Raw genomic sequence first — 144,179 nt, 5'->3', positions numbered from 1 at the left:
ACATGGAGGTGGTTTGGGGGCAAATAAGTCGTCAGGCATCACCCAGAGTCCCACAGACCGCAAGGCGTCGCCGCCCCTTTAAGAGGCTGGACTTAAACTCACTGTGTCATCACCTAGTTCTGGTCCGGACTGAATCTCTCTCACCTGGCCTCGTCATCGGGCTTTTAAAGATCAGCCTCACCTCCAGCCCAGTATCTGGTTGTGTTTTTTTGCTTCTGGATGTGTGGTTATTATATGCCTGATTTCCTGGACTTTGACCTCTGCCTTGATACACCGTTTGTGAACCCTGTCTGTTGGCCCTGACCTCTGCTTACGTTTGATATCCCCTGGGGGGGGCTGGCTGAGTGGCATAAATACACAATTTCGGGCTGGCTGGGGGCAATATGCAAGGGTGTCGGGCATTAATTTACAAGGGGGTGCTGGCTGGGGCATCACATGAATCAATACTAAAGGGGGACTGTCTGGTGGGATAAATATACAATGTGGGACTGGCTGGGGGCATAAATACACAATAGGGGGCTTGCTGGAGTGCACAAATACCTGTGGGGCTGGTGGTATTAACACACAAGGGGGGCAGCTGGGGCCATCACATAAATCAATATCAAAGGGAGGGGAAGGCTGGGGCATATATACATATAAGGCTGGGTGTTGGTGTGGCAGAGCCTGTCCTGGTGTGTGTTTGGGTGTCAGTGTGGACGAGCCTGTCCTGGTGTGTGTTTGGGTGTCAGTGTGGACGAGCCTGTCCTGGTGTGTGTTTGGGTGTTGGTGTGGCAGAGCCTGTCCTGACGTGTATTTGGTTATCTGTTTCTTGGCATTTTACTTATTGTAGGAATAAACTATTTAATTTTTACTTATCCAGAGATAAAACATCCACCTGAATTTGTAGTCACTTCAGAGGACAAAACTTTTTAGGCCCAGAAATCAGTGCGCGGAAAAGTAACTGTTATGTATTATTTAATCTATTTTAATCTGCATATTAAAAAGGATTAGTGGCACTAAATTGTGGTTTCAGGTGTCCCGTGTATGATTACTTTTTTAGTGTACTGATGTACTCCCATTCCCATCACATATGATTCTATCTTATACTATCGGCCTAGCACTGATGTTCTCTTTATCCAGTACACATGGATGCCGAGGAGTTAAGTGTCTATTCTGTCTATTTTATTTATTTACATAAAAATGCCCACCAAAATCCTCAGCACCAGGCCCATGATGCTCTTAATCCGGCCCTGGATGGCATCAATCACCATGCTCCCTAAGGAAGGACCCCTTGCTATCTCAGGGTGATAGGCCCATATCACTATTAAATGCTCATATGAAAATCTTTGTGCAAGTAATCACTAACTGAATGCAGTGGTTCCTCTCAGAATTGATCTCTATACTGTTCTGTGGCCAGCAATGCATACCCGACAAAAATTCTAGTTCGGGGTGAGGGAGCAGCATCAGTCCTGGGGTAGCAATGGAGAACTTAGGGTCTGAGGATGTTACGTTCCAAAAAGTCTTGATCTGACTTCCGGACCCTGAACGACAGCGTCGGAAACGAACCCAAGCCCCCCACACCATAGCCGCATGTCACCCGCTCCCGAGATCCATGGTTCCCGCTGCACTTACCTCACGTTGGAGTAAGGGGAAAGCGGCGGACAAGCTGCCACTAGTATATAAGGGGGGATATGGGGGGAATTGAGAGTCATTCCCCTGGGATGGCCTCTGTACCCAGGACAAGTCAGTGGCTTGCCTCTTTCAAGTATTTGCCAGGGAAGCATAAGCTCAGCCGCCGACTTACAGGGTTTGAACAATATTTTGAGGGCATTTTCTCAAATTATCAGCTCCTTCTGGCCAGTGATTACAATATTCTTCGCACTGTCTTTGTGGGAAGCTTGGAGGAGATGCTCACTGAGCCAATTTCCAACCAACAAAGGGAGAAGATTTGCATTCTCAGACACAAGTGCTGAGTGGCCTCTAGGATCCAAAAAACACATATAAAATACTCACCTCGTGGTACAGATCGAATTAGCAGGATTTGCTGGGGATGTGCTGTGGAGGTGGGAACCTTTCTTTACACTTGGTGGGAATAGAATGTATAGAATGGGTTTGTTAAAAATGAAATGCAATGTTTGGGACAAATTTGGGCTAAAATAATTGAATAAAAAGTGTTTAAAAAGCCCTTAGTAAAATACTTTAAAATGTCAACCTTTAAAAAAAATCTATACTCTTGTTTAGAAGTAGGGCTGCAACTAACGATTATTTTCATAATCGATTAGTTGGCCGATTATTTTTTCGATTAATCGGATAAAAAAATGAATGTAAATTTTTCATTTATTTAAAATAATGTAATAAACAAATTATATTAAATACAAACAGCATAATAAAAAAACTTTGATAAAATGCATTTCTTGCCTTTATTTCGCAACCAGCCCCCCCAATTTATGCACGTTTGAGCCCAGGCTTGCCACGCTGCCTCCCAGACATGCCACGCTGCCCCCCACATATACCATTCCACTCTGCCTCCCACATATGCCACTCCACGCTGCCTCCCACATATGCCACTCCACTCTGCCTCCCACATATGCCACTCCACTCTGCCTCCCACATATGCCACTCTGCCTCCCACATATGCCACTCCACTCTGCCTCCCACATATGCCACTCCACGTTGCCTCCACATATGCCACTCCACTCTGCCTCCCACATATGCCACTCCACGCTGCCTCCCACATATGCCACTCCACGCTGCCTCCCACATATGTCACTCCACGCTGCCTCCCACATATGCCACTCCACGCTGCCTCCCACATATGCCACTCCACGCTGCCTCCCACATATGCCACTCCACGCTGCCTCCCACATATGCCAGTCCACTCTGCCTCCCACATATGCCACTCCACGCTGCCTCCCACATATGCCACTCCACGCTGCCTCCCACATATGCCACTCCACGCTGCCTCCCACATATGCCACTCCACTCTACCCCCAGATACGCCACTCCACTCTACCCCCAGATATGCCACTGTGGCCCCAGATCTGCCTTATACACCCTGATACACCACTCTGTCCTCCCCAGACATGCCACACTGCCCTCCCCACATATGCCTTATATACCCTATATGCCTTATACCCCCAGATATGTCACTCCGTCCTCCCCAGATATGCCTTATACCCCCAGATATCTCATAGTCCCCTCATAGAGTCACAGACCATACTTTTATAAATAAGTACTGGGTTAATCTTCACTGCCCCCAGGATTTAGATTCCCCTTAGTTTGCCCCCCTTTATCTCTAACTGCACCTTAAGTTAACTTTAATAAATTAATAAAATTAACCCTCAGTCCTCATCATTAAATTAACCCTAAACACCCCATTAACCATAACTGCCCCTAAATTAACCCTAAAGACCCCATCAACCACAACATCCCCTAAATTAACCCTAAAGACCCCATCAACCACAACAGCCCCTAAATTAACCCTAAACATACCATTAACCAAAACTGCCTCAAATTAACCCCAAACACCCCATTAACCACAGCTGCTCCTAAATTAACCCTAAACACACCATTAACCATAGCTGCCCCTAAATTAACCCTAAACACCCTATTAACCATAACTGTCCCTAAATTAACCCTAAACACCCCATTAACCATAACTGCCCCTAAATTAACTCCCCCCTCCCCTAACTTTCAGCAGCCCAAATATTAATTTTATACTTACAGTTAGATGAGTGTCACAGCCATGTGGTTCTGGCCTTCTGGGAGAAGGAAGGGGCGGGGCCAGTTGTCACAGTGATTACAGGGAGGGCCTGGTAAGTAGGAGCTGCTGCTGTGAGTCACTAAAACGGATTATATAATGAGGGGCATTTTTCAGAGCGTTTGCTCTGAAAAAACCCTCATTTAATAATCGATAAAAATCGATTCAACTAATAGATAATGAAATTCGTTGGCAACGATTTTCATTATCGATTATTATCGATTTTATCGATTAGTTGTTGCAGCCCTATTTAGAAGTTTCTTTTTCTGGACGCTATTGGGGCCCAACTGCCAGTATATCAAATTTTTTAAAAGTCTTGTTAAGAAAGTGATGCACGTCATTCATATTTAGAGCTGTAACTGCCAAAATAAATGAGATATTGCGAAAATCAGGACAAACACCTAAATACATTTAGGAGCTTTTTTCCCATTTGCACTGGCTGTGTATAGTTTTAAAGTGAAACAGTGAGATTTGGCTTTTTTTCCTAGTTTTCCCCGGATATTAAATGTTGGTTTATATATATACCCTGAAAGGGTTAATATTTCAAAAGTGTTACATTTGTAGATTTGCTATGCTGGGTTTGCAGCTCTAATTTTGAACAAATAAACCAAAAAATACAGTTTCCAAACATGCATTTTTTACATTTTGCTTTACTAGCCTTATGTCTAATTTGAGCCTGTTTAGAATGCCTTTAAACAAAATACCCCATAAACGTGTATATTTCTGTAAAGCAGACAACCCATATCTCATTAGAAGCTTCTGGACACTGGTCATGCTCACTTTTGGCCTCTAATCACTGCCAAAGTTAGCCGTAGTGAAAATTTCCTGCACTTTTTTCACCAACATTCCTGTGTTGCTTAGGGCTTTTTTGCACAGATTAAATCCATGCATATGTTTATTTTTTGGACATTACAGGGCACATGTTGAAACATGCAGCTATTTGGGTCGGGGTGTTTTGCTAGACCTATTCTATTTATGAAGCTGCTTGGCAGTCCCCCAGGAGAACATGTTCCCATAACTAAAAAAAAAAAAAAGTTTTTATTTTTTTCTGTATCGATAAGATCAATGGGCTTGCACGACAAAGCCAATGTTTTTAAAACGTTGGCTTTGTCTCCAAGCTCTGCTCCTCTAATTCACTGTTCTCTGTGAGAGATTGATATTGCGACAGTGTGCTACAGCATGATACACATTAACCGTTTGTGCAGTATTGTAGTACTGGCACTGCAGGGTTAATTTTTTTGTGGGAATTTCTTAGACGGTAGTTTTAGAATTGGGTAGGTAGGCAGGGAAAAAAAATTATTGTATAAAAAAAAGATGAAGAAGCAATATACAGCAGAAGAGGCATATGCCATGCTTCCTTTTAAATCTGAGGCCTCTGAAACTGAGTCGGGTTTGATGTAGCAGAGGTTAGTGACTCCATGAGTGTTACATCTTCTGTAACACCGCTAAATACTTTTTCACCAGATGTCCTTTTTTACCGCCTGCCCTGGAATGTCATTGTTACCGGTTTCAGTCCACTTCAGTTTTTGGAGCTATTCTTGGGTAACAACATTATAGATAAAATTGTGGCTGAAAGAAATATATATGCTGCCCATCACTTACCAAGCTAAATCTAACATCTAATGCCTTGCTGCCCAAACAGAGGGGAATTTTAAACATTCTGGGCCCTTACAATGGCTATGGGTGTCATGCATAATGCTTAAGGGTTAACAAGGCATCTTGTGCTTTTCTTAGGCCACATCCTGCAATAAAATGAGTGGGACAGCATCTAAGGAAGGCATCTTCTAAGGATGTCCTGTCCTAGGTGCCATAAATTCTTACAGAGGCCCAGGGACTGGGGTCACAAGCCCCTATCTGCCCACTACAGGACCTGTTCCCCACTACAGTCCCTACACCCCATTACAGTCCCTAACCACCGAACCCCACACTACAATCTCTATTCCTCCATTACAAGCCCTATTCCACCACTACAACAGCTAAACCCCACTACAGCCCCAATCCCACGCACTACAGATCTTGTCCCCCACTAAAGTCCCTATCCCCCCCACATTACAACTTTTTGCAACACAAATCAGCACTATGTATATATAATATATATCTTTATACATAATATTAAATCAGCACTGTGTATATCTAATATATATCCTTATACATTATACTAAATCACCAGCAATGCCAAGAGCCCTAGACAGTGACTGAATTTTAACAAAATAAATCAGAGAGCAGAAATGGAGGCAAAAATTGCTAATGTGGAAAAAATATCTGGTATAGTAATAAAATGGCTAATCTTACTTCCGTTTTGCCATTAGAATTTATTTTGTGAATGCACCAGAGTATTTTACCCTCTGCCCCTTTTTCATAGTGTGTGCACTGTGTACTTGTTCTGTGTCATCTGTGTGTGGTGTGCTTGTTGTGTGTTATGCATGTGCGGTGAGTGCTGGGTATATGTCATGTTAGTGTTTAGTGTGTGATGTGCGGGTGGAGAGTACTGACTGCTTGGTGCAAGTGTTGTGTATGCTGGCTGTATGTCATATGTGTGGTATGTGCTAGCTGCATGTCATGTGTAGTGTTCCCTAGCTCTTTGTGTTGTGTGCCTGACTTTATGTGTTGTGTGTGTGTGGTGTGTCCTTGCTGTATGTGATGTGTGTGTGCTGGCATGTGGTTGTGGCTATGTTGTAAATTGTTACACACTGACCCATACAAACTTATAAATTCCACATCCCTGATCCTTATACATTATACATCATAATAAATCAACAGCACTGGTGCACTTTGGTGATGTAACTTTTTTTGTTCACTAAAAATGTTTTTGGAAAAAGTCCTGAGAGAGCACTAATTTGTTTGAAGACATAGCTATTAGTTGTCGATGGCACCCAGGCATTATTGGAAAAAGGAAGAGTGGCGGTATAAAAAATCCAAAGTGTGTGCCGGCTGCATAACTATTCATATTGTAGTTGTTAACCTCATAAGTGTGTAGTTTCGGTTGAATACAGTTGAGCTGTTTTGAGACTTATTTTGTATTACTGCTGCGTTTTTCTGTGGCCAACATGCTTTTATTCTCTAGTACAGGGGTCAGCAACCTATGGCACGTGTGCCATGCATGGCACCCTTGGTGACTTTGCATGGCACTCATGGCTGCTAGAGCCAAACTGGCTCTTGCCCATCAGGAGTCCCAGTGGGTCTTCAGCAACCCATACTGCTAGATATACACAGAGCAGCAGAATAAGTCTCCCCCTTATACAAGTAATACAAGCACATGCACAGTCCCAACACACACAACCCCACAAGCAGCCTCTCCCATGCAATATCACAAGCAACCCACACATACAAACACCAAACACAGAATGTGACATATCCGCACAATTTCACAAGCATTGCCCTTACACAGCACACATTCATACGTACCATACACAACACCACAAACTACTCATGAACATTTACAACCGCCCACATAACGCACAAATACAATGCTACAAAGAAACTGCAGCACCCATAAATAACACAAGCACAGTATGGGAAAGATACACACTTCAATTTAAAAAAATAGGACCGGCACGCCAAGGGACTACAAGATCTTGTTTTAGCACAGTACTACTAAAAGGTTGCCTACCCCTGCTCTGTACATAAAATTTACAGAAAGTATGCGGCTTAATTCATATACACATTTTTACATCTGGGATTGCTTGAATTAATTATAGAATTTGACCCTTTTTTGCATACACATATTGATCTGTATGGTAACAAAGGTAAAGGTAACCCTTCTTATCTTTCATTGCATGTCTGTGAAGAATTTATTAATTGGATGGTTCAAAACGCAGTTGTGAAGGTCAAATTGGCTAAGTATTATTCAATATGTGTGGATTCCACTCCTGATGTAAGTCATTTGGACCAGTTAACCTTTACAACGCGTCATGTTGATAGATGCAGTGGTGAACCAGTGGAAAGATTTTGCAATTTGTCCCTATATTTTTCACATACAGGACAGTCGTTGGCTGATACAATTTGCAAGACTCTCCAAGACCACAATATAGATATTAAAGACTGTCGTGGTCAAGCATACGACAATGCTAGTAATATGTCTGGAAAATATAAAGGAGTGAAGACACACAATCAGAACATAAACCCTCTGGTGGAATATGTACCATGTACTGCTCATTCTTTGAATCTAGTTGGACAACGATCTGTTAGTGTGTGTCTATGTGCTACAAATGTTTTTTTCTATGGTTCAGACATTATTTGATTTTTCTTTTCTTCAACCCATCGTTGTTCTTTGCTTCTAGAGCATCCGAAACCAAACGAAAAAGGAAGGGTACTTTCCTTGAAGCCGCTAGGAGACACTCGCTGGTCCACCCATGCAAATGCTGTTAAAGCTTTGCAACTGAACTACTGCAATATTACTGAATGTCTCCAAAATATGGGAAATGATCCAGATGAAAATTCTGACAAAGATAAGTAAAATAGCTTTCTAAAAAATGGAAAAATTGGAAAATATATTCATGTGCATCATATGGAGCAGGATTTTAGATCAGTTTAATAAAACAAGTGTCTATTTGCAATCAAGTAAGCTGCACTTCAACCAACATGCTTGTGTTGTGTGTCGTGAAATATGTTCAGAGTTTCAGAAATTAGTTTCAAGACATGGAAAAAGCAGCTAAGACTATCCTGCCTGATATAGAGTATGAAAGTTATACTAGAAAGTAGACTTGGGCCCCTGCGAAGTCTTCATGTTCGTCTTCGCATTCGTCTGCGGGGGAAAAAAAATCTTCATATTCTACGAATATTCTTCGTGTTCATTTTTATCTTCGTTTTCTCCGGGTTTCCTAGCCGGGGTTAATTCGGGGTTAACAAACACATTGCAGCAGCAGCAGCTTTGGTGCCATGATTTAAAGGTCCGTGTGTGTGACTCTATTGGTCGCCGGCAGGGGGCTCGTCTGGCATCAATGAATGAAGTGCAGAACCCCAGATGCACTTCATTCGTTGATGCCAGGCGAGCCTCCTGCCAACGACCAATACAGTCGCACAGACGGACCTTTAAATCATGGTACAATCCGAGGTGCCCCGAAGTATACATTGCCCTAACTGAAATCCCCGTTCCTCCCAGGCCAAGTTGCTAAGAGCAGTTGTCTGAGACTTAGACAAACGCTCTGAGCAACTTGGCCTGGGAGAAACGGGGATTATTTATTATCATATAACATCCATAGAAGTTTAATAAAAAAATAGGGATTTTAATTATATTTTAGACCACTTTTACATACTTACCTAACATTTGCTACTTATTTACAATGGCATACTTTGGCAACAACCCAAATTTGACGGGACAGGACTGGAGAAAAACAGGACTGTCCCAAGAAAGTTGGGTCTGTTGGCAGGTATGCGGATGGAAAAATGTGGGACAAGAACTAAAAATAGCTTAGGGTTAATGTATGTTATGTTTAAGAGTAGTAGTAGTGCACTGGTTTGGTTAAAGATGTATTATTTCTAAATAATAATCACATTTTAAATGTAATGGGTGTTCCTGGTCGTCCTACGGCAGCACAGTATGGGTTAAGTTCCGTTCCCAGGAACAAGGCAGAAGAGTCCAATTAGCATAATTAATGAGCAATCTATTTAAGGCCCCAAGAACAGACATACACTGAGTTCTTTTTTCTTCTCAAGGTGAAGAGTCTACCTGGAAAGAACAACAGTGTTATCTATGGACTGATTAACCCTCTACAGGTGTGCAGTTTTTACCACCTATTTGGGTTACCTACATTGCCCCATATGCTCCCTTTAGCGTGCAGTTCTACCGCCGGGAGTGATTTATTTAGGGGCGTTTATATTCCGGGAATGGACCCGTTTTGCTTATCCAGCCGCTGCTGGCAGACTCTATCCGGGTGTGCAGTTCTACCACCCAGAGTCTGAGCCATCAGGATAGGTCTCACCCAGCTTCCTGCACTCTAGAGGGGAGCAGAGCAACATACTGTTTGCAGCAGGTGTTGGACATCTTCCTACTCAGCAATCTACTCTCTTCAGTGTTATGCGGCTTGGTTCTGGAGGCAGGAGGTTTTAAAAATAAAGCTCCTACCTCTGCATTCAGCGTCCCAGCACATCGCCGAGCAGCTGAGCTCTGAGCACATCGCAGTGAGCAATCCCTGCTCGGGTAATCAGAGCATCTTTTCCTGCAGGAATGTAATTCAACACAGACTGGCTGCATATGTGTTTCTATTACAGGCTATTATACTTTGTGTGTATATCTTGCTTCCCTGCAGGGGGATCTACGTTAGTATCTGTCTCTGCAGTTTGCTCAGCATTTGTTTTCTTTACATATGCATGTCTGTGGATATCTTGCCTTTCTTTGCAGATTTATGGGCAATAATATATGATATTTGATTGTTACTGATGGTGTCTTTCCTTCTTGATAGATGTCTCTCTCATCTTCATCACAAAGGAAGGCGACTAGGAAGACTAGGCATAGACATTGTTTGTCTTTTAATCAACCTCTACCAGAGGATTATGAGGAGGATGTCTGTGAATCATATGCAACACCTGCACCAACAGACGGCTTTCAATCAGAAGCTACAAATTTTTTTTTCCTGGTTTCAAAAGAAAATGTCTCAAGTCATAGCTGATATGCTACCACCCGCCAAGAAGAAAAGAATTATAAATAATTCTCCTTCTTCCTCTGACATAGCCGCCAGTTCAGATTCTTCAGGTGGGTCTGATTCAGATATTCATGAAGATTATTTTCTGTTCCTCAAAGGAAACAAACTTATAAAAGCAATAAAACATTTCCTTGAAACTGATCGTTCCGTTAAGGGTAAATCGCCCAAGGAAAGCTTGTACTATTTTCCAGTCTCAGATAATAAGTTTTTTCCTTCTCATCCGTTGGTCGATAAGTGGTTTAAAGCTGACTGGGACAAGCCAGATAAAAGGCTCGATGTGGGCGATAGGTATCTTTGTATAAACTAGATCCGGAGATGACAGAAGCCTGGTACGCTCCTCCAAAGATTGACCTATCTGTGGCTAAACTGGCTAAAAAGTCAGTTTTTCCTTCAGAAGAATCTTCTATGCTGTCCAATCCCATGGACAAAAAAGCAGATGCTCTGGCGAAAAAAATATACTCAGCAGCTACTGCAGTAGCTAAAACTACAATGGCAACATTACCTGTGGCAAGATCATTGAGAATCTGGTTAAGCCAGCTGTCTAAGGATTTGCAAGATAATGTACCCAGAGAGGAAATTCTTCAAAAAATTCCCATCATGAAGACTGCAGCTGAATTCGCGTGTGATGCCCCTAGATATCTAGATATGTTACGCTTTTCTTCTAAGAACATGGCCGTCATCAACTCCATAAGAAGAACCTTATGGATAAAAAATTGGACAGGAGATATTTCTTCAAAAAATTATTTCTGTTCATTGCCATTTTCTCCTGAATCGCTTTTCGGGCCAAAGCTTAAAGAAATTTTGAAAGAGCTGAACGAAGATAAGGGGGCACATTTTCCTCGTCCTCCTAGGAAGGATAACTACAATTTCAAACAAAGGCTCCGAGGCTCTCCTAAGATCAGAAGTAACCCTCAGAAATCAGTGGGGTTCAAGAACTTCAGACAAAAGGCATATAATCCTCAAGCTTCCACTTCAAAAAGGAAACCACCATAAAAGAAATCTGATTTATGACGCCAGATTACCACCTGTCCAGGTTGGGGGTCGATTAAAACTTTTTTTTTTTTTTCAGGAATGGCACAGAACCACTCAAGACAGGTGGGTTCGCTCAATTATTCGGAACAGCTATTCCATCGAGTTGAAAGAAATGCCAAAAGACAAGTTTGTCCTGAACTATACGAACAATCCCCAATTACCTCCATTAGTACAGGAATTCCTTCACAAGGGCGCCTTGGAGTGGGTCCCCCAGGATCAAACATCCTCCATATACCGCCACAAGTCTGTCAAGATCTAATGTGGTGGCTAGAACCAGGACGTCTAGCAACAGGAAGATCACTACTACACGTAAAAAAAGTGGTAGTAACAACCGGTGCTTCACAAACAGGTTGGGGTGCCCACGTCTATCAAAAATGGCTACAAGGTTCCTGGTCCTCAACAGAAAGATGGTTATCGTCAAACGTAAGAGAACTAAGAGCTGTCAGACTAGCTCTTTTCCAATTGAAATCTTGTCTGATGGGGAAAGAAGTGTTAGTGAGGTCAGACAACCTCCCTACGGTATTTTATCTCAACAAGCAAGGAGGGGCGAAGTCTCCACTGTTGATGAAAGAATGCAAGTTGATTTTCAACTGGGCGGAAGCCAATCTCCAGAGTCTCTCGGCTGTTCATATCAAAGGCACTTTAAACATAAAAGCAGGCACCCTCAGCCGTCATGTCATACACCCAGCAGAGTGGTCACTGAACACCATTATTATCTGTTGAAAAATCTTGAAGTTCGGTCACCCAGAAATAGACGTTTTTGCTTCCAGAGACAACAGGAAGCTGAACCTATTCTGTTCCCTCAACAAGGATCATTGTCCATTTCACCTCGATGGTCTGGCCATAAGATGGGAGAAGACATTTGTTTACGCATTTCCTCCATCAGCACTGATCCAAAGGACCTTGGAGAAGGTGAAAAGGGAGAAACTGAAAGCCATCTTAATTCTCCCTTATTGGCCAAGACGGGCATGGTTCACTTTGGCAACACAGCTAGCCAACAACAAAAAATAATAAAATACTGATCGGGGTTTGCTATAAGCCACCAAATATAATGGAAGCAGCAGAAGATCAATTATTAAAGCAAATAAACAAGGCAGCTAATCACAATGAGGTGGTTATTATGGGGGACTTTAACTATCCCGACATAAACTGGGAAACCGAGACCTGTGAATCTCATAAAGGAAACCGGTTTCTGACTATAAGTAAGGATAATTATCTGTCCCAAATGGTACAGGACCCGACCAGAGGGGGCGCCCTACTGGACTTAATATTAACCAACAGACCTGACAGAGTAACTAATGTGCAGGTCAGGGGACATCTAGGAAATAGTGATCACAATATGATGCATTATAACTTGTCCTTCAATAAGGGAACTCTTAGAGGAGCCACAAGAACTATGCACTTTAGGAGGGCAAAGTTTGATCAACTAAGAGAAGCCCTTAACACTGTAAATTGGGAAAATGTCCTCAAAAACAAGAGTACAGACGCTCAATGGGAGATTTTTAAGAATATCTTAAATTCTCACTGTGAAAGGTACATACCGTATGGGAATAAAAGAGTCAGGAACAAGAGAAAACCAATGTGGATAAATAAAAATGTAAAGGGGGCAATAAATGGCAAAAAAAAAGGCATTTAAGCTACTAAAACAGGAAGGCAGTGAGGAAGCACTAAAAAGCTATCGGGAAAAAAATAAAATATGTAAAAATCAGATAAAAGCAGCAAAATTGGAGACAGAAAGACTCATTGCCAAAGAGAGTAAAACAAACCCCAAAATGTTCTTTAACTATATAAATAGTAAAAAGGTTAACAATGAAAGCGTTGGCCCCTTAAAAAGTAATGAGGGAGAAGTTATAGACGGGGATCAGGAAAAAGCTAATCTATTAAATATATTCTTCTCTGCTGTATTCACAGAGGAAAATGAAATGCCAGGTAATATACAGCAGGATGAGATAAATGCCCCAGTACATGTCGCCTGTCTAACCCAGGAAGAAGTGCAGTGCCGCCTAAAAAAAATCAAAATAGACAAATCACCAGGTCCAGATGGCATTCACCCCCGCGTTCTAAGGGAGTTAAGTAATGTAATAGACAGACCCCTATTTCTAATATTCAAGGACTCTATAGTGACAGGGTCTGTTCCCCAGGACTGGCGCATAGCAAATGTTGTGCCAATATTCAAAAAGGGGACAAAAAGTGACCCGGGGAATTATAGGCCTGTTAGTTTAACTTCTGTTGTGTGTAAACTGTTTGAGGGTTTCCTAAGAGATGCTATTTTGGAGTATCTCAATGAAAATAAGTGTATGACTCCATATCAGCATGGGTTTAACAAGGGATCGGTCCTGTCAAACTAACCTGATCAGCTTTTATGAGGAGGTGAGCTCAAGACTGGATCGGGGTGAATCGCTGGATGTCGTATATCTTGATTTTTCCAAAGCATTTGATACGGTGCCACATAAAAGGCTCGTACATAAAATGAGAATGCTTGGGCTGGGGGAGAATGTGTGTATGTGGGTAAGTAACTGGCTCAGTGATAGGAAACAGAGGGTGGTTATTAATGGTACATACTCTGAGTGGGTGACTGTTGCTAGTGGGGTACCACAGGGGTCAGTTTGGGGTCCTATTCTTTTTAATATATTTATTAATGACCTTGTAGAGGGATTGCATAGTAAAGTATCAATCTTTGCAGACGATACTAAGCTCTGTAACGTGGTTAACACAATAGAGGACAGCGCACGATTACAAATGGATCTGCATAGGTTGGAGGCTTGGGCTGGGATGTGGCAGATGAGGTTCAACACAGATAAATGTAAGGTTATGCACATGGGGAAGAAAAATCCAGGCTGGGAATATGTATTAAATGGGAAAACACTGGGGACGACTGACATGGAAAAGGACTTAGGAGTTTTAGTTAACAGTAAATTTACCTGTAGCGACCAGTGTCAGGCAGCTGCTGCTAAGGCAAATAAAATCATGGGGTGCATCAAAAGGGGCATAGATGCCCACGACAAGGAAATAATTCTACCCCTGTACAAGTCACTAGTCAGACCACACATGGAATACTGTGTACAGTACTGGGCACCAGTGTACAAGAAAGATATAGTGGAGCTGGAGAGGGTTCAAAGACGGGCAACCAGAGTAATAAGGGGAATGGGAGGACTACAGTACCCAGAAAGATTATCAGAATTGGGGTTATTTAGTTTGGAAAAAAGACGGCTTAGGGGGGACTTAATAACTATGTATAAATATATAAGGGGACAGTACAGAGATCACTCCCAGGACCTATTTATACCCAGGACTGTATCTATAACAAGGGGACATCCTCTACGGCTGGAGGAAAGAAGGTTTCTACACCAGCACAGACGGGGGTTCTTTACAGTAAGAGCGGTGAGATTATGGAACTCTCTGCCAGAGGAAGTGGTGATGGTAAACTCAATAAAAGAGTTCAAAAGGAGCCTGGACGTGTTTCTTGAAAGCAATAATATTACAAGTTATGGATATTAGATTAATAGGGACAGAACGTTGATCCAGGGATTTATTCTGATTGCCATATTTGGAGTCGGGAAGGAATTTTCCCCCTGGTATGGGGCAATTGGCATCTGCTTCATAAGGGTTTTTTGCCTTCCTCTGGATCAACACAGTAGGGACACAATATGTATATAGGTTGAACTTGATGGACTTTGGTCTTTTTTCAACCTTATGAACTATGTTACTATGTTACTATGTAATGTCTGGATTCTTCCCGAAATTCCAGACCTCCTCAAACCAAGAGGAATGCTGCATCAAAATCTTCAGGCCCTAAACTTAGCGGCATGGAAAGTGTCTTAGAATCGCTTAGACAAGAAGGTCTTCCAGATAATCTGGGATATGTTTCGAGCTTCATATTTGGATAAAGAAGTCAATCTTCAAATGATTCTTTGTTTCCTGCAAGCCGGCCTTGAAAAAGGTTTAAAAGCTTTTACTTTGTGTTCAGTTTCCTGCAATTAAGCATTTTCTGATGGGGAAATTCACAGGTCACCCGGTAATAAAGAAATGTCTCAAAGGTGTGAAGAATATTACACCTGCAGTATCTAGACCAGGGGTGTCCAAGTTTTTTCTGCAGTGGGCCACTTCATCAGAATTGTATACGTGCGAGGGCCGCACTCATTTTTCACTGAGAGAAAATATGGCCTTTAATAAAATATGTAGATTAAAATAAAGTAAATGACACAAAACCTTTACTTTTCCTCTCACTGATTTCTGGGATTTCTGGGCCTACAAATTCAGGATTCTGGCTAAGTAAAAATAAAATAGTTCTATTTATTTTAGGGATGCACTAAAATGAAAATTCTGGACCAAAACCGAAAATTCAGGGTTCACTTAGCCGAAACTGAAAATGACCCCCCCCACACACTTTTAATAAAAGTAAGTTACACACCAAAATTGTACAAAAAAATTATATATTATGATTGTTAACAGCAATCTCAGGCATACCCAGATTCCAGCATGTACTGGTTGGCTGGGCATTGTATTTTTTGTCCAATTTTTGGGTGTAACCACACTTTTATTAAAAGTAACACAACAATAGGACTTGGCATGATAGGAGTGTGATTGCTAACAGCAAACACACTCTTTTTATACCCAGGCAACCAGTGAATGCTGGAACCTAGGCATGATGGGACTGTGATTGCAGTTAGCAGATTGCTGTTAGCAATCACACTCCTATCATCCCAAGTCAGCCAATACATGCTGGTACAGGGTGGCTGTAAGTGCAGACCCCATACTGCTGGCAGCATCACTACACAAGGGGGGCAGCTAGCCAGGTTTCAGCATGTACTGGTTGACTTGGCATGATAGGAGTGTGATTGCTAACAGCAAACACACTCTTTTTATACCCAGGCAACCAGTAAATGCTGGAACCTAGGCATGATGGGACTGTGATTGCTGTTAGCAGATTGCTGTTAGCTGTTAGAAATCACACTCCTATCATCCCAAGTCAGCCAATACATGCTGGTACAGTATGGGGTCTGTAAGTGCAGACCCCATACTGCTGGCAGCATCAATACACAAGGGGGGCAGCTAGCCAGGTTTCAGCATGTACTGGCTGACTTGGCATGATAGGAGTGTGATTGCTAACAGCAATCACAGTCCCATCATGCCTAGGTTCCAGCACTTACACATCCATGCTATCACACACACAAATTCATTCATTCACAGATTCATTCCCTCAATCAGACATACTCATTCACACAACCTCCCCCACCCCCTTACCTGCTCTACAGCTCTCAATGCCGATCACAGACTTTAGCAGGGGGCGTGGCCTCCCTCGTTCTCCCCACAGAGGAAGCAGGACTGGAGCAGAGAATAGCCCCTCCCACAAGTAAGCAGCAGGGCTCTTGTGATCCTGGCTGCCGATCTCACGCGGGCCGCACCTCGAGGTTCCGCGGGCCGCATGTTGGACGCCCCTGATCTAGACCCATACCATCATGGGATTTACCTACAGTCCTCAAACATATTTCCCTACCTCCGTTTGAACCAATCCAGGATATTGACATAAAATTCTTATCATGGACAACAGCCTTTTTGGTCGTCATTGCCTCCACCAGATGGATCAGTGAGATACAATCTCTCTCCTGTAAAGAACCATATCTGAGGGATGTGGGAACCGCTCTATGCTTGAGAACCCTACCTGATTTCATTCCCAAAATAAACAAACCAGATAATCTCAACCAAGAAATCATTCTTCCATCTCTTCCGTTATCAGATAATTCTGAAGAACCCTCTCCGTTGGACGTTAGGAGAGCAGTCTTATGTTATCTAGACAGGTCTCAAGCTTTTAGAAAATCTGAGAATCTCTTCCTTCAATTTGTTGGAAGAAACATGGGTCAAAAGGCCGCAAAAGCAACCATATCCAATTGGATTAAAAATGCTATAATCTTCTCATTTTCACAGGAAGGCATGGAGCCCCCGCAGGGTTTGAAAGCACACTCCACGAGAGCTACATCTGCTTCATGGGCCGAAGCATGCCAAGTGCCTTTGCAGGAGATCTGTAGAGCTGCAACATGGAAATCTCCATCTACTTTTGCTAAACATTACCGTTTGGATTTGTCTCAGAGCTCAGCCTTAGGCAAAAAAGTGCTCAAAAAGGCAAGCGATTACTATAGACCCTCCCTTTAAGTTCTGCTACTTAGATCCCATACTGTGCTGCCGTAGCACGACCAGGAATGTACGAAATTTTCCTTGCTTACCTCGGAAATTTCAGTTCCTCTAGTCCGTAGGCAGCACAGGGATCCCACCCAATAAATTTTTCTTTGATGCATACGAACTCAGTGTATGTCTGTTCTTGGGGCCTTAAATAGATTGCTCATTAATTATGCTAATTGGACTCTTCTGCCTTGTTCCTGGGAACGAAACTTAACCCATACTGTGCTGCCTACGGACTACAGGAACTGAAATTTCCGCGGTAAGCAAGGAAAATTTCGTACGTTATTAAAAATAAGAGGTACATTTCTTATATTTATTTTATTATATTATAAAAGTTGTCTTATCTTATTTATTTTTACTTACATTTGCATACTTAACCACAAGGGCATACTTATTTTCCAAAGTTGACGGTATTCAAACAACGGGACTGTAGGGAAATTTGGAACTGTTGGAAGGTATTTGTTAGAAGAAAGAGGGCCTAATATTATCTTAGGGTTATAGGGTGACAAGGAAAATAAATAAATATATTAACAAAAATAGGTTTAAAAAAAAAAAAAATTTAAAAAAAGAAAACAATTTAAACCACACAAAATTAGAGTAAATTTCTCTTCAGTGCCACTGCTGAAAAACTATGTACAACTGCACTGTGCTGTTGTGTGCAATCTGCAAAAGTGCTCAAGTTATTTAAAAATTAGTTAACTAAAGCCACTAAATCGGGGTGTCCAAGTTTTTTCTGCAGTGGGCCACTTCATCAGAATTGTATACGTGCGAGGGCTGCACTCATTTTTCACTGTGAGAAAATATGGCCTTTAATAAAGTATGCAGATTAAAATAAAGTAAATGACACTAAACCTTTACTTTTCCTCTCACTGATTTCTGGGCCTAGAAAGTTTTGTGACAAAAAATTCAGGATTCTGGATAAGTAAAAATGAAATAGTTAGACTAATTAATTAATCAGTAATTAGACTAGATCTAACAAAATTTTGTCTGATCAAACCTGATCTAACGCGGAGATATCATAATCAGTAATTAATAATAAGGGATTTCTTATATTAATATAATTAATAATCCAATTAATTATCAACTTCTAGCTTAAGTTTAAAGGTAGTAGTGGACTGGTTAATCTTTATGTGGGATAACTTAACTCTTCTACCTGACAGACTTTGTCAAGCAAAAAAAGCTAATATATTAACCCCTTCCGGACCGGGACGTACCTGGTACTTCCTGGTCATACGTCACCACCAGACCGGCATGTACCAGGTACGTCATCCCCAAAAACCGCCCCCACATCGCCACAATCGTGGTGATTGCAGGGGCGTTGCTGCTGCTGTCTGCCCAGGAGTCTGGGCAGACCAGCATAGCCACTCCAAGCCCACCCCCGAGCCTGTGATCACTCCCACGGAGTGATTCTGTAGGCTGAAAACGCGATTGCAGAAAAAGCTTCAGTAAAGGGTGTTGAGTGCTGACACAACATCCCCCTGATGCCTGATTGCTCCATGAGAGCGACAGTGCAGCGTTAACCCCTTCAATGCCGCATTTTAGGGGTTAATTCTTGTTTTGTACGAGGCTTTGCTGCTGGTGGTCTGCCTGGATGCCCAGGCAGACCAGCAACAGCAAAAACTAGCCCCCACAAGCCCTTTGATGACTCCTGTAGGCATGGAAGCCTGCAGGAGTCATCAAAGAGACTCCCTGCAATGGCTGGTCTATAGACCAGCAATTGCGTCCCAGCTGCCAGAAGCAGTTCAGGGACAGGGGGAGAGGGTTCTTCAATCTCCACATGAGTGTGGAGACCAGCCCCAACCCTCCCCTGCTGCCTGATCACTCCATGAGAGTGATGGTGCAGCGTTAACTCCTTCAATGCCGCGATGTGTATGACACAATTTTTTTTCATTTTTTCCCCACTTATTCCAGTTTATTTCAAACAAAACAATGTACTACCCAGCTTAATATGGTTTCAAATGAAAGCCCTACTAAAAAAGTCCTGCTAAAAAAAAAATAAATATATGATTTGTGTGGGTGAACTAATTGATAAGAGAGAAATTACAATAAAAAAGCCATAGCAAAAACACAAAAACGGCTCCGGTCCTTTAGCGACACATTAGTATCAAAATCCCAGTCCTGAAGGGGTTAATATAGCTAATTTTAATTATTAAGCTAGCTAAAATGAATTATAATAATATTCTTTTTAAATATTAATGATTTTAGATTACACACTAATAGTTGTCTACACTAGTATACTATGACAATATTATTACCGTATTTGCTCGATTATACGACGACCCCCCAAAATCTGAATATTAATTTAGGAAAAAAAGCCTGAATATAAGACGACCCTATAGGAAAAAAGTTTTACCAGTAAATGTTAATTCATGTAAACTATCTAAACTATTTTTTTTAATAAAAGCTATGATTGAGAAAAATATTTTGTTTTTAATTCCTTTTATTTTCCAACCTGCCCCCAGTTATGCACTTCTGCCCCCAGGCTTGTCACTCTGCCCCATAAATGCCTTAAACCCCTATATGCCACTGTGCCTCATGATATGCCTTTTAACCCTCTAAATGCCACTGTGCCCCATGATATGCCTTTTAACCCTCTACATGCCACTGTGCCCCATGATATGCCTTTTGACCCCCTATGTGCCACTCTGCCTCCAGAAATGCCTTATACATCCCTATATGCCACTCTGCCCCATAATATGCCTTTTAACCCCCTAAATGCCAGACTGGCATATAGGTTAAAAGGCATATTATGGGGCAGAGTGGCAGAGTGGCGTATACAGGGTTAAAAGGCATTTCTGGAGGCAGAGTGGCATTAAGGGGGTTAAAAGGCATATCATAGAGCACTCTGCCTACAGAAATGCCTTATGCCCCCCATTTAACACCACCCCCCCCAAAAAAAAAATCTTACCGGTGCTTCTGACTCCCAGTGTGTTGTCCGGGCAGCGCATAGACGTCTACACGCTCCCCCGGCTAAACACAGGTAAGTTGGGGGGGGGGAGACAGGAGGATCCAGGCTTGCAGATCCTGGCTGTCTGCTGGAGATAATCCCCTCAGCAAGTGATGGGATGATATACTGCTGGGGGTAGCAACAGAAGTCCTTACAAACCCAGGGCCCATAGTCAATAGAGAGGAGGCTGGCAGTCGGGCCTCTCCAGTGGCCCCAGTGATGGAGGGTCCCATCACACCGAAGTTACATGTCTCCGTGGCTGAAGGAGAGCATTCCTTTTCCAAGCTAAAGCTTATAAAGTCAGCGTTAAGTTCCTCAATGCAAGAACGTCTTAACACCCTAACAATAATGTGCATTGAGAGTGCCATTTTGAGGCAAATTGATTTTGAAGACATCATTAATGAGTTTGCAAAACAGAAAGAAAGAAAAAAAAATGTAAAACTTGTTGGATCCCCAATAACATTTTGTCAACGAATTTCATCATCGATTAATCGAATCGATTTTTATCGATTATAAAAAGAGGGGTTTTTTTTCAGAGCAAATGCTCTGAAAAACTCCTCTCCTTATAATAATCCGATCTCAAACAGAGATCGGATTATAACACCGGAATCCAGATCCCAGAAGGGTGTATGGGAGCCAACCTCCCATACACCACTGTGGCTCCTCCCCCCCAGAGAGGATGATTTTCTGTCAGCCTGTGAGTGTCCGTTACTGCACTTCACTTACACTGTGGCTTCTATGAAGCTGCAGTGAAAGTCCTTGTCTAGTGAAGATCCGTTGCTGACAGGAGGCAGAGTGGAGTATGGGAGGGGGAGGAGGCAGAGTGGAGTATAGGAGGGGGAGGAGCCAGAGTGGAGTATGGGAGGGGGGGCCAGAGTTGTATGGGAGAGGGGAGGGGCCAGAGTGGTGTATGGGAGAGGGGAGGGGCCAGAGTGGTGTATGGGAGGGGGGAGGAGGCAGAGTGGAGTGTCTATCCACAGTTCAGATATGTTTGCTGTAGGGCTGCAACTAACGATTATTTTAATAATCGATTAGTTGGCCGATTATTTTTTCGATTAATCGATTAATCGGATAAAAAAAACAATATGCAAATTTTTTGTTTATTTAAAATAATTTAATGAACTGGATGTTAAAAAACAACTTAAAATTTACATTAACATTCTTATTTTGTTATGATGTAATAAAAAAACAATATTTTCAAAGTACAAGAACCCAAACACAATATTTATGAAACAAAATAACCCCAAACATTCTGAAAAGAGGTGGACTATTACTGTTCAAGAAACTTTGCCCCAGCCCTGGCACTTTGCACCCAGCACTTTGCACCCAGCACTTTGCACCCAGCACTTTGCACCCAGCACTTTGCACCCAGCCCTGGCACTTTGCACCCAGCACTTTGCACCCAGCCCTGGCACTTTGCACCCAGCACTTTGCACCCAGCCCTGGCACTTTGCACCCAGCACTTTGCACCCAGCCCTGGCACTTTGCACCCAGCACTTTGCACCCAGCACTTTGCACCCAGCCCTGGCACTTTGCACGCAGAACTTTGCACCCAGAACTTTGCACCCAGCCCTGGCACTTTGCACCCAGCCCTGGCACTTTGCACCCAGCACTTTGCACCCAGCCCTGGCACTTTGCACCCAGCACTGGCACTTTGCACACAGCCCTGGCACTTTGCACCCAGCACTTTGCACTGTGCCCCTGCACCCAGTCTCCAACTCTGCCCTGCACCCAGCCCTGCCCCCACATTCTGCCCTGCCCCCACACTCACACCCTGCACCCACTCTGCCCTGCACTCACACCCTGCCCTGCATCCCCACCCCCACTCTGCCCTGCACCCAGTCTCCCACTCTGCCCTGCACCCCCACCCCCACTCTGCACCCAGTCTCCTGCCCTGCCCCCACACTCACACCCTGCCCTGCATCCCCACCCCCACTCTGCCCTGCACTCAGTCTCCTACCCTGGCCTGCCCCCCCACCCCCACTCTGCCCTGCATCCCCTGAAACCCCGAACCGCTCTGTGCGAATGGAGCCACTCGCACAGAGCGAATCGCTCTGTGCGAACGGAGCCACTCGCACAGAGCGATTCGCACAGACATGAAGAATACTTACCTCCGGAACGCGTCACATCCGTCACGCAACTAAAAGAAGGCGGAGAGTGCAGAGCGTGTAGCGGAAGCGGGGAACGCTCGCGGAGGTAAGTAAAAGGAGCCGAGTGCTCCAACAACGAATCGATCACTCGATTAATCGATAACGGAAATCGTCGACAACGATTTCCGTTATCGATTATTATCGATTTTATCGATTCGTTGTTTCAGCCCTAGTTTGCTGGAATCATTTGTTTAATGGTATTAGTCAGTTGTATCCCTAAATACTCTATATATAGTGCATTTTCCAGAGAAAATCATACTGTTGTTTCAGAGTATTTACAGTACTTTGTGGGAGATTTAACGTCATAGCTTGAGTTTTTTAGTGTTCATTTTATGGTATGATATTTTACTATAGTTCTCTAATATATTAAATAATGAAGGGATAGATTTTTGAGATTCAGTTATGGTTAAAAAAATATAATCTGCAAATAAATTTTAATGTATTCTGTTCAGGTATGGGAAAACCTGCTACATACATACAATGCCAATACATGTAATATCGGGGACATAATATCTTGTTCCATTTGAGATAATAATGTCCTTGGAAACAAATCCTTCATTTAAAACATTTGCTATTGGGGAAGAGTAGATTGCCATTATAGCTCTGACAAACACTGAAGGAAAGCTACATTTTTGTAGTGTTGCTTTAAGATAATGCCAATTTAGTCTGTCAAATGCTTTTTCAGCATCTAGAGAAATATCAGATGCTTGTCTACAGAGCCGTAGCTAGCTCCTTTTGCGCCCGAGGCAAGAATGGAAAATTGTGCCCCCCAGCTATTTTTTTCACATAGGTTATTTATTTACACTGTCCTTACACACACACATTTACACATACACACTGCCTTTACACACACATCTGCCCATTAACACGCATATGCGCATATACGGCCCTTACACACGACTGCCCATAAGCAACCATATAGACATACACTGCCCTTATACACATCTGCCCATAAACACCCATATAGCCTTACACTGCCCCTACACTCGACTGCCCTTACACACACCTGCCCATTAACACGCATATACACAACCCTGCCTTTACACACACACCAGCTTACAAACATACAAATACCTACACTGATCTTACATACAAACTGTGCATACACACTGCCTTTACACACACACGTGCCCATAAACACACATATGCACATACACTGCCCTTACACAAACCTGTCCATACACACATGTATACACTCCCCTGCCTTTACACACACACACATATACACACACAAACTGGCTTACAAACACTGCCCATACACACACACTGCCCATACACACACACTAGTGTGACCACATTTGATTTCTGCCATTGAGGGAAGCGCATGAGATTACACACACACACAGGAGTATATATATATATATATATATATATATATATAAATATACACGCATGTTAGACATGCATTTGTAACTGCCTAATATATACTTATCTCTTTGAAGTAAAGACTGCGATTGAACAAACTGGCAGTTAGTTTTAATTATTTAATATTAGCCCCTGCTGACAATATATATATATATAAATATTAGACCCTGCTGACAATTTTATATTTAAATAATTGGACCCTATGCTCGCATTTCTTTGGGCCCCACTCCACACTCCCTAGCATGCAATAATTCCCTCCACTACCACACCATAAAAATTTTTTGGCCACACTCACTACAAATTAGGGGAAGCCAGTGAGAGTCAGTGCAGTCTTCCCTCCTTCTGACCCTACCGTGACACCGTCCCCTTATTCACTAAACCATACCTCTCTTTTACTAACTCCCTGTAGTTCAGGTATAGATCAAATAAACACATAAAAGAGCACTTGCATGCATAGATCAACTGAATGAGACATACAAACCCCATATTTGCAGGTATACATAAATAATGTATGGAGACCTTGCCGGTACAGATCAACACATGAACACACAAACCCAGATTTGCATATATAGATCAATTTAGATTCTCATGTGAACTCTGCATTTAAGGTATAGATCAAATAAACAGAATCAGACATACAAATCCTGTATTTGCAGGTATACAATAATAATGCATGGAAACATAGCATTGCAAGTATTGATCAATAGAACACACAAACCCAACATTGCAGGCATAGATCACCTGGAAACCACATGTAAACTAAGCATTGCGGGTATAGATCAAATAAAAAACACACGGAAATAGCTTTGCAGGTATGGATCAACAGAATAACACACAAACCAAGCTTTGCAGGTATAGATCAATTGGAATTCACATAAAAACGTAGCATTAAAAGTATAGATAAACCCCCTAAATTACAGGTATACCTCACAGATTGCACACCCCAAAGCCAGCCCTGGCGGCCAAACTGCCTACACAGAACCTGACCGGCAACCAGATTACACACATAGGACTTGCCATCGTTGTCCCAAACATCCCATCATGAGTTAACTTTGTCCCCAAACAGCCCGCCCTGTGCCATCTTGGTCCCCAATCACCCTGCTTGTGTGATCTTTACCTTTCTACAAATCTATAATACATACAAAACCTTGTACAGTCACTCACTAATTCAAACTTTCATTCACATAATTCATTCACACAATAATTTATTCTTTCACTCATTCACACTATTCATCCACACATTAATTCCTTCTCTCACACACTCTTTATTTCAGTATTCTTACGACCCCCTTTCTCTCTAGCTACCTCTCCTCTCTTTTCTCACCCCCTACACCCCCTTTTTCTTACTATCTACCCCCTCTTCTCCCTTCTATCTAATATATATATATATATATATACCGTATTGGCTCGGATATAGGCCGTACCCGAATATAGGCCGCACCCTAAAAGTTAGGTGCTTTTTTAATGAAAAAAAAGACTTAAAGTGGGGGGGGAAGTGCGGCCTATATTCGGGCCAATACGGTATATATATATATATATCACAGTCCTTACAACTCTTTCTCCCTATATCTTACCTGTCTCATCTTCTATCATCCTGCATCATACATTATCTTCTTTCTTCCATGCAGTCATGGGAGCGTGAGGTCTGTCACTCCAGGCCTCTGCTTTAGTGCTCCCTCATCACTATGCGCCGGCGTAGTGGTAAGGCAGGCTAAATTGACAGACCCCGCGCTCCCTAATGTTGGGCTGGTTAGAGGGGTATTGTGCTGTCCCCAACCAGCCCTGCTCATCGGACACCTCATACCCAGACCAGCGCAATGCCCACAGTGCGCCCGATGAGCAGGGCTGGTTGGGGACAGCACAATCGTGCAGCTGCCTCTACACTCCCCTGAAGACCGCCCCAGGGGAGGTGGCCTCTCTGATCGCCCCTACCCTATATAGACGCTGCTATTTTTTAGGGGCTTTATACACCATGGGGCCCCTAGAACGCTGGGCCCCTGGGCAACTGCCCAGAGTACCCATGCATTTACATGGTTTTCTAAATGTTGGGCTGGTTAGGGAGATCTGTGATCTCCCCAACCAGTCCTGGAGGCTGCAGCTGCTGATCGGGCGGCTGTGCGGCCCCTTACAGCTGCGCCCGAGGCGAGTGCCTCACTCGCCTCACCCTAGCTACGGCCCTGCTTGTCTACCTTTTAATAAAACCTACTTGGTCATTATGGATTAAAGATGTTAATAGTGGTGTTATCTTGTGTGCTAAAATCTTTGCAAAAAATCTTAGATCCACATTTAAGAGATATTGGTATGTAATTAGCACATTCATCAGTAGATTTGCTAGGTTTTGGTATATTTATAATATGAGCTCTTAGCATTTCTTTAGGTATAGACCCCTGTGTCAAGAAATTATTAAAAAGATGCTGAAGATATGTTGTTAAAATCGAGTAAAACGCTTTATAATATGTATTTGAAAAACCATCAGGTGTCTTGTGAGGACTGAGAGATTTAATAACCTCCTCTAGCTCTTCTAAGGTAATCAATTTGCTTGTGCGTTCCCTATTTTCACAAGAGATCTTAGGTGTAGGTATTGTTTCCAACAAATCTTTAATCCTTAACTTGGGGATGAAATATTGAAGGATCCTTTTTCAAATTATACAAATGATCATAAAATGTAGCAAATGTATCCGCAATATGTTTTGGGTTATGTACTGTGTACTGTGTACTGTGTTCATTTTTCATAAAAGAAATATGAGATTTGAGAACTGTTTGTCTCAGTTTATTAGCCATTTACCCTTTTCATGTCCACATTCCCCTTAATGTCACGGTGAGAGATCGGGGTACTACATCAAAAGTTGTGTGAGAGTGCTACAGAGCTCCGGAGATGCTGTGCCACACGAGGGACCATCGCGAACGGGGGAAAGGCATAAGCTCCCGACTCTGTTTACTCCTGCAGGAATGCATCGGTTCCTAGGGCTTCAGCCAACTGAAGAAACGGATCAACTGAGCGTTGGTCCTGGACGCAAAGGTGTTGGAGCTCGCTCGAATCCCTGCGGTACCTGGAGATCCAATCCGCTAACTGGTTGTCCTCCCCCGGGAGTTATTCCATTTGCAGAACAATGTTGCGGTCAAAGCAGAACTCGTACATCTTTTTCATTAGCTCCATAAGGCGTTTGGAACGCATCCCTCCTACGGTTGATGTACCTTACCGCCGAAACGTTGTCCATCTGAAGGAGGAAGCAACAATCTGTCCGGTCCTTTGCCAGGCTCCGAATGGAGAAGGAGCCCAGAATGAGCTGGAGGCAGTTTGTTGCTCACCTCTCTCTCCAGGGGCGCAACCATTTCTGGAAGTACCGGCAAATGTGCCCCAGTGGAGCCCATTCTGTGGCCCTGTGGTGTCTGTAAAAGATTCTAATACATTTTCTAACCTCAATTAAGAAATGGACCATATATAATTATTGGTATAGGCAGTAGTCAAAGATATGTAATCATTGTTCATAAATAAATGATTATTAAGATATATTAATATGTTTCAATAATAAGCTTCAAGGTTTCCTTGACCTTAAATATAGAATGAAGGATTTGCTGAACAGGCATTCTATAGATAGGATAGTAACTTGCTAATGCATGGTATAGTTGTAACTGTAAAAGGGCATTACAGTATACGTACAGCCACCACCTAAAATAGGGTTTCAACGTGTAAAGATCTTAGTGAGCATGTTTACCCAATTAGGTGAAGACCAATAGACTGACAAGACTGACATCATTATTCAAACCGTGTATATAAGTTAAGCCTTGGAGAAGCATGGGAGGAGAGGTAGAGGGGAGATGTACTTGCCATCCACGGACTCTTCACGTCCCAACACTCCCTCCCTCCATCCTCAGGAATGCATAGGACAGATGTCATGAACTAAATTCCTCTCGAAGGTTTTGTAAGACTTGTTTCGTATTATTTTTGTTATCTTCTTTTTATATTCTTCTTCTATTTTTGTTCGTATTAAATGTTTTACCTTTGTTTGCATTTAAGTGACTCTGCCTATTTTTGACGCACATACATTTATATGTGTTCCAATTATTTGAAGTTTGTATTGGCCCTATATTTTATTACAGTGTCGCATGGCCGTAGGGTCATAAAGGGCAACATCCGAGGGATCTAAGACCGGGGCGTCTGGTTTGGCCGAGTTAGTGGGAGCCATAGAGGAAATTGACTGGTGGGGCTCACTCACGTGTATTCGCGCATGAAGTGCGACATGCGCCCTACAGGGGAATCTGGTGTGCTAAGGCCTCGGCCGGTTTAGGGTGTTTGGCAGGCCGCTAAGGCCCCGGACGGTTTAGGGCGTTTGGCAGGGGCATTGCCTTTACCGGCGGAGGCACTATTGCCCTTCCATGGCTTGTCAGAGTCTGAGTCTGGCTGATCCTCTGGGGGAGCGGGGAGGGCGTCTGCCCAGGGGGTGCCCGAAGTAATGCCTGCTGGGACTTTAGCCATGAAAGACTCCTTGGAGCTGGAGAACTCCAGCCAGGCCAGGAACACATCCTGGGGGTTCTCACTAGATTGTAACATCACGTCCAAAGTAGGAGCTTACCCTATAACAAGATACACACTGACTGTGTGACCAGGGGGTCACTCTAAGAAAGAACAGGTCTCTGAGGAGGACCTTTGAACTGTAGGGGCAAACTTGCCACTGACGTTAGATAAGGTCCCAGGTAGTGGCTCTCCCGGGGCTCCAGGACACTAGAGGGCCTAGGGACCAGGTAGGGGCTCACCCTAAGGCCTGCAGGCCAAAGAGGCTGTAGGGCCGGTAATAACAGCAGGGCTCACCTGCAAATGAAAACCCCAACTAAGAAACTACCCAAGAGAGTAGGGGGTTCAGAATATGGGGGCTCACACGATGATAAACGGAGCATAAACTGCTCCAAAACTACTAAAACGGTAGAAACACTGCCATAGTAGACAAAAGAACAAGATGGCCGCAACCGCGAGACCTCGTGGACCTAAGTAAGATTGCTGCCAAACTAACTTAAAGCCAATTCGGAGACCTAGCAAGATGGACGTCGCGGAGCTGACATCACAAAGATGGAGGCGAGATCTTGCGAGACAAGAACGTCCCCAAAACGGCTGCTGCCAAGGAGAAGAAATCTGAGAAACACGCGATAAGGTAAGAGAAAAAATTGACAGCCAGATCCCCAAAACAGATGGAGGAAAAATCCCACCACCGATAATACTCGGATAAGGAGAGAAGGAGGGGAAATCGAGGGGACAGAGCCCACAGATGGAATAGAAAACCACACAATATAAGGATAAAAAGGCACACAAGCCAGGAGAAGTATCCTTGTCTTCTGCAATGTGATTAATTATCTAGTATTTACCCTACATCTAAAGACAATATGTCAAATTTTACCCCAAGACAGGAGGCTCATATTTTCAGTACTTCCTTTACTCTCACCGACTACCAGCAAACAAAAGGTTAACACAAGAACTTAAGAGAACCAATTACAGAACAACACAGGAGTATATAAACCCCCAACAACAGCGGGACTGTCAGTGTGCAGTCCTGGCCGCGTCCCGCAAGGGAAGGCTCCGGGTAGCCGGAGCCGAGAAGTTCCCAGGTATGGTTAGCAACCCTTTCCCAACTATTATGAAGAGGGTATGCTTTAAAAGCTTTCATAGGTTTTTGCATTTTAATGACAATGCCTACTTAGAAGAGATCCCAATTATGAGGCTGTACAAAATTAGACCTAGCTTAACATTGCTATCTAAAAGGTTCTCAGAAGTGTATGCACCAGAGAAGAAGATTTGTGTCAATGTTTTTATGGTGTACATCCTATCAAAAAGATCTTATTTCACTGCGTAAAATGCAAATCAATTTATAATGTATTTGAAATGCGTTATTCTGGATTTTTTTGCTGTTATTCTGTCTCTCACTGTTCAAATAAACCTATAAAACTATAATCTGATCATGTCTTTGTCAGTGGGCAAACATACAAAATCAGTAGGGGATCAAATATTTTTTACCTTCACTGTATAAGGAGAAAGATAAACACCTGAATCCTCCTGGCTACCCTGACCTAATTTTGTTTATAATAATTTGATTAGAACCTAATTCTATTTTTTACCCAAATAATAGTTGTATTTCCCTTATGGAAACTTATCAGCATTTAGTTGGGCATGACCTCATAAAGTTGGCACAAAGAAATGATAAAAAAAATCTTATGGTAGTTTGACTGCATTCCAATGACAAACCATAAAACATGTGTCTTAGTGATTCAGAATGCTAACAAAGGTGAGGCTGTTGTAGACATGAAAAAAGTATATTATGATGAAGAGGTAAATAGACAGTTGTCTGCTACTCAAGTAAAATGCAAGATTTATTTTGCCCTACTACAACATATTTTAGATGTTGGTGTTTATAGAGGCACCTTAAAGTTTGAGGAGGTAAAATATGACTACAGGGCAAAATCCTCTATTTCATTATTTCACTTTCTACCTAAAGTCCACAAGTCTCTTATTGACCCCACTGGGGGACCAATTGTTTCTAGCATTGCAGCCTAGGATCTATCAGAACTTGTGGACTTTTTCAAAAACTCAGAAGATGATTGGCTGGGACTGTTTGGGCATGGCTATAAAGGTGTTGTGTGAGCAACAAAGGAAGAAAAGAGAAAGAAAGAAGAAGAAAAGGGATAACATCAAGGTGACAGGGACACTCCATCCTTACATGCACCCATAGAGTCAACAGCATAGTGTAGTTAGAGTCATAGAGCCTTGTAATTTAGACGCTTCTCTGTATACTCACATATATGTATTTGTTATTTTAATAAACCCATTGTCTTAAGCCACTGGTGTAAGTGGAGTTTCATACAACGAGGAATCGGTAGTAGTCAGTGGCGTCGCTACAGGGGGGCAAGGGGGGGCAATTGCCCCCCCTAGGTTATTCCTTGCCCCCCCTGTTGCCCCCCCTGCCGAATTTGCAATCACCCAGGACAGTCCTTGACTGCTAACGACGGCATAGTGCCGTCGCTAGCAGTCCCAGTCAGGTGCTAACGACGGCACCATGCCGTCACTAGCACTATCTTACCTTGATGGAGGTCTGTGGACCTCCATCACCACCTACCCCGGCGATCTGCCCCTCACACAGAAGGGCATCACCGGGGCCATCCGATCTGCCCGGTGACGTCTCGCGCAATGACGCGATGACATCACCGCGCAACTTTATTAACAACTGACAATTGTCAGTTAAAAAGGTATGGGGGCATGCAGCTTAGATGCCTGTATCTCAGGCATCTAAGCAGATGCATACCCCCAACATATACCATTGGAAAGGTAATCGCCTCACCTTTCCAACGGTATATAGGTTGTAAAAAAAGAATAAAAAATATTAAGTTAAAAAAAATAAATTAAAAAAAAATGATTTGGGGGTCTCTAAAGGCAGATAAAAAAAGATCAAAATTGCCTAGAGCCCCCAAATTAAATTATTTAAACATAAACTACTTTAACTTTAAAAAAAAAAAAAGTTTAAGTATTCTAGCTAAATGATCATTGTGGTAGCCAATGTTACCACAGCGATCATATAGCTATAAAAAGTCACATTCCCTTTTTAAAAATGGCCGATACTAATTTTTAATCCTATGATCCCTTTGATCATGGGGTTAAATTTAGCCAACGGTAGAGGGAGGCAATTTTTGAAATCCTGATGAACTGCAAATATTATTAAAATCAGCCATTTAGCCTGTGCGGTACGTGAGTAACCATCTCATCCCTGGAGCGCCTTGCATTTTTACTGCAAAACTCATTTTTGCTGTAAAAGTGATTTTTTTTTCTCCCTTTACCATCATTTCTTTGGGATTGTAAGGGGAAAGAATGGTGTGTGTGCTTCTGTGAGTGAATGTATGGAAAGAATGGCGTGTGCTTCTGTGAGTGAATGGAGATATGAAAGGCATGTGAATGATCAGTAATTAGGGTTGAAGCCTTGACGTGGCATTACTGCTCACGTGGGAAGTTAAATTATGGCACAAAAAGTACACATTTGCAAAAACGACATCCCTTGGCGCATCAAATAAGGGGCTGCATGTGTTTCTAGTACAAACCTGGAGTGCGCAAGACACAAATGAACATGTCGCTATGGTTAGAAAAAACATATTTTCAAGCCAAAGCGACATATTCCATCATTATTTGTGCACTCAACTTTTGTCCTAGAAATACATGTAGCCCCTCATTTGAAGCTCCAAGGGGTGTAGTTTCTTAAAATGGATGAATTGTCTGAATGAGGGAGAGCATGAGTTAATATGTGGATGAGTTGTCTGAATGAGGGAGAGCATGAGTTAATGTGATTGTGTGTATCATAGATGTATAATTGTGGAAGGGCAAAGATGGAACTAGCAAGATGTTTGAGCCTTGGAGAACAAGATGGCACAGGCAGGTATATGGGACAAAGATGGCAAATCTTATGTGTGTTATCTGGGTGCTGGCCAGGTTCTATGTGGGCAGCGTGGCTGGGGTGTGCAACCTGTGATCTATCCGTGTAATTTAGGGGGTTTTAAATATACCTTTAATGCTGTGTTTTTATGTGAATTCCAATTGATCTGTACCTGCAAAGCTTGGTTTGTGTGTTCTTCTGTAGATCCATATCTGCTATGCTATGTTTCCATACATTATTTATGTATACCTGCAAATACAGGGTTTGTCTTGTCTTGTTCAGTTGATTAATACCTGCAATGCTGTTTCCATGTATTGATTTGATCTATACCTGCAATGCTACATTTCATATATTATTGTATACCTGCAAATACAGGATTTGTATGTCTGATTCTGTTTATTTGATATATACCTTCAGTGCTGAGATCACAAGTGAATTTCAGTTGATCTATACATGGAAAGCTGGGTTTGTGTGTTAATGTGTTGATCTATACCTGCTATCGGCAGCAGGGTCTAATATTTATATATATATATATTAGGTCTGCAACAACTAATCGATAAAATCGATAATAATCGATAATGAAAATCGTTGCCAACGAATTTCATTATCGATTAGTTGAATCGATTTTTATCGATTATTAAATGAGGGTTTTTTCAGAGCAAACGCTCTGAAAAATACCCCTCATTATATAATCCGTTTCAGTGACTCACAGCAGCAGCTCCTACTTACCAGCCCCTCCCTGTAATCACTGTGACAACTGGCCCCGCCCCCTTCCTTCTCCCAGAAGGACAGAACCACATGGCTGTGACACTCATCTAACTGTAAGTATAAAATTAATATTTGGGCTGCTGAAAGTTAGGGGAGGTGGGAGTTAATTTAGGGGCTGTTATGGTTAATGGGGTGTTTAGGGTTCATTTAGGGGCAGTTATGGTTAATGGGGTGTTTAGGGTTAATTTAGGGTCAGTTATGGCTAATAGGGTGTTTAGGATTAATTTAGGGGCAGCTATGGTTAATGGTGTGTTTAGCGTTAATTTAGGAGCAGCTGTGGTTAATGGGGTGTTTGGGGTTAATTTGAGGCAGTTTTGGTTAATGGTATGTTTAGGGTTAATTTAGGGGCTGTTGTGGTTCATGGGGTCTTTAGGGTTAATTTAGGGGATGCTGTGGTTGATGGGGTCTTTAGGGTTAATTTAGGGGCAGTTATGGTGAATGGGGTGTTTAGGGTTAATTTAATGATGAGGACTGAGGGTTAATTTTATTAATTTATTAAAGTTAACTTAAGGTGCAGTTAGAGATAAAGGGGGGCAAACTAAGGGGAATCTAAATCCTGGGGGCAGTGAAGATTAACCCAGTACTTATTTATAAAAGTATGGTTTGTGACTCTATGAGGGCACTATGAGATATCTGGGGGGGTATAAGGCATATCTGGGGAGGACGGAGTGACATATCTGGGGGTATAAGGCATATAGGGTATATAAGGCATATGTGGGGAGGGCAGTGTGGCATGTCTGGGGAGGACAGAGTGGTGTATCAGGGTGTATAAGGCAGATCTGGGGCCACAGTGGCATATCTGGGGGTAGAGTGGAGTGGCTTATCTGGGGTAGAGTGGAGTGGCATATGTGGGGAGGGCAGTGTGGCATGTCTGGGGAGGATGGAGTGGTGTATCGGGGTATAAGGTGTATCAGGCACAGTGGCATATGTGGGGGTAGAGTGGAGTGACATATGTGGGAGGCAGCGTGGAGTGGCATATGTGGGAGGCAGCGTGGAGTGGCATATGTGGGAGGCAGCGTGGAGTGGCAGAGTGGAGTGGTATATGTGGGGGGCAGCGTGGCAAGCCTGGGCTCAAACGTGCATAAATTGGGGGGGGCTGGTTGCGAAATAAAGGCAAGAAATGCATTTTGTCAAAGTTTTTTTATTATGCTGTTTGTATTTAATATAATTTGTTTATTACATTATTTTAAATAAATGAAAAATTTACATTCATTTTTTTTATCCGATTAATCGATCTTGTGTCCCTATATATTGTTTCTAGAGTCGCCACTGGTAGTAGTTAAAGGAAAGCCAGACGGGTTAAGGTTAGAAATCTCGGTATTTAAAGGGGCTTTTCTACACCTCCCTATATGCCACTGTGCACCCTGATATGCCACTCCGCCCCCCATAAATACCCTACACCACCCTGAAATTCATTATACTCCCTGATTCACCACTCTGCCTCCCCCAGATATGCCACTCTGAAATTCATTATACACCCCCATACACCACTCTACCTCCCCCTATACAACACTCTAACTCCCCCAGATATGGCTCTCTGCCTCCCTGAAATTTATTACACCCCCATACACCACTCTGCTACCCTGAAACTCATTATATCCCCCATACACCGCTATAACTCACCCATAAACCACTCTGCCTCCTCCCCCTCTCCGATACACCACTCTGCCTCCTCCCCCCTCCCATACACCACTCTGCCTCCTCCCCCCTCCGTTACTCCCCTTCACTTCCGCTGGGGCTTCTACGATGGACCTACGATGAAGGTCATGTGATGCTGGTGCTGCATCGTAGAAGCCCCAGAGGAAGTGGAGGGGAGAGGCAGAAGTTGTCTGTGCACATCGCACGGACACCCACCGGCTGACAGTGAGGGGAATCCAGGTCACCTGGATTCTAGTATTATAATTCGATCTCTGTTTGAGGTCGGATTATAGAAGGTGAGGAGTTTTTCAGAGCATTTTTATAATCGACTAATCGATAATCAAAACAATTGACAACAATTTTCATTATCGATTATTATCGATTTTATCGATTAGTTGTTGCAGCCCTAATTAGTATTGTTCCTTTGTCCTTTAATTTGTCTATATTGAACTATTAGTTCACTGTTGGCTATCCTCCTCTCTCCTCATGTGTCTGTGATTTTATTGCGGGGTAATTAATCAATTGGTAAATACTTTACAAGCAGCCATCTCTTATATCTGAACTGACTTTGAAGACACAAGCCTTGTGGAGGCACAGGCCACGTTCCACCTCAGTGCCAGTTTCCTTAGTGCCACGTATTAAGAGTCTAGCAAGTTTTCGTCAACAAGTGCAACAAGGAGTCTGACAAGGTAGGAGAAAGAGAAACTTGGAAGCACCCCTATAACCAATACTCTGATTTCAGTACTATTCCTCTTGTTCCATTTGCCAATTTCCTGGATTGTCAATATAACGCTTAACACCCTCCAGTCACCATTACCACTACACTATAGTTTTAATGCTCCCTCGTTACTGTGACAGAATGACCTGTATCCCAACTGGCTTCCTTCTGCAATTAGTCTCCACAAGCTCTGAAGAGGTTATCGCTGGAGGGACGAAGTGCGACAGCAATCTAATAGAGCCGTGCTGGCACTGTGTCTAGCCAGAGCTTAGCTACACAGTGCTAATATTGTCCATAAGTTGTCATAGCAACCAATCATCAGACACAAACTAAGTTTATTTGGAATAGCACAGAAACCTAATTATGGACACAAACCTAATTATATCAGGATTATAACCCCATCACTACCAGACAGCCCGGCGCCTCCATACAGTTCTATGGCCAACAATGCCCACCCGACAAAGAGTTACTATTTTGGGGTGATCCCAAAGGAGCGGCGTTAATCACAGGGTAACAATGGAGAGCTCAGGATCCAAGGATGTTTTGTTTCAAAAAGCGACTTGATCCGTTGTCAGGACCCTGAGCAACAGCGTCGGAAACGTCCCCATGGAAAATACACGCAGTAGCTGGACCAGAGTTCCAGAGCCACAGCTGGGTAGACCCTGGTTCTAAGGATTGGTAATAACACCAGGTTTCCCAAATGAGCATCCTTTCACCGGGGATTGTGACCCACCACAAGTCCAGTATAAACCTAAAAGAGCGACGTGGTAAGGCAACAGACATCTGTATTGACTCAATTCAAAATGTCGCCGCGGTTACTAGCGGCCGCACAGTTACACGGATTTGCGGCTAGGTCCCAATCAGGCGCATAGCCGGCAAGTCCGTGGAAGTCTGGTAAGGGCAGACCAGATGAGGTTTCCCCAATGAGCACATCACCCTGTGCCCCCAATGAGCACATCAAGGGGATTTGGCAGGCAGTTAAGGAGTGACTCCATGAATCTATCATGGCCACCCTCACCTCCTTTATGATCTTGGTCTCTGTGCCACTGTGCTCTCTTGGTTCACACTTCTCCAATTTGATATAGAGCCGAGTGTATATATCACCAATATTTATTTACATATTATTTGTAAAACATATTGCACTATTGTGTTGTGTTATATTTTTATTTTTATAGTATTACCCATATGAGAACGTGATTACCATAAGGGAAAGATATGTACTCTTATTTCTTTATTTTCTCCACCTATTTGTGTTTGTTTATTGGACACATTTGTTTGTTTTTGATTTGCAAGCACAAGTGTCCTAATAATCATAGGAAAGTAGCTTTGTCTGCTAATAAAAGCTATTATTTTTTTGTGGATATTGTATAGATATTTTACTCTCTTTTAACTCCGGATACTAGGTAAACTACTTACAACTTTGAAACAAAAATATATTTACCCTGTAAATACATGTAAAAGAAGTTGGTTTATCATTTAGGGTTTGGCATATATCACCTAACCATTCATGAAGGCTTTTTTTTTTATTGCTATAGCAAGCAAAATAAAATACACTCAAGGACATGTGTAACAATAAGATATGAACCCATAAACACAATATACAATGTATAGTTGTATATATAATGTTATATTAACCCCTTCGTGACAATGGCTGATTTTATTTTTTGTACCCTTCTTGACAATGACTGTTTTAACATTTCTGTGGTGCTTGTGTTTAGCTGTAATTTTCTTCTTTCCCATTTACTGACCCCACACAAGTTATATATTGTTTTTTTCAGGACAAGAAGGGCTTTCTTTAGATGTCATTATTTTGATTGTATCATATCATATACTATTAAAAAAATATATGGTGAAAAATGTTATACTCATTTATAAAAGCTAATGAAAGTAATTGCTTATGGGGCAATAAGTACAAGTAGCATTTTGCTATTTCAAAACCATTTTTCCAAATCTGGTAATTCTTCCTCCATGTGCTATTTTGGGTATCTTTGAAGCTGGCCAATGCAATTTACCCCACCAAACCATAGACTAGACACAGTATTTTAAATGCTAGTATTTTAACTCTTTCTATGCACTAATTCTAACACCAGTCTTTGTCTAACTTTGTGGTAGTAATTTTTTGTGGGTTTTTTCCACACACATTTTACTTTAGTTCTAAATTTGTATCTGGTATATGTCACACAGTACCCCAATATGTGTTCAGTAACATCGCCTGAGTACAGTGATACCACCCATGCCTGGCTGTTTGGGGGGCAAAAGAGCCATATTTGGAGCATACACATTTTTCAGTGTTGAACTTTGACATTTGGTGATCCACTGCCCATGCCCTATTTAGCACATCTTTGACCCTGGCCAATTCAATGTGCCCAATTAAACCATATATTTTTTTAAACTAGACAACCCGGGGTAGGGAGACAACGTTTTATTTCTGCCATTCAGAAAGTTCTCGCAGCAGAGGTTGTCTGCATGATGCGGGGAAAGGCACTTCTAGGAAGCAGAGTGGCATTTCAGGAGGGCAGAGGGGCATATCTATAAGTAAGGTGCATTATAAATTAAGGGGGGACCTTAAAATGGCTATTGGTTTTCTGTCTGTATATAACCTATGCGTACAAACTGTATAATAGATACCAAAAATGTTACAATACATGTATGCCTGTGTATTAGATAAAATACTGTTTTACTATTCCACTAATGTGTATTTTTCTTTAAAAATATTTTTTTCTCTAAAATAGCACCAAACTTTAAGGGTGCAGCCTATATCCCGGTACAGCCTATATTCGAGCCACTGCTGTCGATGCCGATATATATATATATATATATATATATATATAATATTAGACCCTGCTGCCGATATATATAAATATTAGACCCTGCTGACAATACATTTTATATTGAAAAAAATTGGACCCTACGCAAGCATTTTATTTGGGGCCTGCTCCACGCTCCCTAGTATGTAATCACTCCCTCCGCTCCTGCACCACAAAATAGGTATAGATCAAATAAACAACACATAAAACAGCACTTGCATGTATAGATAAGCCATACAAACCTACATAACTACATACATAAATAATGTATAGCAGGGATAGATCAACACATTAACACACAAACCCAGCTTTGCATGTATAGGTCAATTGAAATTCACATGTGAACTCAGCACTGAAGGCACCGAATCAGACAAAGAAATCCTGTATGTGCAGGTATATAATAATAATAATGTATGGAAACATAGCATTGCAGGTATAGATCAACTGGAAATTGCATGTTAACTCAGGGTATAGATCAAATAAACACATGGAAACAACATTGCAGGTATTGATCAACTGAATAAGACATACAAACCCTGTATTTGCAGGTATACATAAATAATGTATGGAAACATAGCACAGCAGATATGGATCAGTAGACTAACACACAAACCCAGCTTTGCAGGTATAGATCAATTGAAATTTGCATAAAAACTCAGCAATAAAAGGTATAGATAAAACCCCCTAAATTACAGGCACAGATCACAGGTTGTACACCCCAAAGGTCAGCCCTGCCCACATAGAACCTGACCAGCACCCAGATAACACACATAAGACTTGTCATCTTTGTCCCCAAACAGTCTGTCCTTTGCCGTCTTTGTCCCATAAACATCTTGCCTGCCTACTTGGTCTCCAAGGCTCAAGCACCCTGCTTTCCACAAATCAATTATACATCTATGATACACACATTTACAGTCACTCACTAATTCACACTTCATTCACATAATTCATTCACATAATAATTTATTCTCTCTCACACAAATCATTTACACATATTTATTAATGCATTTTCATAAATTCATTAATTCTCTCCCCATTCAGACAATTCATCTATACACTAATTAATTTATTCTCTCACTCAATCTCACTCTTTATTTATTTCAATATTCTTGCTACCCTCTTTCTCACTATCTACCCCCCTCTCCCTCCCTTCTCATAATCCACCCCTCTCTCCCTCCCTTCTCATAATCTACCCCCTCTCCCTCCATCCCTATTATCTACCCTTTACCCCTTTGTACTTCACTTACCTTCCAGAAGTCCTGCGGTGAGAGCGCAAGGCCTCTGTCTCTCTGCTTCTGTCTCTCTGCCCTCGCGGAGGAGATGAAGGGGCTGAGCGGTTGCTGAAAACTTCATGAGCAAAAACCACTCGGCGCCCCCCTATCTCTGCCATGTCAAAAAAGAAGAAAAAAAAACGGCGCTTCAATTCCGGGACAATCCATTGTCCCAGACTGAGGCTGCCCGGGACCCAGGATTTAAAGTCCCATTGCGGGACTGTCCCGGTCACTGTACCCCAGGGCAGGGGCGTACCTAGAGTATTTGGCACCTGGGGCGGATCCTGTATGTTGCACCCCCCCCCACAAACACTTTAAAATTGCATAGCTTCTATCGTTATATACTGGCGCAGACATTGAAGGTGGTACAGCATTACTGTTATCATTATATACTGAGGCAGACATTGACGGTGGTACAGCATAACACCTACCACTATATACTGAGGCAGACATTGACAGTGGTACAGCATTACACCTATCACTATATACTGAGGCAGACATTGATGGGGGTACAGCATAACACCTATCACTATATACTGAGGCCGACATTGACGGTGGTACAGCATAATCCCTATCACTATACATTGAGCCAGACACTGATAATAGTGCAGCATAACTCCTATCACTATATACTAACCCAAACATTGATGTGGTGTAGGCCTACCACTTCATTGTCTGTCTTAGGGATGCACCGAAACGAAAATTCTGGACTGAAACCGAAAATCCAGCATTTACGTGTCCGAAACCAAATCTCACACTTTTATTTAAAGTAAGTAACACAGCAAAATAGGACAAAAAAAATCAATAACAATATCAATATATTATATATAGATATATGATTGTTAACAGCAATCACACTCCTATCATGCCCAGGCATACCCAGATTCCAGCATGTACTAGCTGACTTCGCATGATAGGAGTGTGATTGCTGTTAGCAATTATATATATATATATTGTTATTATTATTGTTCACATGTGAACTCAGCACTGGAGGCATAGAATCAGACATACAAATCCCATATTTGCAGGTATACAATAAAAATGTATGGAAACATAGCAAGAGATAAAACTACAGGCATAGATGATAGGTTGCACAACCCAACGCCAGCTCTGGCGTCCACACTGCCCACATAGAACCTGACCAGCACCCAGATTACACACATAGGATTTACCATCTTTGTCCCCAAACAGCATAACATGAGTCAACTTTGTCCCCAAACAGCCCGGCCTGTGCCATCTTTGTCCGATTAACACCCTGCCTGTGTCATCTTGGTCCCCAAGGCTCAAACATCCTGCTTGTGCCATCTTTGCCTTTCCACAAATCAATTATACATCTATCATACACACAAACACTTTAACAGTCACTCACTAATTCACACTTTCATTCACATAATTAATTCACACAATCATTTATTCTCTCTCATTCACACAAATTTACACATTCATTAATGCATTCTCACAAACTCATTAATTATCTCATTCAGACAATTCATCCACACATTCATTCATTCTCTGACTCATTCTCACTATCTACCTTTCCCCCTTTTGTACCCCTTCTCACTATCTACCCCCCTCTCCCTCCCTTTTCACTATCTACCCCCTCTCTCCTCACTATCTACCCCTCCCCCTCCCTCCCTCCTCAATATATACCCCCTCCCTCCTCACTATCTACCCCCTCCCTCCTTACTATCTACCCCCATCCCTCCCTACCCCTTTCACTATCTACCCCCATCCCTCCCTACCTCCTCACTATCTACCCCCTCCCCTCCCTCCTCACTATCTACCCCCCTCTCCCTCCCTCCTCACTATCTACCCCCCTCTCCCTCCCTTCTCACTATCTACCCCCCTCTCCCTCCCTTCTCACTATCTACCCCCCTCTCCCTCCCTTCTCACTATCTACCCCTCTCCCTCCCTCCCTCCTCACTATCTACCCCCCTCCCTCCTCACTATTTACCCCCTCCCTCCTCACTATCTACCCCCCTCCCTCCTCAATATCTACCCCCTCCCTCCCTACCTCCTCACTATCTACACCCTTCCCTCCCTCCTCAATATCTGTCCCCCCCTCCCTATCTACCCCCCTCTCCCCCCACTATCTACCCTCTCCCCCTTTGTAGTTAAAGGTTTTGGACTTACCATCCAGAAGTCCTGCGGTGGGAGCACGACACCTCCGTCTTCCTGCCCTGCTGCTGCTTCCTGCGCTGCCGCTGCCCTGCTTCACTGCTGAGCGCCGAAATATGACGTCATATTTCGGCGCTCAGCATGACATGCCGGCACTGTGCCGGAGTTAGAGGTCTCGCGAAGGAGACTGAGGGGCGCCGAACGGCTGCTAGGCGCCCCTCTCTCTCCTCCGTGTAAAAAAAAAAAAAAAAAGCCTGCCGGGAATCCGGGTCACCCTAGCTCGCGGCACCTGGGGCGGACCAACCCCCCCCCACCCCCCGCTAGGTATGCTACTGCCCCAGGGTATTTCAAATGCTGGTATTTTAACTCTTTGCATGCACACACGTTTTACCACCAGCCTTTGGGATGTGTGCATTTTTCAATATGGAAATTAGACATGTGGTCATCCTTCCCCTGTGTTAATTGGGACATTGTTGAACCCAGCCAATTCAATTTACCTCATCAAATCATACATTTTTTAAAAGTAGACACCTCAAGGGCATTTAAAATGCCAGTATTTTAACTCTTTCTATGCAAGACTTGTTTTTTTAGTATAGACATTTTTTTTTTCAATTGGTCAGACAACCATTTAGTGCTGCTAAAAATTTCAATTTTCTCCTTGCTCCTAATTACTGGAAAGTGTATTCAGACATGTATACACAGTCAAATATACAATTTGTCTGAAAATACAAAATTAATAAGCTTTAGTAAAAAAACAAAAAGGGCATTCACATATCAGTATGGTTTATCTCAGAATATTTGGGAATAGTTTTCAACTTACTACTCATGCAGCCACATTAGGGTGGTGAAAGGCTATTAAGACTGATTAAAGTCTGAGTCTTTACAGCAGGGGAAAAGGGAAGGAGTGGTTCTTAAACAGGGGCGTCCAACATGCAGCCTCGAGGTGCGGCCCGCGTGAGATCGGCAGCCAGGATCACAAGAGCCCTGTTGCTTACTTGTGGGAGGGGCTATTCTCTGCTCCAGTCCTGCTTCCTCTGTGGGGAGAACGAGGGAGGCCACGCCCCCTGCTGAAGTCTGTGATCGGCATTGAGAGCTGTAGAGCAGGTAAGGGGGTGGGGGAGGTTGTGTGAATGAGTATGTCTGATTGAGGGAATGAATCTGTGAATGAATGAATTTGTGTGTGTGTGATAGCATGGATGTGTAAGTGCTGGAACCTAGGCATGATGGGACTGTGATTGCTGTTAGCAATCACACTCCTATCATGCCAAGTCAGCCAGTACATGCTGAAACCTGGCTAGCTGCCCCCCCTTGTGTATTGATGCTGCCAGCAGTATGGGGTCTGCACTTACAGCCACCCTGTACCAGCATGTATTGGCTGACTTGGGATGATAGGAGTGTGATTGCTAACAGCTAACAGCAATCTGCTAACAGCAATCACAGTCCCATCATGCCTAGGTTCCAGCATTTACTGGTTGCCTGGGTATAAAAAGAGTGTGTTTGCTGTTAGCAATCACACTCCTATCATGCCAAGTCAACCAGTATATGCTGAAACCTGGCTAGCTGCCCCCCTTGTGTATTGATGCTGCCAGCAGTATGGGGTCTGCACTTACAGCCACCCTGTACCAGCATGTATTGGCTGACTTGGGATGATAGGAGTGTGATTGCTAACAGCAATCTGCTAACAGCAATCACAGTCCCATCATGCCTAGGTTCCAGCATTCACTGGTTGCCTGGGTATAAAAAGAGTGTGTTTGCTGTTAGCAATCACACTCCTATCATGCCAAGTTATATTGTTGTGTTACTTTTAATAAAAGTGTGGTTACACACTAAAATTGGACAAAAAATACAATGCCCAGCCAACCAGTACATGCTGGAATCTGGGTATGCCTGAGATTGCTGTTAACAATCATAATATATAATTTTTTTGTACAATTTTGGTGTGTAACTTACTTTTATTAAAAGTGTGTGGGGGGTCATTTTCAGTTTCGGCTAAGTGAACCCTGAATTTTCGGTTTTGGTCCAGAATTTTCATTTTAGTGCATCCCTAAAATAAATAGAACTATTTTATTTTTACTTAAACCAGAATCCTGAATTTGTAGGCCCAGAAATCCCAGAAATCAGTGAGAGGAAAAGTAAAGGTTTTGTGTCATTTACTTTATTTTAATCTACATATTTTATTAAAGGCCATATTTTCTCTCAGTGAAAAATGAGTGCGGCCCTCGCACGTATACAATTCTGATGAAGTGGCCCACTGCAGAAAAAACTTGGACACCCCTGTTCTTAAATGTGTGCAAAAATGGTGATAAATTACAAAAAACTGCAATTGCAACAAGGTATACATTATTTTGTGTCATTTTTCATAATGGAATGTCACGTCACTTCAAAAATTAGATCCATGAATTAAAAGGCACACAGCCAAACTATATAGTGATATATCCCATGTATAAACAAGTGTTAGTTTTACATTATATTCAGTATAGTGCCTATCATGCACTTGCAGTAAACATCCACACCCCTTATTTAACATACACCATGAAAGAGAAAATTTGACCCTAAATGAAACCCAGAAACTCCATAGGTATTTTTTGATTGTTTTTGATTGTTTTGAAATATATTGTTATTTATGGGTAACAAGATTCTGTAGACACCAATACGAGGAGAATAAGTCATTTGACAGCATATAGAAAAAACATCGTATCCACAGTATTACATCTTCTACAAAATACAAGGAAAACATCTAATAATTCTGTGAGCTCTCATTTTCCAAAAGCAGGATATACCAAGTGTTCTAACTAAAATTCACTGCACTTTTTTACCATACTACAGGGACCAACAAGGTAGGCATACAGAAGAAAAAAAATATGTCATAACTTACTTTCATGTGGTGTGCTTCCTTTTATTTTCATCTTGTCAAATGTAAAACCAAGAATGTTTGTAGATTTCAGAACAGTAAAAGTGAATATAAATGAAAGAGCCAGAAGAAGTGCAAAAATTCTAGACCAAGACATCATGGACCGCAGGAGCTTAAGGTTTTCCAAGCCGTTTCTTCCAACTTTCAGTGAAGTGTCGAACACTGCTACTGAACCTATGCCAAAAATCGCTATATACCAGTTATTCAGCCCTGCCTTAATTTGCAGTAATACCTGTTAGGGTCAGAATAAACACAATTAAATTGATCGGGTGCCCAGTGTGCTAAGCCCCAGGTTTAAACCTTTTGGAATGGGTAATTGTTATGAATATTATTTTCCCAATTTGTGATTTACATCATAGACAGCAGAATGAAAGCAGAACTGATTTAATATAAAGGCTGAACTATTGACCTACTGGTCAATAGTTGTCCTAGGATCAGTGGCGTCCCTACAGGGGGGCAAGGGGGGGCAATTGCCCCCCCTAGGTTAATCCTTGCCAGTGCAACCGATCTTACGCGGGCCGCACCTCGAGCATGTACTGGCTGACTTGGCATGATAGGAGTGTGATTGCTAACAGCAATCACAGTCCCATCATGCCTAGGTTCCAGCATTTACTGGTTGGATGTGTAAGTGCTGGAACCTAGGCATGATGGGACTTTGATTGCTGTTCGCAATCACACTCCTATCATGCCAAGTCAGCCAGTACATGCTGAAACCTAGCTAGCTGCCCCCCTTGTGTATTGATGCTGCCAGCAGTATGGGGTCTACACATCACTTACAGCCACCCTGTACCAGCATGTACTGGCTGACTTGGCATGATAGGAGTGTGATTGCTAACAGCAAGCACAGTCCCATCATGCCTAGGTACCAGCATTTACTGGTTGCCTGGGTATGATAGGAGTGTGATTGCAGTGTGGACGCCAGGGCTGGCTTTGGGGTATGCAACCTGTGATCTATGCGTGTAATTTAGGGGGTTTTAAATATACCTTTTAATTACGTGTTTTTTTGTGAATTCTAATTGATCTATACCTGCAAAGCTGGGATTGTGTGTTATTCTGTAGATCCATATCTGCTATGCTATGTTTCCATACATTATTTATGTATACCTGCAAATACAGGGTTAATATGTCTTATTCAGTTGATTAATACCTGCAATGCTGTTTCCATGTATTTATTTGATCTATACCTGCAATGCTACGTTTCATATACTATTGTATACCTGAAAATGCAGGATTTGTATGTCTGATTCTGTTTATTTGAGATCACAAGTGAATTTCAGTTGATCTATACATGCAAAGCTTGGTTTGTGTGTTAATGTGCTGATCTATACCTGCTATCGGCAACTGGGGCTAATGCTAATATATATGGGCAGCAGGGGCATCAATACACAAGGGGCAAAAACACTAAGGGGGGTATAAACGACAATGCAGTGTGAAAAATCCATCCTGATGTAGACGTCTGTGACGTAGATTGTGTCCTGCTGTTTGTGTGTTTTTGGTTATCAGTGTAGCAGAGCCTGTCCTCGGTGTGTGTTTGGGTGTTGGTGTAGCAGAGCCTGTCCTGGTGTGTGTGTTCGGTTGTCAGTGTGTCAGAGCCTGTCCTGGTGTGTGTGTGTGTGTGTTTGGATGTGGGTGTAGCAGAGCCTGTCCTGATGTGTGTGGGTGTCTGTGTGGCAGAGCCTGTCCTGGTTTGTGTGTGTGTTTGGTTGTTGGTGTGACAGAGCCTGTCCTGGTGTGTGTGTCTGGGTGTCGGTGTGACAGAGCCTGTCCTGGTGTGTGTGTCTGGGTGTTGGTGTGACAGAGCCTGTCCTGGTGTGTGTGTCTGTGTCACAGAGCCTGTCCTGGTGTGTGTGTCTGGGTGTCGGTGTGACAGAGCCTGTCCTGGTGTGTGTGTTTAGTTGTCAGTGTGGCAGAGCCTGTCCTGGTGTGTATGTCTGGGTGTCGGTGTGACAGAGCCTGTCCTGTTGTGTGTGTGTCTGTGTGGCAGAGCCTGTCCTGGTGTGTGTGTGTTTGGTTGTCGGTGTGGCAGAGCCTGTCCTGGTGTGTGTGTCTGTGTCACAGAGCCTGTCCTGGTGTCTGTGTCTGGGTGTCGGTGTGACAGAGCCTGTCCTGGTGTGTGTGTTCAGTTGTCAGTGTGGCAGAGCCTGTCCTGGTGTGTGTGTCTGGGTGTCGGTGTGACAGAGCCTGTCCTGGTGTGTGTGTGTGTCTGTGTGGCAGAGCCTGTCCTGGTGTGTGTGTTCAGTTGTCAGTGTGGCAGAGCCTGTCCTGGTGTGTGTGTTTGGGTGTCAGTGTGTCAGAGCCTGCCCTGGTGTGTGTGTTTGGTTGTCGGTGTGGAAGAGCCTGTCCTGGTGTGTGTGTCTGGGTGTCGGTGTGACAGAGCCTGTGTTGGTGTGTGTGTTTGGTCATCTGTTTCCTGACACTTAACTTACAGTAGGAATTATTTAATTTATATTTATCCAGAGATAAAATGCCCTCCTGAAGTTGTAGTGACTTCAGGGGACAAAATGTTACAAGGCCCTGAAATCATTTAGTGGAAAAGTTATTTATTGTGCTATAATATTTATTTCAAGGATTAGTCGCACTCAATTGTGGCTTCAGGCTTCCCATGTTGAATGATCAAGTATTATTTTAGCCCAATAACAAAAGTATAATTCCATAGCACATTACTTTTGGAAATTATTAATGCCCCCCCAGTTTGACATTGGTATCTTGTGTGCCCCCCCTATATATTGTTTCTAGAGTCGCCACTGCCTAGGATCCCAACAACAACAAAGCTATCCTCGCCTGAGGCGATAACAGCCAGTTCTTGTGTTATTGGTGTTCTTTCGTTGCCTATAGACAGAGGCACATTTTCTTTTATTCACGTGAGTGTGTGTAGGTATATGATGAGTTAGTGATTACAACCGAAATATTGTACACCTTTCAACCAAAAAAACTGTTACTAGTTTACAATAGATACGGTTTCAATTTACATAGCAACCTATCAATACTATAGTAAAACACCCTAAAAAGAACCATACACCATGTGCTAGTAGAACTTCAATCCAGGTCTTGACTGTGCCTGGATCCAGAGAGCTTCACAAAAGACCTGTCTGTAAGCGTCCTGGGTTATTCAAGTGAGTGTGTGTAGGTATAGGATGAGTAAGTGATTCTGGTTTGCATGGTTACAACCGAAATATTGTACACCTTTCAACCGGAAAAACTGTTACTAGTTTACAATTGATACAGTTGCCATTTACATAGCAACCTATCAATACTATAGTAAAAAAAAAAACTAAAAAGAACTTTAATCTAGGTCTTGACTGTGCCTGGATCCAGAGAGCTTCACAAAGACCTCTCTGTAAGCGTCCTGGGTTATAGACCAGAATCCTTCCCACGTTTCATCAAGTAGTCGTTATGACCAGCGGACTAGCCATCGGGCCGGCGGCCCAGGGCCGGATTGACGTAGGGGCTGATGGAGCTGCAGCTCCAGGCCCCTACCTTAAAATAGGCCCAGTCAGTCCGGTCCTCTACGGCCACATTAACGCAGGGCATAAGGGGCACCTGCGACCGGGTCCGCCACTCTAGGGGGCCGGGTAGCCCCAACCAGGGCCGGCCTTAGTGGTGTGCGGCCGCACAGGGCTTAAATTAAAACATCTGGGTTCTTTTGTTTACTTTATTTAACATCCTCCACGTTAAAGAAAGTTTGTTTAACTTTATTTAACATGGAGGATGTTAAATAAAGTAAAAAAAAACAACAAAAAAAACGATGTTTTAGTTTAAGCCCTGTGCGGCCGCACACCCCTAAGGCCGGCTCTGGTGGGGGCTGCCCAGCCGCAGTTGCTGCTTATTCCGGCTACAAGGTAAGTAGGGTGAGGGAGGGGGGTGCAGTGAGAAGGGGCAGAGGGGGGAGAGGGGATAGATAGAAAGGGGGAGATGGGATAGATAGTAAGAGGGGGTACATATTGAGAAGTGGGGAAGGGGGTACATAGTAGGGAAGGGGGTACATAGTTAGAAGGGGCAGAAAAGAAGGGGAGGGGTACATGGGGAGAGGGGGTAGTGTGAATGCGTACGAGAATGAATGAATAAATGTGCAGATGAATTGTGTGAATGCGTATGAGAATTAATTAATTGTGTAGATGAATTGCTTGAATGATTTGTGAGACTGCATTAATGAATATGTGTTAATGATTTGTGTGAATGAGTGAGTAAGTGTTTGTGTCTATCATGAATGTTTAAGTGATTTGGGGAAATGCAAAGATGGTACATGAAGGGTGGGCTTTAACAATAAATAAATAAAAATGGGTTGCCAGGGCCTATTTTTTGTCCCAGGCCTGACCAGCGGAGTTCCACTTGATATTGTTTTGCTGGGTTTCTTCATAATCTCTGTAAACTGATCACCAACCGAAGCTAAGGCTCATAGTAAGGGGCTTGCATTTCTCCAAGTGACTTGCTTTCTGTAAGTGGACAGTTTGTGCACCGCAGCAGCAGCAGCAGAGAAGTGGTATTATAAGTATACCAACAGTGGGTTTGTATCTCAACCAGCAACAAGAAGGTTAAAGGGTTTGCAACAAAAACAAAAAAAAACTTTGTGTTTTGCTTAACTGTGTTTTTTCCCCCTTTTCTAGAGTGTAATTAGTTAAGGGTGGGGCTTATAATCAATTAACTGTGTTGCTCTGTATAAAGACTTCCGTCTAGGGGCGCTTGTAACCACCGACCTCAATGACTCCGAGAAACAAAAAATAACATATGCCAAATATTGTAATATGGTCAAGTAAGCCAGTACAGGAAATGAGAACATCCAATAGTTATACTCACAATGTGTATGAGTATTTCAAGTCTCCAAAAATGATATATAACCCGATTTATCCCGAGCGACGAACATAGAAGAGAAGAAAAACATCTACCATGGGATGATATCTTTCAACACTTGTAAATGTGCGATAACCGGTTACACTCACATTTAGATGGATGTATCAGGCACTTCTGGTTTGTTTTCTGGAGTTTGCAGTGAATCCTGAATATCCTGGGTTGACCTTTGCCTCCTGGATGAAGTATCCACAGTGGCGTCGCTACAGGGGGGCAATTGCCCCCCCTAGGTTATTCCTTGCCCCCCCTGTTTCCCCCCCGGCGAATTTGTAACCACCCAGGACAGTCCCAGTCAGGTGCTAACGACGGCACCTTGCCGTCAGTAGCACTACCTTACCTTGATGGAGGTCTGTGGACCTCCATCACCACCTACCCCGGCGATCTGCCCCTCAAACTGAAGGGCATCACCGGGGCCACCCGATCCGCCCGGTGCCGTCTCGCGCAATGACGCGATGACGTCACCGCGCAACTTTATTAACAACTGACAATTGTCAGTTAAAGAGGTATGGGGGCATGCTGCTTAGATGCCTGTATCTAATCAGCTACATACCCCCAACATATACCATTGGAAAGGTAATCGCCTCACCTTTCCAACGGTATATTGTAGATTGTAAAAGAATAACAAATATTAAGTTAAATAAATAAAAATGTAAAAAAATGGATTTGGGGGTCTCTAAAGGCAGATAAAAAAAGATCAAAATTGCCTAGAGACCCCCAAATTTAATTATTTAAACATAAAGTAGTTTAACTTTAAAAAAAAAAAGTTTAAGTATTCTAGCTAAATGATCCACTGTGGTAGCCAATGTTACCACAGTGATCATATAGCTATAAAAAGTTACATTCCCTTTTTAAAAATGGCCGATACTAAATTTTAACATCATGATCCCTTTGGTCATGGGGTTAAATTTAGCCAACGGTAGAGGGAGGCAATTTTTGAAATCCTGATGAACTGCAAATATTATTAAAATCAGCCATTTAGCCTGTGCAGTACGTGAGTAACCATATCATCCCTGGAGCGCCTTGCATTTTTACTGCAAAACTTATTTTTGCTGTAAAAGTGATTTTTTTTTTCTCCCTTTACCATCATTTCTTTGGGATTGTAAGGGGAAAGAATGGTGTGTGCTTCTGTGAGTGAATGTATGGAAAGAATGGCGTGTGCTTCTGTGAGTGAATGGAGATATGAAAGGCGTGTAGTGGTCAGTAATTAGGGTTAAAGCCTTGACGTGGCATTACTGCTCACGTAGGAAGTTACATTATGGCACAAAAAGTACACATTTGCAAAAACGACATCGCTTGGCGCATCAAATGAGGGGCTGTATGTGTTTCTAGTACAAACCTGGAGTGTGCAAGACAAAAATGAACATGTCGCTATGGTTAGAAAAAACATATTTTCTAGCCAAAGCGACATATTCCATCATTATTTGTGCACTCAGCTTTTGTCCTAGAAATACATGTAGCCCCTCATTTGAAGCTCCAAGGGGTGTAGTTTCTTAAAATGGATGAATTGTCTGAATGAGGGAGAGCATGAGTTAATATGTGGAAGAGTTGTCTGAATGAGGGAGAGCATGAGTTAATATGTGGAAGAGTTGTCTGAATGAGGGAGAGCATGAGTTAATGTGATTGTGCGTATCATAGATGTATAATTGTGGAAGGGCAAAGATGGCACTAGCAGGATGTTTGAGCCTTGGGGACCAAGATGGCACAGGCAGGGTGTATATGGGACAAAGATGGCAAATCTTATGTGTGTTATCTGGGTGCTGGCCAGGTTCTATGTGGGCAGCTTGGTTGGGGTGTGCAACCTGTGATCTATCCCTGTAATTTAGGGGTTTTAAATATACCTTTAATGCTGTGTTTTTATGTGAATTCCAATTGATCTGTACCTGCAAAGCTTGGTGTGTGTGTTCTTCTGTAGATCCATATCTGCTATGCTATGTTTCCATACATTATTTATGTATACCTGCAAATACAGGGTTTGTATGTCTTGTTCAGTTGATTAATACCTGCAATGCTGTTTCCATGTATTGATTTGATCTATACCTGCAATGCTACATTTCATATATTATTATTGTATACCTGCAAATACAGGATTTGTATGTCTGATTCAGTTTATTTGATATATACCTTCAGTGCTGAGATCACAAGTGAATTTCAATTGATCTATACATGCAAAGCTGGGTTTGTGTGTTAATGTGTTGATCTATACCTGCTATCGGCAGCAGGGTCTAATATTTATATATATATTTATATATATATATCGGCAGCAGGGACTAATATTAATATATATATTGGCAACTGGGGCTAATATTAATATATATGGGCAGCAGGAGCTAATATATATATATATCAGCAGCAGGATCTTATATTAGGCCCTGAAATCATTTAGTGCAAAAGTTAAGGTATTGTGTTGTTTAAAGGATTTCAAGGATTAGTCGTACTAAATTGTGGCTTCAGGCTTCCCATGTTGAATGATCAAGTATTGTATTGTCCAATAACAAAAGTATCATTCCATAGCACATTACTTTTGGCAATATATATATATATATATATATATGTGTGTTTTTTCAGTAGTATGATTTAATGGTGGAAATTATTAATGCCCCCCCAGTTTGACTGTGGTATCTTGTGTGCCCCCCCTATATATTGTTTCTAGAGTCGCCACTGAGTATCCAGGTGTAGTTTTTTGGAAATATATACCCACTTATATAAAGTGCTAGTGCTTGTGTAAATCAAATGACTGTTAGTGGATTATAAAATATGTGTATGAGATTGGATAGCGATAGTGGTCCACAATTTGATATCAAAAATACTAATTTATTCCGGGACTCAGCCCTTAGGTTTTACTTAAAAGATCTATATTATACATACGTATAAAGTGTTTGTTCTGTAGGAAGGCATTTCTTTGGGCCCTGCTCCAATGCTCCCTAGCATGCATTCACTCCCTCTGCTATCGCATAAAAAAAATATTGCCCATACTGACTGCAATCTTCCCTCCTGCTGACCCTACTGTGACATTGAGAGGTCCTCTCCCCTGTAATAATCCCCAGAGTCCATTTGTCCCTCATTCACTAAGCCATACCTCTCCTTTACTTACTCCCTGCAGTTCAAGTATAGATCAAATAAACACATGTCAACAGCACGTGCATGTATAGATCAATTGAATAAGACAAACTCTGTATTTGCAGGTATACACAAATAACGTATGGAAACATAGTATTGCAGGTATAGATCAACAGAACACACAAACCCAGCATTGCAGGTATAGATCAACTGGAAATCACACGTAAACTGAGCACTGAGGGTATAGATCAAATAAACAATACATGAAAACAGCTTTACATATATCCATCATCTGAATAAGACAAACAAGCCCCGTATTTACAGGTATACATAAATAATGTACGGAAACATAGGATAGCAGATATAGAGCAAAACAGAATAACACAAAAACCCAGGTGTAGATAAAACTCCCTAAATTTTAGGCATAGATCACAGGTTGCACAACAGCCCTGGCATCCACAATGCCCACATAGAACCTGACCAGCACGCAGATAACACACATAGGATTTGCAATCTTTGTCCCCAAACAGCCCAGCATATGACATCTTTGTCCCCAAACAGCCCACCCAGGGGCATTACAAGAAGCCTCAGGCATGGGCGTAGGAACCGGGGGGGACGGGGTGGGACAGATCCACCCCAGTAACTCATGCGGGGGGATCGATAATTAAGAAATCCCCCCCAAGGGCCGTAGGAATCCCCCCCCTGCTACTTACCTGTGGGAGGGTCCTCTGTACTGCACAGAGGAAGCGGAACCCAGCAGAGTTCACGTGACATCACATCACATCCTGCTTCCTCTGTGCAGTACCAGAGAACGCAGAGGGAGGCCGCGCCCCCTGCTGAAGTCTGTGAGCGGCATCGAGGAGCTGCAGTGCAGGTAAGGGGGTGGGGAGGGTGTTTGAATCAGTATGCGTGATTGAGGGAATGAATCTGTGAATGAATGAGTATATGTGTGTGATAGCATGGATGTGTAAGTCCTGAAACCTAGGCATGATGGGACTGTGATTGCAGTTAGCAATCACACTCCTATCATGCCAAGTCAGCCAGTACATGCTGAAACCTAGTTAGCTGCCCCCCTTGTGTATTGATGCTGCCAGCAGTATGGGGTCTGCACATCACTTACAGCCACCCTGTACCAGCATGTACTGGCTGACTTGGCATGATAGGAGTGTGATTGCTAACAGCAATCACAGTCCCATCATGCCTAGGTTCCAGCATTTCCTGGTTGGATGTGAAAGTGTTGGAACCTAGGCATGATGGGACTGTGATTGCTGTTAGCAATAACACTCCTATCATGCCAAGTCAGCCAGTACATGTGGAAACATAGCTAGCTGCCCCCCTTGTGTATTGATGCTGCTGGCAACATGGGGTCTGCACATCACTTACAGCCACCCTATACCAGCATGTACTGGCTGCCTGGGTATGATAGGAGTGTGATTGCTGTTAGCAATCACACTCCTATCATGCCAAGTCATATTGCTAAATTTTTTTGTCCAGTTGTGGTGTGTTACCTACTAAAAATGTGAGTTTTTATTATTATTTTTAAAGGTGGGGTTTTGGCTAAGTGAACCGTGAATGTTTTGGTCCAGAATTTTCATTTTGGTGCATCCCTAGAATAAATAGAACTATTTCATTTTTAATTATCCTGAGTCCTGAATTTGTAGTCACAAAACTTTCTAGGCCCAGAAATCAGTGAGAGGAAAAGTAAAGGTTTTGTGTCATTTACATTATTTTAATCTGCATATTTTATTAAAGCCCATATTTTCTCACAGCGAAAAATGAGTGCTATAGGGAGAGGGTAGCTAGTGAGAAGGGAGGGTAGGGAGAGGGTAGCTAGTGAGAAGGGGGTAGGGAGAGGGTAGATAGTGTGAGAAGGGAGGGTAGGGAGGGGGTAGATAGTATGAGAAGGGAGGGTAGGGAGGGGGTAGATAGTAAGAAAGTGTGAGAGGGGGGAGAGGGGGTAGATAGTATGAGAAGGGAGGGTAGGGAGGGGGTAGATAGTAAGAAAGTGTGAGAGGGGGGAGAGGGGGTAGATAGTGTGAGAGGGGGTAGATAGTGTGAGAGATGGGGAGAAAGTGGGGATCTGATGGGGGAAAATGCATGATTTTTACACAATTTTTTTTTAACAAACTACATATTGAATCATATCTGTCCACTTTTTCAACTTACTTTATCTTCAACAATGCAGCATTCAGGATGGTAAAAAGTCACACGTCACAGCCATTGATGGTGTGGTTCCACAAATATATAGGACAACCATTAATCAACATTGTTTATTAAGCATCCCTCCCTTCAATAAAAAAATCATGATTTATAAACAACTATTTTTGGGGGGTTAGCTATAAATAACATACAATTCATCCACATATTCATTCATTCTCACTCATTATTTCAATATGCTTACTACACCCCTTTCTTATTTTTTATCCCCCCTTCGCCCCCCCTTCTTACACTATCTACCCCCCTTCTCACTGTGTCTCTGTCTCGGTGCGCGCGGCTTCACTGCTGAGCACCGGCATATGACGTGATATGCCGGTGCTCAGCATGAAGCGCCGGCCCCGAGACAGACGCCTCACGCTTCCACCACTGCAGTCGGGGCAGAGCTGAGACAGGTGGCGACAGGGAGCAGAGGAGACAGAAGGACGCCGAGCAGTTGCTGAAAACGACCGCTCAGCACCCCAGGGCCCGGTTGCAGTCGTGACCCCTGTAACCCTGGATGTTCCGCCACTGAGCCCGCAAAAACGCTACCTGTACCATCTTTGCCTTTCCAAAAATCAATTATTATTACATCTAGAATACACACAGATGCTTTTACAGTCACTCACTAATTCACACAATCATTAATTCTCTCACTCTTTCACACAATTTAGTTACACATATTTATTAATGCATCCTAACAAATTCATTAATTCTTTTACTCATTCACACAACTCTTCCATACATGAATAATTTTTTCTCTAACTCATTTACACAATTCATACACACATTCATTTGTTCATTCTCTCACTCATTCTGACTGACTTTATTTCAATATTCTTATTACCCTCCTTTCTCACTATTTACCCCTCTCCCCCTCCTTTTTACTATCTACACCCTTACCTTCAGACATCCTGTGGAGTGCCGTTGAAACGCCGTTTTTTTCCAGCCTGCAGGAAGCGCTAGACGCGGAGGAGAGGAAGTAAAGACCGTGATTGAAACATGATTTCAAAATGAACTGGCAGTTATTTTTCATTCTTTAATATTAGACCCTGCTGTCAATATATGTTAACCCCTTAAGGACCAGACTATTTATCGTACCCTTTGGGACCAAGGCTGTTTTAACACTTTTGCGGTGCTCTTGTTTAGCTGTAATTTTCTCCTCACCCATTTAGTGTACCCACACAAGATATATATTGGGGTTTTTTTCAGGACAAAGGGGACTTTCTTCAGATATTATATCATCTAATTTCCTATTAAAAAAATGATGAAAAATTGCAAAAAAATCCCCCACTTTTTCTGACTTTTATATGGAAAATCTTTTACTCATCCAAAAAAGCTAATGAAAAAAACTGCTAAATAGATTCTACTATTTGTCCTTAGTTTAGAAATACACAATGTTTTTATGTTTTTTTGCTTTTTTTCTGCAAGTTATTGGGCAATAAGTACAAGTAGCGTTTTGCTATTTCAAAAATGTGCGGGTATCTTTAAAGCCGGCCAATGCAATTTACCCCATCAAACCATATATTTTTTAAACTAGACACCTAAAGGTATTTCAAATGCTGGTATTTTATTCCTTTCCATGAACTAATTCTACTAACACCCTTTGTCAAACTCTGTGGTAGTAATTTATTTTGTGTTTTTGTGTCACTGTCAAACAGACTCCAATGTGTGTTCAGCAACATCTCCTGAGTACAGTGATACCACCCATAGGTTTGTCGGGTTATTTGGGAGGTAAAATGCCACATTTGGGAAGGTTGCATTTTTTATCTTGGAACTTTGACATCTGGTCTTGCTGCCCCTTGTCCCAATAGGGCCATCTTTGAAGCTGGATAAATCAGTTCATCCCATCAAATTATATATTTTTGAAAGCTAGACACCCTAAGGCATTTCAAATGCTAGTATTTTAAGCCTTTCCATGCATGAGATTCTACCACCAGCCTTTGCCAAAGTTTGTGGTAGTAATTTTTCTTTTTTATTTTTTTCACACAAATTGTACTTTCGGTATAAACTTATAGCTCCTGCTATACGTCACTATCAAACAACACGCCAATATGTGTTCAGCAGCATCTCCCGAGTACAGTGATACCCCCTATGCATGGTTTTGTTTAACATCTAGTCCTACTGCCCCCCATGTCCTAAGTGGGCAACTTTTGAAGCCGGCTTATTCGATTTAGCCCATTGTTTGGGAAGTAAAATGCCACATTTGGGAAGTGCACATTTTTTTACTTGGAACTTTGACGTGTGGTCTTGCTGCCCCTTGTCCTAATAGGGCCATCTTTGAAGCCAGCTAAATCAATTTACCCCATCATAGCATATATCTTTGAAAACTAGACACCCTTGGGTGTTTTAAATAGTGGTATTTTAAGCCTTTCCATGCACTAATTTTACCACCAGCCTTTGTCAAAATGTTACCACATTTTTATTTTTAGCTATTTTTATTTTTTTTCCCTTATATTCTTTTATTATTTTGTAAATATTTTACTAATCACATTGTGATTAGAAAGCTGGCCTCCATTGACTTGTATGGGTGAATTTTTTTAAAGGACGTGCCGCCATCTTGCGAGTGGCAAAGTCTCTCGCGGTGATGTACTTGGAGGGGGTCTAATAATCTCTCTCTCTCTGTTAAGGATTTCCTCTACTGCTGTACACCCTGTAGTGTGTTCAATTATGGCATATAAGGAACTGATATCACGTCAGTGGTGTGTTTTAAATAAGCCGGTCGACTTTTTACATATGGTTGTAAGATGGCGGACCAAGAGGCAGTTTTAAGCCACAATAACAGTTGTTCCAGGACATATACCTTTATATTCTCCCCCACCTGTGTACCAATTGAAGGAAGTAGACATACTAAGGAATCATGGAGCGCTACAACACATAGGGGCAGTGTATTGTTCCCACAAAAAGGTACAAAGGAGTACATCCAATGCAATAACTTATTTTCTGTGTTTTATAACCAAGTCGCACTATGTGCTTTTGTTCTGTGTGTTTTTATATGCTCAAACTCTTTGAAGACATCAATTCCGTTGAAGATTTCATTATTACATTTAATAGTTGAATTTAAGAGAATTATTATTCATCTGTGTGCACAAACAAGATGGTGATTTTATCTACCAATTTATATACCAGTTTCCTTATATTTAAGAGTTTACCAAGGAGTTTGACATGGAAGGACAAAGAGGAACTTGGAAGCACCCCACCTCTGGTCCGTCATTACCCTGTGGGCAATTTATGTATCTTTGTATTTATTTTACACACGCAGTGAGACTTGTAGGTTTTTTTTTCAGCACCAGTTCCCCGCTAGTGAGGTGGATGGAAACAAGTTGATTAAATTGTTAACCACCAATTCATATAAATGAGCTTGTACACACCCTTCATTTCTCCTTTTACTTGTTCCACAGGTAAACACTCACAATGACAATTCATATCTGTTATTAACAGGACAGCAGGCAATACAGATCAAAGTACATCCAGTCAAATGTTAAATATTTGCATTCCATGTTATAGGGTGGGGATATTAACACTACTAAAATTTGACTACACTCCAATTTCCATATCTCCATTTAGGTCAAGATTATTTAAACAGAGTAAGAATAAGAGTTGCCAGGGCAACAAGCCCAACCTTTATCTCGAGTGGTGGGTATTGTATGTTCTCCCCATTAAGAGATTACTGGTGTGCTTACATTTATTATATTTATATAACATTAAGTCAATGAACTTTTTGTGTCTCGGTCTCGAGGTAAATGTGATTGAGTTTATTCACCAACATCATTTTCTAGCTGACTAAGGGATCAGAGTTAGGCCCCAACCTCAAAAGGTTGAGATCCTCCTCTCTAGTCTGGTGGTTTGCAGTGTTGTGTGAGGGTCTCACCTCTCTACACTAGGTATGCTACTAATTTCATCCATACTTTTGTGTCGAGTATGAGTAGTATTTCATGGCAGGTTGCGGGAGATACTGAGTTCCATTTTCTGACCATTGCCAGTTTCATTGCCAATTGGATATGGATCACTAATTTTCGTGAAGAGGGGGCCAGATCTTCTTCAAAAAAAGTGGAGAACGGTCAGCTACGGGAAGTAGGGCAACTCAAAGCCCAGAACATCAGGTAATAGCCAAAATATCCACAACCAAACTGGTGGAATTATCAGGCATGACCACCAAGTATGAATCACACCCCCCCTCTCACCACAACCCCTACAACATTGGAAGGATGTACAGTTAGGTCAGGAAATATTTGGACACAAGTTTTCTTATTTCATCTTTTTACCAAAGTAAATTCTAGTTACAGCTTGAATTTGAGGGTATCCACATCCCAATTGAAGAAAGGGTTTGGGAATTACAGCTCTTTAATATATAGCACCCTCTTTTTCAAGGGACCAAAAGTAATCTGACAATTGACTCAAAAGTTGACCCACCGATATATTGGTGTACTTTGGTGTAGTGGTGGGCAACAATGCTATGGCCATAATATGTGACAGAATCTCCAATCTTATTATCTTAGAAAGGTTCTTTTCATGTCCTTGTCTAGTCTATCCTGTTTAGTCATGTTATTTTCTGTATAGTCTTGTCATGTGTAACCTGGTCAGTCTTGTCAGCCCTGTACTCTGTTGTCCTCTCCTGTGCCCCGGTAGAGGGGTGTCCTGTCCCAGGGGCATAACTAGAAGCCTCAGGGCCCCGGTGCGAGAATCTGTTAAGCCCCCTCCACCCCTTCTCACACTATCTACCCCCTCTCACATTATCTACCCCCTCTCCCTCCCTTCTCACTATCTACCCTCTCCCTACCCCCCATTCTCACTATCTACCCTCGCCCTACCCCCCATTCTCACTATCTATCCTCTCCCTACCCTAGACAGGACGCCGAGCGGTTGAGTGGCACAACTCCAGGGCCCGGTCGCAGTTGCGACCCCTGCGACCCCGGTAGTTCCGCCACTATCCTGTCCTATGCCCCAGTAGAGGGGTGTCCTGTCTTGTGCCCCTGTAGAGGGGTGTCCTGTGCCCCTGTAGAGGGGTGTCCTGTCCTGTGCCCCGGTAGAGTGGTGTCCTGTGTTGGGCCCGGGAGAGGGGTGTCCTGTTCTCTTTATGTTGGATCTTGTGTGTAGCCTGTCCCTGTAACCTGTATTCCTGATTCTGCAACCTGTTTCTATCCTGCCTTTTCTGTCCTTAGCTGCTAGATATCTCTATATCCTGTTATCTGATGGCTCAACACTTAGGGAAGTGTGGTTATTGTGTATCTGTTCCTGTGGCTTTTGCACGGTGACTCCTGAAATTCCATCATTGGGCGCACTGGGTCATTACAGTCGTCTGTATAGACCCCATTTGTGACAAAACCACCACCACCACCACCACCAGCCTGAACTGTTGATACAAGTCCAAGATCCATGCTTTCGTGTAATTTATGCCAAAGTCTGACCCTGCCATCTGAATGTCGCCGCTGGAATCAAGACTTATCAGACCAGGCAACGTTCCAGTATTCCATTGTCCAATTTTGTCTGTGGGAATTGTAGCTTTAGTTTCCTGTTTTTAGCTGACAGGAGTGGCACCAGGTGTGGTCGTCTGCTGCTGTTGCCCATCTGCTTCAACGTTCGACGTGTTGTGCGTTCAGAGATGGTATTCTGCATATCTTGGTTGTAACGAGTGGTTATTTGAGTTACTGTTGCCTTTCTGTCATCTAGAACCAGTCTGCCCATTCTCCTCTGACCTCTGAGATCAACAAGGCATTTTTGTCCACACAACTGCCACTCACTGGATTTTCTCTTTTTCGGACCATTCTCTGTAAACCCTAGAGATAGTTGTGCATGAAAATCCCAGTAGATCAGCAGTTTCTGAAATACACACACCTGCTCGTCTGGCACCAACAACCATGCCACGTTCAAATGCTGTTTGATGCTCGGTTTGAACTTCAGCCAGTTGTCTTGACCACGTCTATATGCCTAAATGCATTGAGTTGCTGCCATGTGATTGGCTGATTAGCTATTTGTGGTAACAAGCAATTGAACAGGTGTACCTAATAATGTGGCCAGTGAGTGTATATTAGGCCAGTAAAAAGGCAACCAAACAGTCCCGTCATTAAGCATACACTGTGACCAAAATATAGGAAAAATTCTGTGTTTACCCAGCAATTACCAGTCAAAAAAGAGCTAAGGTGTAATATATTAGGGATTTTATTATAATATATGTCCATATATTGTTGCAGCAAACTAACTCAAAACCATCAGATCCACTGCCCCCCCTTGCATGGGGGTCGGGTTCTAGGGTGAGTGAAACTGTAGCATGCATTTCACTCCCAGATAGGTGACTTGGGGTGCTTCCCCAAGCAGTGTTTTGACCTTAATTGGGCATACCATCACATTCATACCATATTTGCAGACATCCACTGTTTAGATGTACAAGGTTATCTTGTACCATAATGTACATTCCAATTGAAGTGTCATAGAGCTTCAAAACAGCACACAATAGGCCCCAATGCATAGCAGCGATTCATAACAAGCACATTAGGTTACTGTCACAAAGGATTTGAATCCTCAGACATTTGTTATAACGTATCTCCAGCTTTTAAGGCTACATACATACATGTGTTATTAATTATTAACAAATGTTTATTTATTTATATAACTATGCATTTGAAACATTGGTACTAACAACTAGACTTGTGCATTTGTATTCGGGTGAACATGAAAATGAATGCGAAGGGTGCGTTTTCGTTGTTCAGCCCGAATACTGAAGAAACGAACATGGTGGCAGCAAAACGTATACGAAGACACACAACAGGAAGAATTTGTGTGTTTGTCTTCGTCTTCGCTTATATGTCCTAACTAATATCCCTGGTCCCTTCCCCCTCTAGTCTACCTTGTCTACGCAGCATCGCAGGGATTAACGGGATCGGGAATCCGTAGGATTGCGCAAGGAGTTAAGGGTCCGTGCAAGCAACTCTATTGGTCGCCTTCAGGGGCCTCCTCGGGCATCAACCAATCGGTTAATGCTAGAGGAGGCCCCTGCCGGCGACCAATAGAGTCGCTCTCATGGAACTTTAACTCCTGTTCCCTCCCCCAGCCAAGTTTCGGCTTCAAGAGTTAAAAGCGACTTTTTTGCTCGCTGGCAGCGAGCGTCTTTGACATCAACCAATGAAGGGCAGCGGCCCAATAGAGTCGCTCGCACGGACCTTTAACTCCTGGAACCTCCCAAGGCCAAGTTCCGCCGTCAGGAATAAAAAGGTCTGTACGAGCAACTCTACTGGTCACCCATACCGACTTTTAACTCCTGGAGCAGGGAGACCAATGGTGCCAGGATTTTAAAAGTCCGCTCGAGCGACTCTATTGGTCACCGGCAGGGGGTTCTTCTGACATTAACCAATGAAGAGCAGCTGTTGGCCGGCACCCAAGTCTACTAACAACTGCCACTAACTGGGACTGTGCAATATTAACTTTGGTGCAAGTAATTGCCGCTCACATTGATAGTGAGTTACCAATTGCTATTATTTTTTGGAAGGGAATCTGGTTTTGGTGAAATTAGCACCGACTATTGTATGTAAATAATCCCTGTCATGTAAGCCTCTGTGCCCTGGCCTCCTAGAGGGTCCTGGGGGCCACACTTCTCCCTTTAGACTATGGGCCCTGGCCTTGGAAGGGGTTCTGTTTTTGTAGCGGTAGGTACAGGGGGTCCATTGGGACTACTTCTTCCCCCTGGTACAGAGTGCCATGTTTCCCCAATTACTAGAGACTCTAAAGATTTGAGGTACCTTCATTTTGGAGGGGATATTATGTGTGGTGTTATACTCTCCATTGGGTCTGGACAGAAACCTCTTTGGCCAGTATTTACATGAAAAACTGATTTACAGCTGTCATAACCTGGTTTCAGCCATAAATCAGGGAACCACCAGTGTTTACCATCTTCCCAATAGACTACAATAACGACCCCTTACCGGACTGAGGTGGGCTGAGTGCAAATATTGAGCAATGTGCATAGGAGGGCCTGGTTGAGAACTATGTGTGTCTTACTGTGACAATTGGGTGCTACTTTAGCGTGCAGTCTACTGGTAATCTGTGGACTACCTGCAGTTTACTGTTAAACTACCAGTAAGAAGTTCAGTATAAGTGTAATCTTGCTATAATGTTGTTAAAAGATTTCTATACAAATATCATATGCACACATGAGAACGCAGTAGCATTTTTACATGAATACAATCTTCTGGATGCACCACAAAACGCATCGATGTGGCAGTGATATGCAAGAAAAATAAATAAAATGTGACGGGACGAATACATACATACATGTACTTTGGTGTGGTCATAAGGGTGCCAAACTTCACATTCTGTCTGAAAAGGAAATACATTTTTCCATTATATCGATCTAAACAACAAATTACATTGCAACATGAGTTTGTGCATAACTGATGTTCTTTTTGTAATGTAAATACTGTTACAGGGTCACCTTACCCAAGGCTGGGTCCCCCTGTTTGAGGGCTGAGGAATCACCAGTCAGTCCCTCATACGGATCGCACTCAGCTATCCACGGATCATCCAGACCACCATTCGTAGTAAACCAAGAAGAACTCTCTTTATTACAAACACACAGAACTTATATACAATCTCAATGCAATGTGTACCGAACCCAACCCCCAATCCCATCAGCCACATCCCATCACAAATCCCATCAGTATACAGGGGATGTATCAGGTGAGGGGATTACAGAATACAATGGGTTCCCCCACCTGTGTTATCCCCCCTGTAGTGCGGGTGCCGTCTGGGCAGACAGGGCTGTGCTGGCTGATTAAGAGCCCCAGCCAGATTATAGGATCGTCTCTTTGAAGGCTGGGGCTGAATCCACATCAGTCTCTGGGCTGGTTACACAATAAACACAATATAATATATTACCGGGTCACAGTATACAGAACCGGACACAAAAGTGCTCCGTGACCCGGCTAAACTTCATATGACACATGAGCCAGCTAGCCTGGCCCTGTCACAAATACCCATAAACATAACAGGGAATTCTAGTAGTACTGTAACTGACAAGCTCTGGTAGACTGCACGCTAAATTAGCACCGACTAGTATATATAATTAATCCCTGTCATGGAAGCCTCTGTACCCTGGGTTCCTGTAGGGTCCTGAGGGCCACGCTCCTCCCTATAGACTATGGGCCCTGGCCTTGGAAGGGGTTCTGTTTTTGTGGAGGTAGGTACAAGGGATCCCTTTGGATTACTTATACCCCCCAGTACAGAGTGCTACGTTTCTCCAATTACATTAAACTCTAAAGACTGTGGAACTCGGACATGGATTTGGGGTACCTGCATTTTGGGAGGGGGTTTTATGTGTGTTGTGTTACTCTCCATCGGGTGAGAACTTACAGGACAGAGACCTTCACAGCCAGTATTTGCACCAAGATCTGATATTCAGCCAATTTCAGCCAGAAGTCAAGGAACCGCCCATATTTACCATCTTCCCCACAGACTATATTTTCGACAAATACTGAGCCGTGTACAAAGGAGAGCCTGTTGGAGAACTATGTGAGGTTTGCTGTGACTGTTGTATGTAAATTACTCCCTTGCGCTGTTTAAATACTGGTGTGTTTTCAATAAAACTCAATCCTGTGTTCATCTCAACATTAATTCTGTCTACTGCTTGGGGTGGGCTGCTGTAATAACTCAATGACCTTTTCAGGACTGTACATGTGCTGAATAAACTAAGCTACGGCTATCCACAGCGCCAACACAGCTCCAGATCCTCCTTTTCTTTAAAATGCTGCTTTTTTCCTGGTGCTAAAAGAGTTAAGCGCTGGTGTCTCAGCAAAAGGAAGCGCAGCTTGGTAGGAGTACCCAGATTGCAGATCACTTTCAACGCCTATTGCCAGGTCATTTATAAATATGTTGAATAAAATTGGTCCCAGAACAGAACCCTGAGGGACACCACTTACCACTTTTGACCAGCTTGAAAAATTACCATTTATAACAACTCTCTGTTCTCTATCTCTAAGCCAATGTTCTACCCAAGAACAAGAATTTGCATCTAGACCAATTTCCTTCAGTTTGAATACTAACCTATTGTGTGGAACCGTGTCAAATGCCTTGGCAAAATCCAAGTATATTATATCCACTGCCACACCCTGATCTACACTTCTACTTCTTCGTAGACTGCAATTAAATTAGTTTGACATGATTTAGTTTACATGATTTAAAACATACACATTGCCCAATAAAATATTGACCAATAAGAAGAGATAATTAACATAATCTAATATATACAAAATTGGGACATTCCCAAGCAAAATGGAATTAAGTAACACACAAAAGTAAGCAATTTAAAGTTCACTAGAATAAGAATACACAGTTTAGGGGTATTAGGTAATAAACATTAAAATATTGTTGAAAATTAATAGATGGGTCTGATATCACGCAACTTTTTAAAATTTAGATATTATTACACAAATAAAGTATATTATGGTGATTACAGATGCTGGACATAACTGAAGATAATACACTGAAAAATGGTTATCAAGGCTTATCAAACAAGGAACACATAGGGGTGGTGATATTAGTACACAAGGATTAACTCACTATAGGTATATTTAATAGTATGAGATAAATATATATATATATATTTTTATTATTATTATTAAATCACATTAGTTATATGTTAAGAGGAGAAGATAAGCACTATTTATTATATTTCCATTTTGGATGGTAATTCAGAAATAGGGAATTAGAAAAAATATAGGCCTTAGACAGAAATAGCTCGATATGAAACTAAAGGAACTAAAGGCTACTTCATATATATATATACAATGAGGTTACATAATATTTTTTTTTTCTTTCTTGCCCAGGGCCCCAAATTGCCATTTGAGAGATAGCAAAACTTTTCTGCAATGTAGGGGGTAATTGTAGAAGTAGGCAGTGTTACGAGGTGTTACACTACCTACAAGTATATGTTTTTTATGTGTTGTTTTATGATTGTTTTGTTATTTATGCTGATTCCAATTTTTTACAATCCAAGTTCTATATGAGGTGTGTTAGAAAGGTCAAGATTCAAATCTCTAATGGGCCGGATTAGGTTTGGAACAATTAATACTCAAGGGCTTAATTCCCCACAAAAGAGATTCCTAGTTCTCCAGAGATTATGGAAAGGTAAAATAAATGTTGCCTTTTTGCAAGAGACACATTGGCGAACAATAGATAATATTAATATAAAAAAACAGAATTATCCCTTATGTGTAGAAGCATCTTTGAAAACAAAACAAAAAAGGGGTGTAGCAATTTTATTTTCCAAAGACATAGATGTAAAATTTAAACATATTGAAACAGACCTAGATGGTCGTTATATTATAGCTGTAGTGGAGATAAATAATAAATTATTAACATTACTTAATATATATGCACCTGTCAGGAACCGATTTTTCGCTGCCTGAACCATGGCTTTTTTAATACCTGTGGTGTTTACATCTGCAACCACTAGTGGCCACCCTCCACCCTCTGGAGCACTCAGAACTCAGGTGTGCCTTGTTACCTGGGTTGAGCCCTAGTCTACATCCAGCTGGGCCTTGTTACCTGGATTAACCTGCCTTTATGAACCTGCCCTGCCTTTCAGTCAGGGCCTTTGTATTGAAGTCTATGGACCTTCCTGCTGTGGCTCTGCACCTGTACTGTTCCTGGTGCCCTGCTTTGTGTCCTGATCAAGTGGATTCCCTGCTTTGTGTCCTGATCAAGTGGACTCCCTGCTTTGTGTCCTGATCAAGTGGACTCCCTGCTTTGTGTCCTGATCAAGTGGACTCCCTGCTTTGTGTCCTGATCAAGTGGACTCCCTGCTTTGTGTCCTGATCAAGTGGACTCCCTGCTTTGTGTCCTGATCAAGTGGACTCCCTGCTTTGTGTCCTGATCAAGTGGACTCCCTGCTTTGTGTCCTGATCAAGTGGACTCCCTGCTTTGTGTCCTGATCAAGTGGACTCCCTGCTTTGTGTCCTGATCAAGTGGACTCCCTGCTTTGTGTCCTGATCAAGTGGACTCCCTGCTTTGTGTCCTGATCAAGTGGACTCCCTGCTTTGTGTCCTGATCAAGTGGACTCCCTGCTTTGTGTCCTTCCAAGTGGACTCCCTGCTTTGTGTCCTTCCAAGTGGACTCCCTGCTTTGTGTCCTTCCAAGCGGGCTGTGTGCCTTTTGTGTCCTTCCAAGCGGGCTGTGTGCCTTTTGTGTCCTTCCAAGCGGGCTGTGTGCCTTTTGTGTCCTTCCAAGCGGGCTGTGTGCCTTTCGTGCCCTTCCAAGCGGGCTGTGTGCCTTTCGTACCCTTCCAAGCGGGCTGTGTGCCTTTTGTACCCTTCCAAGCGGGCTGTGTGCCTTTTGTACCCTTCCAAGCGGGCTGTGTGCCTTTTGTACCCTTCCAAGCGGGCTGTGTGCCTTTTGTACCCTTCCAAGCGGGCTGTGTGCCTTTTGTACCCTTCCAAGCGGGCTGTGTGCCTTTCGTGCCCTTCCAAGCGGGCTCTCTGTCTGTCGCGCCCTTCCAAGCGGGCTCTCTGTCTGTCGCGCCCTTCCAAGCGGGCTCTCTGTCTGTCGCGCCCTTCCAAGCGGGCTCCCTGCCAAAAGACTTATTACCTGTATTTTATTTTGCCATACGTCCGGTTACTTGCTTAGACTATATTACCCTTATTTGCTGGTCCTGTTATATACATGAAATACACTGCATTACCTGGATTTCTGCTTGTGATGTCTTTGTTTGCATAATCATGCACCGTGGGTTACATACTGAACCCCAAGTATCCCCTGCGCATGGGCTCCTACCTGACCTGATCACCCGAGTCCCGACAGAATACAAAGGCCATTACAAGGAGTCAGCGGGGTTACTTTCAGTCATCAAAGTGATAGGAGAATGCTTGCTTGAACTGTGCAAATCTGGGACTCCAACTCCAATCACTCTCATGAAGACCATTAACCTACACCTGCTACATCACCTGAGAAATCCAATAAGCCTGTTACCAGTGTTAAAAAGGAATCTCCTAGGAAACGTGAACCCCTTACCACAACCGAATTACAACAAAGGCGTGATGAGGAATCTTGCTTTTACTGTGGCAAAAGGGACACTGGATCACCCAATGTCCTCTGAAACCTCCTAAACCCTCTGTACCGATTGAGCAGTCTACGTCGCAACCACAGAGCTCTGCTAAAAGGGGAAGTAGCTTTATTCCCCAGGATAGTGAACCCATGGAGTATATATCAACCCTGGTGATTCCTGGTGCTTCTCAAACTCCGGTGGATGTCCAGCTGAAGCCTGATGATTGTTCTGTGATGGAATGCAGCGTCTGTGATCCTACAGTCTGTGGCAGTGTGGGTTGCTCCCATATGGATGAACTTCCTATTGCTTTCTGTTCAGCCGTGATTCAACTCCTATCACTGCTACCTCAGCAAAGTGTGATACACCAGAGACTACCATAGCCCCTAGTATCACCTCTGGACTGATAGCAAAGATACATGACCCTATTCCATCTCTAAGGAAGAAGGGGCCTTCCATCAGTGCTTCACATACCAAGCCTGCTTCTCCCGTTTTGAACCAGTGCAGTTCTGGTACTACCCCCCTGCTCCCAGTAGTGCCCTGGGTACAGGGCAGCTATGTGACCCCTGGTACATGGAAAGAGAAAGCACTGAATCATACCTTCTCATCAACTTCTTCAGCATCCAGTCCTAATTTGACCTACGATTGTACCACAGATAACCTTTCCTTTGATTGTGTTATTACCTCTAATGGCAATATAATCAGAAAGGAAGACCTGGAGATCTGTGAACAAGCTTTACCGAAAAAGAAGAAGAAGAAGAAATCACGTTAAGTACACCCTTCTGCTCAGTTTATTAAAGGTGTACAGATTTTGTTCAGTCTGTTCGCGTTCAGTGACCACTCCTTGGGGAGGGGGTACTGTCAGGAACCAATTTTTCGCTGCCTGAACCATGGCTTTTTTAATACCTGTGGTGTTTACATCTGCAACCACTAGTGGCCACCCTCCACCCTCTGGAGCACTCAGAACTCAGGTGTGCCTTGTTACCTGGGTTGAGCCCTAGTCTACATCCAGCTGGGCCTTGTTACCTGGATTACCCTGCCTTTATGAACCTGCCCTGCCCTTCAGTCAGGGCCTTGGTATTGAAGTCTATGGACCTTCCTGCTGTGGCTCTGCACCTGTACTGTTCCTGGTTCCCTGCTTTGTGTCCTTCCAAGTGGACTCCCTGCTTTGTGTACCCTTCCAAGCGGGCTGTGTGCCTTTTGTGCCCTTCCAAGCGGGCTCTCTGTCTGTCGCGCCCTTCCAAGCGGGCTCCCTGCCAAAAGACTATTACCTGTATTTTATTTTGCTATACGTCCGGTTACTTGCTTAGACTATATTACCCTTATTTGCTGGTCCTGTTATATACATGAAATACACTGCATTACCTGGATTTCTGTTTGTGGTGTCTTTGTTTGCATAATCATGCACCGTGGGTTACATACTGAACCCCAAGTATCCCCTGCGCATGGGCTCCTACCTGACCTGATCTCCCGAATAGACTTAATCTTGGGAGATATTGGGTTGATATCAAAAGTTAAAAACACCAAAATTCATGACATTACTTGGTCAGATCATAATTTGGTAACGATGGCTATAGAAGATTCTGTGAGAAAATTAACAACGGAATGGAGATTAAATCATAATCTAATAAGGAAAAATGCAGATATTGAATATATAAAAGAAATAACTCAATTTGTCTTTAAAGAAAACGATGTAGAAAAAATGTCCGCATCTAATTTATGGTGTACATATAAAGCAGTGATAAGGGGACATTTTGTTAAATTAGCTGCACACATAAAAAGAAAAGCAGAAGCCAAATTGTCTGATTTGTACATAACTTTATTTCAGTTAAACAAAACTAATAAACAGACTCCTTCCAAATTAACTACCGAGAAAATTGAAGATATAAAGACCAAGATAAATATAAAACTTATGGAACAGACCAACAAAGTGCTGATGGCACTAAATTCTAAAAGATATTATAAGGGAAATAAAGCAGACAAAATGCTCACAAACCTGTTAAAAAAGAGAAGAGAAAAGAGAATTATATCTAAAATATTATCTAAATGCAGAACCCTTATGGATCCGAATGATATAGGTCAAGCATTTAATGAATTGTATAAAGCGCTATATAATTTACCGGATAATGTAATAGAAATAGACATGCAAGATTATTTTTTAAAGAGATCTTTCCCTAAGATTTCGGAAGAAACTTTAATAGAATTAAATGGTGAAATTACCCTGGAGGAGGTCCAGAACAGAATCCGAGAGTTAAAACAAAAAAATCCCCAGGTCCTGATGGCTTTGATTCAAGTTTTTATAAGTTATTTATTGAGGAACTCTCCCCTTACTTGGTCAGAGCATTCAATGAAAGTATAGATAGAGGAGCCCTCCCAGAAGAACTTCGAAGAGGGAATATAACACCAATACTAAAATCAAATAAAAACCCAGAAGAGATAACTAGTTACAGACCAATATCTCTCCTCAATACAGACGCCAAGATATATGCAGGAGTACTCGCCCATAGGTTGAGTGCAGTATTACCGCAAATAATCCACACAGACCCAGTAGGCTTTATTAAGAATCGGTCAGCAACCAGCCATATAGAGCAATTGCTGGTATCTTTGAGGAAAATATTAAAAAAAAAATATCTTGCAACTGACCCTCTCGTTAGATGCCGAGAAGGCTTTCGATAGGGTCAGTTGGAGATTTATGGCAGGTGCATTGAAAGCCTTTGGATTTCAAGGACGAATATACCATGCAATAATGGCTCTGTATACCAAACCAACGGGTAAAGTGGTAGGTCCCGGAATTAAATCAAATTGGTTTCCTTTTTTGAACGGCACTCGTCAGGGTTGCTCTTTATCCCTATTGTTATATGTTCTATCTTTAGAACCTCTTGCCAGAGATATTAGGGCTGATCAGAACGTGAAGGGATGTGGAAACGAGGGAATACAAAAAAATCAAATTATATGCAGACGATGTGCTATTGACAGTTAGGGACCCAGTAAACTCTCTAAAACACATTAATAAATGGATAGATCAATATAGTGTAGTGTCGAACTATAAGTTGAATATCGACAAATCGGTTGCTTTACCCTTCAATCTTGACTGTATGCAAAGACAATATATCCAGACATTGGCATTAAAGTGGGTTAAAGATAATTTTACCTACTTGGGAATAAGAATTAATTCTACACCGAATTCTTGGATGGAGATTAACCTTCTCCCCCTAATTAGAGATATGAGCCTCTCCTTTAAAAACTGGAGAGGTTTATTTATCTCTTGGTGGGGGAGAATAAATGTGGTTAATTCATACACTTTGCCTAAATTTATCTATATTTTTAGGATGATCCCTCATTTGGTCCCTGCGAGCTGGTTAGAATTAATTCAACGACTGATTAACAAATTTATGTGGGGGACCAAAAAAACCAAGGTTGAAACTGCAAGGTATTACAAGAAATAGAAATCAAGGTGGACTGGGAGTTCCCCTGATAAGAGAATACGCACAGGCGGCTTTGTTTGTGCAGGCTATTTTAACACAAACAAATAGCGCAATGCAGGAAACTTGGTACAAAGGGGAATTATTGAGAAATAACTCATATGGAGATTTACAATATCTGTTCTGGATCTACTCCAGGAAAGCTATTGAGTTGACCGCAACAGGAACTAGTTTAGTACTGCAGCACATAGTAAGAAATTGGCACTGGATTATATCGAAACTCGGATTAGAGGGATTGATAGTAACTAGCCTTCCTATTTCCAACTTGGAATATATGATTGAAAACTTAAACTTATCTATATGGAAACAGAGAGGTATAAACAAAATACAAGATCTAATGGAGAGAGAAACATTAAAGACTTTCCATCAACTACAGGTTCAATTTAATCTACCAATAGGAGAATGTTTCAGATATTTAAGGGTAAAAAGTTTTTTCCAAAAAATTCCTTGGCAGAAGTGGAATACTCAAGTTTATAATTCATTTAAACAATTAGTGGAAGGAGAGCAACACAAAAAGTTATTGACAAAATCATTAAAATTGATTAAGCTATGTAGAATTGAATATACTTTTCCAGCATTAGCAAAATGGGAGAAGGATTTAGACATTACAATAAATATTGAAGATTGGAATAAAGCATTAAATAGAACATATGATACCATACATTGTTTAAATCTGAATGAGCTCCAATTCAAACTCATGAATAGGTGGTATCTAGTTCCTTCTGTCCTGGCAAAAATGTTCCCCAATAATCTCCCAAATTGTTGGAGATGTGGCGCAGAAAAAGGAGATATGCTCCACATATGGTGGAACTGTAATCCTATTAAAAAACTATAGCAAAGGATTTCACATAGATCAGTCAATAAATTTGGATCAGATTAGGATCTAACCCTCGAAAGAGCTCTACTCCATTTAAATTTACCTAATAATGAAAGAAAAGATATTCAATTCCTTTTACATCTATTGACTGCAATAAAAATAGTGATCGCCAGAAACTGGCAATCTGGAGAGCTAATCTCATGGGCTAAAATAAAAGCTCAGTTAATATACCAGTGTAATATGGAAAAGGGAATTTTGACACAAACCTGCTGGAACACTAATACTTACATTCTCTGGGAGGACAGAATAAAATTTGTGGCTGAAGGTAACCTAGATCCTTGAAATAAGAGGAATACCCGTTAGATAGATTTAAAAACACACACTCAGAACTTGGATAAGAAGTTAGTAAAGTATAATGGAATCAAATGGAATTGTTATTAGTTGGTATGTTTTGTAATGTCATTTGTTCTTTTTCTATGTTTATAAATAAAAATAAAAAAAAACTAAACAAAAAAAAACTGCACTTGCAGTTCAAATGCTAACTGCGGTGCCTCAGGTAAACAGGAATCTCAGACAGCATCAGCGCCCGTGACTAGAAGTTTGTCTTGTCTTATCACATGACCGCCCTAGGACATTTTGAATAATAATATGTTTTAGTTAGGTTTCTTACTATAACAAGTTATGTCTACTCTGTTTATTAACAGATTCACTAAGCTTTTGGTGAAAACCAAAAATCCTCTGTACAGAATAAAAAATTTGTTTTTTGAAGACTTATTTTGGATATATTTGTTTTAAACCCCTTAAAGACAGCAGTTTTTCTTTATTCTTTGTACTCTTTGTGATAATGGCTGTTTTAACATTAATGCGGTGTTTGTGTTTTAGCTATAATTCTCTTCTTTCTTATTTACTGTATCCACACAAGTTTTTTGTTTTTTTAAGCATATTTAATTTACTATAAAAAGAAAGTATAAAATATGGTACATAATTGAGGGGAAAAAAATATTCATCTGCAAAACAAATGAAAAAGCCTGCTAAAGAGAGTAGTATTCCTCCTGAGTTTAGAAATACATAATGTTTTTATGGGTTTTTTTTGCAACTTATAGGGCAATAAGTACAAGTAGTGTATTGCTATATCAAAACTATTTTTTTAATCTGGTCATACTGCCCCATGTCCTATTTGGGACATTTGAAGACGGTCAGTTCAATTTACCTCCATCGAACTATAGATGTTTGAAAACTAGACATCCCAGGGTATTTCAGGTGCTGGTATTTTAACCCTTTGCATGCATTATTTCTACTACTACTCTTTGTCACACACTCTTTGACGGGTATGAATTTACAGCTTCTGGTATATGTCACTGTCAAGCAACACTGTGTTCAGCAACATCTCCCAAGCACAGTGATACCACTCATGCATGTGTTTGGGGTGTGTGCATATTTTTGGAATTTCAAAATGTGCCAACTTACTATTTATGGGACATCTTTAACTCCATGACAACAACTGACGGACCAGGCCCATCACACAAAACAGTCAGTTAAGGACAATTGATGTGCCTGGCAGGTTATGATTTTAAACGGTGTAACGGAAGCCTCCATCACTGGGACCACTGGAGAAGCCTGACTGCCAGCCTCCTCCCTATTGACTATGGGCCCTGGGTTTGTAAAGGCTTCTGTGGCTACCCCCAGCGGTATCATCTCATCACTGGCTGAGGGGATTATCTCCAGCAGACAGCCAGGATCTGCCACCAGGGAGTGACCACCATTCTTTGATGTTTAATGTTGTATAAATCAGTCTCCCCCCACCTATTGTATTGTTAATCCCGTTACTGCCCCTGTTGTCTCTGAGAGGGAGATTAAGGGGGCGGTTTGTGTCCCAATATCTTGTTTTATGTTAATGTGTGTTTTGCTGGATATATCCAGCTCTGTGTGTCTAAAATAAATCAGTCTTCGTTTGGTTTTACCCTACACGGAGTCTCGGCTAGTGACTGGGGAACCGGGGAAAGTGTGTTGTCCCAGGCTAAGGGAGCACAAGACAGCGCAGGCAGTCGGTCGGACTAGCCAGCTCCGTGACATTGGTGGCAGCGGTGGGATCTACTCCTTCCAGACCAGAGCGGACCAAAGCAACTAGCCGCAGAACAAAGTTATACCCTGGCGAGGAAGAGCCAAACGGATCCACAGATGGAGTGGATTCAACAGTCACCGGGATGCGAGGTGACTTGGAGGGGAGTCGAGACCCTCGAATCGGAGACTCCAGTATGGGAGTTTGAGAGACGGACCCGAGCCCGGCTAGTGAGATGGAGAGCGGCCCTAGAAAAGTGGAGCGCCCACCGAGGTACACATCTGCCCACCCTAGAACAACAAATCAGGGACCAGGTGAATGGGAGGCTCTACTTGTTCGGGGGACCTGCGTCTCCAGGTGAGGTTGCAGAGCTAGAGAGGCTGGTCCGACAGGAGATTGGGCTCGAAGAGGAGTACCGAGCCATATACTGGGAAGCCCGAGGCCCGCAGCGAAAATCCAGAAAGGCCCATTCTCCGGAAGGGATGGATGTTGGTGGGCCTGGCCTGTTGTGGGAGGCATTCGAGGAAAGGGGTGTCTTTGGCAATGGCAACATGGACCGATGGTGGGACATTAGTGACAAGCGCCTGAGAGCCCTGCCGCCCACTGCAACAAGTGAACTCAGCCAAGACCTTGAGAGACTAGTAGACAGAGAATGGTGCCTCGAGGCAGAATACTTGGCGCTATTCGAGGGGAGCTACGCCCTGCAGTGTGAGCCGACAGATGTCACAAAGCGAGCTCCGGAGGCCGCTCACTGTAATTGGCAAGCCTCCGGACTTAAAGGTTCAGCCACTCTGCCCCTGGTATTGCAGCCAGAGCCCGAAGAGGTGAAAGTGGGCAATCACTTTTGGGAGGAAGTCTTCCAGGCGATTATGGACCGCATACAGTTGCCGGAATTCGAGGCAGCGGTCTATGGGTTTCCACTAGAGGCGGCAGAAGCGCCGACAACAGGGCAGAGGGACACTGTTCTCTGCCCAGCACCATGCGCCCCTCCTACTCCGGCTGAAGCGCCGGCAGCGGGGCAGAGTGCCGCTGGCCTCTGCCCACCCCACAGTGAAAGGTCCCTGCCTGCTAGCAGGGACCCACCAGGGCAGTGCGACGCGAAAAGGCCAGACCGGCAGAAGAGTCGGCCACGGGGCAGAGTGCTGCTGGCTTCTGCTCATCCCCCAGCACAGTGTTCCCGCCGGCTAACGAGGACCAACCAGAAGTGCTGGCACCCGGAGAGAGAGTCGCTGACCTCTGTCCTGCACCAGCAAGCCTCGCTCTGGCTGAAACGCCGGCAACAGGGCAGAGTGCTGCTGGCCTCTGCCCGCCCCACAGCGAAGGGTCCCCACCTGCTAGCAGGGAACCACCAGCGGAAGAGCTGGCCACAGGGCAGAGTGACGCTGTTCTCTGCCCAGCAAGGTTCCCTGCACCAGCAGAGGCACTGGCAACCGGGCAGAGAGTCGCTGACCTCTGCCCTCCACAGCTTACACCCCCATTATCTGGCTCTCCCCAGCACGAGCATCTGGGAGGGGGTGCAGGCGGCGACCCTCCCCAGCGGCTGTCACCAAGTATGGGAGGAAGGGCAACCGGCACTCCTCCCCAGCGGCATGGTCCAGTGGGCAAAACGAGCCCCAGCTCGGAGAGCCAGGTAGGGGTAAGTGAAACTGCTGCTGCTTTGGAGTGGGCTCTTGTTGTTTGGGTGGGGGAATGTGGAGCTGACTCGGGACAAGCCCGTAGTCAGGGTAACCATGGGAGGGTTCCATCAGGTTGGGAGGGAGCCGAGTCTGGGCTGAGGGCCCAGAGGGGAAAGGAAGCCCTGGAGAAAGGTCTCCCATGCCTGCAGAGGAGACTAAAGAGGGCTGCCCACTGGAGAGGCTTCTGGGCTGGCCTCTTACCCTTTGACTACGGGCCAGGCCTAGGAGCCTGGGTGACTGACATGGGGCTGCCAGGGTGCCCCAGAAGCCGCACGCCCGCTCTCCCTACCCCGCAGGACTAGAGACAGTAGAGGCCCGGTCATCCCCAAGCCGATCCGTTAGGGATCTGGCTGTGTCTGCCGGACATTTGCACAAGAGGGGAGTAATGTGAAGAACCTATGTCTGATCTTCACTGTTATTATTATTATTATATTTATTTGTACCCTGTTTGAATGTGGCTGCAGCTCCAGCCTTCAAAGAGACGATCCTATAATCTGGCTGGGGCTCTTAATCAGCCAGCACAGCCCTGTCTGCCCAGACGGCACCCGCACTACAGGGGGGATAACACAGGTGGGGGAACCCATTGTATCCCTTAATCCCCTCACCTGATACATCCTCTGTATACCGATGGGATTTGTCATGGGATGTGGCTGATGGGATTTGTCATGGGATGTGGCTGATAGGATTGGGGGTTGGGTTCGGTGCACAGTGAATGTAGATTGTATATAAGTTCTGTGTGTTTGTAATAAAGCGAGTTCTGTTTTTAACCTCAAAGCATGAAGTCCTGTCTCATGATTGAGGGAAGTGCTGGTCTGTGACTGCTTTCTTCGGACAGCCACAGCGTGTCCGCTTAACTGGAAGAAGGAAGGAGCTGGCTGGCGGATGTGTCCAGTCTGGGGCACAGGACGATCCGTCACAAACGGGTGTAGAAATTTATGTTTCTGTGTTTGCAGATGACACTAAACTAGGTAAAGTAATACAGTGCGAGCGGGATATTACAGTGCTGCAGAGGGATCTAGATAGACTGGGGGACTAGGCACACAAATGGCAGATGAAATTCAATGTAGATAAATGTAAAGTTATGCACTTCGGGGTAGGGAATGCACAAGCAACTTACACCCTAAACAGTAGTGAGTTAGGGGTCACAACAAATGAGAAGGATTTGGGAATTGTTATAGACAACAAACTAGGCAACAATGTGCAATGTCAGTCAGCAGTTGCTAAGGCCAGTAAGGTATTGTCGTGCATAAAAAGGGGCATCAATTCGCGGGATAAAAATATAATTTTGCCTCTGTATAAATCAATGGTAAGGCCGCACCTTGAATATGCTGTGCAATTTTGGGCACCTATTCTAAAGAAGGATATCATAGCACTAGAAAGGGTGCAGAGGCGGGCTACAAAATTAATAAAAGGAATGGAGAGCTATAGTTATGAAGAAAGGTTAACAAATTTAAATCTGTTTAGTTTAGAAAAACGGCGCCTCAGAGGGGATATGATAGCATTATATAAATATATTCCGGGCCAATACAAACCATTGTGTGTAAATCTGTTCATAAACAGGACTATGCATAGGACACATGGTTATGCGTTTAGACTGGAAGAAAGGAGATTTCGTCTAAAGCAGAAGAAAGGGTTTTTTACAGTAAGGACAATAAGGATGTGGAATTCTCTGCCTGCAGAGGTAGTTTTATCGGAGTCTATACAGACGTTTAATCTGCAACTGGATGGATACTTGGAAAAACATAATATTCGGGGATATAATTTTTAATTATGGGGAAACGGCTTATTGATCAAAGGAGAAATCTGACTGCCATTTTGGGGTCAAGGATTTTTTTCCCTGGTTAGTGCAAAATTGCAAAGAGCCAAACTGGGATTTTTGGCCTTCTTTTGTATCAACAGCAACAAATTAACAGATATAGGAAAGGCTGAAGACATGGTCGCATGTCTTTTTTCAGCCTATATAACAATGTAATGTACATTAGATGAGATTAGCGTGCATTAGCTTGGCTGAGAGTGATATGAACCTATGTTATTGTTGAACATCTGAAGTCACATGGGTTTCAAGATCAAAAACAACATGGGTTTTCCTCAGGAAGATCTTGCCAAACAAATCTTATTGATTTTTTTGATTGGGTGACTAAAGTAATTGATCAAGGTGGTGCAGTAGACATTGCGTATCTGGATTTCAGTAAGGTCTTTGACACTGTCCCACATAGAAGACTTATAAACTGCAATCTCTGGGTTTAGATCCCAATGTTGTTGAATGGATTAAGGAGTGGCTGAGTGACAGACAACAGAGGGTTGTAGTGAATGGCGTATATTCAGAACAAGGTCTTGTTACCAGTGGGATACCTCAGGGATCTGTACTTGGACCCATTCTGTTTAATATTTTTATTAGTGATATTGCAGATGGTCTTGATGGAAAGGTATGTTTATTTGCTGACGACACAAAAATTTGCAACAGGGTTGATGTTCCTGGAGGAAGAAGCAAAATGGCAAACGATCTAGGAAAACTGGAAAAATGGTCAGAGCTGTGGCAATTGGCATTTAATGTAGATAAATGCAAAGTAATGCACCTGGGGCATAAAAACCCAAGGGCAGAGTATAGAATATTTGATACTGTCCTAACCTCAACGTGTGAGGAAAGGGATTTAGGGGTAATTATTTCTGAGGAATTAAAGGTAGGCAGGCAATGTAGTAGAGCAGCAGGTAATGCTAGCAGAATGCTTGGTTGTATAGCGAGAGGTATTAGCAGTAGGAAGAGAGAAGTGCTCATGCCGTTGTACAGATCACTGGTGAGACCTCACTTGGAGTATTGTGTACAGTACTGGAGACCGTATCTCCAGAAGGATATAGAAATGGTTTATGGATTACAAGATAAACCTTACCAGGACAGGTTAAAGGATCTTAACCTATATAGCCTGGAAAAAAGACTGGACAGGGGGGATATGATAGAAACATTTAAATACTTAAAGGGAATCAACAAGGTAAAGGAAGAGAGTTTATTTAAAAGGAGAAATACTACCACAACAAGAGGACACAAGCATAAACTAGAGGGGCAAAGGTTTAATGGTAACATCAGAAAATATTACTTTACGGAAAGGGTAGTGGACGCATGGAATAGCCTCCCAGCAGAAGTGGTAGATGTTAATACAGTAAAGTCATTTAAGCAAGCATGGGATAGGCATAAGGCCAAGCTAGATATAGGATAAGGGCAAGTACTAAAGGAAAGTACTCAGAGGTTGGGCAGACTAGATGGGCCTACTGGTTCTTATCTGCCGTCACTTTCTATGTTTCTATGTTATTGTGCGACCAGCAGCAGATGACAGCGAACTAAAAGCAAAATCCTTTCTTATATAAAGTTAATTACCGTATTTGCTCGATTATAAGACGTCCCCCCAAAATTTGAATATTAATTTATGAAAAAAGAAAAGGCCTGAATATAAGACGACCATATAGGAAAAGTTTTACTAGTAAATATTAATTCATGTAAACTATTTCTTCATATTTAATAAACGCTATGATTGAGAAAATGTTTTTTTGTTTTTATTTCCCTTATTTGCCAACCTGCACCCCCAGTTATGCACATCTGCCCCCAGAAATGCCTTATACCCTCTTAACCTCCTATATGCCACTCTGCCCCCAGAAATGCATTATACCCTGGCATTTAGGGGGTTAAAAGGCATATCATGGAGCAGAGTGGCATATCTGGAGGCAGAGTGGCATATAGGGGGTTAAAAGGCATATCATGGGGCACTCTCCCTCCAGAGACTTCCCTCTAGAGAAAAGCCTTACGCCCCTCATATAACACACCCCCCCCTCCCCGACTTACCAGTGCTTCTGACTCCCTGGTGTCTGGGATCGAGTCTTATAATCGAGCAAATACGGTAATCTGTGGTGTAACTTGCTGTTCACCTCTAAACCTAGTAACATATGCCATTTGATTCTACATTACCATTTTATAAACAAAGTAATAACACTAAACTTACATAAACCCAAACCATCATAATAAACAAATCATACCCTCATTTTAAGAGTGTTATACGGAAAAAAAGAGAAATTGGAGTAGCAAAATATATTACTATATAAAGACACCATAAACTCATGTTATTCTTCAAGCAACAGTGTTTTGTTTGTTTTTATTTTAATAAACCAATGATTAATAATTAAAAATGCATTTAAGTCATATAGGCTTTGCAAAACCTTACTATTGTTTAAAAAAAGTCTAGGCTTCTTTAAAACGTATATATATGTGCAGAAAAACAAATTTTCCTACAATGAACTCCAGATCAAAACACTTAGTCCGGTGACTTATTGGGATGAGCAAATTTGGAATAACCAAAAGTAGCGAACACTGTCACTTATGAAATATTCAGGTCTTAGAAATCAGTAGTTTTAGGATAAATACCAACAGCCAAATAATTTCCTTCTTTATTTGTGCATGACAAATTAATTGGGTTTATTTGCTGTAGTAGTTGACAGAATTTATTTGAACGTTGTGGCTTTAAGTCATTAATTTAACTATACGATACATAGTGTTTATTCACTCAAGGCAGAGTGGTTAACCAAGCTTCTTCAGCATGAAGGGCTGAGCTGGTTCTGTATAATGCTTAATGTATGATTCAATGAGTCAAGAGACTGATTAAAACTCACGCATTATACAAAATCAGACAAGCTCCTTCTGCCTCATAAGCTCACTAGGTTCAATTATCACTTTATCTAACAGATTCCATTACAAAAGGCACGTCACTGGTGAGCTTTTGATTCAAGAAGTGCTTGGCTGGACCTGCATAACAGATAATTAAATCAGTAAGATTACTTCACAAACTATTCTATGTATATACCAGGCTAGCAGGGGAAACTTGCAAGGGGTCCTTGGTACTGCATACTGAATTTTGTGAGTTAAAACTTTAAAGTTTTCTGAATAACCAACAATGTTGGTATACTATTCTCCAGGGTGCTGCAGCACTCAATAGGATTGTAAAAAGTATTTTTTTTACTACTTGAAAGTTGCAGCAGTTCCTTTACTTGCTACATAATTGGCTCCATCACTACTTAATGGGACATAAAAATGATTTCAAGTAAAACCAAACAAGTCTTTTAAGTCTTGAATTTTCATGGCTTCCAGCTAGCAGTCTGCCTTCACTGTTGTCATTGTCAAGTGCGTATGTCCGGAGGCCGCAGTTGGCGTTCTCCTTCAGCCAAGAAAATTTGCATTGCTCTGTGTAGCATAAACACCCCAAGGTGCCTTTGACGAGCAGGAGGCCAACTCTGCACCTGTCCATAATATACTCCTTTCTTCTGATTGGTAAGCATCTTTAGCCCTGCCAGAGAGAAAATAAGTTTACAGTCAGTGTCAAGGCATACCCTAACCTTTCAGTAAAGTCAAAATTGTGAATAAATAGTAACGATAGCGATGCACGTCAGATGCCTGCAGACAGTTTTCATAATTTAAACTCTGTACACCACCACCATTGATTTGAAATGAAGCAATTGAAGTGTGGACTTTCATCTTTTATTTAAGTGCATTCACATCCAAATTGGGTGAATGGTTTAGGTATTATAGCATTTGTTATTTGTAATCTCTTTTCAAGGGAAAAGTAATCGAACAATTGACTGCGGAGGCGTTTCATAGCGAGGAGTGGACTGTTTTCTCATTATTTCATTAACAGTTATGCAGTTAAAAGGTCTGGCGCTGACACCAAATGTGGAATTTGCATTTGGAAGCTGTTGTGAGTTTGCAATAAGAGTTCCAAAAAGATGTCAATTGAAGCAAACGAGGCCATCTTCAGGCTGGTAGAAATATTAGAAGTGGCTAAATCAACAATTTGAGACATTCTGAAAAAGAAACACGCAGGTAAGGTTTCAAGAACAGGAAGGCCAGATTTGATTTTGTTCCAGAACCGGGCTGGCATTTTTAGGTTTTCTGACAATATGCTTTGGACACATTAAACAAAGATTAATCATATATTAACCAATAAAGAACATTGGGAGCAGAAGAGTATGGAAAAGGGAAGGAATGGCTCATGATCTGAAGCATTCCCCATTACCTGTGAAACATCGTGGAGGCAGTGTGATGGCATGGTCATGTACAGCTGTCAATGGCATTGGGTCACTAGTATGTATTGATGATATAACTTTTGACCAAAGCAACAAGATAAATTATGAAGTGTATAGTGCTGCACTGCCAAGGCGCAAAATGCTGCAAAACTGATGGCTTTTCACAGTACAAATGAACAATGACACAAAACATACATGCAAAAGCAACCAGCGTTTTATAAACGCAAGAAGTGGAATATTCTTCAATGACTAAGTCAGTCACCTGACCTCAACCCATTTCACTTGCTAAAAACAAAACTTGGTAAAATCCTACCATCGACAAAAGCTGAAATGTTGGGGGATCTAACATATGTGGACAGCTTATCCTGTATTTGCACATTTTTGTGTTTGTTATTTTTGGTATGTGCTTTTGAGTGTGTTATGTTATCATATTGATGCTTGCCATATTTAAGTGAATATAAGTTGGGCATATTTCCTCTTGGTCTCTCTGTGCATGGTTTAAACTCATATGCTGAAGCATATTATCCCCTTTGAGGTTCCATTTTGGTGCCACTGGTTGGCTGCTTAAAGTAGCCAATCAGTGTCAGTAAAGCACTTTCATTTAAATAAATTGGAGCACTTTCTGCAAGTGGTCTCATTAGGCCCCAGAACCCCCACTGAGCCAGTGTTGTAATTGACTAGCGGTAGATGTACCTAGTTGGCCTAGGCAGCAAGAGATGTGTTTGTCCAAGTAGCTGAGGGGTGTGGAAAGGAACCACTCAGCTATCATACACTGTATATATTAACCCCTTCGTGACAAAGGCTGATTTTACTTTTTGTACCCTTCGTGACAATGGCCGTTTTAACATTTCTGCGCTGCTCGTGTTTAGCTGTAATTTTCTTCTTTCCCGTTTACTGAACCCACACACATTAGATATTGTTTTTTTCAGGACAAGGGCTTTCTTTAGATGGCATTGTTTTGATTGTATCATATTATTTACTATTAAAAAAAAAGTATAAAATATGGTGAAACATTTAGAAAAAAATGACTAACTTTTAGTTGAAAAAACTTTTACTCATCTATAAAAGGTAATAAAAAAACCTGCTAAATAGATTCTACTATTTGTCCTGAGTTTAGAAATACCCAATGTTTTTATGTTTTTTTTATTTTTTCTGCACGTTATGGAGCAATAAGTACAGGTAGCGTTTTGCTATTTCAAAGCAATTTTTTCCAAATCTGGTAATTCTTCCCCCCATGTGCCATTTCGGGTATCTTTGAAGCCGGCCAATGCAATTTACCCCATCAAGTCATATATTTTTGAAAACTAGACAGCCCAGGGTATTCCAAATGCTGGCACGTCAATTGTCGTTAACGACTTGAATTTCGGTGACGTGCCCGGACCGGCAATTGTCATCAAGGGGTTAAAGTGCATATGATAGCTAAAGTGTCCCTTTAGCTTTCCAAAAGCAGGTGAAATGACAGAAAGATCTTGCAATAGTTAGATTAACACTCAATTCTGGGGAAAAATTCTTACCAATGGCATCAACCATGCAGGCCTCTCTTGTATATGCCTCCACTGGAATTGTATTCTGGAAACAGTGCAGAGAGATCACCCCCAAGCCACTCTTCCAGATGTCCACAATGTGCTGCACCTTGGGACATGCCTGCAAACAAGAGCCAGAAAGCAGATACATTTACTGTATTTTAGATTAGAACAGGATTTGTTTACTACCATGTCAGCTTTATTAACCCCATTTTTACTGAGGGTGTTTTGTGCCCAAAAAAATGGAGACCGATTACTTAACCATAGTTTATTTTTTCTTGCAACCACACAAACCATATATGGTTTCTTCAAGGACAGATATTGCTTTCTTTTGATACTATTTTTAGGTGTTTAGTCTAACATTTAGTATAAATCAATTTTTTTTTCTAATACTCTTGTATGGAAATGGTCCCTCAAACCTTAAAATTCTTAACCTAAATTTATTTTGTGAGGCTTATTTAGGACTGTTTAAAAATAGTGTCATATCTTTGTAGACAAGACAAGTCAGGGTATTCCACTAGAAGCATTTGGACAACTCGCATGCAACTAGTTGGTCACCAACCCTTGGCAAAGAGAGCCGTAAGGCTAGGTTTCCACTTGGTTTTTTTTAGCTAAAAACGCCCATAAAAACGCCAATAGCGCCACCTGGCGTTTTTTTTGTGAAAAAACGCAGCAGCCAGATGTTAGCTGTTCTTCAATAGGAAATCGCAGAATGCCATATCCACTTGGCGTTTTTCTGTTTGGCGTTTTTTCAGTCCTCTTTGGCGTTTTTCTGCTTTTTTGGGCTCTGTGGCAGTTTTTCAAAATCGCAGCATGTTGACACTCTGGCGTTTTTTGCAAGGAAATCTTGGCGTTTTTCTCCAATAGAAGTCTATGGGAGAGAAAAAACGCCATGAAAAAGCCATGTGGGTTTATTGCCTTGGCGTTTTTTATGGCGTTTTTTCCACAGTTACAATGCAGAGGATGGACCCAGTATCTGTGTGTCCTACGAGAAATAGGCTGGAAACAAACAGTTTCACACAAAACAAAGTTCATATTGAATTCTACACCATTTGGAACAAACATGCCATTACAAACAAACATACGCGACGCATCAACTGGATCCTGCGTGCCAAAAGCAACAGCAAACTATTTGCACCATCATTTGGGGCCAATCTTCCTAGAGGAGCAGACATTCGGAATAAAGCATGCCTTACAAACCACGGAAAAGAGACAAAAGGGTCCGCCGGGGCGTTTAAGTAGAACTCTACCAAGTAAATGACATCAGGGGGCAGATACTTGCCATTTATCCTAATCCCTTTTAGCTGGGTGAAACTTCTAACTTGTAAAGGCTGGAAAAACTGCCTAAGGTCAAAAAAAGCAATTTCCACAGAAAGGCTAAAACGCCAGAAAAAACTCCAGAAAAAAACGCCAAAACGCAGTGGCAGTTTTCTTGGCGTTTTTCATCAAGAACAAAAACACAGGACAAAAACCCAAGTGGAAACCTAGCCTAAAGGTCATTTTTTATTTGTTTTGCACCAACCTTTTCATGATTCTTAGGATTGTTTGCACAGATTCCATGCAACTGCAGAAAACCCCACCAAAATGTATTCCACTGCATTTCCAGATTACAGAAACTTTTTTTTTTAAACCTTACTAGTCTCTGACCAATCAGCCGCACTCACTCCCCTTAAATGGAGCCTCCCAGAGTAGGGAGCATGAATGGCAGTTCCTGAGGACTGCCTTGGATGACGTTCCATGGCATCATAAAAGGCCTTTGGGACACTTTTTAATGTTAGCATGGAACATCATGAATGCTGGGTGAAGAGACAACATAACAGTGGCACAAAGGGAAGCAGGTCTGAATACATAATGACCTAGTCATTCATATGAAAAGATGAAACACGTAATTAAATCCCCTAGCTCACATATTAGAACTACAGTGAAGGAAACAAATATTTGATCCCCTGCTGATTTTGTATGTTTGCCCACTGACAAAGACATGATCAGCCTATAATGTTAAGAGTAGGTTTATTTGAACAGCAAGAGAAAGAACAAAAAATGCATTTAAAATAAGTTATAAATTGATTTGCATTTTAACCAGTGAAATAAGTATTTGACCCCTTTGAAAAAAAGTACTTAGTGGCAAAACTCTTGTTGGCAATCAGAGGTCAGACGTTTCCTGTTGTTGGCCACCAGGTTTGCACACATCTGAGAAGGGAATTTGTCCCACTCCTCTTTGCAGATCCTCTCCAAGTCATTAATGTTTCGAGGCTGAAGTTTGGCAACTCAAACCTTCAGCTCCCTCCACAGATTTTCTATGGAATTAAGGGCTGGAGGCCACTCCGGGACCTTAATGTGCTTCTTCCTGAGCCACTCCTTTGCTGCCTTGACCGTGTGTTTTAGGGTCATTGTCATGCTGGAATACCTATCCACTACCCATTTTCAATCCCCTGGCTGAGGAAAGGAGGTTCACACCCAAGATTTGATGGTACATGGGCCCATCCATCGTCCCTTTGATGCTGTGAAATTGTCCTGTCCCCTTAGCAGAAAAAACACCCCCAAAACATAATGTTTCCACCACCATGTTTGATGGTGGGGATGGTGTTCTTGGGGTCATAGGCAGCATTCTTCCTCCTCAAAACTCAGCGAGTTGAGTTGATGCCAAATAGCGTGATTTTAGTCTCATCTGACGACAACACTTTCACCCAGTTCTCCTCTGAATCATTCAGATGTTCATTGGCAAACTTCAGACAGGCCTGTACATGTGCTCTCTTGAGCAGGGGACCTTGCAGGTACTGCAGGACTTCAGTCCTTTACGGTGTAGTGCGATACCAATTGTTTTCTTGGAGACTATGGTCATTGATAAGATCATCCCATGTAGTTCTGGGCCGTTCTCATGAACATTGAAACTCCACGAGGTGTGATCTTGCCTGAAGCCCCAGACCGAGGGAGATTGACAGTTATTTTGTGTTTCTTCAATTTGCAAATAATCGCACCAACTGTTGTCACCTTCTCACCAAGCTGCTTGGCGATGGTCTTGTAGCTCATTCCAGCCTTGTGTAGGTCTACAATCTTGCCCCTCACATCCTTTGACAGCTCTTTGGTCTTGGCCATGGTGGAGAGTTTGGAATCTGGATTTAAGAGAGTGCTCCTAATCTCAGCTCGTTACCTGCATAAAAGACACCTGGGAGCCAGACATATTTGCTGATTGATAGGGGATCAAATACGTATTTCACTGAGTAAAATGCAAATTAATTTATAACTTATTTGAAATGCGTTACTCTGGATTTTTGGGTTGTTATTCTGTCTCACTGTTCAAATAAACATACCACTTAAATTATAGACTGATCATGCCTTTGTAAGTGGGCAAATGTACGAAATCAGTAAGGGATCCAAAAAAATTTTTTATTCACTGTATATAAAAATCATACCTGTTTATTGCTGTCATTGTAGTGAGTTAAAGCCTCATACAAATGGCAGTATGGGCGTGATCTCTTTCCTTTGCCTACGTAAAACACAGAGCCAATAAATGTACGGAAGCATTCATTCTCAGATAGAGAATGGTACCGAGCTGGAAGATTCTGTGTGACCCTTTATGGAGAGAAAATACACATTATTAAAAAGTTATATAAAAAAGCTTTTTTTAGTCAGTGTAAAAAAAAAAGGTGGGTGTGTATTTATAGATTTGAAACAACAGTTATTCTAATAAGTATAATCAGTATGTGTGTATCAATGACTAATAGTAGCTAATCTGGCACAACACACAAAAGCATAGTAGGCTGCTTGCCAAGCGTGCCATACACTTAGCCGATTTATTGCTCAAACAGCAGACCTGGCGCTGCAGCATGCAGCCAGCAGTTGTATACCCCAGGTCGCACGGTATGAGAGCATTAACCCCTTAAGGACCAGGCTGTGTTTTACCTTTTGTACCATTGGGACCGAGGCTGTTTCAACACTTGCGGTGTTCGTGTTTAGATGTAATTTTCTCCTCACTCATTTAGTGAACCCACACAAATTATATGTTGTTTTTTCTTCAGATACCATTGTTTTGATCATATTATCTAATTTCCCATAAAAAAAATAAAATATGATGAAAAATAAAAAAAATTAAAAAAAAACAAACACATTTTCTGACTTTTACCCCAAAAATCTTTTACTCATCCAAAAAAGCTAATGAAAAAACTTACTAAATATATTCTACTATTTGTCCTGAGTTTAGAAATACCCAATGTTTTTATGTTTTTTTTTGCTTTTTTCTGCACGTTATGGAGCATTAAGTACAAGTAGCGTTTTGCTATTTCAAAACCATTTTTTCCAAATCTGGTAATTCTTCCCCCCATGTGCCATTTCGGGTATCGTTGAAGCCGGCCAACGCAATTTACCCCATCAAATCATATATTTTTGAAAACTAGACACCCCAAGGTATTTGAAATGCTAGAATTTTAACTCTTTCCATGCACTAATTCTACCACCAGTCTTTGTCAAACTTTGTGGTAGTAATTTATTTTGTGTTTTTTTATTGCTAAAATTGCTCTTCAGGTATGGATTTACAGCTCCTGGTATATAACACTTTCAAACAACACCCCAATATGTGTTCAGCAACATCTCCCGAGTACAGTCATACCCCCCATGCATGGGTTTGTCGGGTTGTTTGGGAGATAAAACGCCACATTTAGGAAGTGCACATTTTTTAATAGGACCATCTTTGAAGCCGGCTAATTCAATTTACCACATCATAGCATATATTTTTGAAAACTAGACACCCCAAGGTATTTCAAATGCTAGTATTTTAACCCTTTCCATGCATGAGATTCTACCACCAGCCTTTGCCACACTTTGGGGTAGTATTTTTTTTTTTTTTTATTTATTTTTTTTTACACAATTTGTACTTTGGGTATAAATTTATAGCTCCAGGTATACGTCACTATCAAACAACACCCTAATATGTGTTCAACAACATCTCTCGAGTACAGTGATACCACCCATGCATGGGTTTGACTGCTGTTCGGGGTTAAAAGGCCACAATTTGTACTTTGGGTATAAATTTATAGCTCCAGGTATACGTCACTATCAAACAACACCCTAATATGTGTTCAACAACATCTCTCGAGTACAGTGATACCACCCATGCATGGGTTTGACTGCTGTTCGGGGTTAAAAGGCCACATTTGGGAAGTGCGCTTTTTTCCCCCTATTTTGGTCAGTCTGTGCCTATGCCCTATCTTTGAGCCGGGCCACTACAATTTACCCCATCAAGCCATATATTTTTGAAAACTAGACACCCCAAGGTACTTAAAATGGTAGTATTTAACCCTTTCCATGCATCAGATTCTACCACCAGCCTTTGCCACACTTTGTGGTAGTATTTTTTTGGGTATTTTTTTCACACAAATTGCACTTTAGGTATAAATTTATAGCTCCAGGTATACATCACTATCAAACAACACCCCAATGTGTGTTCAGGAACATCTCCCGAGTGCAGTCATACCCCACATGTATGGGTTTGTCTGGTGTTTGGGGTTAAAATGCCACATTTTGGAAGTGCGCTTTTTTTTCCCCCCATTTCGGTCAGTCTGTGCCTATGCCCTATCTTTGACCCCGGCCACTCCAATTTACCCCATCAAACCATTACTTTTTTTAAATTAGACACCCCTTGAGTATTTGAAATGCTTTTATTTAAATTCTTCCATGTCAGGATTTTTGGGAAGATACAGTGCATTTGCTCATAATAATAAACTTTATTTTTTTATTTTATTCTTTTTGGATATTTTTTTTACATTTTGCTGGAACTGGATAGTTCCTCTGATGCATAATAATTTTTAAATGTTACCATGTTTTTTTTAAGCTTTTTTTATTTTTTTCCCTTTTTTCATTTTTTTTTTTTTAATATTTTACTAATCACATAGTGATTAGAAAGCTGGGCTCCATTGACTTGTATGGTTGAATGCAGTACCTGTATTCAACCTGCAAGTGGAGCCAGAGTTCTCTAGAGGGTCTGAAGACCATCTAGCGAACTTTTTCAACTTTATTATTTTTTTGCCCGGGCCGCCGCCATCTTGCGGATGGTGAAGACTGCGTGCAGCTGCGGCTGTGACCGCTCTCCGGAGCGGTCACAGCCTGTCCTGGGGTAAGTGTTTGGTGTCGCTGGATGCCTCCTGATCGAGGCATTCCAGCGACACCATCGAAGTTTAGGAGGTGATCGTTGATCGCCTCCTAAACGCTGTATGGCGGTTGTTGACACCCCGGGGAGGGGCCAGACATGGCCCATGATGCCGATCTCGGTGTCGCTGAATGCCTCGACATCGAGGTATTACAGCAACACCGTTTAAGCTTAGAAAGTGATCGTTGATCACTTTCTAAGCTTGTTTAAGTCTCATGACGTGTCAGGCACGTCATAGGTCGTTAAGTGACCATTTTGCATGACGTGCCTGACCCGGAAATGGACGTTAAGGGGTTCAAAAGTAGCGTGCGGATGTGCATATCATGCTGTTGGCTGCACTTAAATCATCAGGCAGCTGCTTGTCTTAAAGAGCCAGGGCCACTCTGTGACCACAAGTCCTGCCCTGTAGGTATTGTATGGCAGGAGGCAGACCTGTCTAAAATTGTTGACCCTAACAAAGTCCCCAAGACAGGTGCAAAGCCGCAGTAAAAGGATAAGGCACTTTAACTGGTTTCAGGTTTTGGTCCTCAACCTCATGCTGAGGAATGGCTAGCCCAGGCTTAGTCAGACATCTAATATAGTTTTGACTAATGAACTGAAACTAGCAGTAACGATCACCTGCTCACAAAGAGGTCAAATTTCGTCCATCAAATAACAGTCAGAAGGGACAATAGGCTTAATTGGGTAGAACAATTCAAAACTACTCATTTAGCATTTACAAAAAAAAACAAAACAAAAAAAAACTATCATCCTAGAGGAGTGCATCTCCATTTGTCACACTGACACTGGAGGCGCAGATTTAATAGATAAGGAAAGCAGAAACCTTGAATACAGTGGAAACTATAAATCCATCTCAATCAATACTGATGTTATACTCCTGGCTAAGATCATTCCAGGACGTGAAGAAAGACGACAAGGAAACAAGAAGAGGCAAGAGAAGAAGAGTTGCGACGGGGACACGGGAGCAGTCGGCGGAGAAGATAAGGAGGCACAGGAGAGTGCAACGAATGCAAAAATAATAATTTAGAGCTCTCTATTTTGTTTGCATTGGCTTTTTTGGGTTCCTCCTCATTTTCAGATATTTGTATTAATTAACAGAATTGGCAAATTTCATTAAAATTCATATAAAAACGAACGCACCAGTCTAATTTGGAATAAAAAATACCACGTGCATTTCTTACAATTTGAAATGAATGGCATTTTTCTTCTGTGAATTAAATAAATTAATCAGGCAAAAAAACCTTCACATAACCACATTGTAACATACAAACATAATATTTGTGTTGTAACACTACACATTTAAATTTTATCTTCAGCGAATCTTTGATAGGATTACATTTATGCAACCTTTCTGGCTCCCAGCATCCCATTTTTCCAAACTTGGTATGTTGGTTTTGATCTAGGTCATTGAGACCACTAAGGAGTCATTAGTTATGTTAATCCTAATAAAGCTGTGGCCTTTCCACCACTAACTTGTTTATGTCTGTTCATTAGTTAATGCATACATCTGCCATCTTCACCCATGATAGTCTTCAGCCAAAGCCAATATTATAATATATAATAGTTATAATATAAAAATGTATACATTATTAGTAGATATTTTAACAAAATATATGTAAAAAGAAAATAGTTTAGCGACGTATTGATATTAAATATTTGGCAAATATATATTTATGATATGCTATTTGAAAAACAATTGATGTAAATTAGGGAAATTGTTAATCCATGTAAAAAGCTGATAAATGAATACATTATATAATTGGTAAATCAAGTTAAATTGTAAATAATAAATTTATAAGTTGATAACTACATTAAATACTGGGAGACGATAATTGCATTGGTACATAAACATATAAAAGAAGCAAACTGAAGCACACACTAACGTACCCAGATACTCAGTGCCGTCTTAACGAATGGTCACACTGGGTGGTTGCCCAGTGGCCCCACGTTCTACATCAATTGCTGGCGTGTAGTGATTAGGGAGCACGGAAGGCGAAGTCTGAAGTGACACAGACATTGCGATTCCATGACAGGATGGAAGAGGAGAAAGCAAAGAAATAAAGAGAAAGGGGGCAGAAGATGGTGTAGGGGCAAGTGTGGCCCAGTATGTTTATGTGTAAGGGCAGTGCATGTGTGTTTGTAAGCAGGCATGTGTAAGGGCAGTGTGTGTGAATATGGGAGGGTATGGGCAGGCAATTGTAAGAGCAGTGTATGTGAAGGCATTTGTAAGGGTAACGTATTTGTGTGTGTCTGCGCGTGTAAAGGCAGTGTATGTGTATACGTGCATGTGTATTGGCATCCACTATGCAGCATCAAAGTAACTAGCCATCACTTTCTCTCCCCTTTCATATACACACATATGAATACTTCTGGGTGGGTCCCAGTGCATTGCCTTCCCCAGGGCCTATACTGCTGTTAAGACGGCCCTGCAGATACTCACACAACACTCAACTTAGAAGCCATTAAACCGTGAAACTGGGAAGGAATAGCTAAACTGTGTATAAATGCCTTCTTGACCAACCTCTCCACTATTCTCTTCTCCATCCTGAAACCATTTGGTCTACCACAGGGTCTCCGCTAAATTTTGTGAGCTGCAGACCACACTGATGCTTCAGTATCTGAAGAAGAAACATCATCTGTAAGAAAGTCCTTTAAACCTTTCAGTCTCCTTTGGACATACCTGTAAGTCCTTAAAACTTGTGGTAAGAAAGCATCCCTTCCTGCTCAGCACAAACAGATAAGGAGGAAGAGAGGGAGAAAAATAGTCTCCTTCCAAAAAATTTGGCTGCATTCAGATATTGCTGAACATAAATTAGGACATTGGTTAGCCATGGCACTTACAGCATTGAAGATTTTTTTTTTTTTAATATATAATCATTAATGTTTTATGTATTTCAATGATTGTAAAAGTAGGCTTCTTCTGAATAAAAAGCTGTATAATTTGTGGGGATTGATCAAATATGGAAAAGGGGAACCATAGTTTAATACAGTAAAAATGGCAAAAAATATTTTGGTCCTTTGGTAAAAAGCCCCGTGATTGAAAGGGTTAATAGAGCAGCGCTATTCCCATGGGTAAACGCAACACAATATTACATGACCTGATGAACTCTGCCTCCTGAAAGAGGTAAAACACAACTCTCCCTTTAAGAAGAGTAAACCTGAAAGTTAGAGTAACCCTGCTTAATAATTCAAAATGAATGCCCCATCTCACCTAGGATCCATTAGTAAGTAATTGAAGCTGGATTTCAGAACCCCTTCTCGCCACTTCCGTGTTTTGTCTGGTTTGTCAAACTCCTGGGAAAGCATAGCTTCATCACTTCTACAGTCTGGAATATTAGAAGTGTGGAGAGCAACGCATAACTCTGGGTTGTACCCTGTGAAGACGCAGTACAACTTGATTACAGTATATGTATTAGAATACAAATACATCATTTATGAGATATTTTACATTTCTGAAAATGTTGAAGCTGTGGGAGTTGGCCAAACATGAATGTAATGCTTAAACAAATAGTCAGATAGCAATCTACAAACAGCCATAGAGGCATATGCACTGTGTAAGTATCCTCTTGCACCAAATGTTAGCCCCCCCCTTCATTACAAGCACACATATGACCACATAGGCCACGTGTCCTGTACCTCTAAAAACTAGGCAAGATTAACAAACAAAAAAGCTTCAGAGTAAGCTACGTCTATGTACAGTACCCTACCTGTGTTCCAGCGAGCTTTTCGGTTTGATGATTTCTTCAAACACTTGTCTAATAGCAAGATGCACATTTTTCTATTCTGGGTGCTCACTGGTCCAACATCCTCCCCCAGTTCCATTAATTTCCTTGCAATATCATTATTGGAAAGCCTGTAGAGTTCCACAGCTACCCTATTGGAATCAAACTTATTTATTTTCTGCGTGACGGTATGGTAGTCCCTCCAGTAATAAATGACAGTATCATCAGAGTTTTCTGTGCTGCTACTATAAGACGTATCCGTGCATGAGATATGCCGTTCTATAAGTTTGTGTCCTTTTTCCTTATCCTGGTACAGAAATTCCATAGACTCAGTCTTACTCATATTCACTGGCCGTCCACCAGGGGATAAAGGCACAACTTCGCTATCAGATTCAACGATTCTATTTAATTGGCAAGTGTTTCGCATATCTTCATCTTTGGCAATACTGGATAGCCTACTGAAACTGTAACGTGGTTTATTATCGCCATTTATAGGCTTTCCTGTCGGATCTTCAAGCTGTGTACTGTGAACTAAGGAGCCATTAAACTGTGAAACTGGAAAAGAATGGCTAAACTGTGTATTAATGTCTCCTTGACCAAGCTCTCCACTATTATCTTCTCCATCCTGCGTTAGCCATGTATTACCTGAAACCATTTGGTCTACCACAGGGTCGCCACTAACTTTTGTGAGCTGCAGACCACACTTTCTTGCTTCAGTATCCGAAGAAGAAACATCATCTGTAAGAAAGTCACTGAGGTTCAGAGTTGCCTCTGAATCTATTAATTTGTTGGTAGTAGCCCGCATAGAAATCAGAGCTGTAGGAATATCAGAGATTATTAATGATGAGTTCTGTCCTGATTCTCTTACTTCTGATGTTTGTTTTCTGGAGGCCAAACTACTGGTAAACAAAGTTCTTCTAGACCCACATATTTGTGAAGAGGAAGGAGACTGTATTGTACCTCCTGGGCTCCTGACTCTCCTTCCACGTTGTGGCATTTCCACTGATTCATCAAAAAGGGAACAGTTACTGTGCCGAGAGTTGGAGGGCTGGAGGCGTCGTTTTGTACGAGGTGTAAAAAAGCAGCGGCTTTTTTCCTGATCTGCCCCGTGGGGGGATTCAAAAGCTTTGGTGGCCATCATCATTTTTCTAAACTCTGCATTCATTGCAGTATCACATTTATCTCTCACAACTTGTAGATCTAGTTCATTAGCTAGAGTGTCTGAAGTGGAATTAGAATGGCTTGGACTCTGCTGCACTTTGGTTAAAATCATCATAGTTTTCAGCTGCTCATTTAGCACCTTTGCCTTCTCCCCAAAAGGGTTTCCCTGATGGGTAACTGGAAGTGTGTCTGATATAGATGGTTCTGAGATTCCAAACTGCTCTTGCATAGATGCTGTGTGATGCTGGGATTGGTCTGATGTCTGAGCTTTGGTTAAGAACATCATGTTCCTCAACTGATTTTTGAGACATTGGTTGTCTCTTTCTTGGTTGTAATACTCAGCAGCTCCATCTATCGATACAGTGGGAGATGGTTCTATAGCTCTCTGAGATGCCTCTACTATTTGGGTTTGGCTTGACCCTAGTACTCTGCTTGTTCCTTTGTTGTGGGCATTGGAATTTGGTGAACAAGCTGACATATTTACTCTGGTATTCATGACAATGTCTCTTTTTTGCAATAATGAAGTTGCTCCATCCTTCAAATCCAGTGTATTACATGACTTTGCTTCTAAAGGAGCCTCAGCATCCTTAACACTTTTACTACATGTTCTGGCCATGTCTTTATCCAAGAAGTGGCTGTTTATTCCTTTCACTCTCATAAGATTGCAAGAATTTTCCCCCAAGCTAGGAGATTTACTTTGACAGCTATTATATGTGGTACTGCAGCTTACGTCCTTTCCTGTATGTTCCTCTCTTTCCTTATCTAGCATAACCAAGGTGTTCTCTATATCCTCATAACTAGAAGATTCTCTGCTGTATACGTAGACATGGTCTGGAGATGTAACATCAAAATCTGCAATTCTTACAGAGAACATCTTGGGGTCCATCAAACTGCTGGTAGCAGCATGCAAGTCCATTTTGACTCCATCATCGTACATGACAATGTTGCTCTCAAGTGAATCTTTTGGGTTTGTACAATTTTCTGTTAAAGCAACTGACTGCACCAAACTACAGTCCACATTTGTATTTGGAGCTTTATTTGAATTCAGACATAAGAGATATGCACCATTAGACATAGATACTTTTATATTGTTTAGGATTTCAGAATATCCCTTCATTTTTGACTCTTTTACACCTAAACCAGATAATTCTATCCGACTTGAAAGCGCTGCATTGTCCATGTTTTCTCCTATGTTCCTATGTACAGGAATAGGAGCCAAAGGGAAGATGCTGGTGCTGTTAAATGGAGAGTGCTTGTAGGAGGACTCGAGCAGGAGGGATATATTGCTTATATGAGTGATGTCAGATAAAATTGAGTCGCAAAGGCCTAAAGAGAGATATCAAGTGAGAATTCATCACAGTCTGTTAAAAATAAATAGTTAAGTAATGAGTCTTACATTAAGGAAATTTCACATTGTGGCGATTACAAACAAATATAAACAAACAGGGAAAAAGTTGTTTAACTTATATACATAAGTTTGTTTATATAAAAAAAAAAAAAAAGAATTTAACGGTAGGCAAGAACCATTTGGGTAATCTGTTCTCATCATGAACTAGCAGTAGTACAAAGCTATTGAAGAAATTTTTTTTATATAAAAAATATATATATATATATATATATTTTACACATATATACACTCAGACACACACATTCTTCACCAACTTCCAAGCTAAAAGCACAAAATGAGTACCTCAAAATGAGCGTTTGTAACAATTTCAAGATGACTGTTGATGTTTTATGTCAAACACGCAAACACTTAGTAGTAGTATGTAACATGAAAAAGGTTGTCTCAATATTTTTGTTTGTTACCTTCATTCGGGTCAATTTGGAGTACATATAAGAATCTAAGAATGCAAGACTTTTGCCAGTCTACATCACCATACAAATGGCAATGACAAATGTGTTTAACCACTACTATATGCATTACACCATATGACAAAAATTCTTGTTAGGTGATTTGATCAAGAACCAAATTATTAAAAAAAAACAAACCCCTCTAAGGGGGATGGTATGAAAATATTAGGCCCTGCAAGAACCCTGATGACTTCACTAACGCAAGATACCACTGTGGCTCTATACGAACACCTCTCCCTGTCCCTTCACCGGCTGCCTGTACCCTTCAGGATTCTATGTGAAATCAAGGAATCCCGGAGTTTAATCGGACATTCCGGGATAAATTAAAATAGGCTTTTGCATCATTAACTCGGAGAGGGTCAAGAAATAAAATATATGAAGTAGACGGGTTTGTTAATTAAAGTGTTCGTTAAGACCGTCTGAGGACCTGATCTGCTGACCTGCTGCCACTTATTGTGCGTCTTCGTTCTCCACAGACTCTCAAAGCCACCCCCCCTACTCGCATCTCCTACCTAGTCTCTCTGCTTACCCGATGATCTCCCTCTGTCCTGTGCTCTAAATTCTAGTTCTCATACACGCTTGCAAGATTTCTCAAGTGCTGCCCTTTCCTCTGGAATTCCCATCCCCAGGTGCTTAAAAAAAAAAAAAACCCTCAAGACCCACTTCTTGAAGGACATCTACAAACTTATCCTATCTTCCTTTACCTAGTCCATCTCCTGAGTACTTATACTAGTGTGGCTGGTCCATCCCTAACAGTGGAACTTTTACCTCTTGTGTAATATACACTAACTCCCTCTAGATTGTAAGCTTGTTTGAGCAGGGCCCACCTTACCACTTATACACACACATATACACACACACACATACTTCATGTCCTGTTTACCCACTGTACAGTGCTGTGGAATATAATAGCGCTATACATAAAATATATAATAAGAATTTAACAGTGCTGTATGCTACATGTATAAGCAATGTATAAAAAGTAATTTTTAGGACTATATAAATAAAATTGTGATAGTTAAGATTATATTTACTATTGAGAATTAATTTTCAAGGCAGAGAGTCCTATCCAAATAGGTTTGCTTCAGGAAGTAGCTTACCACAATTCTTATCTTTCAATGCACTCCTCTCAATATACTCTTGTAGAGCCACAACGCACCTCCGATTTCTTTCCATCAATGCAAGGTCTGATGCTGTGTTCCCATCCTAAACCGTGAACAGGGGGAAAATATGTTACCCCTTTTTTACACTTGCCTTTACAACGTTTCTGCTATGTCCTTGTTCAACTGTAATCTCTCCCTCATTTAGGGCTTATATATATATATATATATATATATATATATATATATATATATATATAATTATTCATCTAACATTTTTTGTTTTTTTCCCCAGATTTTGATATTTTTCAAATTTGGTATTCTGAGTCGCTAACTTCAATAGCACTCACAGATCCAAAGTTACGTTTCTGCAAAGTAGACAACCCAGGGTATTAATTAACGGCCGCTTTGACAATGCATGCAGCTTCTTGCAGCGAAGCAAATAAGTATTTCAATCAGGGGCAGCCACTGGTTTTGTGTGATCTGTGCATCCCCAGCAATATCACTACTGACCTCCACAACTGAAAATAAAATCAGCTAGTGAACCATGCATTATACAAACCTGCCCAATGACAGGCTAGAACTTCATAATACCTAATTAAGTGGGCAATTTAAAATTTCAAGCTCCTTGTAAACTCCAGCTTTAGTTAATAAATCCCAAAAGAAATTTTAGTCAGATCAACATGAAAAAAAATACTGTTTGGGTGGTAAACGGGCTGGTAGACCAGAGAGAGAGAGGGAGTTTAACCAAAAAAGTACACATGCATTATAATTTGTAACCAAATCAAACAAATATATTCTTGGTCTAATGTGTTCGTGGGACAAACCTGATCTTGCAAAGTAGGGTCACCACCTATTCGGAGCAAGGCGACCAGGACCTTGCAACATCCCCAGGAGGCAGCTACGTGTACTGGTGTCAGCTCCTCTATTGACCTACAATGAAGAAATGACGGCATCAAAACCAAAACACTATTTAACATACCTGTGTAGATTTCTATTCAAGTGCAGATGTTTGGGTACAGTAAGGAGAAAGTTACTACTAAATATTTCTTTTTCCATAAATAATCAGTGGTGATACTACAGGTAAAGAGCTACAAAACTTCAGGGGTTACAAAAAAAATGGTTCAATTATCAGGGACTTTTTGTAGGTTGCTATGAGATCATTTTTTTTTTACTTTTGCACTAGAATCACTTTTTATATATAAATGACCCCTATTTTCTTTTTTCTTTGAATATAAACATTTAATGTCTGTGCATACCGGACATTGGGATTTCCCCCATGCTGCAGTATCAAAGTCAAGCAACGGAGAGCACTCTCACTCTCCTTCCCTGCAGCCAGATGAATTGCCGCAATGCCATTATTGGGAAGGACAAAGTTTGGATCTGCACCGGACTGCAATAGATCTTCGACCTCCCTAAGAAAAGAGAAGAAAACAAGTACCGTATGTTATGTTGAGAAGTTGTTTACTATATCCCCATAGGATTCATTTTCAGATAAATAGCACCCAGTACACTGTTATGATCCACAGATTACACATATGGATATCTTGGTGATGGTCCAAACGTGCAAGATGCTCGTCACCTGGCAACAGGAGTAGCACACCACAGAAATTGAAAAGGCACTTATAGATCTAATAGAATTAATGTAGTAGACTACAACTCATAATGCTCATCCATGCATTACGCATGACTGTAACTGCAAGGCACATTAAATAAAGCGCTGGAGGATACCAAACACTGCAAGATCAAGTGTTGCAGACTATCCAGCAGTTTTACAGGGGTCAAGGATGATGTAATTTAATGAATACTTAATACATTAGGCTATGCAATTATTACAGTGCAGGTTGGATAAAGGTGTATTTTATTTTTTTATTAACGTGGCATAATCAGAGAGTTATGGAAGTAAAAGCTTTGGAATTCTGAAAATACAGCCTCCTCAAATTGGAGTGCTGTTGTTCTACGTAATGACATTTAGCATTTTCCTCCCATAACCACACATGGCTAACTAAGGTCTAATCAAAACAAGACAGGAATAAGAGCTGGTGTTTCATTCCGTCCTGGCAGCATTCTGATCAAGCCATTTAACGCGCGTATAGTTCTATGAGAAATCAAGGAATCCTGGAGTTTAATCGGACATTCCGGGATAAATTAAAATAGGCTTTTGCATCATTAACTCGGAGAGGGTCAAGAAATAAAATATATGAAGTAGACGCGTTTGTTAATTAAAGTGTTCGTTAAGACCGTCTGAGGACCTGATCTGCTGACCTGCGGCCACTTACTGTGCGTCTTCGTTCTCCACAGCCTCACAAAGCCGGCGGGCAAGAGCCTCCATCCTTAACACAGAGAAGGGAGGCACCGACACGGCGGTATAGGCTGCCTGTAGCTGAACAGTGACAAACGACGAGGGGCTCGCGAGGCATGCCACAGCCCGCCGGTGACCCTATTACAGAGCAACGACAGTCCCCCAAAACTATAACAAGAGGGCCGGGAATTCAAACGTCCCTCCTATTGCCTGGGCCAGTCTCCTCCTTCTCCACACCACAACCCCTAGCTCCGCCTGGGACACGCCCCCCTATCGCCCATTAATCTCTCCTTACTGCCAATGAGATGTAAACGCAGGTGGCTCAGCGAACTTTACGGAAGTGTCTTCTTTTGTTGTACTTGTCAGCGGGGCTTTTCCTGACGTTTAGCCTGATGCCATCCTCGCGTATTAATGGTGTACCGGGAGCAAATTCCACTACACAGACGGGAGAGATGAAACATTAGCGTACAACAGTGTTTAAATACCGAAAGGGGCATTTGTTACACTGTTGTATTGGACCACAACACCTATCACGTTCAGCCAGGCAGTCGAGCTGGAATCTTCTAAAGCTAGAGTACACCTGACAGTCGTAATGGACCGGTTAACTATAGCAAACTATATAAACGTGCGAATGTTAGCCTTTAACCTTTTAAGTGCGATGACTTGTAAGCACTGCCAATTAAAGGGTTAGAAGCAGTGGCGACTCTAGAAACAATATATAGTCAAACTGAGGGGGGGCATTCATAATTTCCAAAAGTAATGTGCTATGGAATCATACTTTTGTTATTGGGCCAAAATAATACTTGATCATTCAACATGGGAAGCCTGAAGCCACAATTGAGTTCTACTAATCCTTGAAATAAATATTATAACACAATAAATAACTTTTCCACAGTGGCGTCGGCAGGGGGGGGCCAGAGGGGGCCATGGCCCCCCCTACATCATGCTGTGCCCCCCCAATTGAAACGCCGGCTTTTTTTTTTTTTTAATAGACCCGGAGGAGAGAGTGAGAGGCGCCGAGCGGTTGCTGAGGAATAAGTTCTCAGCAACCGTTCGGCGCCTCTCACTCTTCTCCGCGACCGCGAGGCCTCTTCCTGGTTCGCAGTGCCGGCATTTCAAGCCGAGCGCCGGTATATGTCGTCATATCCGGCGCCCAGCAGTGAAGCCGGCAGAACCAGGGATACAGAGACCTCGCGATCTCACCGCTGGACAAGCCCAAGGTAAGTGAACTTCAAAGGGGGGGTTAGAAAGTTAGGAGGGGGTTAGAGAGTCAGAAGAGGTAGGAAGTGAGAAGGGGTAGATAAGGATAGATTGGGAGGGAGAGGGGGTAGATAGGATAGATTGGGAGGGAGAGGGGGTAGATAGGATAGATTGGGAGGGAGAGGGAGAGGGGGGTAGATGGGATAGATTGGGAGGGAGAGGGGGGTAGATGGGATAGATTGGGAGGGAGAGGGTGTAGATTGGGAGGGAGATGGGGGTGGATGGGATACATTGGGAGGGAGAGGGGATAGATAGGATAGATTGGGAGGGAGAGGGGGGTACATAGGATAGATTGGGAGGGAGAGGGGGGTATATAGGATAGATTGGGAGGCAGATGTGGTAGATAGAGAGGCAGATGTGGTAGATAGGGAGGGAGATGTGGTAGATAGGATAGATTGGGAGGGAGAGGGGGTAGATAGGATAGATTGGGAGGGAGAGGGGGTAGATAGGATAGATTGGGAGGGAGAGGTCTTTATGGGACAAAAACGGCGTACGTTCAGCTGTTTGGGGACAAAGTTGACATAATGTGTAACTTAGGTGCTGGTCAGGTTCTATGTGGGCAGTGTGGACACCAGGGTTGGCTTTGGGGTGTGTGACCAGTGATCTATGCCTGTAATTTAGGGGGTTTTATCTATACCTTTAATGCAGAGTTTATATGTAATTTCCAATTGATTTATATCTGCAAAGCTGGGTTTTGTGTCATTCTGTTCATCTGTATCGGCTATATTTCCATACATTATTAATGCTTACCTGCAAATATAGGATTTGTATGTCTTATTCAGTTGATCAATACCTGGAGTGCTGTTTCCATGTGTTGTTTATTTGATCTATACCTTCAGTGCTGAGTGTACATGTGATTTCCAGTTGATATATACCTGGAATGCTGGGTTTGTGTGTCCTGTTGGTTTATACCTGCAATGCTATGTTTCCATACATTATTTATGTATACCTGCAAATACAAGTTTTTTTTTTAATCTCATTCAGTTGCATGTGCTGTTTCCATGTGTTGTTTATTTGATCTATACCTGAACTACAGGGTGTAAGTAAAAGAACGCTATGGTTTAGTGAATGAGGGGACAAAGGGACTCTGGGGATGATTACAGGGGAGAGGACCTCTCAATGTCACGGTGCAATCAGAAGGAGGGAACACTGCACTGACTCACTGTCTTCCCCTGATCTGCAGTCAGTGTGGCAAATATATTGGCAGCAGGGTCTAATATTAATATATATTGGCTGCAGGGGCTAATATTAATATATATCGGAAGCTGGGACTAATGTTTATATATATCGGCAGCAGGGGCTAATATTAATATATATTGGCTGCAGGGCCTATTATCAATAAATATTGGCTGCAGGGGCTAATATTTATATATATTGGCTGCAGGGACTAATACTATATATCGGCAGTAGGGGCTAATATTAATATATGTTGGCAGCAGGGTATAATATAAGTATGTATCCGCAGCAGGGGCTAATATTAATATATATCCGCAGCAGGGGTTAATATTAATATATATCGGAAGCAGGGTGTAATATTTCTATATATCTGCAGCAGGGTCTAATATTTATATATATTGTCAGCAGGGGCTAATATTAAAGAATGAAAAATAACTGTCACTTTAGCTGTTATTTTGAAATCATATTTTAATCACAGTCTTTACTTCAAAGAGATAAGTGCATATTATGTAGTTAAAAATGCACGTCTAACGTGTGTGTGTATATATATATATATATATATATATATATATATATATATATATATATAGTGTATATGTACCGTTTTATAATTGGCCCCCCTACTTTGGTCCCTGGCCCCCCATGTGCCCCCCCTAAATATGAAACCTGGAGACGCCACTGCTTTTCCACTAAATGATTTCAGGGCCTTGTAACATTTTGTCCCCTGAAGTCACTACAACTTCAGGAGGGCATTTTATCTCTGGATAAATATAAATTAAATAATTCCTACTGTAAGTTAAGTGCCAGGAAACAGATGACCAAACACACACACCAACACAGGCTCTGTCACACCAACACCCAGACACACATCAGGACAGGCTCTGCCACACCGACAACCAAACGCACACACACACACACCAGGACAGGCTCTGCCACACAGACACCCACACACATCAGGACAGGCTCTGCCACACCCACATCGAAACACACACACACACACCAGGACAGGCTCTGACACACTGACACCCAAACACACACCCTAGGACAGGCTCTACCACACTGACAACTGAACACACACACCGGGACAGGCTCTGCCACACCAACACCCAAACACACGCCAGGACAGGCTCTGCCACACCAACACCTATACACACACACCCGAGGACAGGCTCTGCTACACTGATAACCAAAAACACACAAACAGCAGGACACAATCTACGTCACAGAAGTCTACATCAGGATGGATTTTTCACACTGCATTGTCGTTTATATCCCCCTTAGTGTTTTTGCCCCTTGTGTATTGATGCCCCTGCTGCCCATATATATTAATATTAGCCCCAGTTGCCGATTGCAGGTATAGATCAACACATTAACACACAAACCAAGCTTTGCATGTATAGATCAACTGAAATTCACTTGTGATCTCAGCACTGAAGGTATATATCAAATAAACAGAATCAGACATACAAATCCTGTATTTGCAGGTATACAATAGTATATGAAATGTAGCATTGCAGGTATAGATCAAATAAATACATGGAAACAGCATTGCAGGTATTAATCAACTGAATAAGACATACAAACACTGTATTTGCAGGTATACATAAATACCTTTTTGTATGAATGAGTATGCGTGATTGAGGGAATTAATCTGTGAATGAATGAGTATATGAATGAGTGTGTGTGTGTGATAGCATGGATGTGTAAGTGCTGGAACCTAGGCATGATGGGACTGTGATTGCTGTTAGCAATCACACTCCTATCATGCCAAGTTAGCCAGTACATGCTGGTACAGGGTGACTGTAAGTGATGTGCAGACCCCATACTGCTGGCAGCATCAATACACAAGGGGGGCAGCTGGCTAGGTTTCAGCATGTACTGGCTGACTTGGCATGATAGGAGTGCTAACAGCAATCACAGTCCCATCATGCCTAGGTTCCAGCACTTACACATCCATGCTATCACACACTCATTCATTCATATACTCATTCATTCACAGATTAATTCCCTCAATCACGCATACTCATTCAAACACCCTCCCCACCCCCTTACCTGTACTGCAGCTCCTCGATGCCGCTCACAGACTTCAGCAGAGGGCGCGGCCTCCTTCTGCGTTCTCTGGTACTGCACAGAGGAAGCAGGACTGGAGCAGTCATGTGATGTCACGTGAACTCTGCTAGGTTCCGCTTCCACTATGCAGTACAGAAGACCCTCCCACAGGTAAGTAGCAGGGCTCGAGGTGCGGTCCGCGTAAGATCGGTTGCCCTGGCTGCCGATCTTACGTGGGCCGCACCCTCTCTCTCCTCCTCATTAAAAAAAAAATAATAATAATTAAAAAAAAGACGGGATTTAAAGTCGCATTGCGACTTTATTCCAAATTCGACAGGGGGGGCAAGGATTAACCTAGGGGGGGCAATTGCCCCCCCTTGCCCCCCTGTAGCGGCGCCACTGGTTAGAAGTATAAGATAAGAACCGTTTGGCCCATCTTGTCTGCCCATTTTGTCTGCTGTTAGACTCGGGTCTTAATCATTCCTTGATCTTGTCTTCAGGGTAGCTTTATGCCTACCCCCTATGCATGTTTAAATTCCCTTACTGTATTAGCCTCTATCGCTTCAGATGGGCAACTGTTCTTCAGTAAAAGTAAAATTTCCTTACACCTAAACCTCTGACCCTCTAGCTTTTGACTCTGACCTCTAGTTAGAAATATAGAAAGTGATGGCAGATATTCGGCCCATCCAGACTGCCCAACCTCTGAATACTTTCCTTAGTCCCTTAGCTTAGCCTTATGCATATCCCATGCTTGCTTAAATGCCTTGACTGTATTAACATCTACCACTTCCATGCATCCACTACCCTTTCAGTAAAGTAATATTTCTTGATGTTACTTTTTACACCTTTGCCCCTCTAGCTTAAGACTATGTCCTCTTGTTGCGGTAGTATTTCATATTTTAAATAAACACTCTTCCTTTATCATGCTTGTGACGGGAACGACCTGTACCCCAACTGGATACACCCGTCAGTTGTTCCTTGCTTCCTCCCGGAACCGCAAGGGTTAACCGCTTCTAGCGCCAGACGATATAGTCGAGCGTGTGTTCCACAACCGTGCCTGCTGATCCGCGCTCTCCTGGAAGTCACAGAGACTGGGGATCCATACAGGGCTCCCTCTCCAAACCACCCCTTGTCTGTACCCCACCACCTGTGGGTCAACTCCACGAAAGAGCGCTCTGGTTGGGTCAACGGTGTCTGTGTTATGAGGGGTTAAAGTCTGTGGGCAATTGCTCGGGTCCTAGACGAGGAACAGTTCCAGAGGATTATGGCAAGGACCCGGTCAGGCAAAAAGAGCATGTGATACACTGGGGATACAAAAGGGGAAAACAAGAACCACAAAACAATAATTAAAATAAACTGATCTTGGCAACCCAGGGTTGTGACAGCTGAATCCTTTTAATTATTTAAATGTTTCTATCATATTTCCCCCCACCACCGTCATGTCTTTCTTCCTGGCTAGAAGTTAAGATGATTTAAACTTTCCTGGTAAATTTAATTCTGTAATCCGTGAACCATTTTAGTAACTTTCTCCAACATATCTACAGTATCTCACAAAAGTTAGTACACCCCTCACATTTTTGTAAATATTTTATCATATCTTTGCATGTGACAACACTGAAGAAATTAAACTCTGCTACAATGTAAAGTACTAATGTAAAGTAGTGAGTGTACAGCTTGTGTAAATTTGCTGTCCCCTCAAAATAACAACACACAGCCATTAATGTCTAAACCATGGCAACAAAAGTGAGTACAGCCCTAAGTGGAAATGTCCAAATTGTGCCCAATGTCAATATTTTCTGTGGCCACCATTATTTTCCAGCACTGCCTTAACCCCCTTGGGCATGGAGTTAACCAGAGCTTCACAGGTTACCACTGGAGTCCTCTTCCACTCCTCCATGACAACATCATGGAGCTTGAGCTCCCCCACCTTCTGTTTGAGGATGCCCCACAGAAGCTCAATAGGGATTAGGTCTGGAGACATGCTTGGCCAGTCCATCACCTTTAACCTCAGCTTCTTTAGCAAGGCAACGGTCATCTTGGAGGAGTGTTTGGGTTTGTTATCATGTTGGAATACTGCCCTGCGGTCCAGTCTCCGAAGGGAGGGGATCATGCTTTGCTTCAGTATGTCACCGTGCATGTTGGCATTCAGGGTTCCCTCAATGAGCTGTAGCTCTCCAGTGCCGGCAGCACTCATGCAGGCCCAGACCATGACACTCCCACCATCATGCTTGACTGTAGGCAAGACACACTTGTCTTCGTACTCCTCACCTGGTTGCCGCTACACACGCTTGACACCATCTGAACCAAATAAGTTTATCTTGGTCTCATTGACCACAGGACATGGTTCCAGTAATCCATGTCCTTAGTCTGCTTGTCTTCAGCAAACTGTTTGCGGGCTTTCTTGTGCATCATTTTTAGAAGAGGCTTCCTTCTGAGACGATCAGTTTGATGCAGTGTGCAGTGTATTGGTTTGAGCACTGACAGGCTGACCCCCCACCCCTTCAACCTCTGCAGCAATGCTGGCAGCACTCATAGGTCTATTTCCCAAAGACAACATCTGGATATGACGCTGAGCAACTTCTTTGGTCGACCATGGCGAGGACTGTTCTGAGTGGAACCTGTCCTGTGAAACAGTTGTATGGTCTTGCCCACCATGCTGCAGCTCAGTTTCAAGGTCTTGGCAATCTTATAGGCCATCTTTATGTAGAGCAACAATTATTTTATTCAGATCCTCAGAGTTCTTTGCCATGAGGTGCCATGTTGAACTTCCAGTGTCCAGTATGAGAGAGTGTGAAAGCGATAACACCAAATTTAACACACCTGCTCCCCATTCACACCTGAGACCTTGTAACACATACGAGTCACATGACACCAGGGAGGGGAAATGACTAATTGGGCCCAATTTGGACATTTCCACTTAACGGTGTTCTCACTTTTGTTGCCAAGGTTTAGACATTAATGGCTGTGTGTTGAGTTATTTTGAGGGGACAGCAAATTTACACCGTTATATAGGCTGTACACTTACTACTTTACATTGTAACAGAGTGGCATTTCCTACCTTTAAATAATCACCCCTAAATCGCTTACCTCACACATTGAGGTTAAGACAGTATAAAATATTCTATACTCTGCTCTTGGCTTTTTATGCCCTAGATACATTACTGACCATTTTTCCAGTTTACCTAAATCATTTGCCATTTGGTTTATCCCCATGAGTGTTTCCAAGCCAAGATTTTTATCACCGGTTCTCCAGGTCAACACCCAAATCCTCCGGGTGGCGAAAGCGTGGTCCAGATACGTCCCACTCTCTGCCCATTTCCTCTTTAAATAAGGGAGTTTCCTGTAATGTCAGCGGAAACACAGTCCTGCCCATGCCCTACAAGGGTAGCTGGAGCCCACAAGTTCCTAGGAATGCTCATGACATACCAGGCACGTCACTTGTCAGCAGGATGTTTTTCCATGACGTGCCTGGCATGTCAATTGTTGTCAAGGGGTTAAATTATCATGGTGTCAAACTGCATAACAGTGTTGAGTCTCCTCGAATCTTGCCTCAGTATACTTAATGCCAGTCAGCTACAGCGCTTGCCCAGCGTATGTTGTAGAGGGGTCTAATGAGAAAATGCCTGGGAAAAAATCTGGTTCATTTCAATGGTAGTACTTTCCTGCCACTGCTTCAAGTAGCCAGTAGCATTGAGAATCAGACAAGGTGGCAGAGGGCTTCATACAAGGCTGGAGGTCAGTAGTTAGCCGTGTCCGCTGTCGTTAAAGTGCCAGAGCCATCTCATTAGTCCTCAGTCCAGCCCTGTCAATGTCACATCCCATCACTGCAAGCCAGTGTGCACCACACCATCACCAGGTGCTTATTGCCTAAAGCAGGCACTCCGAGTATCTGAAATTATCAGGTTTGTTCCCACAACCAGTATCCACACTTCCCCCTTATTTGCTTTTTTTATGATATGCTTGTGTTCTGGTGTTGTAGCTTGCAAACATTGGCCTGTCACGTAGAATCACTTTATATACTGTATGGACTGAAAAGCGATTTACAAATGGATAGTAGACAATGCATGAATTAATATGACTACCAACCCATCGTAGCATTATCGGGCTTCTTCAAGATAAAATTACTGCAGGATAGTTTTCAGTATTAGTTGCTTTGTGCTGACAGATCGAGCGTAATGACATGGGCATTCTCTTCCATTAGGTATCAGCGCTGAGACTCTCCAGCAGCACTTGGGAGGAGAGAAGAGACCCACTAAAAAAAATATTTAAAAACATTTTTCAATACCACCAAACCCCTTAAGACAGTAGTATTAAAAAAATACAATACAGGGTAATATGTTGTGAGGTCCTGCTGGGATTGCTCCCTGTTCAAAAACTAAAAATATAATGAAGAAAATGGAAAACTTTATAGGAAGCCCAATGATATCAGAATGACATCACGAGCCTACATACGATAAAAGAGCTAATATAAGTAAAAAGATTTGTGCACACACTTTTACGCTACAAGTACAAGGAACAAATATATAACAAAAAACCTTTACTACATACAAACCCAATTAAGCCAGTAACATAAAAAAATACAATATAGCGTAATACGTAAGGGATGAATACGGTTCTCTAGAACGTATGTATGTTAGGTATTACAGTGATCAGGGAATGTTGCTGAACACAAATTGGGACATTGTTCAGCAGTGCGACCTACTGTGGAGAAGCAAATGTAAAAAAATAAATTCTAGTTTAGCACTTACAAGGTCTGTTTTTAAACAAAAGCCTTACTTGTCCTAAAAAAAGTCTAGTTTGTGTAGGTAAAGAACGGGTAGTTGTAGCTGAACCAGCTCCAGTATTTTTCATAGGTAAAAGGCGCATTCCTGGGGGCCTTTAGCATCTGCCCCTTGAGCCTGCAGCAACCATCGTCGCCAGGGTCACATCACGTTATTCTGCTACGTTTCTGTGAAGAGTTGTTCACGCAGTGTGCGAGCAAGGCAGAGGTAATTTGCCGGCCCGTGCCTACGAGCGCCTCAGAGAAATCTGCAGTCGAGGTAAGGGGGGGTGTTTGAATTAATGAGCACCTGAATTAATCTGAGTGAATTAATATATGTGATTACATGAGTATGTGAAGGAGTATCTGAATAAGTGGGAAAAAAAAAAAAATTGTGAATGGGCATCTGTGAATGAATGTGTGTGTGATAGCAAGGACATGTAAGTGGGGTTGTAGTTTAGTAGAATAAAAAGAGTGGAAGAGGAACATATGATGAGTAGAAAATACATCTAAGGGTTTAGATTAAAGAATACAAAGGCAGAATATTTGGTGGGGTGTGTTTTTTTTTTTTGTTTTGACATTTCCACATCCTTTATTGCATTGTAAACAAGGGGTTAAGTCTCTAAAAATGGTTTCAAAAGAAAGCCATATCTGTCCTTAAACACTTTATTACCCCCTACTTCTGCACATCCTTTACTTATATAAGTGTGCACATGAGTGAGTCGCAACTGGTTTTGATTTTTCCAAACAGTATTTATTTTTTCTTTTGCATTAAGATCCAAAGTTTGGGGGTTATTTTATAATGTATCCAATAGAGTATTTAATGCCTTTGTGTCAATGTATATTCCTACAAAGAATACATATGGAAAAACATGTGATATCATAAACCTGTGTCTTTTATTGTAAGGCATCATTTTCCACCAAGGAACAGCCGACAACAAATTCATAAATTAATCTCACACATTTCATTTTTATGTATACATCACTCTAAACCAAGTCCAAGTTAATGTTAACAGTACAGTCTCTAGAAGCTGATCCAGTGTTTTCATTAAAATAAGGTAACCAGCTTCTTTAAATCGTTGGTCCTCAAATAATAAAAATATAAACATGATCACTGAAGAAAAACCTCTTCTGTAGATTGTGACCAAGGCAGCACTTTAAAAAAAATAATAATAAAAATATCCATAGATGGCAAACTACTATTGTAGTTAAACTTTTCCATCAAGAGGCTTTGGCAGAGATGCAGCTGTTTTTGTAGGTGGGTTTGGGGTACTTGCATGTTTTTCATCTGGTGCAATGCCTTCAACAGGCTCGTCTACCTACAAGTAAGCAGAAATAAAAAAATAAATAATTTATATACTGCTTTGAATATTTAGAAAAGAAAAAAGAAAAAGCCTGAATATAAGACTACCCTATAGGAAAAAGTTTTACTAGCAAATATTAATCCACATGTAAACTATTTTTCCATATTTAACCCCTTCAATCCCAGGGGTTTTTGGTACCTCAAAGCCCAGAGCAATTTTGCCATTTTTGGGGTATGTCGGTTTAGCGATGATTCTCTTTTCCTGTGAATAGTGTACCCATATAAACTATATATTGTTTTTTTCAAGGAGAGATAGAGCTTTCGTTTGATACCATAGTTGGATGATTAGCTGAAAATTTAGAATGAGAAATTTAATAAAAACTAGCAAAGATTAGAAAAATAAACCAATTTTTTTTTACATTTTCCCTCTGAATCCTCACAAAATTAGGTAAAGTGATGGAAAATCCCCTCCAAGTTTATTAATTTAGGTGTCCTGATTTCAGAAATACCTAATTTATATAGATTTTCCAGACTTTCCCAGCACCAGGGAGCATACTATAAGGTGTACAATTTTGTATAATTTTTATGCCTATGGCTTAACGGGTTTGGGGGTTGTGAACGGGGGCAGAAGGGTTATACTGGCTAGATGTTATGCTAGGGCAATGGGAAGTAAGGTTTTTTAATAATTTTTTATATATATTTTTTTAATTTTAATTATTTTTTATATATTATTTTTACACAGAAATGGTTAGAGGTCCTCCTAGGGACCTCCTGAACATGCCAGTGATGTCACAATGACTTCACAGCTCACATAATTTTTTTGTATTATTTATTATTATTATTTTAATGATTTATTTAATATTTTTTAAATGAATTAACTTTTTTTTTCTGCTTTTCTCTTTTAGGACGGGAGGGGGAGTGAGAGAGATGGTTTCTCACTCCCCTCCCCGCGATCCCCCTGCACCGATCACACTGTGATCTCTGCAGGTCCTCACAGACCTGCATAGAGATCGCAGCGTCTCTGTGCCTCATCGGATATCCTGTCCTCCGATGACCTTCCGGGTTACGTCAGCAGTGACGCAACCCGGAAGGGAATGCCCGATCGCACGTTTTCAACTGAGCGATCGGGCACTTTCAACTGCAACAGCTTACCGGCTTTCATGCCGGAAGCTGTTACGGGAGATCGGGCAGCAGAAAGCCGGCGATGCCGGCTTCTGCTGCCAGGGGGGAGTCCAGGCTGTCACACGACAGCCTGGTCTCCCGTGCAGCGGCAGGGATGTGTCCCTGACGCTGCACGAAGGGCTGGACGTACCGGGACGTCCATAGGGGTTTCTTTGTGGGCGTTTTTTGGACATCCCGGTACGTCTATAGGGGAACAAAGGGGTTAATAACTATGCATTTTTTGTCCTTTTATTTGTCAACCTGCCCCACAGCTTGCTATTCTGCTCCCCAGATATGCCTTATACCCCCCCTATATGCCACTCTGCCCCTCCAGATGTGCCTTATAACCCCCCTATATGCCACCCTGTTTTCCTGATATGTCTTATACCCCTTATTTACCACTCTGCCCCCCAGATTGCTACCTAGGACCTCCGTCGGGGCTTCTACGAGTGAGCACCGGAAGGCACTTCGGGTTGCAGTGGAGGTTGTCTGTGGGCATCGCGCAAACATTCACCGGCTGCCAGAGAGGAGGATCCAGGTAGTCAAATAGAGATCCGACTACAAGACTAGGATCCAGATCCCCCTCAGCGCTGCAGGGGACCAGGATCCTCCTCTCCGGCAGCCAGTGAATGTCCACGTGATGCGCGTAGACAACTTCCGCTGCTAGCCGGTAGTTCCCCCGGGGCTTCTATGGTGGAGCACCGGAAGGTCATGTCACGCTGGCGCTCCGTTACAGAAGCCCTGGCAGAAGTGCCGGCCGCAGTGGAGGTTGTCTGCACGCATCATGCCAGAGAGGAGGATCCAGGTCCCCTGCAGCGCTGCGGGGGATCTGGATCGTTGTCAGACCTCTATTTGAGGTCTTATTATAAGACAGACTTGAATATAAGACTAGCAAATATGGTAATAGTTTCAAAATTATGCATTTTTCTATTTTTAACATTAACTCTTAAATATCCCTAACAGTGCAGGTTTCCAGGATCTCTGCCGATTAGATGATTACCACAGGAGACAGTTTTGTTAGTACTTGCAGGCTACCAAGAAAGTCAGAAATCTGTAGCTGGGGTTTTAAGGGATCATGGTTGTAAGGTTTCTTAAAAGAAAGGCAGAACATTATTATATTTCTGCTCACAGTACATCAGCATGACTAGCTAGGAAAAGGGGGGGGACACACAAGCACGTTGTAGGCAGGACAAGGAGTATAGTAAGATCACACTGCCTCTTTGATCATAACACTTAAAGCTAAAAAGTTAAATTTACAAAACAAAGCGATGCCCTTGAACAGTACAAGTTTGACTTTAATACGCTACAAGGTCTTACCCTGTGTTTGAGGTATGAAAGGTAAGTGTCCCACCCCACAGTTATCACATTGATGTAAATCACACGGTACTTTGGAGGAAGGAAGTAGAAATTGATCATTTGAGCTGCAGGCCACACAGTCCAATCTGCCTAGGGGGAATAAAAGAAAAAAAATTATTGGCCGATTTGTAACGTTAAAGCAGTTTTAGGCAAGTTAACCTAAATTTATTGCATCGGACGAAGACAATGTAAGTGACAGGTGAGTTTGTAGACAGCAAGCTTGCTTTAAAATTATATAGATTATTGCTTAGTGGTATAACTTCGTATTGATAAAAGGCGTATTTAGTGTTTGGTGAATTCTACATGTCAGGCATATGATTGCCATCTATTCATTTTCTTAGAAAATGCATAGATGAAATTATTACCTGAAGAGGCAGCCCTGATGCTGCAACAGCCCTTCTACTCCATGGTTTGACTATTCTTACCAAGGATTGGTTGAAAACATCTCCTACACGGCATTTATCTGCTCGATGATGTATCGACATAATCCCCCATGCATATGCTAAACAGACAACACAGAAAATGTAAAGTGACCATGAACCTATCATATGAAGGCACATGCGCATATTAAGTTCAGCACATGGCTGAAGTTTCCTAGTAACAAAACATTTTACATAAAATATAATTTCACTTTTAAAGTAGCTAGCAGTGCAGAGATAGAATAGTTTTCCACCTTCTGTTCATCCACCATGTGTTTTTCTCATTATAGCTCATTTATGCCACGTGAAGTTAGTGGTAGAAAATGTGAGTTATGCTGCAAAGTTCACAACTTCCGCAGCAACCTTTATCATTAACCATTGCACATGATGCAAGTAGCTTTAACCAACTGACTATAAAGCCAACTGTGACATTACATATGACTTGCTTCTTCTGTCTTTAAGGTTCAGGGACAGTTTCACATATTGTACGACATGGGCAGCTTGTTTTTTTTTTTTCAGCATATGGATACAATCTACAATTCCCGAGAGTGCATCTTGACTGTATATTTTGAGTACAAAAGCAAATTCCCTTTATTTTTCCCTCACCTTGTAAAACTCCCAAAACTTGTCCTGAAATTCTTTCCAGCTTTGTTTGAGACTCTGTCCCTCCATGGAGCCCATTCCTGTGCAAAAGACATCCATAAGAACATACTCTTCCACCAGTCAGGTATTCGTACACGTAGAGGTTAGTATTTTAGAGCAAACACCCTCTCTAGATTGTAAACTCGTTTGAGCAGGGCCCTCCTCACCTGTTGTCTGTTAGTCAATTACATGCTACTTGTTATGTCCTGTACCCATTGTACAGCGCTACGGAATTTGATGGCGCTATTAGTTTCAGTCAATTAGGTTTTATCTAAACAACTCTGAACAAGCACTTGTTAATGATCCAAATCAAAGTTCACAGTAACATAATCTTACCAAGGAAGTACCACACTCCAAACGTGGGTGAAGCCACAAGCTGATCAATGAGGACTTTCTTCACGACTACTTTAATCCCATGCCCAGGAAATGACCGATCCAGCCAGGAATACCAGAAGTGCATCAATGGTCCCATTGAGCACCCAATTGCAAACATTCTGCCTGTTGGGATGAGGTCCTTGATTAAAGTGTTCTAGCCAGACATTTTAAAGATACATGGACAGCCACTGCTCCTTTACACATTTTATCACAAATGGATTGGTGATGATGTTCTACTTGGACAAAACATTGATCAAAAACTTTCTAGCACGTTGCTGTTCTAACATACTTGGTATACTCCATATGTGTAGCTGATTAATAGTAATTCTAGAAGTATCACCACTGGTACCTCTTGACAAGTTCTACACCCCAAAATCTAGATTAAAATCTAGGCAGCAGAAGCAAGCCTGTTATGTATTACTATTCTTTACATACAGCCTACTTTTTTATTGTACATATGTACAGAATTGCATAGGCAGATAAGAGTGGTTTCACTCACTTAAAAAAAAATAAAAAATGACAGTGATATAAAAATATTCATGCAAAATATGATTTAATAGGAGTCAGGACATCAGAAAACCACCCTGGTGTATTTTACATGAATATCTGTCTTATGTACATCCCGACTAAATAATTGTCGTTCAATTTCCTTTACCATCTAAATAGTTTTAACTAAAACTTGTTTAAGTACTTATTGGTCTCTTATTTTAAATATGCAATTGCATTTTGAATTAAGTTTATTAACATTCAATGTAAATAATCCTATACTACTCCAATGCTGACAAATGTATGTAGAGGTATATGACGCAAGCAGTGATTAAAATGCTTAAATGTTGCCGAGTCATGGATTCTAGTTAAGATCTGGCTTGTAATACTGTGTGCCATTTTATGGGTGTACCTATCTCTCAGATGACAGGTGTCACAACTCAATGTTCCAATACCATACCCAGAAAACTTTGCTAAATGCCTCCAGAAAGCAACTGTTGATGCCTTAGAAACAGCTGTTTAAACCTTTTCAGATAAAGTTCAAGAGCATTGGGAAGACACTGGGTAAATATGGGATTAATGGCAAAGCAGCATGGCAGAAACCACTAATCTCTAAGAGGAATTTAAAAGCTTGTCTGGAGTTAAAAAAGCTAATGTTCTTTAGACTTAGTAAACATAGTCAGGTGAAGGTTTTTAGGGGGGGGAACAGGGCACAATAGGACTGTCAAAAAGTGAATGCAGCATACCAATGGTTAAACATGGTGGTGGCCATGTTATGGTTTGGGGAAATGAAAGCTCTGTCTCATGCCTCCAACAGCAAAGTGTCTCTTTTTACCACTCAAATGTCAGAATGTGCCTTACTGCACAGTTGCAGTGCTTTTCTCACCAGAAGTAGATTTAGTAGTGCAATTTGTTACCAAAATAAAACTACCAATCTGTATATGACGAGTTCGATCCTGAATACTTACTTGTCCTTAGCCAGTCTCTCTTCTTAGCAGGGTCTCTCCTCACCTCCCTTGTCTGCTGAATGATATCCCCAGCCCCAAGCAGCACACCACAACTAACAGTGTTAGTAATTATCAGGTAACGACCTTTGAAGAGAGGTTTCCAATACCCGTTAAAACGAGCCAGCAGCATCCTACCCTGGGGAAGCATCCTGCCCAAGTTTTATAGACAGCTGAAGACACTTATACATGGACCTGGAACCTTGAGACTACAAGGTGACCTGTTGTGGGGGAGGGAAATAGAATCACATAAATAATATACAGAATTTATTTTGTGGAAAGACTGCATCTACAATTACAAAAATTATCCAACCATGAGAAGAAAAGCTGTGTTTTTACCATTGATGCACTTATTGATAGCAGCTGTATTGGTTTCACAATAGGAAAGAATAAACAAATATTCGTAAAGACTCTACGTTGAAGTACGAGCCACTGCCATTAAAGAACAATAATACCCCCTCAATCGCAAAAACAAAACTTTTTTCCAATAGTACAGGGGAGAGACTGGCTGCATTAGGCCTTAATCATATCCCTGTCATAACGCGCAGCCCCTACAGTACCTTTGCAAGTGGGTAAACACCCATGTGGGCAGCTTTCTCTAACTTCCTGAATTGTAGGCACGGTTGAGCTTACCTGGCGTGCTCCGGAAGTGACGAGTCGCAGAAAAATCCCGGCATTTTACTTGAGGGCACAGAGCACTCGGGAGGGAAGGAGAACCAGTAACATACAAAATAAATCCTTACGTCCCACACGGAGTCTTAGTCTGGCAGGGAGATTTTTTTAAATATTTTTTTCCTCTTTTTTTTTCTCTCGAAACTTAATGTCCCCTTATTTAATTTAACTTCCGCATTTAGAAAGGTCGCGCATCGAATTGATGACGTATGCGGGCACAGAAATATGATGTTATGATCCTCAGACTGCAGAACAGTTTACTCTTGTTGTCTTGTCTGTGCAAATTGCCGGTATATTATACACGTGATTTAATATAATTAAATATAAATGTTATTACATTATACGCCTCATCAAATATAAAGCCCGTCCTGGATTGCTAATAGTGGAAACGAAATGTTTTTAATGGTGGCCTTTATGAAGATTATTAATTTTCAGGAGGTAGAGCTATTCTTCATTAAGTCACCACTAACGTTTTCACCTGTGATATCCCAGCGAGAAAGGCGTGAATTCGAGCTGTTCCATACCTTCACCAAAGAGGCCTAACAACATTAACCCCTAAAGGGCCGGGCAGTGTTTTAACCCCTTCAGTCCGGGGGGGGTTTTTTAATGAAAGGACCAAAATCTTTTTTTTAGCGTATGTTTGTTTTACAGTATGTATGTGGGTGGGTGTGTATCTGTAAGTCAGTGTGGGGGTATGTTAGTGCGTACATGTTGGTGAGCGTGTGGTTGTGTTTTGTGCATGTGTTTATCGTTGCTAAACTGTGAACTAAAATTCCTATGATTCTCAGCCAACCAGGTGTCCACCATAATGCTGGCTGAGCATCATTGGAAGAGTAATCCACAGCAGCAGAGATTTTTTTTTATTAAAAAAGGCTAATGTTAGCCTCCCTCCTTTGATTTTGGAATAAAAACATTTGCTACTGCAAAAAGTTTTATATTAAAAAGTTCCATTTTATTCAGTGGAACAAAACAGTGATCACATTATTCTTTACGATATTCTGTCTTTATTAATTCATGCAAACTATTTTTTTTCCTATTTAATAAAAATGTTTGTGTTTTTTTGCTTTTATTTGCCAACCCCCCCCCCCAGTTATGCACATCTGCCCCCAGAAATGCCTTATACCCCCCTATATGACACTCTGCCTCCCTGATATGCCTTATACCCTCATATATGCCGCTCTGCCCCATATGCCTTTTAACCCCTTATATGCCTTATACCCCTATATGGCACTCTGCCTTCAGAAATGACTCATACCCCTATATGCCACTCTGGCATATAGGGGTTAAAATATGCCTTATACCCCCTATATGCCACTCTGCCTCCAGAAATGCCTTATACCCCCTTATGGCACTCTGCCTCCAGAAATGCCTTATACCCCTATATGCCACTCTGGCAATTAGGGGTTTAACTCTTTTAAAAGATCCCCAGATTGGTTCTGGATCATGTACAGAGAGCTATAAGTAATTTTGTTTTTCCCTTAAATTCTCCGTCTTATAAAAACTGTTTAAAGGTTTATTAAAATGAGTCCTGTCATTCCTCCAAAGTCCTTCCCTATGTATTACATCACGACAGTCTGACCACCAGCAGCCACTCTCACCTGCCATTTCATGCTCTCATGTGAAACACCAAGATAACGTAAGCTGCCATCAGTAGGGCACCTTACTAGGGGCCAGCCATCAGAAATGTGTGTGGCTATGGCCGATTGAGGCACAGATATGCTATGCATTGCGCATCTGGGCATCATATCCGGAGTGGCACTGACAGGCAGATACTCAGAGCAAGAACGCACAGCAGACCTGCAGGCAGACTGAAGGGGAAATAATGCTGGGTGTAAAGGAGGGAATGATTTTGGTGCAATATGGGGTAATAAGGTTAGGGGATGGGAATGATTGTGGAGAGGAATATGATGATTATGGTGGGCGGTATGAATATGTTGTTGGAGGACATGACAAATAAATTAGGATGGTGTGATTATGGGTGGGGGCAACGCTATGCACATAAATACATTCATAAGTACACCGTACTTACACATACATACACACAGCCACTCCAACACCAAACACTTATACGTTCATAATTTAAAAAAAATTTAAATATTGATCTTAAGATATTTATTTATAAAAGAGGCATTGTTGTTAATTTGTATGTTTCTTGGCTGATCTACAAATACAATGCAGGGTTTGCATGTGATATTCAGTTGATCTGTTTCCATGTGGTTCTGATTTGATCTATACCTGCAATGCAGAGTTTGCATGTGTAACGCAGTTGAACTCTATAACTTTATTATTATTATATCCAGCAATGAAGTTATTCAGTGGATCTCTGTTTTTATGTGGTTCTCATTTGATCTATACCCACGATGCAGGGTTTTCGCATTCAGTCGAGCTGTTTCCATGTAGTTTGATCTATACCCACAATGGTTTGCAAGTTATTCTGCTGATCTCTATGTTTCCATGTGGTTCTCACTTAATCTACACCCGCAATGCAGGGTTTGCATGTGTTACTCAGATGATCTCTATGTTTCTATGTGGTTCTTATTTGATCTTTACACGCAAAGGTGTGCATGTGTTTATTGATCTCTATGTTTCAGTGTGGTTCTCATTCGATCTATACATACAATGCAGTGGCCCTCGTAATGTAACGTTTGGAAACCCCTGCCTTTGGATAATGTCATCACAGTATGATATGGAAAATGAGCTTTGCAGCAGTGTATAATATACCGTATTGGCTCGAATATAGGCCGCACTTTTTCCCCCACTTTAAGTTTTTAAAGTGGGGGTGCGGCCTATATTCGGGGTCTAGCGCCCGACGCCCGGGACATGCAGTCCCGGGCGCCGGGCAGGCAGCGGGGTTTGGATACAGATCCCCCGCAGTGGTGCAGGGGACCTGCATCCTAATCCCCGATACGCTCAGACAGCCTCCCCTGCCAGCACTTCCCACGGGGGGGGTGTCGGCACGGGAGGTTGTCTAAGTGCATCGTGCGGACCGTCCGCACGATGCGTTTTACCTCTGCCCCCCCCGACTTACCGGAGCAGACTCCCGGGTGTCTTGCGGGGCCAGCGGGGGACATCTACGCAATACGCGTATACAACTTCCGGTGCCGGCACATCCAGTGCCGGCACCGGAAGTTGTATACGCGTATTGCGTAGATGTCCCCCGCCGGCCCCGCAAGACACCCGGGAGTCTGCTCCGGTAAGTGAGGAGGACAGTGGTAGCATATCTCGGGCAGGGAGGAGGACAGTGGCAGCATATCTCGGGCAGGGAGGAGGACAGTGGTAGCATATCTCGGGGAGGGAGGACAGTGGCAGCATATCTCGGGCAGGGAGGACAGTGGTAGCATATCTCGGGGAGGGAGGACAGAGTGGCAGCATGTTTTTTTGGTGCTTTTTTAAAGAAAAAAACTTTTTCTTTAAAAAAGCACCAAACTTTTAGGGTGCGGCCTATATACGGGGGCGGCCTATATCCGAGCCAATACGGTATATTTGTGCGTTTTAGTAATTAGTAGAGGAAACTCAGTAAATGTACTTTGGGTATACTTCTTCAACTACACAGCTTTTGTAATATGTATGTTTTCCATACTTTAATGATGGAGGGGAATATATTTCCATTGATTGCCAAACACAAATCAAAAATTGTAGATAATATTATTTAATGACAATTTAGGTAAGCTATATGTCAAGTCCTCTTTCATGATAGGAAGATGAAAATTAATTAGAACTTTGAAACATTAGAGAAAGATATGTTAAGTGGTAGCAATGTTAGTGGTATACAAAGAAAGGGAATTTTAAAAAGTGTCTGAAATATGTATCCTAAAGAATTTGAGAACAAGTGCCAATATTTGCGTGGTACTCAGTATGACTAGTGTCACATTTTTGCTCACCGTAAGTATGCAGAATCTGTTGTAGGAGCTATTTCTACCTTTTACTTATGTAACAAGATGCAAACAGCTGTATGGAGGTGGATCACTCAGGCACATTCATTTCATACCCTGTGCTGTTCTCAAAGTTGTGTTTAAAGTTGTGAGCATATGCAAATGAGAGAGTTCATGTAAACCATAGTTAAGGAATTGAAAAAACTGACATGCATTGTGTCCTTAACTTCATATTTCTGCATACAATCCCCAATATGCTTTTGCCTTTTTTTTTACTTTGCAACATACATAAAAACCCATAAATGTAAAGCAACAGGCTAGACCAGATACTTTGTCATTAAAAGCTATCATAATTGAATTAATACTTCTTTAATACGAACATTAAACTGTAACTAAACATTTTTAGTTTAAACACAGCAAGTCGCTTTTGGATGGAATCTCTTCTTTCTTCTGTGAGCAGGCATCTGGTTTGGGTCCCTGGTTCAAGAGAAGAGTTATGAATATACATTTACTGCAGGCTCATAGTACTGTGAGCTATGCATATTTTAAATTTAGGTCCTACATTATGAACGCCTCTAGCACTGCACCCCGACCCCCACCCCGGGTCCAGCAGAGACTGATGCTGGCTGCCCGGAAGCTGGACAGAACAGCTTCAGGCCATCAGGAGTATTTTCGCGCATGTTTTTGGTTTTTTTAACCGATCACAAGTGCAGAAGTACACCTGCGGCTGGATATGAAATGCCGCACATGGCTACACACATGGCCCATTCAAATCTGGCTCCAAAGGAGCTCTTCAATACACAAAGGCAATGCTAAGGAGCATTGCCTTTGTCTCTGGCCCTCTTCATCATGAGCTAGAGATGGACTGGAGAAAGTTACAGTTAAAAATAAAAAAATACACATACCACACTTTAACAATGTTTTTACTTAAATATATATTTTTTAATGATCACATTTATCATATCAGTAGTATATATACTGAAACAGTATGCTAACTTTTATCACCTGTAAGGGTTATTTTTCTAACCTTAAGGGACTACAGACATTTACCCTGGCCAAACCTTGAAACTGATTTTGGCCAGTAATAGATAGTGGAGGTTGGGACCTTGATTATATTGTTAATCCCTTTACTGTCCCTGTTGTCTCTGGGAGGCAGATTAAGGGGTGATTTGTATCCCAATATCTTGATTTATGTTAATGTGTGCTTTACTGGCTATATCCAGCCATGTGTGTGAAAAATAAAGCAATCTTCATTTTGGTTTATACCTCGTCTAGTGACTGGGAAACCGGGGAAAGAGTGTGTTGTCCCAGGCTAAGGGAGCACAAGTCAGCGGAGGTCTGTCAGACTATCCAGCTCTGAGATATTGGTGGTAGAAGTGGGATTGCTTCCTAGTCTGAGGGACATTCCAAACCACCACCTGGATCTATCTCCAGGTAATAGAATGGAAGGAAGCTACGCAGAGCTGATCCAGATGAATTGTACCCGCCTGAAGCTCTGGAGGGAGGTTCTCCACTTGGAAATTAAGTACAAGGGGAAAAGCCTCCCAACCTTTGATGAAAGGTTCCGCTCCTGCGGAAGTTGCTGATGCCGTTCTTGGGGAAGCAGCCCAAAGAGGAATGGGTGGCTGAGCTGGAGGTTGCTGGTCCAGACAGAGCTGAGGTTGGACAATGGATATCGGGCTCTGCGGTGGTACGCAGCACAGCTGTGCCCAGAGCTGGAGTATAAAGGTCCCACAGAGGGCTATGGCTTCGGCGACCCGGGATTATTATTGGAAAGTATAGAAAAGGATCCTGACTTCGTGCATCGGAGTGTCAGGGGGAAGACCTCCAGGAGCTAGGGGCGGAGGATATCCCATACGTGCCCGAGCTGTGGGCTGACCTGGATTATTTGGTCACACAAGAATGGGAACTGGAACAGGCGTATCAAGAGTTGTTAGACCGTGTTCAACAGTATGCCCCAGTGACCATGGAGTGGTCATCTGAGGATGTTGACCCAGTAGGGTGGATGGGACTGCACAGTCTCCACCCCTGAGTCACAGGGATACTGGGCAGTTTACCCAGATCCGATACTGGAGCTATGTGACTTTACACCACAACCAGATCCAGAGGATGTTGGTCCGGGAGGGGATGCAATTGGCTTTCTTTCCCAAAGAAAGTAAGAACGTTTTCTGCCTGTAGTGAATGGGACTGCAGTCTCCACTAGCACCCACCGAGCAGAAGAGTTGCCATCAGGGCAGCGTGCCCCTGGTCTCTGCCCACCCCTCCCCCTTGTTCCTGAGTCTGACCATGACGCTCCCGCAGTGCCCGCACAGACTACCCCAGCCAAAATACTGGCAACAGGAGAGAGGCAGGATGTCCCCTCTCTACCAGCACTGGGGGTCCCCGCAAACCCCATAGAAGAGCTTTATCCAGGGCTGGCCTCTGCCCTCCCTCAGCAGAGGTCCCTCCACCAGAAGATGGTACAAAACCAGCACTGGGGGACATGTATCCCATACAGGTGGATGAGACTGTGGTCGCCACCTGTGGTCCCCAGAAATGCTGGGCAGCTGGCTCAGATCCCCAACCCTGGATTGAAGGGGCCCCTGTCCCCTGTCGTATCCCCAGCGGCTGAGAACACTCCAGAGAGAAGGTGTGTAACAAATATAAGTCAATTATGAATCTCTAAGGACAACAGCTGGCTCCCAACACAGTGGGGTTCCTCCTCTTGAGTAAACCAGTTTCAAGGAATTACACTAGGGGCAAAACCCAAATGTCCACGAACTGCCAATACATCAAAGGGCTATCTCTCTACCAGGTGGAAACAACAAACAGGAGATACAATCTACAATCTCCTACAACAAAAAGGGCTGCAGGAGATAATATCTGGGATGGAGACAAGCATGCTTCTCCTACAACAAAAGGATTGCAGGAGACAATATCAACATTTCAGAGACCCCCTCTGAATTTGCCCTGAGGACCATCAACTTCACTGTGGGAGCAATCTAATTTCTTGGACAAGAGCGATCTCTACAGGCAGACGGTGCATAAGATTGTGCCTTCCTAAGGATGATTGGACAAAAACTCAGAAGATGATTGGCTGGGACTGTTTGGGCATGGTGGCTATAAAGGTGTTGTGTGAGCAACAGAGAAAGAAGAAGAAAAAGAAAAGAAGAAAAAGGATAACATCAAGGTGACAGGGACACCCCATCCTTACATGCACACAGAGTCACTAGCATAGTGTAGTAAGAGTCATAGAGCCTTTTATTTCAGACGCTTCTCTGTATACTCACATATATGTATTTGTTATTTTAATAAACCGATTGTCTTAAGCCACTGGTGTAAGTGGAGTTTCATACAAAGAGGAACAGGTAGTATTTAAAGGAAAGTTGGACGGGTTAAGGTTATAAATCCCGGTATTTAAGGGGCTTTTCTACAAGGTGCAGTTGGCAATTCTCTCCAGCAGCAGTTATATTTTTCAGTAGAGGCAGAGGTCAGGCGGGTGAGTACTGCTCTTGAAGGGGCAGATTGTTTTGGGCACCAGTTTTGGGAGGGCATTGCTGGGCCAAATGAACTGACTGACTACGGAGTCAATCCGTGTGGGGTCTCATCCTGGGGATCTTTTGGGGAGATGTGGGAGACTTTACACTTTCACAATTGTTTTTTTTAGTTCTCTACATTTTCATTAACAATTATTATAAATACTGAATTTATTAGAACTACACTTTCACAATTATTTGGTGGTTGGCTGATTACATGGGTACCAGGTGCTTGCCCAAGGAAGACCCATCTTAATAAATAATGATTTTCAAGACAAATTTGCTTACATTAATATCTCCCCCTCAAAAAGGGTAATAAATCTCTGATAAAAATTCCAAACTTGAAATGTGCATGTTCCAATTTAGAACCAGTAATGTCTCATAAGCATTACATATCTATGCATGTGGGCGTTGCTGAACTTGAGAGATGTAACCAAACTGATTGTGAAGTTTTTTGTGCATATATATGGTTTGAAAAAAATGCCCCTACAAAAATACCCCTGGTTGCCTAGTTTTCACAAATATATAGTTTGCATTGGCTAAATTGACACATGGGACCGCCATACTGCCTTAAATAAGACATGAGCCCAGTAACTTGATAAGTAAAAAATTCCAAGTTTCAAAAACAGAATTGTTCATGTTCTATTTTCGACCATGTAATGTACCATAACCATCCCAAAGTATGATTATGGGACATAAGTAAGTGGGACATTGATGCTGCTGAATGCAAATTGTGAGGCTCAGTAAAGTAAAAATAATAATAATATTCATTGGGAATCTCCATTCATGTTCCCCCACTTTGCACGATCAAGCAAGGCTTTCTTTTTTTAATGGATGCTGATTAACCCCTTCATGCCCACGCCCTCCACACAGTCACGGCTTGGCAAGTAGTCCTGACCGTGACAGATGCCTCGTGTTCTCAATGAATGCGATGCTCCATTTACCTGTTGTGAGTGCTGCTGATCTGTCAAACAATTTTTTAACAAACAAGATTAAATAAAAAGGAGAAGGTTGCCAGCTGATCTGTCACACTGAAAAAACTGTATGCAGAGGATCAGACATTATCAGATATGCAAATAGAGGTCTGACTAAGACTAAGATGATGATCTAGGGATGCACCGATATATCGGTGGCCAAAATATATTGTCCGAAAAGGGCATTATCGGCAAAATGCCTAAATAATAAAGGCTGCTTACTGGTGCTTTGGTAGCACAGTGTGCGAGCAGAGTCTCTTGTACCGGCCAGAACAGGAACCCAGCAGAGTCATGTGAATGCACGTCACATGACTCTGCTCCCCCCTTCTTCCCATGGGGGGGGGGGGCAGAGAAGTTGCAGAGGGAAGAAGCCAGGCGCCTGCAGAAGTCTGCGAGTGAGAGATCTGCAGTTCAGGTAAGGGGTGGGGGAGGGTTTATGAGCAAGTATGTGTGATTAAGGGAATAAATGAGTACTTAAATGTTTGTGAATGAGTGTGTGTGTGATAGCATGGATGTGTAAAAGGGGGGCGATAGCATGGCATAGGAAGGCTGTAATCACACTCCTATCATGCCCAGGTTTCAGCATGTACTGGCTGCCCGGGCATGATAGGAGTGTGATTGCTGTTACCTCCAGAAATGCCTTTTAACCCCCTATATGCCACTCTGCCTCATGATATGCCTTTTAACCCTCTATATGCCAGGGTGGCATATCATGAGGCAGAGTGGCAAATAGAGGGTTAAAAGGCATATCATGGGGCAGAGTGGCATATAGAGGGTATAATGCATTTCTGGGAGCAGAGTGGCAAGCCTGGGGGCAGATGGCAAAGAAAAGGAAATAAAAACAAAAAATATTTTTCTCAATCATAGCTTTTATTAAATATGAAAAAATAGTTTACATGAATTAATATTTACTAGTAAAACTTTTTTCCTATAGATTAGTCTTATATTCAGGTCTTATATTAATATTCAGATTTTGGGGGGTCGTCTTATAATCAAGCAAGTACGGTATTTATATTTACTTGTAGTGGTAGGGCTAAGGGATATAAGCACCTTTTTAAAAAATATTATTTTTGAAAAAATCTTTATATATATATATATATATATATATATACACACCGTATTGGCTCGAATATAGGACGCACCCGAATATAGGCCGCCCCCTAAAAGTTAGGTGCTTTTTTAAAATTACTCTATCCCCCCCGAGATATGCTGCCACTCTATCCCCCCCGAGATATGCTGCCACTCTGCCCCCAAGATGTGCCCCCCCGAGATATGCTGCCACTCTACCCCCCCCCCCGAGATATGCTGCCACTCCCCCCCGCCAGACTTTCCGGTGCAGACTCCGTGGGAATTCCCGGCAAGGGAGATTGTTAAAGCACATCAAGCAGACGTGCCGGCAGCGGAGGCTGTTTATGCGCATCGCCGCTGCCGGTGAACATCTGCACGATGTGCTTAGACAACCTCCCATGCCGGCACTCCCCCCGTGGGAAGTGCTGGCAGGGGAGGCTGTCTGAGCGTATCGGAGAGTAGGATACAGGTCCACTGCACTGCTGCAGGGGATCTGTATCCTAACCCTGCTGCCTGCCCGGCGCCCGGAACTGCATGTCCTGGGCGTCAGGCGCTAGACCCCGAATATAGGCCGCACCACCACTTTAAGTCTTTAAAAAGTGCTTAAAAAATGCGGCCTATATTCGGGCAAATACGGTATATGAAACTGCCTCAAGATTTGGGGAAAGAGGTTATAAGCAAGATATTCAAGCCTACTATTGATAGAACCTCTAAGATATTCCCAAACAACATAGGGGCCAGTTTTTGTCAGTACTTACATCACTGTAATTGCATTTGAGTAATAAGTAATTGTGTTAATATTGAACTATTTTTAAGAATTATGTTATTTTTAAATCCATTGCTGTCAAAATGTACCTACTTTTGTTTATTTAAGCTACAAATGTACTTACTGTGTATGTTTCACAGATAAGGTTGAACAGTGCTGACTGCGCACGGCTTTGGAGGTCATCAGAGTGTTTCTAAAGTGGAGAAAAATAGTATGAGCATATAGGGAGGGGGTAGCATAACCAGTATTGACAAGCAGCCATTTCACCCCCACTTTGTCAACCACTCGCAGAGTTGCTGGGCTGCTTAAACACTTCTCCTTATATGATATGAAACGTAAGGTAAAATGTGAAGTCATATGCCAAGACAGGCACACATGCACAGAAGACATGGTGTTGCTGGATGATAGAACATGGAAAGCTCCTGAAATACTGATCATTAAGTTGTAAGACCTGAATTGATGAGGTCTGATGACCATGGATTCCCTTTAAAGGAAGAGCTATAATATATCCATGGTAACAGTACTTTTGTATTCTAGGAATGGAAATTAATTTTAAAGTGTTGAATACTAACCATGTGTTTTCACTTACCCCATTGATGACAATCCAAGGCACATATTTGTGTGGGGGATTTAGAGCTTCTGTTCGTAAGGCATTCTGGTGCATCAGCTTATTTCCCAAGTCACTGTTAACACACTCTACAACTTTTTTGCTTGATAGACTTGGTTCATAAATACTAAGACACTATATGCAAATGAAAAGGGAACACAATTGTTTAGAGTTTTGCAGCGGCAAGCTATTATATCCTGCATGTAGTTAAATATTTAGACTTCCTATGGGAGGGTATCTGCTGATCAGCTTAGGAGCTGACGGTAGCCCTGTTACACTTAGAAAAGCTGTTTTAATTGTCTTTTGCCTTGCCAGTGGCTAGCACTGAAAGAGTTAATGAAATGTAAACTGCAACGTGAAATATAACCTGTTGAAAAAACATTGTTCAACAATATTATAATTATATATCATTGAATGACATTAGGTAAAACAGCTAAAGATAATTTCCAATGTAATCAGCCCTTGATGATTAACATACTGATGTGAAATACTTGGGAGTTAATAGAAACTGAATTTAGAATAAGTTGCTAGAATTTTGCATCCTAGGGTTGATACTGATATTATTGATCCATAACCTTGTATTAATTTAATTCCATCATTCATCAACGTGGTGCCTTTAATGACTATGGGAAACTACAGTTGGAATGGGAACCTGATGGATTACATATGAGTAGGGCTGCAACAACTAATCGATAAAATCGATAATAATCGATAATGAAATTCGTTGCCGACGAATTTCATTATCGATTAGTTGAATCGATTATTATCGATTATAAAATGAGGGTTTTTTCAGAGCAAACGCTCTGAAAAATACCCCTCATTATATAATCCGTTTAGTCTGACTCACAGCAGCAGCTCCTACTTACCAGCCCCTCCCTGTAATCACTGTGACAACTTGCCCCGCCCTCTTCCTTCTCCCAGAAGGCCAGAACCACATGGCTGTGACACTCATCTAACTGTAAGTATAAAATTAATATTTGGGCTGCTGAAAGTTAGGGTAAGTGGGAGTTAATTTAGGGGCAGTTATGGTTAATGGGGTGTTTAGGGTTAATTTAGGGGAAGTTATGGTTAATGGGGTGTTTAGGGGCAGCTATGGTTAATGGGGTGTTTAGGGTTAATTTAGGAGCAGCTGTGGTTAATGGGGTGTTTGGGGTTAATTTGAGGCAGTTGTGGTTAATGGTATGTTTAAGGTTAATTTAGGGGCTGTTGTGGTTGACAGGGTCTTTAGGGTTAATTTAGGGGATGCTGTGGTTAATGGGGTGTTTAGGGTTAATTTAGGGGCAGTTATGGTTAATGGGGTGTTTAGGGTTAATTTAGGGGCAGTTATGGTTAATGGGGTGTTTGGGGTTAATTTAGGGTAGTTGTTTTGATGGGGTATTTAGAGTTAATTTAGGGGTAGTTATGGTTAATGGGGTGTTTAGGGTTAATTTAATGATGAGGACTGAGGGTTAATTTGATTAATTTAATAAAGTTAACTTAAGGTGCAGTTAGAGATAAAGGGGGGCCAAACTAAGGGGAATCTAAATCCTGGGGCAGTGAAGATTAACCCAGTACTTATTTAAAAAAGTATGATGTCAGTGTGATGTGAACGGGTCTGTGACTCTATGAGGGCACCATGAGATATCTGGGGGGTATAAGGCATATCAGGGGAGGACGGAGAGACATATCCGGGGGTATAAGGCATATACGGTATATAAGGCATATGTGGGGAGGGCAGTGTGGCATGTCTGGGGAGGACGGAGTGGTGTATCAGGGTGTATAAGGCATATCTGGGGCCACAGTGGCATATCTGGGGGTAGACTGGAGTGGCATATGTGGGGAGGGCAGCGTGGCATGTCTGGGAGGTAGTGTGGCATGTCTGGGGAGGATGGAGTGGTGTGTCAGGGGGTATAAGGCGTATCAGGCACAGTGGCATATGTGGGGGTGGAGTGGCATATGTGGGAGGCAGCGTGCAGTGGCATATGTGGGATGCAGCGTGGAATGGCATATGTGGGAGGCAGTGTGGAGTGGCATATGTGGGAGGCAGCGTGGAATGGTATATGTGGGAGGCAGCGTAGCATATGTGGGAGGCAGAGTGGAGTGGTATATGTGGGAGGCAGCGTGGAGTGGCACATGTGGGAGGCAGCGTGGCATATGTGGGAGGCAGCATGGCATATGTGGGAGGCAGCGTGGAGTGGCATATGTGGGAGGCAGCGTGGAGTGGCATATGTGGGAGGCAGCGTGGCGTGGCATATGTGGGAGGCAGCGTGGAGTGGTATATGTGGGAGGCAGCGTGGAGTGGTATATGTGGGGGGCAGCGTGGAGTGGAATATGTGGGAGGCAGCGTGGAGTGGCATATGTGGGAGGCAGCGTGGAGTGGCATATGTGGGAGGCAGCGTGGCGTGGCATATGTGGGAGGCAGCGTGGCAAGCCTGGGCTCAAACGTGCATAAATTGGGGGGGGCTGGTTGGGAAATAAAGACAAGAAATGTATTTTATCAAAGTTTTTTTTTATTCTGATGTTTGTATTTAACAATTTGTTTATTAAATTATTTTAAATAAATGAAAAATTTACATTCATTTTTTTATCCGATTAATCGATTAATCGAAAAAATAATCGGCCAACTAATCGATTATGAAAATAATCGTTAGTTGCAGCCCTACATATGAGTTACAAATATTTATAGGAATTGTAAAGTACAGTTGACAGTTACAAAATATTTAATTCCTTTAGACACCAATATCTGACAATATATATAAATAAGATAAATCTTATTTAACTTACCGCATCCAAAGCCATTGTCACATTGTTGGAAGATTCCATACAGAATATTACTAGAAAATAATCATCCAAATTCCCAAGATAGTACATGAGACAGGCCTGTTAAGATAGACAAAGCTTTTTTGTTGATATTTGCAATGATAGAAACACAATGCCAGTAGAACTCCCTATTTTTCAAACAACTATGGGGCATTTTGAGACCTGATCTTAAGTTTTTTACAGACTCAGACCTGCATTATTTTTCTCTGGTTTTGACTACCAAGTTAATGATGCTTCATGTTTTCTTGTATTTAATTAACTTTACCACAGCTTGGTCTTAAGGACATGTTGGGTAAAACAACCAGTGCCTCCATGTAAACAGTCTTCTATAACATGATAATATAATATATTATAGGATCATTGTTTCATGCAGGAGCAGGAAGCTTAGACCCATTGCAAACATCAGCCTAATGTATTGCAAACATGGTAAATATAATATTCTCATTTAAGGCAGCCACATTTTCAGTTCCAAAAATGTGTTCTCATTCTTCAAACCTCCATCATATTTCCAACACATTCTTCTGGTCCGTGCTGACATTCAAACTCCCATTTTCCACTGTTGTTTTTCTCCTACAAATCAAATAAACATACACATTTTCAAAGTAATGCTTTAAAGCGGCTATGGGCTTTATTGTGTTAACGTATACAAACTCTTATTAAATATTATTATTAATACTGTTATTGTTTATATTTATTGCTTTATACACATAATCAGAAGACTGCTACATAGCATAACACGTGATAATACATCCTCCAAAAAATAGCCTTGTCTACAAACTAAGCATCCTCTTCACCTACTCTACACCCCCATCTAGACACCCAGACTTCCTGTTCTATTGTTATTCTCTTCCTATACATTCCAGAATCCTGGTTTAATAGTTCATATAATTTCCTAACCCCTAATTCTCCCATGCTCATAACCTTCTTCCCTTTATCTGCTTTATTGTGCTTATTATAGTGGTTAAAAATTGAATCATACCATTGCATTCCCATAAGGCACCAGTGTCACATTCATGATGTTGTTTAGCATTAGCCATGTTGGAAAGAGCTGTGTGACAATAAAATTGCGACAACCTCCACACAGGCTTTCATAATACAACGCCACCTGAACAGCGGGATCAGAGAACTTCTTGTTGCTGACACGGGCGTAGAATTCCAAGCACTGATTTTCAACCTATAAATTGCACAATATGTTAAGCAATTTACCATTAACAGTTCTATAGTAGGACGCCTATATTGAAATATACATCTGATGAAAGCTTGGTTTGTTGTATTCCTAATTGCTTAACTCAAAGGAGTTTATCATTGTAAGAACCATTTATTGGGGGTCTGGCAGTTGTGGAAGGGGCAGCTTACCCCCCTCCCTGCCCCAAGCAGGGGCCACTATCTTTTTCTTTCTCTCTCTCAATTCAACAAACGACAAAGGATATTCCACACATTATAGTGTTTGCTTAAACCAGCAATATTATTGCTCCATTCAGCCGGTCTTGCTCTATGGGCTAAGTTTAGCCATATCTGTCCAGGTACCATGTCTCCTGAATAGAACTTATCAACACCAAGAAGTAGGTGGATCACACATGTTGCATGAAAAGAGACACGAAAATTAGGTAATTTTAAATAAGGTGATTTTAAATATGGACATATAGAAGGACAAGAGTTTACCGATGACAGGACAAACCAAGGGTATACATATGTACAACTACAGTCAATGAACACAGATTGTTTGACGTGTAAGTGCCAGGTTACTGCAGAGGATTTTTTATTAATGTTAAACAAAAATGTTTTAATAATAGATTTTACCAAATTAATTAAAATCAATATAAAAACAAAAATACATACTTTGGTCACAAAAGTTAAAAAAGGGCAGGAAATATATATATATATATATATAATATATATATTATTTGGTGTAATATTTGACAACACGCAAGGTGACCTCAACTTCCAAATCCTAACTTTGCAGGCGTTTTCATCTACATGAGAGCAGCTTTGACTTTTTTTGTATTTTTATTAATCACAGTAGGGTAGTTTTACCCCCTCTTGTAACCACTTCCTCATTCTGTGTAAATCTCCAAATGCTGCAGCTGTGTGCCTGATGTTAATTTAATGCTTGAGTCATTTTGTTTTCCATTTCATGTCTGTGTTATTAGTAAATAGGGTATATAAGTTATTTACAAGAATAACTATTCAAACTTAAAAATACTCTTACAAATACATTTTTATTTGTTCTTTTTTTTGCAAATGTGCTGACCTTTTAAGCGGATGAATGTTATGTGTGCCCTGGCTTTGATGCAGTGTGCTGCCATCTCATAAAATATTATATTTTTGCGTTCAGGTTCTTCTTAAAGGCATAGCAAGTATTCAAAACCCTAGAACCAGCCCCGAAATTTGCCAGAAGAGTAACAGTAGCAGTAGCATTTATGTCTCAAAGAAATGTTGCTTAGAATGTATCACTTCTTTCACACTCTCCTAGGCCTTGCCTAGCTAGTGATCACCTGGAACCTGTGATCAAGTAAATTGCTAGGCTGTGCAGGGGGTGATAAGCAACATCTCAGCCACTAGGGGCAGGAGGGCAATAGCTCCCCTGGCCAGTCCAAATTGTTCAAACAAGGCTGGTCCAACTCAGATGTAGCGGGGTCACCAAAACGTTGTTTTACTTGACCCTGCAGAAGCAGCCCTAAGAGTGTGTGTTCATGTACGTGGAGATGGGGAAGGGCCACAAGTGATCTGTTTTTGCTTGCAGCTCAATAGGCATGTCCCCTGAAATTTATAGTGTAGCTGTTAGTCTGCATAGGGTTTCATATACAAATATACTACATGGCGCAACAAAGCTGAGGGGATTTTTTTGTGCATTAGATGGTTAAATCTCTACTGATAAACTGATTTGGCAATGATTGTGAATGTACTATATATTCAATGACTTCCTTAATGTTAAAATCACCAAAATACCACCTGACATCTTGCCACATTCTGTCGCAAGACAAGGTTGAGGACTCTTTGTCCAGCTTAGTGATTCATTGTAATGGAATTGTGCTGGCTAGGACAGAACTGCACAACCTTTCCCACAGATGTAATGAGTACTCCATGCGAGTGACTAGTGCACCTGTTTTGGTTTTTCAAATTGTGTCTAATGAGTGACATGGAATGGATCAGTTTCTAATACACATAGATGTCACATCTTGAATGCTCTTCAGGCGCAAACAATTTTATCACCATACCAACCATTACAGTGTCCTGCAGATTAACCATACATTAATCATGTATTAAATTATTGCACATATTAACCCCTTAATGACAAGACTGTTTCTTTTTCGTAGTACACTTTGGGACAAAGGCTCTTTTTCAGTGTTGCTGTTTAGCTATAATTTTCTTCTTTCTCAAACAAAACCTCAATATGTGTTCGGTAACATCTCCTCGGTACAGCGATACCCCCCATGCATGTGTTTGTTGAAATATTTTGCATATATATATATATATATATTATTTTTTTCCGGGGGAGGGGTTTCCTCCCATGATCCACGTCCAGCCTCACTTGTGAGTCTTCCGTGGATGCTGCAAAGCCGCCAATCGCAGTGATGCCGGTATTTGAAAGCACTGGATTGCATCGTGAGCCTGTACATGTACGGGCTTTGTCGTGAAGGGGTTAAGTGCATATGATAGCTGGAGTGTCCCTTTAACCCCTTCGCGACCTTTGCCGGTTCAGGACCGTCATGACATGAAGGTCACTAAATGACCTTTGACGGTCCTGAACCGTCAAAAAGTAAAATAAGCTTAGAAAGTGATCAACGATCACTTTCTTCGCTTAAACGGCGTTACTGTAATGCCTCGATGTCGAGGCATTCAGTAACGCCGAGATCGGCATCGGGGGCCATGTCTGGCCCCTCCCCGAGGCGTCAACAGCCGCCATACATTGTATGGCGGCGGACGCCCGTTTTAAAAGCGTTTAGGAGGCGATCAACGATCGCCTCCTAAACTTAAATGGTGTCGCTGGAATGCCTCGATCAGGAGGCATCCAGCGACACCAAACACTTACCTCTGGGTGGGCTGTGACCGCTCCGGAGAGCGGTCACAGCCGCAGCTGCCGGTGTTCTTCGCCATCAACAAGATGGCGGCCGCCCTGTAAAAGAAACAACCAAGTTTTTAAAGTTCGCTAGATGGTCTAGAGAACTCTGGCTCCACTTGCAGGTTGAATACAGGTACTGCATTCAACCATGCAAGTCAATGGAGCCCAGCTTTCCAATCATAATGTGATTAGTAAAATATATAAAAAATAAAAAAAAATATGGAAAAAAAAAATATGGAAAAAATTAAAAGTGCTAACATTTAAAAATAATTATGCAGTGATGTCACTAGATGAACCATCCAGCAAAATGTGTCTAATATAAAAAAAAAATGGCTGATGGGGTAAATTGGAGTGGCTGAGCTCAAAGATAGGGCATAGGTACAGACTTTCCAAAATGGACAAAAAAAGCGCACTTCCCAAATGTGGCATTTTAAATCTCAAACAACACGACAAACCCATGCATGTCGGGTATCACTGCACTCAGGAGATGTTCCTGAACACACATTGGGGTGTTGTTTGACAGTGACATATACCAGGACCTGTATATCTATAACTAAAGTACAATTTGTGTGAAAAAAAATTACTATTACAAAGTGTAGTTGTATAATTGGTGCATGGAAAGGGTTAAAATAACAGCATTTGGAATACCCTGGGGTGTCTAGTTTTCAAAAATATATGGTTTGAATGGGTTAAATTGAGTTAACCGGCTTCAAAGATGTTCCAAAGAGGAGATGGAGGCAGAATGACCAGATTTGTTAAAAAAGATTTGGAAATCATAAAACGCTGCTTGTACTTATTGCCCTATAACTTACAAAAAACATCAAAAAAACATAAAAACATTGGGTATTTCTAAACTCAGGACAAGTAGTAGAATCTATTTAGCTAGTTTTTTTACTTGCTTTTTTAGGTGAGTAAAAGATTTTTCAAATAAAAGTCATAAAATGTGTTTTTTTTCAATTTTTTACCATGTTTTTTTTATTTATTTTTTATAGTAAATAAGATATGATCAAAATAATGATATCTGAAGAAAGCCCATCTTGTCCTGAAAAAAAACAATATATAACTTATGTGGGTACACTAAATGGGTGAGGAGAAAATTACAGCTGAACACAAGCACCACAAAAGTATTAAAACAGCCTCGGTCCCACAGGGTACAAAACGAAAAATGAGCCCGGTCCTTAAGGGGTTAAGCACATTTTTCTCTTGTTTATCTATAAGTCAAATGGCAAATGACTTAAGTGAATTAGAAGAATGGTCATGAGTATAGTGTACAGTTGTGGGGACCCCATCTCCAGAAGTATATTGGCACACTGGAGAGAGTTCATAAGAGAGCTATAAAAATGGTAAGTGGTTTGCAAGGCAAGAAATTATCAGGAAAGGTTAAAGGATCTTAATATGTATAGCTCAGAGGACAGAAGAGAGAGCGGGGTTCGTTTTAAAGATTTAAATACATAAAGGGATTAAACAAAGTACAGTAGTGAAGCTTATTTGAAACGAGGAGCAATGTTGAAACAAGAATTCATAGCCTAAAATTTAGAGGGTCAAAGGCTTAGAGGGAATGTAAGAGAGTTCTACTTTACTGAGAGGGTAGTAAGATACAAGTAAGTCTTGCAGCAGAAGTGAGGGAGGCTAATATAGGGACATTTATACAGGCACAAAATAGACATAAGGCTATGTTCATTACGGGACCAGATCAAAGACTGATAGGGGTTCGAATCCCTAACATCAGGACAATTTGGAAGACTAGATGGGCCAAATGGTTCTTATGTGCTATCAAATTCTATGTATCTATGTATTTTAATATTTGACCAATAAAATATAGTAGAAATAAATGACACTCATAAATTAAATAGATTAAAATAAATTACATTCCCTAATATATTAAAATATGCTTGGCTTTAACTATCTAGAAATTACACACAGCAACCAACCAGTGATGGAGAGACATAAAAGGCTTTCCATCCATTTCTCCTGGTGATTCCCTGTCCCCCTTTTCATGTGTGGCAATGGGAGGCCAAAAGCTCCCATTATTGCTTTTAAAATATGTGAACCCTTAGGTTTCCTGGCTGTAAGGCTTAAGGAGAGTGGCTTATCTCCTGCTACAGACAGGTTGAACATTCCCACACTTTCCTGGGTGAATATGAAAACCTTCTCCCGCTTCATGGTGCCCTCACAGACTGTGGTACCGTGTAATACTCAATCAAAGCAGCTCTTTTTCTACGTCACTGAATGTCTCTGGGCCTGATATGTCCTGTTTTTGTTTGACACAATCTGCTTCCACAGCCCCAATTAAGGCGGGACAGTGCTCTTGAATCACTATGGTTGGGAAGTATGAAAGTGCAAATGAAACAGCAAAGGCATAAGGAGACATTTCATAGCAAACGAAAGCAGGAGCAGAATTCCAAAACTTTTAACCGTATATAAATTGGTTAACCACTATCTATAGACCTAAAGCAGTTGTCAGGTTTTTTGTTGTTTTCCCATACATTTTTGGTGCCCCAAAACGGGGCAGCTTGGAGGTACGTTCTCCTTTCTAGAAATAATATAATGTGCTGACTACAACGCAATATACGTGAGAAGAAAAACACAGGGTTTGTTGTGTGAGCTATATATTTTCTAATTAGCAACCACAGAATGACCAGAACGGATTTGACCGGCTTTGTTATCAAAGGGAAAGAAGATGGTGTTGATAAACCTGTTATGGATAATGTTTGTAAGTTACGATGGGTATTTCTAGTTAGAAAAAAAAATCCGTATAAAAATAGTATCAATAGTTGTTTTATAATAGCGAAATAAAATGTTTTTCCTTTCGGCGAAACTTTACGCGTCTTTAAGCTGCTCAAAAAAGGGACATGCGCGGAAACCTGTCTGTAATATATGGCACGGCAATGCGTTGAATCCTTTCTTTCCTTATTTGCTATTATGCTAAACTGAATTAGCATTTGAATCCAGCGAATTTACTATCTCTATATGTATTTGTGACATGATTTAGTCAGAATGAAATCTCCCGGTAGCACTGATTTCTCCTACCTGGCAAGCTCTGGCAATCTCCTGCGTAGCGCACCATTCACTTGGCGGGTAGTTACATATTTCTTGAGATGAAAAGTTCACAAAATAGAGGGAGAAGAAGAACAGTACAGACTTCATTGTTAAAATGCTTCGGATACTAAACTGCAGAGAAGCAGGTCGCCAAAATAAAAAAGTCCCTCATTTAAATCTCAGCTTGCTTCCTGGTCCTCCCACAATAGACCGCCTACTGCTAAAAAAAAAAGTGTCAGCGCTGCATAACTAAACCATCAGTGAAGGTCTAAAGGTGGCGTTTTCCATCCTGAAATTTATTATTTTTTCCAACGGAAGCTACGCAAAAATACATTAAAGTACATTCAGTTGTCTTTGCCTATGAACTACCTGGCAGAGATGTGTTCTCTGTTCTTATTCTGTCCTTAACTTTTTACTTTTTTTTCCTCTAAATAGAACGATTTTATTACCTCTCATTATAGAAAGCTTAGTTGATTTCCATTTTGTGCAAACATTTCAAAACATGCTTTTTTTTTTTGGTAAGGCTGTCTGTGACATTTACTGTCCCTGTAATGGATACCCCCAAGTCGTTTGTTCTGTTTAAATTGTTGAGGTTTTTTTTTTATCAGTTAGCAGAAATTAAAATGCAGAAGTGCATATCATGTTTTCAGCAGAAATTTTAAAAAAAGTTGAAACCACACATTTTTATTTTTTTATCACTGTAACCTGTATCACTTATACCTATTTCAAAGCAATTTTAAAAATGGATGTTTGTGAGAAATAGTTTCACAAAGGCTTATAGATGAGTATGCTTTTGCTAGAGCAGAAAATAACTATTTTATGAGTTAACCACCAAATACAGGTACTGGTAAAATGACCAAAAAAAGCAAACCATAGTAGTGTAACAAAACATGGTGCTGTCGCTAGCAGTCCCAGTCAGGTGCCAGAAGGGCTGCTCTGAGTATTTCAGAAACTGCTGATCTACCGGGATTTTCACGCACAACCATCTCTAGGGTTTACAGAGAATGGTCTGAAAAAGAGAAAATATTCAGTGAGCGGCAGTTGTGTGGACGAAAATGCCTTGTAGAGGTCAGAGGAGAAAAGGCAGACTGGTTTGAGATGACAGAAAGGCAACAGTAACTTAAATAACCACTCATTACAACCAAAGTTTTCAGAACACCATCTCTAAATGCACAACATGTCGAACCTTGTAGGGCTACAGCAGCAGAAGACCATACCGGGTGCCACTCCTGTCAGCTAAGAACAGGAAACTGAGGCTACAATTAATAGTGAAGGAAATAATAATTTTATCCCCTGCTGATTTTGTACTTTTGCCCACTGACAAAGACATGATCAGTCTTTAATTTTAATGGTAGGTTTATTTGAACAGTGAGAGACAGAATAACAAAAAAATCCAGAATAATGCATTTTAAATAAGATAGAAACCAATTTGCATCAGCAAGATGTCTGGCTCCCAGGTGTCTTTTATACAGGTAACAAGCTTAAAAGGTGTGCTCCTAATCTCAGCTTGTTACCTGTATAAAAGACACCTGTCCACAGAAGGAATCTCTCCACCATGGCCAAGACCAAAGAGCTGTCCAAGGATGTCCGGGACAAGACAGTAGACCTGCACAAGGCTGGAATGGGCTACAAGACCATCACCAAACAGCTTGTTGAGAAGGTGACAACAGTTGATCAATCTACCTCGGTCTGGGGCTCCATGCAAGATCTCACCCCGTGGAGTTTCAATGATTATGAGAATGGTGAGGAATCAGCCCAGAACTACACGGGATGATCTTGTCAATGATCTCAAGGCTGCTGGGACCATAGTCACCAAGAAAACAATTGGTAACACACTACACTGTGAAGGACTAAAATCCTGCAGCGCCTGCAAAGTCCCTCTCCTCAAGAAAGCACATGTACAGGCCCGTCTGAAGTTTGCCAATGAACATCTGAATGATTCAGAGGAGAACTGGGTGAAAGTGTTGTGGTCAGATGAGACCAAAATCGAGCTATTTGGCATCACCTCAACTCGCCGTGTTTGGAGGAGGAATGCTACCTATGACCCCGAGAACACCATCCCCACCGTCAAACACGGAGGTGGAAACATTATGCTTTGGGGATGTTTTCCTCCTTAGGGGACAGGACAACTTCACTGCATCAAAGGGACGATGGATGGGGCAATGTACCGTCAAATCTTAGATGAGAACCTCCTTTCCTCAGCCAGGGCATTGAAAATGGGTCATGGATAGGTATTCCAGCATGACAATGGCCCAAAACACACGGCCAAGGCAACAAAGGAGTGGCTCAAGAAGGATTCTCTAGACCTTAATCCCATAGAAAATCAGTGGAGGGAGCTGAACGTTCGAGTTGCCAAACGTCAGCCTCGAAACCTTAATGACTTGGAGAGGATCTGCAAAGAGGAGTGGGACAAAATCCCTCCTGATTTATTCTGTTATTCTGTTTTTTTGCTGTTATTCTGTCTCTCACTGCTCAAATAAACCTATACAATTATAGACTGATCATGTGTGTATGTATATATATATATATATATATATATATATATACACACACACACACACAGTGGATATAAAAAGTCTGCATTGTGTGGGGTCATTCGAAGAGGGCTGTGCACAGTAGATGTCCTCGCAATCTGACAGGTTTGGAGTGCTTTTGCAAAGAAGAGTGGGCAAATATTGCCACGTCAAGCTGTGCCATGCTAATAGACTCCTACCCAAAAAGACTGATTGTTGTAATAAAATCAAAAGGTGCTTCAACAAAGTATTAGTTTAGGGGTGTGCACACTTATGGTTACCAGGTTATTGTGAGGTTTTTTTCCCCCCCCGAAGATTTCAGTTTGTTTTGCAATTGAGTTGTTCACATTATAGGTCACATTGAAGGTGGAAAATGATTCTTTAACATCACAAGAACCTGGCATTTTAACAGGGGTGTGTAGATGTTTTATATCCACTGTATATATATATTATTATATTATATATTATGCACTCGTTATTTGCATGCTGTATATACTTTTTGGATTGTCAGCACCCGGGCATATTACAACTGCTTCCAGTCAAGTGAGTGTGTTACATACTATATCTTTTGTTCATATATATATATATATATATATATATATATATATATATATATATATATATATATATATATATACACCCACATACCTTGTACAGCATTATTTGACTGCCCCACATTTAATGTTTAATTGGATTGGAAGCATTATAGTCTTATATTTGTTTGTAGAACTATTCATTATATCAATTAAGGTATATGCAGAGGATTAGAAATGAAAACTCTTGTCTTGTTTTCCTTTACATAATAGTGATCCTTACCAATGGAATACCACAAGGTTGGATCCCATGTTTCCTCTAGTAAGAACTGTATTTTGTAGTTGCTCTACTTTTTTTATGTTGCCATTGACAGGGGTACCAGAAAATAAAATGAAAATATATTTTTTGCCTAATGTGATGTTAAGCTTAAATATAAATCTCTCCTCAATGTGTTGCTTTCTGCAGTCCATTTTCCCCTACCCAAATGATGAATTACAGTCTTGCTGAATGAAAGAAAGTGAATTGAGAAGGCAAGATAATCATTATTTCCCAGAGAACTGCATGGGATACAAATTGTGCACTTTAGAAAAATGGCATTTCCTTGATTACGACGACTTATCAACACAGCAACATCCTCTTTGTTGTTGCAACAGTTTAACATTCTATAGCCTTCAGAACATCACCTATTTTACCTGACTTAATATTTTTTTATTTATATACTGCCACCAATTTACACAACACAATATACACCGATCAGCCCAGGGGCGTAACTAGAAGCCTCAGGGCCCCGGTGCGAGAATCTGTTAAGGGCCCCCCCAACCCAATCTACCCTCCTCTCACACCATCTACCCCCTCTCCCCCCTTCTCAGACTATCTACCCTATCCCTACCCCCTTCTATCTACATTTTTTTTTGTTCTTATTTCCTTTTATTCGCCAACCTGACCTCCCCCAGTTATGCACATCTGCCCCAGGCTTGCCACTCTGCCCCCTGATATGCCTTTTAACCCCCTATATGCCTCTCTGCCTCCAGAAATGCCTTATACCCCTATACGCCACTCTGGTTAAAAGGCATATAATGGGACAGATTGGCATATAAGGGGGTATAAGGCATTTCTGGAGGCAGAGTGGCATATAGGGGGTTAAAAGGGATTTATAGAGACAGAGTGGTATATAGGGGTTAAAAGGCATTTATAGAGGCAGAGTGGTATATAGGGGTTAAAAGGCATTTCTGGAGACAGAGTGTCATAAAGGGGGTTAAAAGGCATATCATGGGGCACTCTACCTCCAGAAAAGCCTTATGCTCCCCTATATGCCACTCTGCCTCCCCGATATGCTTTATACCCTCCTATATGCCACTCTGCCCCATGATATGCCTTTTAATCCCCTATATGCAACTCTGCCTCCAGATATGCCTTTTGACCCCCTATATGTCACTCTGCATCCAGAAATGCCTTATACCCCTATATGCCACTCTGGCATATAGGGGGGTTAAAAGGCATATCATGGGACAGAGTGGCATATAGGGGGGTATAAGGCATTTCTGGAGGCAGAGTGGCATATAGGGGGACACACTTACATACACACACATGCCGATTTTTTTTGTTTTTAACAAATACAAAAAATTATTATACAGTTTGTACAAAAAATACATTAGTTTACTGACCTACTACTTCTCTTCACTTCCGTCCTCTGGTAGCTGCCCACTGTTCTCTTCTCTATCCTGACAGGATGTCACTGACACTACATCCGGTGCTCCAGCAGTCTGAGTGTGAGGGGGCGGAGCTTTCACCCTTCACGCTGCTCCCATCACTATGCGGCCATCAGATTGCTGGAAATGTAATCTAAACGGCCGATGTGTGCTGATGCCGCCGGCCGGAGCTACTTTAACACTTTTTTTTTTAATGTAATATGGCAAGCTGGATCGGCGAGGGGGCGGAGCTTTCACCCTTCACGCTGCTCCCATCACTAGGTGGCCATCGCACACAGCTGCTGGGTGCTGATGCCGCCGGCCGGCGCTGCTTTAATACATTTTTAAAATTTAATATGGCAAGCCGGACCAGCTTGCCATATTAAATTAAAAAAAGTATTATAGTAGCGCCGGCCGGCTGCATCAGCACCCAGCGGCCTCTTAGATTAGATTTCGGGCAGCCTGGGGGGGCAATTGCCCCTGGCGCTAGAGGCGGCTTCCAATCCCGCTCCGCTGGCCGAATCTGCGGGCCCACCGGGAAATTTCCCGGTATCCCGGTGGGCCAGTCCGGCCCTGCTTGGGCCCCCTTGAGTGGCAGAACTCCAGGGCCCGGTCGCAGTCACGACCCCTGCGACCCCGGTAGTTCCGCCACTGGATCAGCCATAACATAACATAAAACCTGAGGGTGTGCTGTGGTATCTGGCACCAAGACCTTAGACAGCAGATCCTTTAAGTCCTGTAAGTTGCGAAATGGGGCCTTCATGGATGCATCCTGGTGCTATTCGTTCTCCAGGTAAGTGGGACACACACACACTCGGCTATCCACATGATATAAAAGAAAATATGATTCATCAGACCTGTCCACTTTCTTCCATTGCTCCATGGTCCAGTTCTTATGCTCATGTGCCCATTGTAGGTGTATTCGGTAGTGGACAGGGGTCAGCATGGGCGCCTTGACTGGTTTGTGGCTACGTAACCCTGTACACAACAAACTGCAATATTTCGACACCTTTCTATCAGAACCAACATTAACTTTTTAAGCAATTTCAGCTACAGTCGTCTGTTGGATTTGACCACATGGGCCAGCCTTTGCCCCCCCTCGGGCATCAATGAGCCTTGGCGGCCCAAGCCAAAGTAAAAAAAACAAAAAAAAAAACGAGCTCCTTCCAAGTGTTGCCTTTTAGACCCCCAACAAACCCATGCATGGATGTTATCACTGTACGTAGGAGATGTTGTTGAACACAAATTGGGGTGACACAGAAGCTGTAAATTGCTACCTTATATAAAATGTGTGTGGAAAAAAATTACTATCGCAAACATTGACAAAGGCTGGTAGTAGAATTAGTGTAGCATTTGAAATACCCTGGGATGTCCTGTTTTCAAACATATATAGTTTGACAGGGTAAATTGAATTGGCGAGGCTCCAAGGGTGTCCCAAACAGGACATGGGGCAGGATGATATCAAAATGACAATGTATAAAGCGCGCACCTCCCAAATGTGACCCAAACCCACGAATGGGTGGTTTCACTGCATTCATGAGATGTAGCTGAACTTATATTGAGGTGTTAGGCAGTGTTACCAGTATTTGAAATACCCTGGGGGTGTCTAGTTTTCCAAAATCAAAGAGGTCCCAAATAAGACATGGGTCCTATATTGCAGCAGTCTCCAGTTGTTTGTTTGTGGGTCTTTCTACATAGTTACATAGTTATATAGGCTGAAAAAAGACATGCGTCCATCAAATTCAGCCTTTCCTCTATCTGTTAATTTGTTTGTTGATCCAAAAGAAGGCAAACCCCCCCCAGTTTCGCTGTTTCCAATTTTGCACTAACCAGGGAAAAAAATTCCTTCTTGACCCCAAAACGGCAGTCAGATTTCTCCTTGGATCAATAAGCTGTTTACCCATAATTAAAGATTATATCCCCGAATATTGCTGTTTAAACGTCTGTACAGACTCCGATAAAACTACCTCTGCAGGCAGAGAATTCCACATCCTTATTGTCCTTAATGTAAAAAACCCTTTCCTCTGCCTTAGACTAAATATCCTTTCTTCCAGTCTAAACGCGTGGCCACGTGTCCTATGTATAGTCCTGTTTACGAACAGATTTCCACACAATGGTTTGTATTAGCCCCCGAATATATTTATATAATGCTATCATATCCCCTCTGAGGCGCCGTTTTTCTAACCTAAACAGATTTAAATTTGTTAACCTTTCTTCATAACTAAAGTGCTCCATTCCTTTTATTAATTTTGTAGCCTGCCTCTGCACCCTTTCTAGTGCTATAATATCCTTCTTTAGAATAGGTGCCCAAAATTGCACAGCATATTCAAGGTGTGGCCTTACCATTGATTTATACAGAGGCAACATTATATTTT

The 144,179-nt window shown here is 42.0% G+C and overlaps 2 protein-coding genes across 2 annotated transcripts; both read right to left on the bottom strand.

Moving 5' to 3' along the window:
- Positions 1 to 55,051: 55,051 nt before the first annotated feature.
- On the bottom strand, positions 55,052 to 115,845 carry LOC149289520 (mpv17-like protein 2). The gene is made up of 7 exons (XM_089490562.1): positions 115,659 to 115,845; positions 114,166 to 114,327; positions 113,794 to 113,870; positions 112,730 to 112,858; positions 99,682 to 99,842; positions 98,230 to 98,335; positions 55,052 to 55,186 (listed from the first exon to the last, which is right to left on the bottom strand). The coding sequence occupies exons 1-7, from the start codon at positions 115,843 to 115,845 to the stop codon at positions 55,052 to 55,054; spliced, it is 957 nt and encodes a 318-aa protein (XP_089346688.1).
- A 6,227-nt stretch (positions 115,846 to 122,072) lies between these two features.
- Positions 122,073 to 137,177, bottom strand: LOC149289519 (gamma-interferon-inducible lysosomal thiol reductase-like). The gene is made up of 7 exons (XM_089490561.1): positions 137,061 to 137,177; positions 130,947 to 131,141; positions 130,463 to 130,537; positions 129,932 to 130,027; positions 127,151 to 127,303; positions 126,686 to 126,754; positions 122,073 to 122,117 (listed from the first exon to the last, which is right to left on the bottom strand). The coding sequence occupies exons 1-7, from the start codon at positions 137,175 to 137,177 to the stop codon at positions 122,073 to 122,075; spliced, it is 750 nt and encodes a 249-aa protein (XP_089346687.1).
- Between the last annotated feature and the right edge of the window lie 7,002 nt (positions 137,178 to 144,179).

This window comes from Sceloporus occidentalis, unplaced genomic scaffold, assembly GCF_023333645.1.
Source record: "Sceloporus occidentalis isolate IW3139 unplaced genomic scaffold, rSceOcc1.0.p SCAF_45, whole genome shotgun sequence".
Taxonomy (NCBI): domain Eukaryota; kingdom Metazoa; phylum Chordata; class Lepidosauria; order Squamata; family Phrynosomatidae; genus Sceloporus; species Sceloporus occidentalis.
This window is presented reverse-complemented; position numbering and strand designations above follow the sequence as displayed.

Bases quoted from the DNA above. Each gene is read 5' to 3' on its own strand.
- LOC149289520 (XM_089490562.1), bottom strand. From the start codon at position 115,845: ATGCTTCCCCAGGGTAGGATGCTGCTGGCTCGTTTTAACGGGTATTGG. The intron at 112,859-113,793 runs GTGAGGGAAAAA...TATTCCCCCTAG, and splicing joins AGTTTTGGGAGTTTTACAAG to GCAGATTGGACTGTGTGGCC. The intron at 98,336-99,681 runs GTAAGTGGCCGC...TCTTCATTGTAG, and splicing joins GTGGAGAACGAAGACGCACA to GTCAATAGAGGAGCTGACAC.
- LOC149289519 (XM_089490561.1), bottom strand. From the start codon at position 137,177: ATGAAGTCTGTACTGTTCTTCTTCTCCCTCTATTTTGTGAACTTTTCA. The intron at 130,538-130,946 runs GTATGATTCAAT...TTTGATTTGTAG, and splicing joins TGCCTTATGGGAATGCAATG to GAGAAAAACAACAGTGGAAA. The intron at 130,028-130,462 runs GTTTGAAGAATG...CTATCTTAACAG, and splicing joins GTGTTGGAAATATGATGGAG to GCCTGTCTCATGTACTATCT.